Source organism: Rhinolophus ferrumequinum, chromosome 2 (assembly GCF_004115265.2).
Source record: "Rhinolophus ferrumequinum isolate MPI-CBG mRhiFer1 chromosome 2, mRhiFer1_v1.p, whole genome shotgun sequence".
NCBI lineage: Eukaryota > Metazoa > Chordata > Mammalia > Chiroptera > Rhinolophidae > Rhinolophus > Rhinolophus ferrumequinum.
The window spans coordinates 102,258,620-102,399,622 of NC_046285.1; the positions used below are offsets into that span (position 1 = coordinate 102,258,620).

At 40.7% G+C, this 141,003-nt stretch overlaps 2 protein-coding genes across 10 annotated transcripts; one reads left to right on the forward strand and one right to left on the reverse strand.

Moving 5' to 3' along the window:
* Nucleotides 1–337: 337 nt before the first annotated feature.
* On the reverse strand, nt 338–14,618 carry PIGP (phosphatidylinositol glycan anchor biosynthesis class P). The gene is given in 8 exon segments (XM_033125091.1): nt 338–1,265; nt 2,307–2,425; nt 4,264–4,336; nt 9,256–9,359; nt 9,886–10,496; nt 10,721–10,988; nt 11,125–11,246; nt 14,598–14,618. Coding segments are annotated over 8 exon segments (1,449 nt in total). The 3' UTR covers nt 338–1,134.
* TTC3 (tetratricopeptide repeat domain 3) lies at nt 10,130–116,640 on the forward strand. Of its 9 annotated transcripts, none has more exons than XM_033131439.1 (47): nt 10,130–10,228; nt 22,644–22,798; nt 23,641–23,683; nt 23,986–24,136; nt 24,583–24,670; nt 25,735–25,788; nt 26,755–26,875; nt 28,590–28,675; nt 29,670–29,764; nt 30,764–30,826; nt 41,697–41,751; nt 49,812–49,974; nt 50,907–50,952; nt 51,660–51,780; nt 52,918–52,981; nt 56,225–56,285; nt 59,060–59,144; nt 59,395–59,529; nt 60,534–60,614; nt 62,291–62,403; nt 64,324–64,444; nt 66,540–66,662; nt 67,635–67,736; nt 69,157–69,249; nt 69,876–69,940; nt 70,986–71,122; nt 72,414–72,740; nt 75,158–75,409; nt 77,663–77,709; nt 78,654–78,710; nt 79,661–79,734; nt 81,045–81,077; nt 81,321–81,485; nt 82,991–84,053; nt 85,221–85,286; nt 89,681–89,830; nt 97,455–97,594; nt 100,370–100,438; nt 101,946–102,042; nt 103,396–103,496; nt 105,268–105,358; nt 105,790–105,891; nt 109,046–109,407; nt 110,934–111,060; nt 111,246–111,380; nt 114,323–114,415; nt 115,109–116,640. In XM_033131439.1, exons 2-47 carry the CDS (start codon nt 22,655–22,657, stop codon nt 115,181–115,183), a joined length of 6,036 nt encoding a protein of 2,011 aa, XP_032987330.1. In that variant the 5' UTR covers nt 10,130–10,228; nt 22,644–22,654; the 3' UTR covers nt 115,184–116,640. The 9 variants fall into 9 exon arrangements, with proteins under 9 accessions (XP_032987330.1, XP_032987381.1, XP_032987329.1 ...); XM_033131438.1 differs by having other exon boundaries at nt 10,207–10,337; XM_033131446.1 differs by lacking the exon at nt 10,130–10,228 and adding an exon at nt 18,143–19,814.
* The last annotated feature ends 24,363 nt before the right edge of the window (nt 116,641–141,003 follow it).

The window sequence follows — 141,003 nt, forward strand, 5'->3', positions numbered from 1 at the left end:
CTCAAATGCCTCTCACTGAGCAGCCTACCCTGGCCACTCAATCTGAAGCAGTCAACCCTTTACTTTGTAGAACATTTACTATCTTCTGTGCATAGCACTCATTACAAAGAACATTTTCTTGTTTATTTGCTTGGTCTACCTCCATCTACCTCTAAAATGTATGGTCAGTGTTACATCCCCAGGGCCTAGAAGAATAGCTGGTACACAGTAAGTATTCAGTCTACTTGTTTGTGTCTCAGACATGAATCTGATGGCAAAGACACACACATTAGATGGAACCTCCCCCAAATCTGATTTAATTTAGATTTAATTTAAACTTAACATTTAATTTAAATTTTTATTAAAGTAACACATGTACATACAAGATAGTCACATTGTTCTACAAGGCCTGCAATAAAAAGCTGCAGCCCTGTATCCCCCATGACGGGACCCTGGAGCCTTACTCCCCAAAAAGGACCACTTTTAGCACCTGAGCTGTTTCTTTTGATATTTATCTCCACACTGCTACACAATGTACTCATATTATTATTTCTGGATTTTTTTCAATTTCACTTTCTTTGGACTTCCTATATGGAGATGAGGAATTTAGCTGTTTTATACTCTGACCTCTCACCTTTGTCCTGAGCTGTGGGCCCCTAAGAATAAACAGCAGGAAGGGTATAACTGGACTTTGAAAATGACGACATGAGCCACTCTGTGAAGGGACTTCTCGCTTCTACTGATACTTATTTTTTTAAATAGTCTGCTATATGGTAATGTAGTATTTTATTTATTCTGTCCATTAACAATGAATATTTGAGAACATTTATAATATTAATGGAATTTAAGAGAAGTTGAACTTACATTTTTTAAAGTATTTCAATACCAGGTATTCATAAGAGAGACAATTAAGGTCAAAATTATTATGTCCAGGGGCGGCCGGATGGCTCAGTTGGTTAGAGCACAAGCTCTGAACAGCAGGGTTGCCAGTTCAATTCCCACATGGGCCAGTGACCTGTGCCCTCCACAACTAGATTGAAGGACAACGACTTGGAGCTGATGGGCCCTGGGGAAACACACTGTTCCCCAATATTCCCCAATAAAATTAAAGAAAAAAAAATTTTGTCAAAAACTTATAGTTAGTCTATATATAATTTAGTTGTTGGTAGAAAGTTCTTTGGCTTCAAGAAAGAACATTTGGTTTACTTCACTAATACAGACATCTCTCAATGCTGGGACGGCCTCTTCTTGGTATTTCTTCCGCTGTTGACTTTTAGCATAGTTATCTGTAAAAGAACAAAAGACTTTATCTCAGCAGTTTCTTCGACAGTCACTGTGGTTTATGGAGACTCACGACCTAATATCAAAATGTTTGGATAATGATAAATACATTTAAATATAATTAAAAGATGACTTGAATTCTCTCTTTATAGAAGAAATGTCCTAATTAGAATAGAAATCAGCAAAGTACTTTTTTGCACCTCCAGCTTGGATAAGAAATATTTCAACTGTACAATGATGTAAAGTCCCATTTACACATTTCTCATAGGAACAGAATTCTATGAAGGCTTAGAAAATATATTTAAATCAACACCCGAAAACTAGTAAGCCATTTGGAACGATCGTTTGTACAAATTTAATAGTTTCCCTTCTCTGCACAAATTGTCTATTTGCTTCAATTCCAGTCAAGAATGCAGGGAATACAGTAGATTATCAGAAAAGAAACATAAGAATACTAGGATTTTCAAAATATATCGTATAGGCTTAAGAAAAAAGATTTTGAAAGGTTAAAACAAAAATCATACCAGGGAACTTGAAAAATATGTCACTTTCTAAAATCTAAGCAAGTTTAGGAATCTAACTTATTTTAATCTTTAGACTTGAAAAAAAGAACTTATAAAACAGAACTGCAAAAGCTGTGAGCGTCTACCCACATAACTGGGCTCAGCTGTGCACAGTGATCCTGAGAAGGACACACCCCAAGTCCCTCCTCCTGGACAGGGGTGCACGGACCTACGCGCCATCCCCTTCAGCACGGCCTGTGTGAACAAAGTTTCTCTCAGGCAAAGATGCCGAGGACCCTATTTCCTACTTGCTGTTTTCTAGGCAATACGCCTGTTACTAGTGCCACACACAGCACATTCATCAGAACTCATGTCCCCCACGTAAACATCTCTGGTGTAACTTTCTATTAAGTTCTCCTAGGTTCTTTTTCCTGTGCCAACAATGTGTCACTTATTGCAGCCTATTCTCGGTTGCTTTTCTTCATAAAAGCGCTAACAGCCCACTCCTCCCTCCCCCGGCACTTTCCTTTGATATAAACGGACCTGTGATTGTGTTGACGGAGTTCAGGGGACAGGTACTCAGCATGTTCATTCCAAATAAGAGCACATAACCGATCACTATAGTGATGAGGAGGTAGACGGGCACCGCCAATGCCCAGTACCTGCAAGAAGGTTCAAGTAGGTAGTGAAGTTCCCAAAACGTCCTTAAGGGTCCATCACTAGGTTAACATAATAACTTAACGTTTAATTTAAATTTTTATTAAAGTAACACATGTACATACGAGATAGGCACATAGTTCTACAAGGCCTGTAATAAAAAGCTGCAACCCTGTATCCCCTACCCGACGGGACCCTGGAGTCTTACTCCCCAAAAAGGACCACTTTTAGCACCTGAGCTGTTTCTTTTTTGATATTTACCTCCACATTGCTACACAATGTACTCATATTATTATTTCTGGATTTTTTCAATTTCAGACACTTTCTTTGGATTTCCTATATAGAGATGAGGAATTTAGCTGTTTTATACTCTGACCTCTCACCTTTGTCCTATCTTCTTACTATACTTACATCAGAATTTCTGGCCATATCTGCAGTTTTTAAAAATTATTGGGACTATATAAATAATGTTCGCAATTGAGCAGCCTGGTATTATTATTACTATGTTTTCTTGCACAATTTTTTGTTTTTCCAGGAATTAGTGATTATATCTATTTGCCTGTTTGCTTCGTTGCCCACGTACCTGTCAATACTCACCCCTCAAGTTCTCTGATGGGACTAATATGCCTCTCAGCAGAGTAGAGCACATCAAGTCGCTTGTTCCACTTTCTGGAGATTACCTTTGCTTTACCTTCTAACTCTTCAATTAGAATTTTAATTTGGCTATCATATTTATAATTTACAAAAACAGTAATTCCTTGACCATTCCCTTTTTATAACATTCTGTTGTTTCATAGTTATTTCCTTCTGTTCCTTCCATTAGCTCCATTTCCTTCAAGTTCCCTGTTTTCTTTTGCATTTCATCTTAGAGGCTTTTAAAAATGTCTGATAAGTTATGGCTGCCCTCTCATATTTAAAAATGCAGTACTAACAAAGCAGTTGGAAGGACTGTATATGTGTGAGCCTCATTATAGGAGACCTGGCCATGTCACTGGGGGACCTCCAAATGTCAGAGATTGTACAGACTTTCTTTTGAGCTGGTGACCTTCCTCAGGGAGGAACCTCCTGTGTTTTGCTGGGAGGGGTAGGGTGGAATAAGCCTGGCAACCACAAGCATGAGAGCCTAGTGAGGAAAGGTGCTTGGGGGGAATCTTATATTCAGCAATACAATGGTTTTCACTTACTTCCCTGGTTTCAGTAAGGTGCTTTATTTCCAGGCTCAGTTAGACCTAGTGTCTAGAAACTTACTCAGCTTTCCAGAGGGCAAAACTCCTGTCTTCCACAGGGGAGGGTCAGGTCAGTCTCCCCACTTTGAGGGCTGAGGAGGGGGATTTGAGGGTCTAACCCTCTTTAAACACTGTTTTCAGCCCAATCCAGAGTTACATGTTAATGTAACTACCTGGTACCCTGCAATTTGTGAGCCTTTCTGGCATGTAGGGCACAGATATTCTTTTTGGCTTCCCTACTTCGGCAATATGGCTAAAGTGGAAATTAAGTCAGCTACCTCTCAGCTATTTGCAATCCACTTCCCAAAATTTTGTTGATCCTTCTTACCTGCTACCCCACTATTTGCTCCTGTGGGTTTATAGATTAAAACAATTTTTTTCTGTAGAGTTACTGTAGTAAGATGGGAGGAAACGCAGATAAACGTGTGTGTTCACCCCATCATCTTTAATTAGAGGTATATCAATAAGACTGTTAAAAAGCTTTAAATTTCTATATGGCTATTTATGTATCTTAAGAGAATAAATATTTAATAGTTGAGTAGTCTTAAGGAAAAATCTGATCCTTCAAAACAGCATTAATACACCCTTATTTTATTTAAGCAATATATTAAACTTACTTTTGAGGCCAATAGGTTAAGCCTATGTAGTTTAGCCAAGATTCGGGAATAAAAGCCCACACGAGATACAGTACTGTAGAAGGGGGGTTAAAAAAAAAAAGTCAGTAAGGCATGCATGTGATTTATCAAGGTTCAGATAAAACAAAAAAGCTCATGTGCAGCTTCCCCCATTCACTCAGAAATGATTTCCCCCTCCTTTCAGTTTTTCTAGCTCCTTACCTGTATCATTCTTATAAGTCATCACAATTACTTTATATTAGTCCCCTTTTAACTGAGGTAAATAACAAAATTTACTGTAAAACTTAATCATGTTTAAGTGTACAGTTCAGTAGTGTTAAGTATACTTGCATTGCTGTGAAACAGATCTCCAGAACTTTTTCATCTTGCAAATCTAAAAACTAATACCCATTAAACAACAACTCCCCTTGTCCTCCATTAGTCAATTTTTTTTAACATGTCTTAATTCTCACACTATATTTTAAGGAATTTAAGAGCAGAAATCATGCCTTACCAAGTCTTGTAATTCTTATAGCACCTAGTGATTTGCTTTATGCATAGTAGGTGTCCAACACTTCAGCCCAAGGGGCTGAAATAATTGTAGACATTGAGTTGCTTACAGATGAACTTAGCTACCCTCGGTGTAATCCACTCCATGATGGGCTTCTGCCTTAGCCCGCAGAATGCAATCTTCTTTCCCTCAATCCAAGTCTTTGTGGCACCCTTTACTGCTGTCCCTATGTAGTAACAGCGAACTTCCGAGTACTCACTGTGGGGTAAGCAGACTTCTTAGCACTTAACATGCTTTATTTCGTTTAATCCTCAAAACAATCCTATGAGGTATTATGCCATTTTTACAGAGGAGATGGAATCTTAGAAATGCTACATCATCTGCCCAGGAAAGTGGCAGAGGCAAATTCCAAACTACCTACAGTAATGATGATAGTTAGTATTTTTCTCAACAAATATGTATTACAGAGTTCTGTATGGCAGGAGCGTGAGATACAAAAGTGAACCCGTAAGAGAAGGCCTCTGCTCTCCACAAGCTTAAAATCTAGTGGGCAACAGTCGAGTGAATTGATATTTTCACTCCACTGTGGTAAGTGCTAATGAGCGAGTAATAAATGATACAGGGGCACATAAGAAGGTAAAAAATGGCACACACTGTGGTGACGAAGTCAGTATTAATGGTCAGGCAAGATTTCCTGGAGGAAGGGACTAAATTGGGGAATAAAGGACGAATAAGGGCTTAGCTAGATAAAAAATGTTTACGGTTGGGCCTGCAGATGGAAGGAAGGAAGGAAGGAAGAAAGGAAGGAAGGAAGAAAGGGAAGAGGGTATTCCATGCCATGACCCATAAAGACAGCAAGAGAGATCTGGTGTGGCTAGATAGTAGGGGGAAAGGGTACAAGGGACTGGCTTTGAAGCTTAAGATAGTTTTTAAGGTTAATAAAATACAAATAGTGGGGAAACAAAATAAATTCACAAATGGAAGTAATTTATTTAATTAATTAAATGAATAAGCATTTATTGAACCTCTACTGTATGCCAGGCACTATGTAAAGGTCAAGGCTACACAGAAAAATATGACGCGGTCCCTATTCTCACGAATTAGTGCGAGAAACAGGAATGAGTCAAACGTAAGTGGCAGGAACGTCGCGTGCGTTATCTTACTTCACCCTCTCCAAACCCTTTTGAGGTGTGTGCTATTATTATCCCTAATCTGCTGAAGAAAAAATTGTGAGACTCAGGGAATTTAGGTAACTTTCCCGAGATCTCCCAGCTAAAAGTGACTCCGTTGGGATGTGAACCCAAGCAGTGTGTCCACACCCTGCTTTCAGGCAGCAGCAAGAGCATTAAATAATAACATGGAGGTGAGGAGAAGTGGGATGTATTTGTGCAAAGCTGGCAGCAGTTTAGAGTGGCTAGGACATAAAGCATAAGGTGGTGAGAGTTGAGAAATAAAGCTGGAAAACACAGGTCCCAACTAATGAAAAATCCTGTACAAGGAACACGGACTTTATGCTTTGGGCAATGGGGACAACTGGATATTCTGTGAGTTTTTAACTTTGCAGATATAGCAAAATACGAAGAGAAATAACTATTCACACTCCAATCCGAGGTTTTAAGCAGGGGAATTCAGGTCTGCATCTCAAGTGAGTCACTGTGATGGTTGCGTGTCTGTGTTAGAGCGGAGGTGGTAAGAGGTCCCATCAGGTTCAGTGACAGGTGCGGGTGAACGAGTGAGGCGGAGAAGGGAAATTACAAGTAAGAACAACTCCCAGGTTGCCTGAGTGAGTGACTTGTAACTTCAACCCAAAAGAAAGAGAATACCTGAGCAGTCACTCCACACAGTGGAGTGATCTTGCAGAAGTATAAATCCAACCCTACCACTTGCCTGCTCAAACCCTTCAATGTGCTTAGAATAAAACCCACACTCCTTAGCAGGGCTTGCAAGGACTTAAATGATTTGGCTCCTGCCCAGCTCTCCACTGTCTAGGCCTGGGGCACAAGAGCTCCAGCTCCAGTGTCTTGGGGCCATTGGGCTTATCGTGAGTACGGTCTGCCTGGAACGTCCTTCCCTTGGCTCTTTAAATGATGACATTGATGATAATAACAGAAGCAGCAGCTAACACATGTATTACTGTCCCTTCTCTTCCTTTATGTCTTCTGAGACGCTTTCCCCAGTAACTTGCAATTCCAGCTGTGTCCCACCCACCCCACTCAACGCTCCCTATCATTTCCCCTATTTCCCTTAAAGCTATTATTTTCTATAATTACTGTATGGACAGAATGTTTGCGTCCCTCTCAATTTCATATGAAGCCCTAATCCCCAATGTGGTGGTATCTGAAGGTGGGGCCTTTGGGAATGAGGGGGCTTTAGACGAGGTCATGAGGGTGGAGCCCCAGTGACAGCATTAGTGTCCTTTTAAGAAAGGAAGAGACCAGGGCTTGCACATCTGCTCTCTCTCCACCCTGTGTGGATACAGCAAGAAAGTGGCTGTCTGCAAGCCAGGAAGAGGGACGTATCCAGAACCCAACCATGCTGGCATCCTGTTCCTGCCCTTCTTGGATTCCAGAACTGTGAGAAAAAAACGTCTATAGTTTAAGCCACTCATTCTACGGTCTTTTGTTATAGCGGCCTGAGCAGACTGACAATTACCGTGCTTTTAAATCAGTGACTATTTCAGTGTCGAGAGAATTATGCAACCCTCCTGCACCCACCACCTAATTTTATCATTACTGCTGGGTACTGACCTCTGACCTCCTGTATCCCATTATTTTCTGCCTCACTTTCTCAGGCTTCGACCTTACTGATCTCCATCTGTTCCTCGAATCCACAGGCATGCTTCTTCCTAAGGGTTTCTACATTTGGCTATTCTGTGCTTGGGACGCTCTTTCCCCACGATGCCACTTGGCTAATTCGCCTTTTTCTGTGCTTAAACCTCATCTCAGCAAGGCACTTGCAGACTTCTGTTTTTAAAACAGCAACCCCCTCCCATTTCTCCTCTGGTTTTCTTTGTTAATTTCTCCCCATGGAGAAATTAAGTACATGCCATCATCTGACATTATATGTGTTGTACTTAATTTGTCCATTGGCTTTCTAGATCTGCTAGAATGAAAAGTCTACGAAAGCAGGAAATTTTGGGTCGTTTCATCCTCCTTGGTCTAGAGCAGGGCCCGGCACACAGCAAGCTCTCCAAAACTTGTTGAATTAATTTTTTTTGTGGGTATTACTGGATTTAAGTCTTAAAGTCATTGCTTTTATTTATTTGTATAGTTTCTAATCCTTCAAATACACTATAGAACAGGGATTCACAAAAAGGACGATGTTGATAGTAACAGCAGCTAACATTTATTAAGTACTTATTGTTCCTATGCATTGTTTTAAGTGCTTTGCATAAATTACGGCAATTAATCCTCACACTAGCCGTAAGAGGCAGCAAGGTGAAGTCAACCCAGTGTCTGGGTTCAAATTCTAGCTCTGTCATTTACTGGCTGTGTGACCTTCAGCACATTACTTAAATCCCACGTGCCTCAGTATTCTCGTCTGTAAAGTGAGGACAGTAACAACAATATGTACCTCATAGGGCTGTGAATAATAAGCATTCAATAAACATTATCACCAACCCTTTTACAGATGAAGAATCTGAAGGCTCCGAGAGGTTAAGTAAATGGTCCCAGATCACACAGCTATTACATGGAGGAGTCAAGATTGGAACTCAAGTTATAACTTCACTCCATAGAGTCCCCTATCCGACAGCTTGGCTAGCGATTCTGATGCAGTTAGGACTCAGAAGCATGACCACACATCCACTTCCCTGGTTGCCACAAAATTCGAAAAAGTTGGATCATAGGCACCCAATTTTCTCCCTCATTTCCCTCATAATTGTTAAATCCTTTTGGGGAGAGACGTGTCTGCTGCGTCTCTGGGTATTACTGTTGCAGTGAGCATGCAGTGAGTTTACTTATCTGTAAAATGGGATCTTATTTTACAGGTTCAGGATGTAAAGTGCGCCTGACTTCTAGCGTAATTCCCTTCACTCCCTAACCCCCACATGCCACACTGGAGCCATGCCAAAGTTCTCACTTTCAAAGCTTTCATTCAAGGTCATCCCACTTCTCCTTATCGTTGGGAAGAAAGCTAACTGATTTCTCAGTTTGATTTCATGTCTCTGCACAGGGCTCCCGTGGCACTCATCACACTGTTTATTGTTGATTTGTCTGTCTTGTCCAGAAGACTATGACCACAGAGAGTAGGTTTTATTCACTTTGCAATGCTGTCTGGTGCTGTATAAATATTTGTTTTTTAGGTTAGTATCTGGCATGTAAGACACTCTGAACAAACGTGAGTTCCCTTCGGGTTTTCTTAAAAAGAGACGTAGGTAGAAAGAAACACAGTCCATGTGTGCACATTCTAAGAACAAATGCTGTAATTTACTTGTCCTTGAACCCCAGAAAAAGGGCATGGCCATTTATCAGGGAAGTACTTACTGAAGCCAAATTGGGAGCTTAAGAAGAGAACAAAGCCATAAATCGCTCTTTCTGGCAGTGGCGACGGTGAATTTTCTACCATTTTCCCCGTGGCTTTAGACAATCTGTGGGAAAGAAACACAACCACCGGTCAGTGACGTACTCCCCTTCACCACTGGTCTGTTATAACCTCAGCGCTTTGCTACGGGCACAGCACAGCCTCTGCAGTGTTTTTCCAGCCTGAACCACCGCCAACTGCCATCGTGCGCACACACCCCCAACACACGCCCGCTTTCACACGCACGCACGCACACATCAGCTCCCCAAGCCTTGCGTGCACGCGCACACCAGCCTCCAACCCTCGCGTGCACGCGCGCACACCCTGGAGAGGGGACGGGAGCGGACAGCTGGGGGGGGGGAGGGCCAGACGCCCCTCCATCTATGCAGGCTTGGCCTCCCAGCAGGGAAGGCAAGGCAGGGCGGCCGACTAGGCCCGTGCGGCCTCCCCAGGCCTGGGCTGCGGCGCCCAGTGCCCGGTTCTGCCCTTCTGAGGGGGGCCTTCTGGGTCTCATTCGAGGCTGAAGGGTGGGGTGGCCCTCGACCTTGAGTCCTTCAAGGGCCCACTTGGGCCCCTCCCAACAGCTCGACTACCTCAGCGCTGAGTCTCCTGCGCAAGCGCCGAACCGGGAGCCGCCGCGAGGTGAGAGAGGGAAAACTGAGCGAAGGCCAGGAGGAGACGGCGCCCCCCGCCCGGGCGCAGGCGCACCGCGACCCTCGACTGTCTGGAGCTCGCCAGCGCGGGGGCCGGCGGGATCGCTCGCTTGCCGCCGCCGAGGGGGAGGGGCGGGGCGGCACGACCGCGCATGTGCGCTGCGGTCCACGTGACGCTCTGCTGCCTGCGCCACTGCCCGCTCGCGCCCGCCGGCTGGCAGACGTGGAGGGCCCCTGGCGGTGGCGGCGGCCCGCGTCCGAGGCTCGCGGGCTGCGGGCCCGGGTGAGTGCACACCTGGCGCGCGGCAGGGCTCCTGGATGTGTCACATTGTCGCGCTACAGCCAAGATGCCCGGGGAGAGGGGCCCTCCACACCCCCTCCGTGGGTGTGTGGTGAGTGTGGGTGTGTGCGTCGTTCTCTGTGGTGCCCACTGTGTGCGTGGGTCGGGGTGCCGGTGCGCTGGGGGTGTGTGGGACCGCCTTTGTCGGCCCCAGTGGGTGTGTCCCTTTTGTCCGATGTTCCCCTTCTGCAAACGTGGGCCCCTCCGGTGTCTGCGGGAATGGGAGTAGCTCCTTTGTGTGCGCATCCCCTTGCCGCCCGCGCACCCTGGTCTTGAGGGTGACACCCCTGCTAGGCGAGGGGTCTCCCGGCCCGAGGGCGCGAACACACGCCCGTGTGTCGCCTCCTGGCCCCTTTGTGTGCGTGTGGGTTCTTCCCAGACTCGGCCTGGGCGCCCCCGGCCCGTGTGGGTAGCCCCCCACTTTGTGTCACAAACCCTCTCCGGGGGGTGCGCGTCCCTGGCGCGCGTGGCCGCGCCTCCTGCAGTCGTGACCCACGCATCGAGCATCGCCCACCCGTGTGCGCGTTCTCGCGTTTCTGTGCGCGTGCCGCGCCTGGGTCCTGTCGAGTGCATGATCTGTGTGCGGGTTTTCGTTCGCGAGTGTTCGTGAACATCAGTGCACGCTTTGTCCTCTGTGTGTTTGTCTGCGCCACCTGTTTTCCTGAGAATGGCAGCCGAGTCCGGGGCTGGCCCCTCCTGTCCCCTAGAAGGGAAACGAGAGGGGAAATGAACGCAGCGCTCTCTCCTCCCCCGCACCCCCTCGGAGCATCCTCCCTCCCCCGCGGCTAACCGAGAGGGAGGACCGCTGCGGGTCTAGCCAGCTGCTGCGTAGTGTTTACGTTGTCAGGTGCGGCCTGTGGAGCCAGGCTGTTCGTAAGGTGGGGGCAAGGACCAAAACTCGAACCGAGGAATAGGTGAATTTGGGCTGGTACCAGGGCGGCGTGCCTTTTCCAGAGGCGCCCTAGATGCCCAAAGCCCCTTGATTGAAGACTGCTCCAAAAATATGTGCACACACCAACTGCGCAATGCTACGTTCTAGCCGACGCTGGCGTTCTTGATAATACTTAACGGTTCTACAGTGTTATGTGGCGTTCCCATAAATTCCCTCCCTTGATTCTGCCCGACATCCTGGCGAGGGACACACGGTGGACATTTTACAGATTTTACTCCTCCCCGGGAGCAGTTTTCTCATAGTTACAGCTCTAGTTGGGACTTTTTTTTTTTTAAGAAGAAATTTGCATTTTATCCTGAGGGAAATGGGATTCTTTGTAAGGATACGCAGGGGGAAAAAACTCATTAGGGACCCAATTACTCCTTTTGCTCAAAGGTTCGTGCTTTGCGCTCAAGGGCTGCCTTTTGGTGTCTGTTTCTGTCTGTTCATTTGCTCAATTTTCTTACTCTGGCCTAATTTTCCTTTTTTTAAATTTCTGGAATATTTCGTATATACAATACAGAGGGGGGAATCCGCTTTTTTTTTTTTTTTTAAGAAATAAAATTGCAGATATTGGAGGTGCTGTCAGTTCCTCCCCCTCCTTCTCTAGAGGTAGCCACCGTGTTCAGGTTTGTGTATATCATTCCATTGCATATTGCATACTTGGATCACGGTGAATCCATAACAATAATATAATGTGTGTTTTTTAAACTAATGGTGTGAAACAATGTGATTTTTGCAACTTGTTTTTTTCCATCAGCATTACATTTTGAGATTTATATACAAATAAATTGAATAATTGTTATCTTTGGTTCATTAATTTTAATTGCTGGTATAGAATTCCATTGTATGAATATACCATAATTTATCCATTTCCCTATTGATGGACTTTTAAGTTGTTTCTGGTTTTTGACTCTAAAAACAATCCTGCAATAAACATCTTTGTACTTGTCTGCTGTGCATACATTTGGAAGTTTCTCTAGGAAATACACCGAGTAGTAGATTTGCTAGATAGTAGGATATGTGTATCTTCAACTTAACCAAATATCACAGAAGCTCTCAAAATGGTTGTACTAATTTTCACTGTCATTGGTACTGAGTGAGGATACCCACTTCCTCACATCCTTGCTAACAGTTTATGTTATCAGACTTTTACATTTTTGCCTTCTCTTTACTCACCAGCTTCCTTATAACTGGAGCTTGCAGCTTAATTTGGCTTCTCCTCTAGCCGGGTGTCAGCCTATGGGTTCATCTCTCACAGCTAACTGGCTTAGTCTTTATCTCATTTGGTCCTCATAAGATTAATTCCAGCAGACACTTATTTTGTACCTACTGTATGTTAGTTCCTATGATTGATGTAAAGATAGTAATTTTCATGGTATACGTACCTCTCTAGTGGCAGGTGAGGTGATTTAATACTTTCATATGATGAATGGTTTTTTAAAATCTTTTTTCTCTTTAATGTAATATTTGATACATTCAAAATACATGTAACATATGCAAGTTGTGAAGCAAAACAGTAAAATGAACATCTGTCAATCCACTACTCAATCCAAGAATCAAAATGACCAATATTGAATGTGCTCACTTCCAGAGTGATTACTATCCTGAATTCTGTATGTCATTCCTTTTTAAAAGCAATTTTATCAGATATGTATACATCCTTCAAGAATGTATTATATGGTTTCTGTTGTTTTTGCGGGTTTTTTTTGTTTTCTTTTTAAATACTGGATACGATTTTCTGGAACTTGCTTGTTTCATTCAATGTTATGTTTCTGAGTCACTGATACTGAGTATAGATGTAAGTCATTAATTTTCTCTGCTGTGTAATATTCCACGGGTGAATATAACACAGTGTATGAGTTCTCCTGTTGATGAACGTTTGGTTATTTCTAGGTTTTGGCATTACAAAGATTATTGTACATATCTTCTGGTACACAGTTGCAAGAATTTCTTTAATTTTCACACTGGATATATGACCCCCCCAGGGGAGTAATGAAGATTTTTCTGGGGCGTATTTGGGCATCAGTGCTACTAATGAATCAATTTATAGATCCTTAAATTCCATGTGTACTCCCTAGCATTGGTAATGCCTGAGGCTATGGTAGAAGCCTCCTTCTGGTTCTACTTTCCCACCGCCCCTTTCGCAGTAGGCTTCTACCTCAGAGGAGGAAGGCATACTCCTCACCTACGTGGATGCCTGCTAGGGCGTTGCCCCCAGTGGAAAAACTCTCCACAGGAAACAAAGGGATGATTTAAAATACAGTGTACAGTGTTAGGAAAAGCCTCTTCTAATCGAGGTACTTGCATATCTTCTCAAGAGCTGCATTTCCAAAAAAAAAAAAAAGCTCATTTTTTATGTTTATCAGCATATGTAGTTATTTTTTTTTATCAGTTCTGTGCTATAATAATTATAACATAATTTAAACCAATGGTATGTCAGTTTTACTTTAAAATGTCACTGTGATACTCCAGACATTCATCCTTTGAAATTATTTAGACTTAGGCTGAAATTTTTAAAATGTCATCGTAAAGTGAAAAGAATATGTAATATTTGAAAGGATTTTGGTGGTTTGTGAATAAAAAGGATTGGAATACGACTGTGGTAAGCTATTTGCTAGAAGTGGGATTGCTAGGTTATAGAGTATGAATGTTCAACTTTTCAAAAATACACCAAATTGTTTTCTGCAGAGGTTGTACCAGCTTATACTTTGGTCAGCAGGTTTGTCAATTTATATACTTTGATTAGTAGTGTGTAAGAGTTATAGTTGACCTATATCCTCTCCAACACTTATCAGCAGACTTCTTAATATTTGCCAATCAAATGGATATGAAATGTATCATTGTGGTTTTAATTTGCATTTCTTTGATTGTTAATCAGTTTGAACGTCTTTTCCTATGTTTATGAACCATGTTTTCCTTTTGTGAAATAACCTGGTCATAACTTTACCCATTTTTTTATTGTGTTGTCTTTTAAAACTAATAAACTGGTAATCTCTGATCCTTTATTGACTATATGCACTATAAATATCTTCCAGTTCATGGCCTGTCGTTTCACTCTTTATGGTGTATTCTGGTGAACAGAAGTTCTTAATTTTAATGTAATTAATTGGAAACTTTCCTTAGCCCTAGGATTGTAAAGACTCTCCTGTGTTTCCTTTTAGAAGCTTTAAAAGAAATATTTTCACATTTAATTTCATAATCCATTTGGTATTGAGTTTGATGTATGGTGTGAGACAGTGGTGTACATTCACTTTTTCCCCGTAAGTGGCTACAGTTGTCCTCATACCATCCACTGAATTAGCCCTCTGTTCACCAGTGATGTGCCGGACCACTTTTACAATGTTAGTTTCTATATACGTAGGTTTGTTACTGGCTCACCTTTCTGTGCCACTTGTCCATCTCCGTGTAGATACCACACTGTCGTAATTATTAATGCTATAGCTTTACCAGAAATCTGGATGTCTGGGGCGAGGGACTGCTTGCGTCTCGGCTGCTCTTGGATCTTTGTTCTTGTTTTAAGAATCAGCTTGTCACGTGACATGAAAACTTTGAGAATTAATTGAAATTGACTGAATCAATTTGGGGGAGAATTGAAATTTTTAAGATATTTGAACCTTCCTGTCTGGGAACATGGTATGTATTTTCATTTACTTAGGTTTTTAATGTCTTTTAATACAGTTTTGTAATTTTCTCCATACAGATCTGACACTTAAATGTTGATTACAATGTTTCTAGTAGTTTGTTGCTATTATCAATAGTGTTTTTTTTTTAAGATTCTGTTTTCTGACTATTTATGGTTAGTAAGTAGAAATTTAACGGATTTTTTATATTGATCTTTAGCTATCCGTTTGATAAACTTTGATTATTTCTAATATATTTTCTGTAATTCTTTTGAGTTTCTATGTGAATAATTATATCATTTGACAAGAGTGACACTTTTGGTTTTTCCTTTCAACTATTTTCTCTTTTAATATGTTTTTCTTGTGTTAATATGCTGGCATGCTTTTAGATCTGTGTTCAGTGGAAGTGATTATAGGGGGCATACATGTCTTCTTCCTGATTTTTAAAGGAACGCTTCCCCATTAAAAATAATGTTTGCTATGAGTTTTTGTAGATACCCTTTATTAAGTTAGCCGAGTCTTTGCAGTTTTGTCACATCCTTTTTTTTCCTTCATCTGTTGAGAATATCTTGTGGTTTTTCTCCTTTAGTCTGTTAAATGTAATGGATTCCAGTTAATACATTTTAAAAATTCTTAATTCTTACATTCTTCCCTGAGATAAACCCAAATTGATCTTGATGAATTATCTTGTTGTGAACTACTGGATTCAGTTTGCTGATATTTTACTTAGGATTTTTGTGTCTGTTTATGAATGAAATCCCCTGTCATTTTTCTTTATTGACCACCTTGTCTGGTTTTGGTATTAAGGTTACACATGCCTTATACCAGTTAGAGAGTAGGTCCTCTTTTCTGTTCCCTGGGCCAATTTGGATTGGAGTGATTTGTTTTTTAAGTTTGGTAGAATTTACTTGTAAGATCATTTGACTCTAATGTTTTCTTTGTGGAAGGATTGTAAGTTACTGATAATTAGTAGTAATTAGAAATTGAATAGTAATAGGACTTCAACTTCAAGTTTTCTATTTCTTTTAGTCAGTTTTGGTAAGTTTTAGAAATTTGTCCTTTCAACAAAAATTTCAGGTTTATTGGCATCAAGTTCATGGTATTGTCTCAATTTCCTGTTAAATCTCTGTTTTATCTGTAGTTATGTTCCCTTTTCTCATTTTCATTATTATTTCTGCGCCACCTCTCTCTTTTTCTTGACTAGTCTTGCCAAAAGTATATTTTATTAATGTTAGCAAAGGATTAATTTTTGGCCTAATTAGTTCTATTATATTTTTGTTTTTAAGTTCATTCGTATTTTTTTATTTATTATTTCTTTCTTTGGGTTTATTATATTATTTTTCTAACTTAAATTGCATACTTATTAATTTTCAGCCATTCCTTTTTCCTAGTATAAGTATATAAGGCTATAATTTTTTAAAGTTCATTTTTGCTTTATCTAGCATGGCTTTATAGTGGTTTCATTAACTTTCAAATCTAAGTAGTTTTTAAATTTCCATTTTGATTTCTTTGACTTATGTGTTTAAAATTTTTTTGAAATGTGTTTTTAAATTTTCAAACTTATGTGCATTAACATTTTTTTTGTTATTTATTTCTTAATTGTGTTGTCAGAGAACGTAATGTGTATTTTGTCTTTTTAAAACCATTTATTTGCCCTTGCTTTTATGGCCTTGTACATAGTGAATATAACTGCTCTGTGTGTACTTGTGAAGAGTATGTATTCTCTAATTGTTATGTATCCATAAGATCAAACATGTATTGCGTTGTTCAGACTGTATTAATTTTTCTTTGACCTATCATTGAGAGAGATGTGTTGCCATGTCCCACTATTAACCTTCTTAACACATTTCTGGTGTGTCTAACATGTTTTTCTTTTTATGCATCCTGAGACTATTTGATTAGATAAAGGGAAGCTTAACATTATTTTCCCAGTTGATGAACCTTTTCTATTATGTTACGATCCTCCCCATGTCTAATTCTGGTTCTTGCCCTTAGTGTCTGTTTTGTCTATCCCACCTCTCTTTTGGTGATAATTTATCTGGAATATCCCTTTCCTTCATTTTACTGTCATTTCTTTTAAATATCTACATCTCGTAAAGGACATATTACTGGATTTTTCTTACAACTCAGACAATTTATGTCTTTTATTTAGTATTTTTAAGAAGTTAGTTCAAGTCTCTTGGTGGTCAACTCAATTTTCATCTAAAATTATTTTTATTTTACCCTTCTTTTTGAGAGATAATTTTGAGGGGTATACAGTTTTAGGTCGATAGTTTATTTTCTGTGTGTATAGTGAAGACATTTTACATGCAAAGTCTGCTGCCAGTTTTACTTACGCGTTTTTGAAGAAAATACTGTTTTTCTTTTGGCTACATTGGATTTTCTGTCTTTGATGTTAATGGCATTTCACTTCTAAGTCTAGACAGAGATTACTTTTTATTTATCTTCTTTTTTATATACGTTTCCTGATTCTGAGTTTTGTCTTTTGTGAGATCTAGAAGATTCTGAGCCCTGTGTTCTTTAAATATTCTCTCTCTTTGACTTTTTTGCCTATTCTCTCCTGGAAATTTAACTGGATGTATATGTATTAGACTGTTTGCAGAACACTTATTTCTTTTTCATATTTTCCATTTCCTTGTCTCTTTACCAGCATTTATGGTGCTGAGTGATATGGAACTGAGATGAGTCAGGCACATCTTCTAGTTCATCAGTTTTCTCTTCAGGTGTGTCTCATCTGCTCTTTAACCCATCCACTTTTTTCTTTTACTTTTCACTATATTTTAAGTTTTTAAAAGTTTCACTTGGTTCGATTTTAGATATACCCAGTCATTTTTTATTGTCTGATGTTGCTTGCTTGTTTTTTGAATCCATGGGTATTTGGTAGATGGTATCTGGCAATCCCAATGGCTGTTGTTCTCAAGGGGTCTAAATTTATTGCTTGTCTCTCCCTCATGATGGGTTGCCACTTCCTGTTCTTGGGGACCTTGGTGACAAACAGGAGTTAAGAACGCCTGTTTGATGTATCCTTCTCTGTGGGAATCTTGAGAGTGTGACTGGGGGTGCTTTCCTTCTGATAGTATTTGTGTCAGCTCTGGCTGGGGTCAAGAGGTTTTCGTGGGACCCCCTTTCAGTTCTCTCACTTTGCTTCTGGTCCAGGGCTCAGTGTCCTGATCCCACTACTGCTCTTGGTGTTACTACTTGCAGCTCTTGACTGCAGGTTTAGTTCTCACTAGAGGTTTGTTGCTTTTGGGGGGAAACGGTGGCTTTAAATGTTCTCTATTTCTATGAGGTCAGCAAAATTAAGAAAATTTTAAATCCATGACCCACTTTGTTTTGCAGTGATAGAATCCCCCATTGGTTCCTCATAACTGATGGGATTAGAAGTCATTTACTTTAATCCTTAGTTTTGGTAGTATATTTTAGTTTGTATTAGAAAAAGATTCTGTTCTACCAAAAGTAAGATTTCTTGGTGATAGCAACTTTTCTATTAAAACAAGTTTACATCTAAGTTAAAAGTTGAGTCATCCTAAAGCAAAATGTTAAATAAGTAATAGTACAGGTGGCAAGTGGATTTGGCAGAGTTTTCTACTTTGGGGAATGTGAATAAAAATTTGGGAAACACTTTGCTAGGGAATCAAGATGAGTAGGGCACAGCGTATCTTCTAGGCCCATCGTGAACCTACAGAGGTAAACCTGTGATGACCAAACTGTGAAAACTGTCAAGAGATACAGGCAGGGTGCTCTGGGCTTAGAGGTGAGGTACAGAAATAAACTTGGTGATAGCAAAGATGAGGACATGTTTCCTGGAACCCAGCGTTAAGGACCGGTGGGCATTTGAGAATAAGGCTTGTTTAGGAATGCAAGCAGTTGAGCATGACTGGCTGGTAAATCGCATGTCACGGAGTGAGTGGAGACAAAAACAGGAACAGGACCACGGAAGGCCGTCTGTGCTACAGCAGGGAGTTTGGACTTGATTCTGAAGATGAAGAGAAGCTGTGAATGATTTGAAGCAGTCAGGTGTCATGATCAGAGGTTTAGCGGATGCCGAGATTGAAGGCAAATCAGCGGTTCAGAGACTGCTTGTTCAGTTAGTTCAGGGGAGAAAAGATGAAGCTACAGCTAGGGCAGTGGCAGTGCGCATGAGTTGGGGTGTGTGCTAATTTTAGACTTTTTCCGGGAGTAGGAAAGACAGGACTTCCCGGTGAGTTGGGTAGAAACGTTGAAGCAGATGGGGAGTCTAGAGTGACCCCAGGTTTCTGGATTAGGTCACCAGGTGACATGTAGAGCAATGAACTGATAACATACAGAAAGAAGAAAGAACTTGGTTTCCTTTGTTTTTGAGGGAAAAGATAAGTTTGTTTGTGAACTAAACTGAATCTGAGAGGTTTGTGAGCTATGTTGGTTAAGATCAGTAGCAGTTGACAGGGAGCGTCTAGAAGTCTTGTGATGCCACCCAGTCTGGAGAGATTTGCGAGACTTCAGCTCTTGACATTTCAGCCATTGCGTGCTACAACAGTATGGAAAAATCTGAAGTGGTATACAGAGAAGCACTTAACATTTTTTGAATAGTTAGAAATTTACTCTGATGTGTATGAAAAGCATGAGTTGTACATCAAACCTATGATTTCATGGATATTATCACTTAGGCCAAGTGAGGCCAATAAAAGACAAATAGCAAATAAATAAAAATACATGTGATATGTGGAAATGGCCAAAACCACGGTGAAGCTATGCAAATGATGGAAGTGCAGAAAGTGCTGTTTGAGAAGCCATGGGTGTGGTGGATAAGGTCACCCAAGGAGAGAGTAAGCGTGAAAAGAAAAGAGAGTTGACATTTGGGTGGCGGGAATGGAGAAGAAGAGCCCATGGAGACTGAGGAAGCGCAGCCAGAAGAATAGGAGGAGGACCAGGAGAAGATGGTCTTTGGAGTCCAGATGAAGCGTTCTGAGGAGGAGGAAGTGGTCAACAGCGTCAAGTAAGTTGTAAGCTGAACAGTGCTCTTTGCACTTAGTAGCAATTAAGGCAGACCAGTTAGCTGGAAGCAGCCACACAATGGAGTTTTAAAAACACTTTGCTAATGACAGCTAATATTGCTAGCATTTCCTACACGCCATGTACTAGTCTAGGCACTTTCAGTGCGTTCACGGATTAATCAGGAGGGTAGCCCTGCTGTCTTCATCTGACACGTGAGGACATGGAAGCACAGAGGTTAAGTAACTTGCCCAAGATCACACACTCAGGAAATGGGGAGCCAGGATTCAAGCCCAGGCAGTCTGGTTCTCGAGTCCCTGCTCATAGTCACTGTGACACCTCGCCTCTCTGCCTAAGACAAAATAGAAGAGAAAAATTACACCAGTGTTATAATTACAGTACAGTTGGTGTCAGCCGTGGTGTGGGTGAGACCTGCCAGGCTGTTCTGTGACAGTGGTGCAGGCAGCCGCGTGTGAGCGCATGAACTGTATTGTAATCGATGCCATGCTGGTGACGTGTGGGCTGTCACAGACAGTCCTTGGCTCTCTCTGTATTTACGTACAAAAAACGTTGGTAAGACAAACAGTTTTAAAAGTATATATGTTTCCCAGGATAGTGCATGTCCCACAGCATGTGACATACTTTGGGTACAAAAATGTCTTTTTATTTTTACCAGTCATTGCTCACTTTTGGAGTTAAATTCCTAAACTCTGGAAATATTGTTCATCCAGAACAGATCAGGTTCCAGACATTGTGTGTAATATTAATAAAACCAATCTGTTGTAGAAATTCACGGATGACCTTGTTGAAAATGGAAACCCAGTTGTAGGAAACCGAAAGTAAATGAGAATGGAGGATTTGAATGGGAGAAATGGGAAGAAGAATTCTTGATAGATTGAGGAATGTGTGGCAGGAGATAGGGGAGACGTCAGGCCATCGATGGCTCTTGGTGGTGGTCGGAGGAGCTTATCAGAGCTAACGATTTCAAAGCCGGCTCGGAGCTGGGCAGTGATCTGCGGTGTGGCCCTGGGAAGGAAGGGCCTCGGTGAGGTGGGCGTGAAGGTCCTTGTAGTTGAGGTAGTTAAACTGCAAGGCTAGGGTCTCGAAGGGGTCATCTGCGTGGGCCTTGTGTCTGGGACGATGATACCGGGAGAATGTGGAGGAGAGAGGGGAACACTGCACTACCGTGTGTCCCCGAAAATAAGACCTAGCCGGACCATCAGCTCTAATGCGTCTTCTGGAGCAAAAATTAATGTAAGACCCGGTCTTATTTTACTATAAGACCAGGTCTAATATAATATATAACATAACATAACATAAGATCCGGTCTTATGTTAATTTTTGCTCCAAAAGACACATTAAAGCTGATAGTCCAGCTAGGTCTTATTTTCGGGGAAACAGGGTAGTTAGTTGTCTGAAACACGAGAACAACCACCAGGTAACTAGGTGGCAGTGACAAGGAAAAGTAGATAAAGTACAATACAGTGTTTGAGAGAAGAGACTGGCATCAGAGGACCTAGATTTGACTGCTCCCTAGTGTGGTGACCTTGAGCAAATCACTTAATTTTACCAAGAATGTTTCCCATCCGCACAGTGGAGATGATGGTAATTGGACTTGAGAAGAGTTGCCGTGAGGATTAATAAGATGATGCATGTAGAGCGCTTGGTACAATATGTGACAAATAGTGCAAGTAGTTTGCTAGGAAGATTGTTACTGTTCTTCCCTTCTGGTATTGTGAGGTTTTCATACAGCAAATGGGACATAATGAGAAGGGTTAATTACAGAAACAGGTTTGTGTTTCAAGAACTGATGGTGGCCTTGCTCAGGACAAAAGAAAGTTGGTTTGTCCTAACCACAGAGGGGTGATAGTGGTGAAGCGGAAATGGTGTGAAACGTGGTGTTAATGGTGGCGCTGACGATAGGAAAGGAAAGCCATTGCTTGGGCAAGACTTAGAAGGAATGCACGGCTGTGCTTCTCAGTGATTTTTAGGTTGTGTAGCTTTTCTCTGGTAGCTATAAATCTTTATTATTGGACTTTCTTCAGGGAAAAAAACCTTAGTCTGAAACTCCAGTCCTAATTCCCCTTTCCCCCAGTGAAATTATTTTTAAATCATGGTTGTTGATAACGTGAAGGCTTTTGCCCACCCTTGTGATCTAGCAGTGCTGCCTGTGTGCTGTCGTTGTGTTAGGAGCAGGTTGTTAGGAAGAGGGAAGGTCTGAATGTGGCTGTGGGAAATGAAGAGATTGACAGGCTCCCCCTGTACCACTTCAGCTCCGCCCCGTTGCCTGAGACACAAATACACACTGAGGGATGGATAGGAGACTCTGAGCCGCTGATAGGAAACTTTTCTCAGAGGAATCAGGATTTAGTTCTGGCCAGGAGGCTGAGAATGTAGCAGAGTTTATGTATGGTAAAATAACATACTGCTCAGGGTACAGTAAAAGCAGATGGCAGAAAGGGGCAGCGGTGGGCAGATGTCTTTTGTTCATTCAGCAAATACTGCTTTGAAGGCTTACTGCGTGTTAGGCACATACAAGAGGAATAAGATGCCCTTCATTATCCTCCATCTAAAGAGATTGTAAACAGATAAATTCAGAGTACAGTTGGTGACTTTGAACCTGAGGAAAAAAGAAGTAGATTAAACTAATATTTGGAGAGAGGGGGAAAGAATTGGAGAGTGAGAATTTTTCAGAGCTCAGTGTTCTTATTGGAGTTATTTTCTTGGGGCATAAGTTCCAAGTATTTTTCTAAAATGCCATAGAAGCCAGGAAGACTACTACCCAAAACTCAAGTGGTTTAATTGCTGATTAGGGTTTGTGTTGTTTCCTTAGGATGGTGCACCATGGACGATTTTGCCCTGGGAGATTTCACTGCAGCAGATTATGCCTTGTTAGAAGATTGTCCTTATGTGGACGATTGTGTCTTTGCTCCTGAATTGACGTCCAATGATTATGTTCGTGTGACTCAGCTTTACTTTGATGGGGTGGTAAGTAGATTTGTTAACTTTTTGTTTTTAACATTGTCTTCTGAAAGTTTTTTTTTTTGAGATATAATTGACATTATCTACTAGTTTCAGGTATATAAAATGGTTCAATATTTGTATATATTGTGAAATCACCACAATAAGCCTAGTTAACATTCATCACTACACAGTTATAATTTTTTCTTGTGATGAAAATTTATAAGATTTACTTCTTTATTTTCTTTTTATTTTTCAATTACAGTTGACATTCAATATTAATATTAATTTCAGACGTACAGCATAATGGTTAGCCGTTTATATAACTTACAAACTGACCCCCCCTCCATCAGTCTAGTACCCACCTAGCACTTAGCATGGTTACTGCAATATATTTCCTATGCTGTACTTTACATCCCCATGACTGTTTTGTAACTGCCAATTTGTACTTCTTAACCCCTTCACCTCTTTCCCCCTAAGATTTACTTAAAGATTTTTGATTTAGAGCTATGTGAGTAAAGATGTTTTTGTGCTACGCAAGTTTATATTCATGCGTTTGAGGCGGTGATTTCAGCAGCGGAGGTAAACGTGCCTCCACAGCAGCAGGGGTGCGCAGCCAGAGGAGTGATGGCGAGAGGCTGTTTCCTGACTGCAGAGCAGAACGCTGAGGAGAGCCCTGTAGACAGACTCAGGGAAACACCAGAGAAAGGCCTGAGGACTCATTGGTTGAAGATGTTGTTGTCAAAGCATATATATAAGTGTGCACTGAAATGTTTTGAGTTTAGTACTAATAATCCTTCCATTAAGAAGCAAGAACTATACTTTGGCATCTTACCAGACACAAATCAAAATAATTTTTTTCTTTTCAGGGTAGGCAATATAAAGATTACGCCCAAAGTGAGAGAAATTTAGGTGAGTACACTGGTATTTTAATTTGTTGAAAGACTGTATCAAGGGAAGTTCATCCATTTACACAAACTTACAAACCTCTTAAAATTTGTTCTTACTGTTCTTTTTCACTAGAAACCAAAACCTTTCTTTGTTAAAATAATGTTTTAGCCAACACTTAAATATTCTTAACATCTTAACAGGTTAAAATATTTCATCTATTCATTTATTACTTTTCCATATCCATTTTTGCTTTTTCCCAATTAATGTTAATTCATTAAAAAATGAGGCACACAAAATTAATTAAAAACTTTTTTTTAATTAAGAATTTGACGTCTGCAATATGTGGTGCAGTAAACCAGTTTCTGTCCTGCGAGATTACTGCGATGCCATTAAAATATACATCTTCTGGCCACTTCTGTTTCAACATCAGCACCGTTCTATAATATCACGGTTGCATCCTTGTGTGGAGGCCACGTAAGTCACTACACGTCATTCATTTTATATTGCCCAGGACTGAGAGATGCTACGTGCAACGGAAGACTTATGTCTCCTGCTGTGCACTGTTCAACTTTGCTCTTGTTTAATAGAGTGGAAAAAGTTAATACTTGGGATTTGGATATGAAGGAATAATCATGGTAACATTATATATAATGAATAAAATGCCAGAAAGCATGAGATGGTGAATTTGAAGCTGAGTAAGGAAAAATGAATGCTTGTTAATAATTACCAGCATTGTAGTACAGAAGAGAGGAAAAAGTATAGTATTTTATCCACTAATAAACAGCTTGTCACCTAGAATGCAGAAACAGAGAATTTTTTTTTCCAAATAGTTTAAATTGAGGTATGACATGTTCAGTGTGAAGTTCAATGAACTTTTATATATGAGAACCTGATCTTTTAAAAAAAATTTTGTCTTTAAGCAATTCTCATGCTTCTGAGATAAGTCTGAAGAAGTTACAGCATCTTGAGTTGATGGAAGATATTGTGGATTTGGCAAAGAAAGTTGTGGTAAGTGGTAGAATATGGCTTTTCTCCCCTCTGTTTAAACAACGTAAATGTGTATGTGGTGTCAGGCCTGTGTTACTAATTTATAACAATTACCGGGTAGTGGTTTTAGTTGTGGTTAACCTGAGGTGAGTCTGCTCTCCGTGAGCTTGTTCTGTGTGTTAGCGAGCCGAGGTGGCAGGTGGCTGTTTTAGTGGTTCTGACACGACATGATGAGAGCCAGGATTGCTCATTGTCATTAAAGGACAGAACTTAGACTTTGTCACAAATGAAAGTGTGTTCCTGGTTCGTAGAAACTTTTGTTACAGGTTCTGAAAATGATGGGTTCTATCTTGTAAGATAAAATCATGCCTCTGTCACCACTACTACACTGAGAGTTTTTCTTTTTTTTCTTAGAAAGCCATTTGATAATTTCTCTTACTTTAGTTGATTATGGAGCCAAGTGTTTTTCTTTGTATTATTCTGTTTGCAAACTTAAATTTCGAAAGGGTTGATGTTTATTTCCTGATGATAATCCTTTGGAGTAACTTCTATCAGCCCATGTATTTTTATAAAACATCTAGGTATAATTAACATTAAAATTCATACATCTGAAATTACACTTCATCATTTTATCATTAGAATCCAATGTAAGACTATTTCTGAATTCTTGTTTTCGGGTCCTTAAGAGGTAAATTGGGCGTGACAGTGCTTGTGGGCAGTGATTACTATGTATATACCAGAGGTGTCAAAAAAATGGTGCCAAAAAAATGTATACGAGTGGACATTTTGGTCAACGTTGCTCAAGCAGTAGTTCGCCGTAATCAGAAATGTCTGGACGCTGATGGTAACCACTTTGAGCACCTCTTGTAATCGCAGAAGTCAAGTGTGACTTGTATTCATCTTTTGTTATCGGTATATATTATTACAATTTTAATACAGTTTTCCTTTCTTAAAATGTGTATACATTTTTTTGGCACTCTCTGTGTGTGTTCCTAAGATGTAGGATTTTATTGTGCCCTGGAAAATGCAAGTATAATTGACTGAATAAGGGAAAAAACATTTTGTCCTTTTGTTTTGTTTTGCAGAATGATTCATTCTTTATTGGAGGCTTACTGAGAATTGGTTATAAAATAGAAAATGTAAGTATTACAGGAACCCAATATAATGGAGTAGATGGCAGTCGTCTCACTGCTCACTGCCAGTGTACTCGCTGCACACAATGAGGGTTTTGGGTGTAGTGTGTGGTAGTGATGGTTTCTGTATTTTGCTTAAGCACTCTCCTTATTTTGGGAGTTTGCATCATTTCCATTTTTTTCTCCACATATGTCGGGTAGCTTTGAGCCTCTTTGACAAGCTGATTTCCTTTTTCTCTTTTAGATTATGTATGTACCTGGCGTTATGTTCTCCCAAATGAAATTATTAGGTCCCTGGTATGAACATGTTTTGCTATAAAATTACTAGATAACCTCCAGATACACTAATAAATCAATTTTCGTTGCTGTTGGTAACATGGACACAAGCATTGCATAACTCCACTCTCTAATTTCTGAAGTCATTTTAGACACCAGAAGTATGAATAAGGTTTCTGAACTCTTGACCCTTTATGAAGACCTTTGCACTGAGTGCCCATTTGCCCAGCCATGCCCTCCTCTTGCTGTTTATCTCCTTGTTCTTCTGTGTGACACAGACCATGTAACATGTACAGTCCCTTTGGTGAACCTTAATTTATACCATTTAGGTGAGATCTGAGACCCTGCGTTCATCTTGTATTATTGCACTCTGTTGCCCAGGGCTCCATCTGGCCAGGTTTTAGACCTCACCTTTCAGGTCTGTAATGATGGCAGAAGCATCTCGAGCTCTGAGGGTGGCCCAAGGTTACCGGAAGTTGTGGCAGACATGAGTCCGTGGTATCTTAACTTGTATGTTGGGGGCCAGCTATTCTAGGTTCTGTGCAGGAGTAATGAAAATACTCCATAATGAAAATGCAAGGTTGTACAAGTTTTGTATTAAAAATCTGAAATACTATATAGGATAAATTTATAATGCCCCATGTAAATTTAGAATTAATACCCAAGTCACATGCTACACCTCTCTTTTTGAAATAGAAAATCTTGGCAATGGAAGAAGCTTTGAATTGGGTGAAGTACACAGGCGATGTAACAATTCTGCCTAAATTAGGAGCAGTTGACAATTGTTGGCCTATGTTAAGTATTTTCTTTACTGAATGTAAGTATAAATGCTTTAAATACTTACTTGACTCAGTATTTAAATAACTTACTTGACTCAGTATTTGGGAAAATGGAATGTGTAGGTATGTGATTCTTACTTAGGATTTTAAAAAATGTTTTTCTCTTGTGAGTAAGAAAAAAGCCTGCATAAGAGAATTTTAACTTTGTAGTTAGTTTTATTCTGTATCTCCTGTCTTAATGATTTCTATGACATTAGACTTTTAAACATTTTACCAGATGGATGTTATAAGTTATTATATGTAATAACCAAAAAAAGAGACCACACTGGGGCTCATGTGTTCTCACTCATAAGAGAAATAAAAACTAGATATAAGATTATAATTTTCATTTCCCTGATGAATCCGTTACTCTTAATGTATGATGAAACTGCCTTGTACATATTTTTTTTACTTTGTGGAATACTTTCCCTAAAGCATTTAAAGGTTAGTGGTGCTCTTCTAGTATAGGTATAGGAATCTTGAAAGAGGGAATGTTTGACTCTGTAGTAGATGATGAATGATAATTTGCCATCTCCAATGAGAAGAGAACAAATTTTCTGCTATTGACCTAAATGTTAGAGAGAAATTAAGATTAAACATGAAGACAGATTCCTGTGATAGGTGGTTCTCTCTGTTCTGGAGACCTTTAATTATAGGCTAGATTTCATGGTAGAAGTAGAGGACCAATATTATGTACTGGGCACCCATGTGGGCTCGTTTTTGACTCTTTCTCTGTTCTCTTAATAATATTCCTGCAAGGTAGCTCTTATAATATTCCTGTTTTAGAAATGAGCAACTAGGGCTTTCAGAGGTTACGTGCTATTTCTGTACTCTAGTAAGTAGTAGAACCTAGATGAAAAACCAGGTCTCTTTGATCTCAAAGTCCAGGTTTTCATCCTATAATCTTGCTCTGTCCCTAAGTATTACTTTACTTTATTTGGTGACTTTCCCAAGTCCTGTCTTGAATTTTAAATTTTAGGTACTCCTTCCACCATTGAAATGAATGTGTTTGTCTAGAGTTGTAATTACATTTTTGTTGTAATAAAATTATTATTATTTACCGCTCTAGAAAAATACTGTAGAACAGCTTAAAATACAGAAAATGATGCCTGGTAAACTGTAACATAAATTTATTACCTACAGCATTTTAATTAGTTTATTAAGTTTATATAAGAATAGTATTTCAAATAAAGTCTCATTTTTAACATTTCATTCATGAGAGTCAATTGTTGAACTAAGACATTTTAAATTCTTCATTTGTTCTATTAAATACATTTTAGAAAGTAGTATTATGGGTTTTGCTTTGGTTTTTTTCCCAGACATTTTTATTGAGCAATTGGGATTTTTGCCAGATACACCATAGGTGCTCAAATATGTTTATGAAGTCCATTTGGAATGTTTTATGATAGAGCATTGTTGTAACTACAATTAGAAATAATGTAATAATAAACAAGTGTTTTTTAATACTATTAATAAAACTGATTAGATTCATAGCAAGCAATGAATCTAATGTTATCAGTTGTTTTTAAATACATTATTTGATACATGTAAAAGATTACAAGAAACATGTTATTTAGAAAGTATAATAATATAATGGTAATATAATATAATAATAATATAATGTATGGGCTCACCTAACCTAAGAATTAAAACATTAACACCAATTTTTTTAAAACAAATATTCTCTCACTCTCTCCTCAAAATAAAATTTAGACAAGTATCACATAACTAAAGTTGTAACAGAAAACTGCAATATGCTTGAAGAATTTAAAAGTCAGAGTTGTGCGGAGTGTATAGAGGTGAGAATAAATATTTACTTGTAAGTATATTTTAAGATTTGCATGTTAGAGAAAGTTCAATAAAACTGCTATCTGACGATAACACCAGGAAGTACTGTAAAATTCAGTAACATTTGAGGGAAAATTTTAATAAATTTTGATTGAAATATTTTTTTCTTGGAAGAGGAAAATAGCATCTTGATAAGAATTTTCTAATGTTATAGATTTTAAAAGAGTTAACTGAAATTTGATTTTCTTAAAAAGCTTTTAATTAGTTGAGCAAATGTGATTTTCTTTGGTAGCAACTTTATTGAGATGCAATCCACATGCCATACAGTTCACTTATCACTCATAAGAAATGGGATTTTAACTAAATTTTTAAAAAAGGATTTAGGAAAATATTTAATGTTGTACATCTCTAAAGCCATTCATCTGATTCAGTTTATTTTAGTTAATTTATTTTGAAAATTTGGGTGTTTGAAGTGAAAAGTTTGTTATGTCTGGAGCACTTTGATTTCCTTTTGATTTCATTCTTGCTAACTTTTTTGCCTAGTTCTTTTTGGCAATTAATCTAATCAACATTGCCTATATATGTTACTGATGTTTGTATTGTTTTGTAAGTACTCAGGTTTATTTCATAATATCACATTTTCGAATGTAAAATTAAAGTTCTACCTTGCATCTATTATTTTCCCCTGCCACATGGCATGCTTAATAAGGTATATATAAAAGTGGGTTTGTCAAGTACTGTAAACAAGGGGATCAGTTGTTAGCAATTGTTTGTAATGAGATGGTTTTGTTTTCTTTTTACCATTCTTTTAACAAAGTTAAGATTGTCATTAGAGACAGTTTTCTTTAAATACATGTAACAAAATATTGAGTTTTTCTATGTAAATAACCCCCCAGGTTATTTCTGATGACAAGATAGAAACCTAGGTCCATTTTTCCTAGGTATGAGGTTTCTTGATTGTCTCCGCAGTTAATTGATGGGTCTTCTTTCACCTTGGTTTCTCAGCAAGGAGAACTAATGAAAAGGAGAGGAAATGAAGAGTTTTCCAAAGAAAGATTTGATGTAGCTATTATCTATTACACCAGAGCCATTGAATATAGGTAAGAGCTAAACAGAACAACGAGATCCTTTTTGTGTGGCAGATGAAGTTAGAATGCCAGTCAGGAGAAACAAAAGCAAGACGAGGAATTGAAGAATATCTTCAATTCGCTATGCAGAATAGATTTTCTGACTCTTAAGATTAGGAGCATTGGAGATGGTCTGAGTATATGAACCTAATCAAACAGTATAACTGAAGTGAGTCAGGCAAAATTGTGAATTTAGTTCTGCCTGTGCTGTTTTCCTTTAAGCTTTCTAGTACAGACTCATCTGTTCTTTTTTGTTTTCATTTTGCCTTAGACTAATTTCTTCCAAATTATTAACTGATCGGAAAGGGTTAGTTACTAATACTTAATAACTTAAGATGCCACCCATTCTGGGATTTTTGCTTTCTAAGAGAGTAACAGTTGGAATTGTTGAGAGAATGCATGCGTTCTTTCTACTTTCTCTTCTGTTTGCTTAGCTGCTAGAATTTGGTAGCTAGCGTTCTTGGAAGTGTGTCTCACTCTTTGCTCCTGTGCTGTCTTAGCTGGGTCCCTACCGTGTTTCCCCGAAAATAAGACCTAGCTGGACAATCAGCTCTAATGCGTCTTTTGGAGGAAAGATTAATATAAGACCCGGTCTTATATAATATAAGATAGTAAAGTAAGTATCCTTTATAGTAAAGTAAGACCAGGTCTTATATTTATTTTTGCCCCCAAAGATACATTAGAGCTGATTGTCCAGCTAGGTCTTATTTTCGGGGAAACAGTAATATTGTAGCAGCCCGGGGAAGATTCTCTGTAGATAGCTACTCCTCGCCAGTCTCCATCGGGAGTGAGTTAATCAACGTCGCCTGACACGGCTGAAGGCCGCTGCTGTGTCCTTCTAAGGAGGCAGTGGAAGAAAGAGGAAACAAGTTCTGTCACACAGGGACAAAGCCAAAGGACAGAATTTGAAATGAAGTTTTGTTTGTTTCACGTGTAATGTGCTTTACTGACTAAACGTTATTTCTTTTAAAGTCCTGAAAATCACCTTCTTTATGGTAACCGCGCTCTTTGTTTTCTTCGCACTGGACAGTTCAGGTAAGTTGGGTAGAGCACCCCAGTCACTGCACTGTTATGCTAAACACCCTTTTTTGAGAAATGTTTCTGTTTTACAGGTATGCAGGAAAATCCATCAATAGTTCTTTGGCAGAAACGGTTAAATGGTTAAAAGAGGGTCCTGTACGCTATATATGTAATAACAGTGTCAGCAGCACTTACTCTGATTGAGTGGATAGCATATGTTATACATTATTTTAAATACTTTACATATGTTATTTAATTCTCACAACACCCTTAATAGATAGATAGTGGTATTCTCCACATTTACATTTGAACAAACTCATGCCGATAGTAAGTAATGCTGCCAAAATCTGAACCAGGTCTTATCTGATGATGTCAAAGTCTGTGTTTGTAACACTTGTAATATATTACCTCCTTTTGCTCTAGTAATTAATCGGTATAGTTCTGGAAGAAGAATTTTTGCTGTTATTTGTTTCCTCTATTCTGGTATGAAATAAATAAGTGTCCTTCATAAGTGAAAGAAAAGAAATTTAATAGTTTAGTTCTGAGAGTGAAATCATGGTTCTTAGTTCCTTATGTTGAACTGCGCTTTTATTTATTAGTTGAGAAGGATTGTTGACACTACACCATTATTTTGTTGTCCCTCCATTTAAAAACCTTAGGACATAAATTATGAACAGTAATATTGAGCAGGGTACGCTGTTATACTTAATTATGTCCTGCCTTCCTGTAAGAAGGTTTAGGGTGGCTTCAAGGATGCATCCACTCAGTAAGAGAATACTAAACACAACAAACTGAAAAACCAGGCTGGAGCCTGGGATCCTCAGATTGAAACAGCATACACCTAATGTCCTGCTAAGTTATTAATTATAACCTGTATTTGCGTCTGACCTTTCTGTTGCCCAAAGTGAACAGAGAAAACCTGACATGTTATATAATTCTGCCCGTGAAGAAAGAGGACACCAGTTGCTCCAGTGAGGCAGTGTTTTCCAAGCTTTAGTTCTGTAGGAAATTTCTTCCATGGCTTGCAAATTATATGAATTGAGTGATAGAGCAGAGAAGAACCTCTGCAACTTTCCTGTTCGTAGCAAAAAATTCCCTGAAAGGGCAGTTTTGGGTTTCACAAATACATTTTTTCCCCCTGAAGTTTTCTCACAAGAGCAGAGAGTCTAATGTTAGCTGTTTTTCGTTGAAAGCACTGAATGTTGGGATGTGGGAGGGTGGGAATGGGGAAGATAGTATATTCCGAGTTTGTAGTTTTTAAAAATAACATTTACTATGTTTTTCTTTTATCATAAACAGAAAACATTCTCATGGTAGAAAATTTGGAAAATACGAGAGTTTAAAAAGAAGAAAATAAAAATCACCAGTAATGCAGCCACCTCGGAGAATACCGCTGTAGTAACGTTATGCAGCCTTTAGCTGGCTTAAGCCGCGGATAAACCGAGGCTGTCTAGTAGAGGAATGCATGGGCTTGACACAGCCTTTCATCACTACCACTGTCCTCAACTGGTTCTCATGAGGAGTGAGCCGCAATGTCGTTAGTTACTGCCTCGGGCTAGGTCCAGAATGGCAAATACTCTATGCTGTTTGAAGGTGAATCTGTATGTTTTCAACATGAGTAGGCTGGCAATTTGGCTAGCCTCTTGTGAAAATCGAGGCACCTAGCTGAAACCTTGAGTGGGCAGAAGGTCACTCCTTCTGCTTAGGGGAGCTCTGAGAGCTGAGAGGCAAACCAGGGTGTTTCTGCCCTCTTTCATGGGTGTTGAACTAAACTCCGCTGCAGAGAAGGTGCATCGAAGTAGAAGCACAGAAGCCAGGTAGCCTGGTGAGGTAAAGGTCAAGAGCAGGGTTGTGTGTCCGTCCTTGGATGACCTGCCTGACAGTCTAGCTTGCGGTTCATCACCAAGGTTTTCGCTAGCAGCAGGTCAGCAGCGTTTCTTTCCTTAGGCCGGCACCAGTATGTGCTGGGGGCTTGTTCAGTGTCAGAAGCCTTACGCCACGCTGGTTTGGCTGGTGTTTCCCAGCTTTGCGCACACTCTAGCACTTGCTCAGTAACATAGGGATAATGCTTTCTGAGACCACAGTACATACGACTCCTGACCAAGAGAGTAGATGATATGACTTCAGAAAATCACACGTTGCCAGTAGTTCAGAAGTGTCACTGAAACAGGAGGACCCTGTCCTTTAGTTGAGTTACCACAAGGGTTGGTAGATCTGTCTTGGGAATCTGGGTGAGCATCTCCGGGGACAGATGTGAGGTACAGCATCCACCCCCGTGGCACTGTTCTCCATGGCGATGAGCCAGGCATGCACATTAACTCACTAAACCCTCACAAGCCTGCGAGGTGGGTGCTGCTGTCTTTTTATAGACGAGGAAACAGGCAGGGACAGGTGGAGCAAAGTGTGCTCGGACCCTGGACGGGCCATGAATTTGAACCCAGGCAGCCTGGGTGTAGAGTCTCCACTGTTAATCACCGCAGAAAGGTGATGATAGAATCAAAGGGCAATGTGAAAATTGGAAAAGAAGTGAAAATTAAATGGTTCTAATAGTCAATAAATATTATCCTTACAGGACATGTCATGTAGGTTAAAAACTGGGTCTCTCTTTCATACCCATCAGATTGGCAAAAGTTTTAAATACTCATTATACCAAGTGTTTGAGAGGATGTGGAATAAAGGAAACTTCCATACTCGGCTGGAGGAAGTGTAAATTGGTGCCATCACTTTGGAGAGCAATTTGGCAAGGTGAAGATGTGTGTACTCTGCAGCCCCCGCCAAACTCTCAAATGTGTACCCAAGAAGATGTGTACGAGGCCTCTTTATAGCGTTGTTTGTAAGAGTAAAGAAACGGAAATGACATAAATGTCCATCAGAAGGGGAATGGATAAATAAATGATGGTATATTCATACAATGGAATTCTATGCTGCAGTTAAAATGAATGCAATGTTGAGTGAAAAAGCAAGTTGCAGAATGATTTGTATAGTATGCCATTTATATAATGTTTAAAAATATGCAAAATGATATGCATGTCCATAATGTGTTAAAAAATGTTTTTAAAATGCATGGGCATGTTAAACACCAGGGGAGTGGCTGTCTCTGGGGAGGGAAGGAGGGAAAACGGTTGGAGATGGGAAAGCGGTACCCAGTGGATGTCAACTGTAACAAACTAATGCAAAAAGCTCTGAAGTAAATGCAGCAAAATGTTAAGATCTTGCTAAGCTGGTTCGTGGGTGTTCATTATGTTAATGTTATTCTCTGTACTTTCATGTATACTTGAAATATTTGATAAAAAGCAACACAGTGTAATTAAAAATGCATGTAAGGCAAAAAGAAAAAAGAAGAAAAGTGATCACTAAACATCAAGGATAAAATAAGTGAAAAATCTTGAAAGGAGAGAAATAAAAGTAAGACCAATGGCGGGGAGCCTGAGGTACGTGTGGGGAAAATGCTTCATTCGGAAATGGTCAAAGTGGTGGTGATGCTTTTAAATGCCAAGTAATCACACCGTTTGTTAATCTGACCACCTATGGGGGAGTATAGGTGAGGCCAGGAGCCAATCAGAACCTTAACCAGTTGCCAGAGGTGTGTGTGTCTCCAGGTTTGCAGAGGTTGCGCCTGGGAAGTACTGGGAAATATGGGGGCATGGGGTTGGAGTGAGGGTGGGCTGGGTGGAAACATGCTCTCTTATGCCCCAGCTGCTCCTGTCAGCCTGAGGAATGTGTGCGTCGTGTTGCAGAATCTGGGGCTTGGACGAGATGTCCTTTTATTCTGGTCTTCTAGAAGTTTACTTCTCAAATACAGTTGGGTAGTTAAGGGCATTTTAGAGTAGTGGTTGTAACTGAAGTAATTCGAAATTTTCCTTTTAGAGGAAAATCTAGAAAAAGGAATCAGACGTATCTGTAATTTCTGAATATCTATACAAGGTATATGATTAGGCTTAGCCTACTAACTGTTTAAATCATTCTTTTGGGACTCACATATAGAAAAATCGAATTCTTGTTGGTGGGATGTGATAAACTGTGTAAGGGGAAATGTAATTGGAGAAAGGGAGAGCTTAGCCTTGGATGTACTTTGGAAAATTATGGAATTTTTAAACTTGGTATTTACTTTGGACTTTGGGAATGACATTCTCTCCTAATTGATTCTGACGTGTGATTAATAGTGGGCAGATAGAGTTTAAATGATCTCTCTCTTTTTTCTGAATTTCTCTTGAGGCCTGAAGTATAAATCAACTCAATTAATTGTACGTGAGAATTTAAAAAACCCTAGTGTGTGTGTGTGTAGCATTGTGTGAGTGTGTTGGTTTGGTGAATACCTCACTCTGCTCACTTGTGTAGTCTTCTTTATTTTTACCTAGAAACCGCTGAATTTGCTTTTGAAGTATACATTTGTTTTTTCAGTCTTCCTTGGAGTACTCCTCATTGAAAAGCAATGACAAATGCACATTGGATAAAATTAAGAGTACAGAGGGATAAACTGGAAACTGTTGCCCAACTCATCCCCCCGATTCCTGCCTTCAGATCCTTGTGTGTTTCTCTAATATTTTATGCCTATGCAAGCACTTACTATGTTGAACCAAATGAAGTTGCCACTTGTATAAGTTGGCATAGGTAGTTTCCTGTGGTTCAGTGTAATGTATGTGTATGTCTTTTTGTTAACGTGGATAGGAGCCTACTATGCACACTTACATATCTTGCTTTTTTTAATATTTAAATCTTGGAGCTTGTTGCATATCAGTGTATATAAAGATCCATCCTTGTTCTTATTCCTGGCTGCATAGTCTTTTACTCAATGGATTATGTGGGGTTTTGTTTGTAATAGAATATAGATTATTTCCAGCATAAAAAATTACATATAACTCTGCAACGATAATCCTTTTTACTTAGGTTCTGTACTCAGGTGCAAGTCTCTTAGGGTAAATTCCTGGTAACTTTCTTTTACGTGGATGAAAGAGCCAATATTGGATGAAAGAGCAGCCTACATAATTAAATTCCAGGCACTGACTTTGGATTTGAAATGTATGTGTTTTTTCAGTTGATGGTACTTAGTCACTGCATGTTTGGCAGTGAGTGACCATTGCATCTGAATCCTGGCTTTTGTTGTAACATCTAGAAACTTGGGGAGCAGTTGTTGGTCTGGTCAGGCCCTGAAAGTGATGACTTAGAATTGGGGAGTGGGGTGATAACCCTTCTATAGCTTGCAGAGTTATTACACACTTACATACTGTGGTTTGAGAGAGTCACTTAATAGCATATCTTTCCTGTCCCAAGTCCAGAATCAGTTAAGAGATGGAAACTGAAGACGGGCACGTGGCGATCTGTCTCCCCTCTGTTACTGAGGCAGGTGTTGGAGAACAGGGCCTTCCGTCTAATAGCCAAGGACTTAGTTCACTCGTGGCTGCAGGCAGAACCAGGCACAGGGACCCTTGTGAACCTTAAGCTTGGTGGAAAAGGGAATCTGCTGTTAGGTTGGTGTTGAAGATAAGAGCCCAAAGCGTGAGAAAAAGAAGAGGCTGAAGCATATATGAGTAGTACCCCCCACACACACACCATTTATCCCTCAGGAGAAGGTAGGGGTGGGGAGAGGAGAGAGCTCAAGGTCAGTCCACGGGGAAGTTAGAGGAGGGGGAAATACGTGTTCTCTCCTAACATTTCAGGGCAGAATGGACCATATTGTATATGAGGAAGTAAGTGTTGGGGCAGGAGAAATAACACTTGCCCACGTGACATCTAATCAGTTGGAACAGCTAGGCTGGAACTCCAGTTCTTACCCTCTGTTCAGTCCTCTCACTGCTGGGCACACAGTCTTCAAGAGTTCATGACCACTCGCATCTTGTGAGTTTCCCCATTTTCGTAGATGTATTATGCCAGGTACTGCTGCTACAAACCACACATGCACTGCAGGTCATTTATATATTAATGAGTACTGTGATACTTATATGTGATTATAACTAGTATAATACTCCAGTTCTAGACAGTGTTGTATGTTATAATAAATACACGTTATAATCAACATTCAGCATTGATTCAACACATACTATTGGAGTTCTGTTGATAGATAGGTCAGCATGAGCAAGAGCAGACGTAGTCCCTGGATTCTGGACAGTGGGCCAGCGTGGGAACGCCTGTGTTGCTTTCATGGAATGAGTGTGCCGGGGAGCCTGAACAGAGAAGGTGGGGAGATGGTCAGAGCACACTTACAGAGCACACTTACTATGCACACTTACATATCTTACACTTACAGAGGCTAGAATGAGGAGAGTCTCGTAAGCTACTTTAAAGCTGTCGGCCTTTAAGAGCATCCAGAAGAGGAAAGGATTTTAAACGGGAGCTGGCATGATCTGTACCTTAAAAAGGTCTGTCTAGCTGCAGTTGGAGAGTGGGTTTGGAGAGGAAGCCGCATGAATGTGGGTTAGAAGACTTGCAGTACTCCAGGCCAGAGGTGATGGCCTGGAGCAGGGTAATGATAGTGGAAATAGAGAAGGCGAGAACTTGAGGTAGTTAGGAGGTAAAATCGACAGGTTGCTTATGGTGTGGTGTTGGGAGGCAGGAGAGAAGGTGGCGTCTGGAACTATTCAGAGGCTTCCGCGTTCACCTGCTTCCTGGATTCTAGGCCCCACTCCCTGATGCTGCGATCACTGGAAGAGAAATTGGTGGGGGTAGAACTTGACTTCATTGTTGGACAGGCTGAGCGAAAGTGCCCTGAAGGGTCCAAACTGGAATGTTGTGTAGCAGTGAGTTATGTGGATCTGGACTCAGAGGAGAGTTGTATGCAGGAGACGTGGTTAGGGTAGTAGCCCGATGGAGGGCTGGCTGCAGGTGCGGGCAGGAGACGTGGTTGGGGTATTAGCCCGATGGAGGGCTGGCTGCAGTTGCGGGCAGGAGACGTGGTTGGGGTATTAGCCCGATGGAGGGCTGGCTGCAGGTGAGGTTGCTGAAGGAGGTGGTTCTCAGCCTTGAGTGCACATCAGAATCACTTGAGCGTGGAAGCAGTTTCCCCCCACCCCCCACCCGAGATTCTGATTTAACCGGGCATTTAGAAGCCCCCCAGAGAGTACTGGTGTGTGCAGCCAAGGTTGAGACCCACTGGTCTAGAGAGAGCATGAGCTGAGATTAGAAGAGGAGCTAGGACTGAGACTGGAGGGACACAGTAGGTGGCCAAGCAGGACAGGACGGGTCTGCATGGGAGACTACTGAAGTGGCCAAAGAGAGGTAGGAGGAAACTGAGTGGTTTCATGGAAGTGAGGAAGCGTGGCCAGCAGTGCCTTCTTCTGCTGAGATGCCAAATGGAATTCGGATTCAGGAACGTGGACATCATTTAGCCACCATGGGTAGGTGTCAGTGGGAAGCTTGGAACAGAAGCCGGTTGGAGTGGGTTGAGAAATGAAAGTGCAGAAGTGGAGACAGCTAGCCTGGCAGCTGTTAAAGGTATTGCGGGAGAGGCAGTAAGCAGCACAAAAGCTGTGCCATTGTTTTAGGATATTTTGGCTCCAAATAACAGAAAACTGACTCTAACTGGTTTAAGTGGTGAAGAAAGCATTTCTCATTTAGGAGTTCCAGAAGAAGGTGGCTCTAGGGTTGTGTATTCAGTGGCTCAACTATGTCATCAAAGACCTAGGTTTTTTTTTTCCAGCCCCACTGTGTGACGTGGACCTCTGGCTGCCACCTCAGGATGTCAGGATGGCTACTGTAATTCACACATCAAGCCGGATATTACAGTCTCCAGCAGAGGATGATTTTCTTATCATCTTAAAAAATAAAATAAAAAAAACACAGCAATACACATATGAAAAGTGTATAATTCGTACATAAAAAGGTTGAATTTTCAGAAATGAAACAACCAGCACCCAAATCACAACCCCGGTACCCCAGAGGTCCCCTTATTTCTCCTAGTTACTACCCACCACCTCCCCCAGGATAACTGCTATCCTGACTTCCAACATCATAGGTTAGTTTTGCCTGTTTTTGTGCAATTTAAACAGAATCATACAGTATGTGCTCTTTTATGTTTGGCTTTCAGCATTGTTTTTGAGATCCATATTGTTGCATGTAGTTGTAAAGTGTTCATCTATTGCATGAATATACCACATTTTATCCATTCTATTGTTGATGGGCATTTGGGTAGTTTCTAGTATTTGGCGTTTATAGGTGGTGTCATTGTGAATGTATGTATTCATTTCTGTGAAGTGTATAATCAAAATGGAATTGCTCGGACAGAGGGTGTGCTTACATTCAGCTTCAATACGTAATTTCCAAGGTGGTATGACTTTGCATTGCTACCTGCAGCATATGAGAGTTTTAGTTCCACATCTTCACTAGCACATATTATTTTGTGTCATTTCATTTAGACATTCTAGTGGATGTGTAGTGATACAGTGCTGTGATTTTAATTTGCATTTCCTTAAGTTGAAGGATTTTTAAGTTGAGCACCTTCATATGCTTATTGACTACTTGGATTTTCTGTTTTGTGGCGTGCCTGTTTGAATCTTTTGCTATTTAAAAAAATTTTTTTGAGTTGAATGCCTTATTCATTAGCTTTTTGTTTTGTTTTTTAATTTTCGGTATGAGTCATTGTCAAATACATGAACTACAAATATCTTCTCACACACTCTGGCTTGCCTTTTCACTTGACGTTTTCTTTTCACAAACAAGTTACTGATTTTAATATTGTACAGTTTATCAATTGTTTCATTTATGGTAAGCACTTTTTGTGTTTTGTTTATAATCTCTGCCAGCTTAAATGTTACCAAATGTTCTGTGTTTCTTCTAAAAGCTTGGTTGTTTAACTTTGGTATTTAGAGTTGTAGACCATCTGGAGTTGGTTTCTGTATTTAGTGTGAGGGAGGGTCCAAGATTCATATGAATGTCCAGTTGACACGGCACCATTTCTTAAGAGTGCTTTTTCTATGCATTGCAGTGTCACTTTTGTCATACTGATCAGGTGACTATACGTAAGGATCTGTTTCACGTTCTTATATCCCATTCTGTTGGTCACGTCATCTATCTCTAGATAGCTTTTTCTTTTTTAAAAAAATATGTAGCCTCTTAGTAGATAGTGTTATTTGGTAATGTAAGTTACCAAGTTTGTTTTTCCTTGTAATTTCTTTTTAAGTGATAAGTCCCCCCAGGTCTCATTGGCCAGCATTGGGTCACATGACTACGCCTAAGCCAATTAGTGGGAAGAAGAGTGGCCGTTGTCATGATTGACTTCAACTACTTAGGAATTATCTCTAAATCTTGTAATAGAGAGGGAGACCTCTCACAACAAAAGTCTAGTAACCAGGTAGCGCAGGGGATAGCTGTTGGGTAGGCGACCAATCGTGTTTGCTTAAGACATTTTTATCGTTTTTTCAAGATGAGAGAGATCTGAGCATATTAAAAGTTGATGGGCAGTTATACAACAATGTGAATGTACTTAATGCCACTCAAGTATACATTTGAAATGGTTCAAATGGTAAATTGTATGTTATGTATATTTCACCATAAAAAATTTTGATGTTTTAAGAATGGAGGAATTATATGGCACAGGTGGAGAAATTGGCCATATAAGGAAGAGGAGGAACACTTTTATTGTAAAGGAGAAAAGGTAGGGCCAGATACAGGTTTGTCTGTGTGTTTGGTAGGAAATTGAGAGAGTTCTCTTTAATGCTCCAGTTTACTAGAGGCAAAGATCATCTGCTAAGAGAGAAGAGAGTTGAAGTTTGAGGAAAGGACACACGATTTGAAATGATCATTTTACAAAGTTAGAGAATGATTTAACCTAGAGTGATGGCTTAACATCATTCGAAGTCCCCTTGACTGAATGATAGTGCTAGCCGTATACTCTGCTGTGTAGTTTTCTGCATAAACACTTGGCTCCCTAGTTACAGGCAGGGAGAAAGCAGAAAGTGGGATTGATCCAGAGTTGGAGTTTTGCCATAGAGCCAGATGTAAAGATAGGGACAAAGGAGTATAAAGAATTAGTATGCATCTGAATATGAAATGCTGAACCAGCGAATCTCAAACTAGATAAATAAGGAAGTAAAAAAAAGAAATTAGGTAAGTCTGTGAGTTGGGCACCCTGAGGAGACAGTAGGACTAGTTGAACAAGTAAGATGGACGCAGCTAGGTTGGGAGGGTGGGATGGCCGAAGTAGTGATTTTGGAGTTTGAACAGTTTTGAGTGGTGATAAGTTCTGGGGCGAGAGGAGGGCAGTGGTGGGTGTCTGGGCTGGGATAGAGGAGATCAGAGAAGGGAGGTAAGGCAGAAGACAGACTAGCTGTTGGATCGGTTAGTACTTGACAGTTTACAAAGTACCTTTTTAACGTAGTATTTGATGTAGGCTCTACCTCAAAAGAGGAAGAACAGAATTAGTGTCCCTGTTTTATAGATGAGAAAGCAGGCCCAGAGAGGTTAAGAACTTCCTAGCAGCCCCCAGGAGAGTAAGTGACCGAGTTGGATTTACCTCCGTCCCATGGCCACGCTTTCATGCTCTGTCCTCTGAGGCCTAGCGGAGGTGTTGTGTGAACGATCTGGGAGTTGTGTTTTTGGAGATCAGAAGTCTTGCTGACCTGCAAAAATAGTGCCACAAATAAAACCTACAAATAATGACAGGAAATTAGGCATGGATTAAGATGTAGGTTAGATATATGCAGGAAATACCCCAGAACTATTAAAAGTCGTTATTCCTGAGTTGTTGTGATTGTGACTCTGGATAGCTTTTTCCCTTTGTTTTACTTTTCTGTATTTTCCAAATTTCCTATGGATTCTATGGATTTTTTAAAATTAAAAAATTATTTTTTAACCAGGTTCTATATGGGAAATTCAGAAAGTACAAATAGAAACGCAATATATACCTTTATTAAAGGAGAAATATGAATATTTTATTTTTCGTTTTTCTTTTTAGAAATGCACTTGGTGATGGAAAGAGAGCCATTATTCTGAAGAACAATTGGACAAAGGTAGGTTTCTTTTATCATTTACATTGGGCGGATTATGCCATATAACTTTGTGAAAAATCAGTTTATGGGGTGTGTGTAAAAATGCAGGATAAAATAAGCAGAGCTGAAGAACGTGTTGGGGACTCTTCAGTCCCGTAATCAGAAAGGAGACGTAACACAGCAGTGAGAGGCGGCGGGTGTCCGAGGGGCACAGGTGGTCCACAGGAATTGTGGGGTCCTTGAGAATACCTGAGCAGTGGAGTTAGCAACACCTGCACACTCTGGATGGATTAAAGACCTAACTGAAACAGGAAACTTGAAACTGAGAAGGAACTGTGGGAGATGGTCTTTATAACCTTGAAATGGGAAAGTATTTCTTGAATAACACACAATGCACAAATGAGTGGGATACATTTGAGTATATCACGCTTAAAAACTTCTGTATGTCAAAACACTATGAATGAACTTGTAGTGTGGGAGGAGATAATTTGTTGCATATATAACATGTATAACTGATAGGATTTATATCCAGAATATGCTAAGAACTGAAATCAGAAACCCAGTAGAAATGGGCCACAAAACAAGCATTTCACAGAGGAGGAATCCCGGATGGGCAATAGGAATACACTAAGCTATGTTTCCTAGTAATTAAAATTGTACAGAGAGAGAAAAACGAAACCAAGAGAGCAGAATAGAAAGCCTCCAAGCAGAGCCCCCGCCCCATGTACATGAGTAAATAAAACAATGTGATACCGTCGGGGTACTTCAGATTGGTAAAAATTAAAGAGACCAGTAGTGCGGAGTATTGGTGAGTCTGTACTGACAGGAACCCTCGGGAAATCGGTGGGGTGTGCATTGGTGAGAGACACCTGGGAGAGCGCTGTCCGGTGCACAGGCCGTGATGACCTGATTCTCAGTGTGTGCACGCCCGACAGAGTCATTGCAGCCTTGCTTTAATGGCAGAGGACTGCAGAGCCTCACTGTTGGCTAATAAAGCAGTGGATGAGCGGGACTTTCACTTGATCAGTCACTGCTGTGCTCTGTCTGATCTGTCCCCTGTCTGGAACATCCACTATTTCTCCTACCTCTGTCCTGCTGCTCTTTCCCTTCTCTCCCTTCTCCCTTCTCCACTCAGTGCTGGCCGCCTCACTGTTCCTTAAACACGCCAGGCCCACTTCCAGTTTGTACTTGTTCTTCCCCCTGCCTGGAATTAGCATAGAATGCCAGAGCATGAGCTACCATGTTTCCCCGAAAATAAGACCGGGTCTTATATTAATTTTTGCTCCAAAAGATGCATTAGGGCATATTTTCAGGGGATGTCTTGTGTTTTCATGTACAACAGTCTGCATTTATTCAGATACAGTCATGTCTTCTTCTGGAACATTGTCATAATGTACTAAATGCGTCCGTCTGGCTGACGATCTTAACAGGGGCTTATTTTCGGGGTAGGTCTTATTTTCAGGAAGCACGGTAGCTCCCTTGTTTCCTTCCGTTGTTCATTGAAGTCTTCTCAGTGAAACCTTCTCTGGCCACATTACGAAAATGCCAAACCTGCCCGTTTCTACATGTGCTGTCCTCCTTCCCTGCTTTACTTGATTTCCTCTGCGCATTTATCATCACTGCACATCCTGTGGATACTATTTAAGGCTTGTTGTTTATTGTTGCCTTCAGTACAATACGAGCGCCACTAGGGCAGGTTTCTTTGTTGGGTTCATGGAATCCGGACTGTGATCAGCCACCTGGCACACAGCAGGCACTCACTGGTAAATATTTGCTGACTTAGTGAATGAATGAATTGAATACTAGATTGCAGTAGAAATGAATTAACTGGCTTATCACCATTTATAAATTTAAAAAAGTGTTGAATGCACAAAGCAGTGAAAATCACAATATAGGCTAGAAAAATACCCGTCACCTCTTGATAGTGTTTACTTGTGGGCAGTGAGAGAAGGAAAGATTAGAGAGGTACAAAGGAGATTTCAGTCAGATTTGCAGTTTTATTTCTTTCATTAAAAAAAAATGAAGCAAACGTAACAAACTGTTAACAGTTAATTCTAGGTGTTTATTATATTTATATATTCCCAAATCATAAAAATATCTGAATATTTTTTTCAAGTAGAGCTTCATTAAGACACAAAAAGATAACACGTTCCAGACTTCATTCCTAGATTTACATAATTTGTTTTTTAAAACCAGAGTGAGTAGAATCATAGAATTTTAGAGCCTCCAAATTGTGATTCAGGTGGTCTCAGAGTGTATTAGAACCTGAGGATTGTAAAATTCCCCGGGTAGACTTCTGCATCCAAGTTTCGGGGTCATTTTTTAAATAACCTCATTTTACAAATGAAGAAATTGAGTCCCAGAAAGGCATAGTGACTTTTGCAAGGTGTCATTACAAGTAAAAGACCAAACAGTTTGTAACTATTTTCATTACGAATCATCATTGTGCTTAAAACAGTCTTTGCTGGTCTCTGAACCTGGCCTTTGGCAGGTGCTCTGTAAATATTTACAGAATGAATGGGTGATAGAATTCTAACTACTGAAACCCAGGCCGTGATACCAATTTCCAGAGATACTTTTTGCTTTTCAATCTCTTATCAACTTAGAATGTTTATTCCTGGCGGAATTTATCAAACATAAACTGTTTACTCTTTTTTTTTTTTTTAAGACTTTGTTTTTTTAGAGGAGTTTTAGGTTCACAGCAAACTTAAGAGGAAGGTACAGAGATTTCCCATAAACCCCTTGTCCCCCACACCCATACCCTCCTCCATTATCAGCAGCCCCCAACAGACTGGTGCATTTGTGAAAATTGATGAAGCTACGCGGATACATCATAATCACCCAAAGTCCACAGTTTATTTTAGGGTTCACTGCCTAAGTGTTGTACATTCTGTGGGTCTGGACAAGCGTATAATGACGTGTATCCACTGTTATGGTTAACACGGAGTGTTTTCACTGCCCTAAGAATCCTCTGATCTGTGTATCCATCCTTCCCCCCCACCCCCTGGCAACCATTCATCTTTTTACTGTCTCCATGGTTTTATCTGTTCCAGAATATCTCATAGTGGAATCAGTGTGTAACCTTCTCACATTGGCGTCTTTCACTTAGTAATAAGCATCTAAGTTTCCTCCATGTCTTTTCATGGCTTGATAACTGTATCTTGTTAGTGCTGAATAAATACTCCATTGTCTGGATGTACTACAGTTTATTTACCCATTCTCCTAATAAACGACATCTTGCTTCCAAGTTTTGGCAGTGACAAATAAAGCTGCTATAAATATCCACCACGTGCAGGTTTTTGTGTGAATATCTTTTCAACTCCTTTGGGTAAATAACAAAGAATGTGATTGCTGGGTCATATGATAAGAGTATATTTAGTTTTTTTAAGAAACTGCCAGACTGTTCCAGAGTGGCTGCACCATTTTGCCTTCCCACCCACCAACAATGAAGGAGAATTCCTGTTCCAAATTCTCACCAGCATTTGGTGTTGTCCGTGTCCTGAGTTTCGGCTATTCTAATGGATGTGTAGTGGTATCTCCTTGTTTTAATTTGCATTTCCCTGATGACATGTGATGTGGAGCATCTTTTCATATGCTTACTTGCCACTCCCTGTATATCTTCTTTGATGAGGTCTCTGCTAAGGTCTTTGGCCCATTTTTTAATCAGTTGTTTGTTATTGTTGAATTTTAAGAGTTCTTTGTATATTTTGGGTAACAGTCCTTTATCAGATGTTTCTTTTCCAAATATTTTCTCCTGAGCTGTGACTTGTCTTCTGATTTTCTCAACATTGTCTTTCACAGAGCAGAAAGTTTTAATTTTAATCAAGTTCAGCTAATCACTTAAGTCTTTCATGGATCATGCCTTTGGTGTTGCATCGAAAAAGTCATCACCAAATCCAAGGTCATCTAGGTTTTCCCCTGTTATCTTCTAGGGGTTTTATAGTTCTGCATTTTACGTTTAGGTCTATGACCCATTTTGAGTTACTTTTTGTGGAAGGTGTAAAATCTAGATTCATTCTTTTTACGTGTAGATAACCATTTGTTCCAGTATCATTTGTTGAAAAGACTGTCTTTGCTCCATTGTATTGCCTTCTCTTCTTTGTCCAAGATGAGTTGACTTTGTGGTTACTGTTTTTTTGGGTTTTTTTAATTGGGACATTTTATGATGATTGCAAAAATATTTGTATATGTGAAAAATACAACTCTTAGTAAGTATTAAGAAATATATGGTAACTGTATATCTAGGTCAGTTTTCATTTTATTTTACCAGAAAGGAATGCTCACCGAAGGATGGTTTAAATTCCAAAAGCAAAAGTAGACTGTTGCAAGGTACATTTTTCACTTTTATAAGAATCCTTTTATTTTAGAATTAATAATGAGCCTGAGTCTATTGAGGCATGCCTTTAGAATATAAGCCTGTACAGGAACGTACTCTGTAGACTTTTGTGTGAGGGTGGGCCATGTTTTCTTCTTTCAGGACGGAGAAGACTAGCACATTGTCCATTGTCCTAAACATGCTTTCAGGCTTCAGAGAGGGCGAGTCATTGTATTGTAAAGAGTGAGAATTTTTATGATAGAGTCAACACATGTATCTTGACATTTCTGAGTGCATTACCTTTTGGTGTTATTATACAGGATACAAATCAATAGCCTCACAAATGTCCTCAAGAACCTTTTAATTTTTAGGGGTATCTTTGGACTCGCTTGTTTGCAAGTGACAAAACCTAATTCAGATTTGGCTTAAGTAGAAAAGGGAATTTATTGGCTCATGTAATTGAAAATTGTAGGGATTTGCTTTAGGCTAGATGTGTGCATGCTTTTCTTCGTTGTTTCTCAGTTGTGCTTCCCTGTTTGTTAGCTTCATTTTCTGTCTTTTCTGTGTTTCATTTTACCTACGTTCTATTGCTGTGTTCTCAAGTTCACTGATCTTTTCTTCTGTAATGTCTAATCTGTGTTTATTTTCATCCAGTATATTTTTCATCTTAAATGCTGTAGCTTTCATCTCTAGAATTTCACTTTGAGTTTTTCTTAGATATTTCGTGTCTTTACTTAATATGTTCAATCTTTCTTTTAACTTCTTGAACATATGGAATATATTAATAATAACTGTTTTAATGGCCTTGTCTACTAATTCTATCATCTGTGTCATTTATGGATTGTTTTCAGTTGATTGGTTTTTCTCTTTGTTATAGATCACATTTTCCTTTTTTGCACACCTAGTAACTTTTAATTGGATGCCAGACATTGTGACTTTTACCTGATATTTTGGTATTTCTGTAAATTTTTTTTTAATCATCTGTGAATATTTTTGAGCTTTGGTTTGTGATGCAGTGAAGTTACTTAGAAACAGTTTAATTCTTTGGAGTCTTATCTTAAGCTTTGTTAGATGGCACCATAGTATTTGGTGTAGGGCTAACTTTTTCTCCACGACTGAGGCAGAAGTCCTTTGAGTTCTCTCTTAGTACTCCATGATTATGATGTTTTTCACTCTGGTTGGTGGGAACAGGAATTATTCCCGACCCTGTGCGAGTGCTATTAGCTTTTCAGGTGGTCTTTCCCTGGATTGAGTAGTTGCCACACTTGCAGGTCACGACTAGTACTTAGCTGAGGACTCAAGGGGAACCCCCTGAAGATCTCTGGAGTTCTCTGTGCAGTGACCTCTCTGCCCTCTGCCCTGTGGACTTGAGCTGCCTTGGCTTTCCTGGACTCCCTGCTCTGCCTTCTTAACTAAGCTGTGGGTCTCTGCCTGGGTTCCTCTCCCTGTGCCATGGCTTAGAAATTCTCCATTTGGTAAGCTGGAGCAGACATAGGACTTACTGTGTGTTTTCTCATCTGCCAGGGATCGTCACTGTCTTTTGTTGCCTGATATGTAGTGTCCTGCAAATCTTTATTTCATGTATTTTGTCCTTAATTGTTTTAGGCAAGAGGGTAAATCTAATCCCTATTACTCCATCTTGACCAGAGTAGTAATTAGAGTATAGGCTCTCTTGGCTTCATTTTGAAAAAGACTTACCCTGTAGTGGGAGCCCCAAACCGATATCCTTAATAACTGTTCATTCTAGTGGAGAGAGAACCTATTTTAGTATCTGTATACTAGTGTACTTGAAGAATGCCTCAGACTTAACTGTGTTTCCCTGAAAATAATTCCTAGCCGGACAGTCAGCTCTAATGCATCTTTTGGAGCAAAAATGAATATAAGACCCGGTCTTATTTTCGGGGAAACACGGTACTCAGATTGAGCCATATGCCCACCTGTGGATCAATCACTATGACCTGAGAAATGGTGCATTTCGAGTGGCCAGTCTCCTGGGCCACAGCTGTGTTTCTACCCTAGTGTCCGTTGTTGAGATAGGGCACTAGAGTTGACAGTTCTGCCATTACGATGTGGAGAAGGGACATGGTAGCCCCCCAAAAGGAGGGGATGCTGGACAGGTGAACAACAGGGAATTTTTATATATGTGACAGAGAATGAGATAGTGTCAAAGAAGAGCAAAACTTTCTGTTGTGATGGGGTTCAAGAAACTCTGAAATACCTTTAAGCTTCATTCAAACAACTTCAGCAAAGAGATCTGAATAAACTCCTTTCTCAACTGATAGAAATTATACGGGGTTTTGTAGAATTTAGGGGAAAGGACCCAGTAAAAGATGAGAAACGTGGAGGGAAAAGAGAAAGAAATAAAGTGTGTTTTTTACAAATGTAAGCAGATGTGATTTATAATCTATCATAATTTCCTATGCTGTGATTTTTTTGGTTTTTTTCTTTTTTTTAATGCAGTTATCTAAATTTTGAAGTTGTCGTACAGCTGGGGGATAGGATCTTGGTTTTGAGCTCTTTATCTTCTTATGCCTTTTGAGGAAAAGCAGAGTTGAAATGCAGTCTGAATTGGGTCGTGATCTGAGCCTAAATAGTCTGGCTAAATAAAGAGTGCTGCAGAACTCAGGCTGGGTTGGGGCACCTGAACAGGGCTGTATGGCATCAAACCTGCGTAAACAAGGGTCCTTATGGTTGTTTCTGGCTCCTCTTAGAGAACAGCCCACTTCCTTTGAAGGGTCACTTCACTTCCGATTTCCTATTCTCTCGTAGAATCAGAATGTTCTTTGTAAAGTGTGTAGTGAAGAAGAAGGAACCCTGGACTCAGAGTTATAAGGTCAGGGTTCTTGGGTTTGCCTCTGAGTAAGTGTGGCAGGCCAGCGTCTAGTCTTTCCACTTGGAGGTCACTTCTCAAGTGGAGGTACCGTGGCTCAGATGGGAGTTTGGTCGGTGAGTAACTAGAAGAGAGGTTGGTGAGTGAGCCCAGGTTTGGTAATATTAGCTTTCTAGGTGAAAATGTTCACGCTTGACATAGATTTCCCAGAATACATCAGTGGGGCCAGCCAGGACTGTGGTTCTGTAGCAAAAACAAAACAGAACAATAAAAAAACCCCGATCATCAGAATGAAGAGTAAATCAGTGGTTTTTGGACCTTTTCTTAAAGCCAAGAACTACACTTAGAGATAAAATATTTAAAAGCTGATGAAGGGAGAGATGGATGGGAGATCTAGACTAGATTTACCCCTTATCTGTCTGCGTGCTCGTCAGAGGGGTTGGAAAATTGCTATAAAAGTTGACTGTTCCTTCCAGCTCTACAATTCTTTTGATTTCCAAAGTGTAGGGAATGTAATGACTTAGAGACTATTATTACTGCCTTAATGTATTGTGGAAAAAATAAGTTATTTATAATGAATGATTTTTATACTTTATTTGGCATAAAGATTATATTTCATTCTTTACTAGTAAAATATAATAAAGGTTGAATTTTTTTAATTTGGGGTGTACAAAAATCTCTTAAGGAAAAATACTGATCTCTAGTCAGGTGTTAAAAATTATTATGAGTACTATTCATACATAACTTTGCACTTACCTTGTTTAGGTAATTTTATTTCATGAGAGGGATTAATATTTTTTTTATTTTTCATTCATAGGGTTCTAATCTTAACATTTTAAGTAGTTAATCAGATTTCAAGCAAAATATTTTTCCTTATCTATTTTCTTTAACTTAAGCATATTTTTGAGAAAAATTAAATTTATCTTTTTGGAACAGGGTCATTATCGTTATTGTGCTGCTCTTTCTATGCTGGGGGAATATGACTGGGCCCTGCAAGCAAACATTAAAGCTCAAAAACTCTGTAAAAATGACCCTGAGGGAATCAAGGATCTAATTCAGCAGCATGTAAAGTTACAAAAACAAATAGAAGACCTGCAAGGTATTTCACCTAAGATTCTTTTTGATTATAGTCAAATTCCCTTTAAAACTTTTGAAGATGGATTTCTTGGATTAACGAAGGACCATTAATCAATTCTCAGATGATTTGTACTTACTTTGTTATCTTGATCAGATCACTTTTTTCCATTTCTATCTGTATAGAATTACATTAGTGTTATATTCCATTAGGTATTCATAAATGATTTGTATTTTTATTTGAAACATTCAGCAACAAATTATTATTTATTCTTTTGTAGAAAAATATGCCTTCCTGAAATTTTGAATGAAGCAAATCCTTTTTGAAACAAAATTGTTTTAAAATTTTCTCCATCAATAGAGTTGTTTGATGTTTTTGCACCAAGTTTGTGGCATGTATATATATGCATGTATCTATACATATGCATATGTATGTATGACACACATATCAGAAATCAGCTATCCAGGCCAGGAATTCTAGATTTTCGTTCTGTCCTTGTTTTCTCTAAGTCATTTTGCTTTGTCCAATGCCTGAAATTCCCCCACTGTATGCTTTCCGTGTATAGGTCTTTCCCGTTTTTTCTTCTTTGGGTATTTAGTGTCTTATGAAGCTGAGCTGAGTGGTTCTGTTTCACTAGCAGATGTTGTCATCCAACATAACGTGATTATAAGATTGTGAGCTCCTTGAAGACAGGTACCATCTCTGAATCACATTAATATATTGCTGCATTTAGTCAATGACCACATCTAATGGGATGTCACATAAGGTCTGTGTAACATTTTGTTGACATGGTCATAAAACTAAAAACATCTAGAAATACAAAATTGTTTAGGTTTATATTTCAGTTCTCTGAATGTGATGTGCTCACTGTCAGCTTAAAGGAAATTTGAAAATCTTTTAAAACATGTGTTGCCAATGCACTGATCACTGTGTGCGTGTGTGGTTGATTTTTATAGGCCGAACACCAACGAGGCATCCAATTAGAGCCTTTTACGAAAGCAGGTGAGTAACTCTCAGTCCAGTCAGTAACTGCTACTTAGCGTGGCTTTGCCCTGTGATTTTAAGAATCTCTGTATTTGATGCTTTAGTAGCTAATAGGAACCACAATAAAGTTGGAGATAGATGGAGATAGGTGGTTTTTGAAGTGTTCCTGGGAAGGATCAGTGACCTGTGGATTGCAGGATTTGTTTAGCTGACTGTTTTCCTGAGCATTTGCATATGTAGATATTGGAGATAGTGGGAAAAGAGGGGTGAAATGTTAATGGGACGTTACTGTGTTTGAATGGGGCCAGTTTTGGCCAGCAGGGTCCTGGCAGCAGAGAGCAGCAATGAAAATCGATTAAGCTTTCCCCCCACATGCTGTGGGTACCTAAGATATTGAAGCTGTTAAATTTAAAACATTTAAATTTAAATTTAAATTGAAGCTGTTAAATTTAAATTTAAAAAACGTAAGAGAGACTTACGTATTTTAATAGAAACCAGAATACATTTCTTGAACTGTTCTTTATCTAGTTTGAGTTTTAATACCAAATTAAAAATAATATTTACATATAAAGCCCAGTCTCAGAGGTAGAGATCCATTTAAAAGCAATCTTGCTTTCAAGGAAAAAGGCTATGCTTGCTAACACCTGTTTGCTTGAAGGTTAACTTGTTAAAAATGCACACTAATCAATAAAAATAAAATAGTTGTTCTTTTTATCCCCACTCAGGGCCTCCACACCTAGTCTATCAGCACCTGCGTTTAGAACTTCACTTAACTTTGTGGAGACCGAAAAAGATTCCAGAAAAACTAATCACGAAATGGCAAACGGTGGTAATCATAATCTAAAGGTAAGTTCAGTTAAAAACAGAAATTAAAATTATTTCAAGTATAACCTCATATTTTTATAATGATATTTTGGTGATAATGGGAACTAATATCTTGGTGATAACGAACCTTTTTTTTTCCTGTCAATATCAAGAAAACGTTTCTGTCTTTTTAATAAATAATTCAGTGACCTCTTACAACTACATAAAGATAATATTTCATCACAGAATTTCTTTTGAAATCCCTTATGTGTGTTTTCAAAATATTTTCTTCTGAATTTCGTTTTACCCTAAGATAATTCTCTGTATGGCTTCCCTTTACATGTCTCTCAATCAGTCACCTGAGAATGAGTGACAGTTGGGGTCTGGTAGCCACGTTACCCCACCCCTGACAATGCTTTGGATTTGTTTCTTTCCTCCCTTTTCTTTTTTTGCAATCTACTTGGCTGCCTGGCCCTGCACCAGCCGACCCATCCAGTTTGTGCTGTGCTGGGCCTGGGGGACACCCAGCCCCGTCTCTGTCCAGGTGTTTCCCCAGCCCTTGATTCATTGCTGTGCTCAGCCAAACCTCGATCTGGTGGTTTCTTAGCGCACCTCCAGGCTGCCAGCCTCGCACCGTCATCCGTGCCCCAGATAATCTGTATTGGGGATTTTTCTCTGAACTTGAGTGTACTCAAAAGTCAGCAGGTACCACCAAGTCCACGTTTATGTTTCTCCCCAGTGTTTGAGGGGAACAAGGAAAATTGTGTTTAGATGGGTAGTAGGCTTTGGAGGGAACTTTTCCAACCCACTGTATAGTTCTTTATTGTTAGTAATGAAAATCTCAAAGAGGCTGTATTCAGTTAGGGAGAGGAGCATAAGGAAAGATGTGGTAGTATTAATTTATACAGACACTTACTGAACAACTGCCCTGTCGGGCATCATGCTAGGTGACAGAAATAGAATTGTCATTTCAGAATTTGTCATAACATAATCATTATCATTTATCATTTTGTTTGTTTATTCATTTAAGCTTAACCGCCTAGGTATTTTAGGTGCTTGGATAAATTCTGTCCTAGTCTATTTTATTATTTAGCTATTGGATTCTTCATAGCTGTTGTTTTTTGTGTCTGTGGTTTTTGTTTTTTTTGAGAGTGTCACTAATTGCATTTTCCTGGGTAGGCGGTAGATGAAGCTTTGAAGGTAGACGATTGTGACTGTCATCCTGAATTTCTACCACCCTCAGGTGAGTTTTTTTCTTACGTCAATTGTTGCTGAGTTAATGCAGTGTTGCCTAAACTTCTATGCCTGAAAATTGGCACAAACCTCATTTATATTTCCTTTTGTTCTCCTTTTACTTTACAATGCCTCAGTGTTAAGACAGCACTGAATATTTATTTGAGATCCACGCTCAGTCTTTTCGTATTGTTGATAAATTTAGTTTTTGGAACTCCAGAGTAATGCAAAGGAAAGATGAAGCTCTTCTTGGTCTGCTACCTAATTTCCATTAGGCCAGTGCTTTTTCAAATTTTGTTTCATTATCTTCCCCCAGCCAAGGAGCCTTTTTAGACTTTTTTTTCTAATCGTCCTCTTCCCATGAAATTTAATGCCACAGATACTGTTTACCAGTTTATGTACTGTATGTATATCTCTGCTTTATATATAAAAAAGAGGTTAAATTTTTTCATCTCCCACTAACCAGTTTTCACCCTGTTGGGAGTATTGGGGGTGATGTCACCCCTGTTGAGAATGGATGCTTTAGGCTGATACTAGTTTATTTTAAATTGTATGTGCTGAGTGCATATGTTTATTTACACATCTAGTAAACATGGAGACAGCAGGACCTCAGTGGCTTGACATCATTGGGAAAAGAAGCGAATTTCCATGCTTCATGGATTTCTGTCTCTCTTCATACTGCCAGATTTTGATGGAAATCATTCTAAAGTGGATTATATGCTTTCCAGCGTTTTAAAACAGAGTTTAAGAAAATACAGATATTCTTGATGACAAACGATTGTTACGCATAAGTTATTTATGTCAAGCTGTCGTGTGCTCCTTCCAGGGTTCTTACAGTGAGATTCTTGGCCTTCTGGTTAGTGATCCTGTTGCCCTCTTTTCCTATCTCTCGTGTATTGGTTCTTTTGTTTTCAGTGTTTTTGCTCCTGGCAGCCTTTTGCTTCCTGCAAGTCTATCTTCTCTTAGGCTTCAGTGCCATATATCCAACTCTTAGTACTGGGCATTTCCATTTGTGTAGCACATTAGCAGAATTACAGAGAGGGGAGACTAAGGTGATTGGCTTACCTGATGTAACTCTAATAGCATGTGAAAAATCTTTGAGGATAAAACTTTTTTTTTTTTGAAAACAGCTTTTTAATTTATTGCTATTTCTTAGGCAATTATTATCAAACAGTACGTTTAAATAAATAATTTAACTACTGTCTACACTTCAGCATCTACATTCAGTTGAAAAAAATTGAGGTTCCAGGGTTAGGGTTAAGTAGTTTTGCCTTAGGTCACACAGCAGAAATCAAGCTATTAATTGAATTGTTCTACCTTTTTAGAAGCCTCTTGTTTTCTGAGGCCACCCAAACCAGCCCAGGCTCTTATCCCCTCTTGATACATAGGCTCTGACTTGCTACTACTGCCATCTTTTCCCAAAGCTTCCATCAAATACACCCATCCGTACTGCTGTGCTCTCTTCTACCAACTTGGCGCATGTCACTCCCTGCTCAGAAGTGTGCAGTGCCTCCCCACTCCTGCCCGTTGGGTAAAGGCTGAGCTCATGAGCTGGAGAAGCAGAAGCACCAGGCCTGGACCCCTTCTCCCCGCCCCTGCTTTTCCAGCCCCTTTCCACTTGTGTCCTTAACCAAACTTGCCAGGTCACACAGGCTTAAAGTGAACTTCATTCCTGAGTTTGACTCATTCTCTCCAGATCCTGCTTGTTCTTAAAATTTAGACACAAATGCTATATCTGCACTAACTTTTTCCAGCCACTCCAGCCTAAGTGATTTCTCCTTTCTCTGAGTTATAAGAGCAGTTACTATGGAATTAATCTTCTTTTTTTAAAATAATTTTTTATTTTTCAATTACAGTTGACATAGTGTTATATTAGTTTCAGGTGTCCTCAACATAGTGATGAGACATTTATATAACTTACGCAGTGATCACTCTGATAAGTGGAGTACCCATCTGACACCACATATAGTTATTACATTAGTGACTGCATTCCCTGGGCTGTACTTTACATCCCTGTGACTGTTTTTATAACTGGCAATTTGTGCTTCTTAATCCCTCTCCCTTTTCACCCATTTTCCCCCCACACCAGGCAACCATCAAAATGTTCTCTGTATCTGTGAGTTTGTTTCTGTTTTGTTAGTTGGTTTATTTTGTTTTTGAGATTCCACATAGAAGTGAAGTCATACTTAAAATGATTTGTCTTTCTCTGATGGACTTATTTCACTTAATGTAATACCCTGTAGATCCATACGTATTGTTGCAGATGGTGAGATTTCATCCTTTTTTATGGCCGAGTAATATACCATTGTTGAATGTACCGCATCTTCTTGATCCATTCATCAATTCAATGGACACTTAGGTTGCTATTCTTGCTATTATAAATAATGCTGCAGTGAACGTAGATATATATATATATATATATATATATATATATATATATATATATATATATATATTTTAATTAGTGTTTTGGATTTCTTTGGATAAATACTAAGAAGTGGAATTGCTGGGTCCTTTTTTGTCTATTATTATAGCCTTTGTTTTGAAGTGTATTTTGTCTGGTATAAGTGTTGCTACCCCAGCTCTGTTTTTTTGTTCCCATTTGCATGAAGTATCTTTACCCATCCCTTTACTTTCAGTCTCTGTGTGTCTTTTGATCTGAAGTATGTCTCTGGTAGGCAGCATTTGTAAGGGTCTTGTATTCTTCTCCATTCAGCCCTCCTATGTCTGCACTTAATGCATTTACATTTAAAGTAATTACTGATAGATATGTAGTTACTGCCAGTTTAGTATTCGTATTTTTGACTTTTTTTTTTTCCCTTCTTAAAGAAGTCCCTTTAGCCTTTCTTGTAACACTGGTTTGGTGATGACGAACTCCTTTTGCTTTTTCTTACCTGGGATCTTCTTTTCTTCTTAATGGCGATTGCTGTTTACTGTGGTGACCCTCTTTTCTTCCCATCTGATTATAAACTACCTGAGAATAGGAACTGTGGCCTCTATCTCTCTGTATCTACTATCGGCCTAAATGATAATAATCATTATAACTTATATTTATAATAATTTTACGGCATACATAGAAAAACATATTCAGTGGCTTCTTTTTTGGCTTACCTGTTGGTAGTTACATTAACATACAATGTTCCTTCCTTTGCTTTCTTATACAATGTACATATTTCTTATTATTAAACTTTCAAGCCTCTAGATTTTTTTGTGTGTGTACAGATTTCAGGAACAAATACTTTTGTATTCACAGGTCAGCCTCCAAAACATAAAGGAAAACAAAAATCCCGAAACAATGAATTGGAGAAGTTCAGGTATGTTTTTTATCTAAGGTTTTTTTTTTGTTTTTGTTTTCCCTCTCATGTCCTCCTCCCTAGGAAAAAAGGGAGGGAAAAAAATCTCTTTCAAGTAGTGGCTACCTTTACATAGGTGTAGTATAGTGGTTCTGAAATCCCTTTCCAATATCAAAGGAATATCTTTAGGAGAGGGTCGTTTTAGGCTAGCGGATTATGAATTTGGGATGTTAATACTAATTTCTGAAAGTCATATAATATGATATATGTTAGTATTAATTTTTTAATTCCAAAATACATGCTCATAAGAGGAAAGACTATTCAGAGAAGTATGAAGTGAAAATTAGTCTCCTTCCCCGTTCACCTTATTTCGTTCACCTCGACTGCATTCTTCGCTCGTGGCTTCCTTTAGGAACTCGCTGTTACCGATTTCCTGGCCATCTGGCAACTTATTCTGCACACACAGGCATGTGTTATGTGTATAATCAGAGGCCCTTTTGAGTGATTATCATTAGAGGAAAGTTTTTATTAATGAACTGACAACTTACAAAATTAGTTCTACCAAACATCCCCCCGCACTGCCAAAATTAACAGGAGGGACTCTTGCCATCTGCCTATAGAGTTAACCCCCCATGACCTACAAAGATAGAGATTGACTGCAAAGTGAACTTGTAAATATTACAATAGATACAGAAGTTCATGAAGTTAATGCAAGTGATGCTGGAGAAACTGCAGAGTCTTTGGCAGTTATACCAATTGTCAGTTTTCTCTTCTTCATATCTTAAGGCTGATTTTTTTTTTTTTTTGGTAGGTGCTTCAGGAGAGTGATTTGAATATCAAAGCATTACAAGAAATGAGTAGAGCCCCGTTTAAAAAAAAAGATTGTTTTTTAGAAGTTAAATACAAAGCAAGGGTGTGGAATATTATGTTGTTCTGTTATTTGGTAGAAAAATCCTGAGTCTTCCTCCTTGCACCTCCCCCCAGAAGTAACCAAAACCAAATATATGATTTTCCTTTGAATGCATAGTTATTATTTTAATCTGTTTCGTTAAAGGTAAAGTTATTTTCCTGACTTTTCGTTTCTGTTTTCAAATAGAAGTCCTCTTATTTGAATATGGGGTTATGGGGTTATGTGATGACTAAATGGGACAACCCGGAAAACACTTAGCACTTTGGCATATGGTAGATGCTCAGTACCCTTGAACTATCATTATTGGTATCACTGTCATTTTCATTGGTGTTAGAACCAGTCTGGCCTACAACTTGCTTTTATCTCTTTCAAAATATCTTGTGTATCTTCCCGTGTCAGACCATGGAGAGCTTCATGCTTCATTTTCATGGCTGCAGAATATTTCATAGTATACATGTATATTTAAAGAAATTTCTAGAGTCAAATTGCTCTGTCAAAGGGGATGTGTAATTTTAACTTGGATAAATACTGTCAAATTGTCCTCCCATAAAATGAGCATTGTTTAGAGAGAATGCAGTATAATAAGATAGATAGAGCGATAGATGGATCGATTGATCGATCGATAGATAGATAGGTCTTTGACCCCAGTTCCTGGCACAGAGCTTCTAAAACTCTTGGAATTTCCTGAGGGATGAGTGGTAAGAATGGCTGTTATTCATGAGCCCCTAGCCACCCTATCTGAGTTTATACTAATGAAGTGACTCTACCTTCAGGATTGGGGCTGGTCACCAGAAGGACCAAGTACGTGAGTGCAGGGTTTGAACTTTCAGCCCCACCCCTGATCTCTGAAGAGTTCCGGAAGGGGGCTGGAAATTGAGTTCAGTCTCCACTGGCCAGTAATTGAATCCTTCGTGCCTATGTGATGAAACCTCGATAAAATCCTCTAGACATCGGGACTCAGGGAGCTTCTGGGTAGATGAGCACATTGAGAGGCTGGGAAGGTGGCCCACTCTGGGCTGGCGTGAAAGCTGTGTGTCATCCCACTGCCCCCAAACTTTCCCACGTATCTCTTCCGTTGGGCTTTTCCTGAGTTCTATCCTTTATAAGAAACTGGTAATAATAAATAAAATGCTTTCATGAGTTCTGTGAGTCATGCTAGGGAAGTGTTGAACCTGAAAGGAGTCATGGGAACTCCTGAATTTGTAGTCAGCCTGGGTACTCTGCTGTGGCTGCTCTGAAGTGAGGGAGTCTTGTGGGACTGACTCTTTTCACCTGTGGGGCCTGCATTGACTCCAGAGTTGGTGTCAAATGGCACTGAATTATTAGACACTTAGTTGGTGTTGGAGAATTGGTGTGGAAAAATGACAGCTATTTGGTGTTTAAAACGCCACACATTTGGTCTCAGAAAACACCGGCTAGAGTGCCTGAATCTTTGTTACCTTCACCAGCATTGGGAGTCAGACCTTCCAGAATGGATATATCCTCTTCTTAGGTTTTCCCATGAGATGGAGCACCTTTTAGTGTTCATTGCACATTTCTTGTTTCAGCACTAGGTTGTTTTTGATAGCTATAGATTTGTAAGAACTTTTGAATGATCAGTGCCTAAGAATATTTTTTTTTGAAAAGCTGTTTTTCCATATCTTTGTAATCAATTCATCTGGTCCCCCTCCACCTCTAATTTTGTAGCAATTTTTATTGAGATTTCATTGGATTTAGAGATTAATTTGGGGGGGAATCGGCATCATGGAAATACTTCTCTTCAGGAACTTGTGACTCTCCATTTATTCAGTGTGTAAAATGAGCTTCAGTAAATATACATTTTTTCTCTTTATAAGCAGGACAGTTTTATTTTAAAATAATTCAAAGCAGCACTTTTCTCTTTTAGTTCTAGTTCACAAGGGAGTTTACCAGCAGATTTGAAAAACATCTTGGAGAAACAGTTTTCTAAATCTTCCAGAGCTGCACACCAGGTAAAGGGAAAGGCAAACCCTGAACACAACATTTTTCACGTGAATTGAGTCTAATCATACAAAGAGCTAAGATTTCTTTTTTTATGATTTTAGTTACGGACATATAATTTAATGTCTGACTGCTAAGAAACCAAACTCTCAGGAATATAGATACTCACTTTTTCATTATGTGGACCAGAGATTTACCTAATAGGTGACAGTGCAGAGTTGCTTGCTTCCCAGAGAGTTAACTGGAGGCTTTGTTCTGCAGGATTTTGCTAATATAATGAAAATGCTGCGGAGCCTAATCCAGGACGGTTACATGGCGCTGTTGGAGCAGCGTTGCCGCAGTGCCGCCCAGGCCTTCACAGAGCTGCTCAACGGGTTGGATCCTCAAAAAATCCAGGTGAGGTGGCCAGGCTCGGTCCTCCAGGTGGCCAGAAGAGGGTGCCCCATTCGGCCTGAGGGTTGCACTCGGGCCGGGTTGAGATGTTCTTGCTTTCTAGTTGGTGTTTGTTAAACTCCTGGCTTTTTGTCTCATGAAAGTACTAAATCAAAGACTTGAACTCACTTTAGTCACATCTTTTTTTCATCTGGAAGGAAAGTATTAGCTAGGTGAAGAAATAGTTCGGGCAAAGTTGTAAGAGAGCCAATGTCTTAATCGGTTGCTAGTACCCACTTACATGCAAAAGAAAATGACTGCAGTTATTGTAGTCCACTAAGAACCATGTCTTCCAAGAACTCTGAGGTGGCAAGTCTGTGTTGTAAATACTTGATAGCAATGCATGTTTGCAAAACATATTTTTAAATTCTGTCTGGCCTTTACCCAGTCATAGCGATCAGTGAGACTTTGTCCCCTTTTCAGCTGTGGCTGAGGGGTTGGTGTGGTGCCAGTGGGGCAGAATCGTGTTCAGATTTTTTTTTTTTAAAGATTGTATTGGGGAAGGGGAACAGGACTTTATTGGGGAACAGTGTGTACTTCCAGGCCTTTTTTTTCCAAGTCAAGTTGTTGTCCTTTCAGTCTTAGTTGTGAAGGGCGCAGCTCAGCTCCAAGTCCAGTTGCCGTTGCTAGTTGCAGGGGGCACAGCTCACCATCCCTTGTGGGAGTTGAGGAATTGAACTGGCAACCTTGTGGTTGAGAGGATGCGCTCCAACCAACTGAGCCATCCGGGAGCTCAGTGGCAGCTCAGCTCAAGGTGCCGTGTTCAATCTTTAGTTGCAGGGGGCGGAGCCCACCATCCCTTGCGGGAGTCGAGGAGTTGAACCGGCAACCTTGTGGTTGAGAGCCCACTGGCCCATGTGGGAATCGAACCGGCAGCCTTCGGAGTTAGGAGCATGGAGCTCCAACCGCCTGAGCCACCGGCCAGCCCCTCGTTTTCAGATTTTTAACTGGAACATTTCTTTTGACAGCAATTGAACCTCGCCATGATTAACTATGTCTTAGTCGTCTACGGCCTGGCCATCTCGCTCCTCGGAATAGGACAGCCTGAGGTAAGACTGGTCACAGAAATAATGAACAATTTAAGTGTGTTGATTTTAGAAGATAGATTAAAAATAGTTTTCTCATTTTGGTTTATTTCCTTCTGTGTGCTTTCTTGGTGATATTTTCTGAAATGTCTAAGTTTAATTTAGTTTACATTGTCTATGGAAAGACAGAAAGTTTAGCTTGTGTTCCCATTAGAAAAAAGCTATGTCAGACAACCATTTGGGAAACATAGTACAATAGTATGTATTGTTTATGGCTATCTGCGTGTCTTGTAAAAGTGAAAAAACACAAACTAGCCTTACATCAAATTTAAGATAATGGTTGCATTTAGTGATGGAAGGAAGGAATGTGCCTAGGGAAGTTAAGAAAGGGAGTTCAACTTTGTTTTATTTAAAAAAAAAAAAAAACTAAAGTAAAAATGATACTGTAAATATCTCTTAGTTCTGAGTGGTGAGTACTTGGGTATGTTATTATTTTCTAGAGTGCTGGCTTCTCATAACCACTAGTTATACTTTGCTTTCCATGGTTTTGAGTTTTCCATAAAGGTTGGAATGGCTCCAGAATTACCTCAGGTGTAATATGTCCTTTCTGCCAACTTGCGCTCCACGCTTTCTTGGCTAGATGAAGGCTTAACCTTAATTGCTACCTAATAAGGATCAAGTCATCTTTTATGTTCACTCTCCTAGTGGTCCACAGTGCCTGCGGTTCATTTTCCTTGTGACATGCTTCTTTCCTTGTTCCTGATGTGACAGCTGAATGCCTTCCATTAAGGCCTGTCTGTTTTCTAGTAGATTGTTGTAGACAGGACTTCATGCTCTCAATTCTTTTATTCTTGGCAGAGTAATAATAAATATCTCATGTTTTGTTGTATTGAATTGAAGAGATAGTTTATTTCATTTGTGATTTACTCTGAAATTAGTGAGACTGATGAAAACAAACACACATGTATGATAGAACTTGGAACTTTAAAAGAACTTTATCATTCAGAATAGCCCCAGAAGGAAGCAGTGTGTTTACTCCAGTACAGCCCTTACCTAAAACTTTTTTGGAATGCCTCCTTTGGAACTGGCCTCAAAGCTTCTTATAAACTCCATTTTGTACTGACATCTTTTTCACCCACAGTGGGATTATCAGTGTTGTGTAGAGCCAAATGTCTTTAGTATTTTTTCCAAAACAAAATTCATTGAAAGCACAGAGGTTTCCACAGTTGAGAATATTCAAAGGATGTCCTCTGAGCTCTATAAAGCTGTTACTACACAGGTACTTTTAAGATAAAGCATTTGTCAGATGCCACGAAACATGGTGACACCACTGGCATGCCTGAGCTCCCAAGGGAGCAGTGCTCACCTGGTTAGATGTTAAGGTGTGTTTGTGTGCAAACCAGTCTTTTCCCCATGAAGTCACACCATGGAGCATTAGCCAGCACCCTGGGTCCCTGAGTGTGTTAGTAAATGTTCATTTGGTTGTTGGTTGATGTGTTCTGTGTGAACTTTTCCTTCTGGAGCTGGATCACTTTGGTTGTGAGTATCCATAGTAAAAATTTATGCAATTGCTAAAAAAATGGAATTGCAGAAGGTGTAATCCTGTCATAGAAATTTTAGACAAGAAGAATCAACCGTCAGGTAAAATCTCTTCCAGCATTTTTGTGTGTGTGCATAAGTGATAATTGTTCTTATTGAAGGAATTATCTGAAGCTGAAAACCAGTTTAAGAGGATGATTGAACATTACCCCAACGAGGGACTTGATTGCTTGGCCTACTGTGGAATTGGAAAAGTATACTTGAAAAAAAACAGGTTAGTAGAAACCACACTACTTTACGCTCGAGGCTGGTAACTCATTCAAAGTCTGGTGTGATGAGGATCCGTTTTCTGGAATTATTTTGATACCTTCTCTGTGGCACACGTTCTAATTGTGTTTTCTTTGAGGACTGGCGTTCAGTGTCAATATTAAACTAAGGGCAATCAATTCAGTTCCTAATGCTTTCTAATTTTGAATCTAATAAGAAATTCAGTAATTGACACAAAGGATTTTATATTTTACATTTTGATATATGTCATTTATAAATGGTGACTGGATTGATATAAATTAATGCTTTACAAGTCTGATCGTATAATTTTTTGGTGAAATCCCTATTTTCCAAAAAAACATGAATGAAGGTGGTTTTAATACAAGGTACATATGTGTTCAAAGAAGACATCATGAGTTAGGAATAAAAATCTCTTCTCTGAATTTATATTAGAGTTGGAATGCTTACTCAAAGTTCAGAACGTAGCTGTTCCCTAAATGTTTCATGTCTTATCTCCCCAAATTGCTGTATGAACCTTAGGGAACAGGATTATGATTTGAGGTAAAAAAAAAAAAAAATCTCCCTATTCCTGCCACTTGTACCCAGTGTGATGGTAGGTATGGTAGATTTATTTATGAAGGAATAATTGTTGAATAATTGGATATCACTTATAATTTAATCTTTAATTTTTCATCTTACTTTTTAGGGGAAATTTTATCAGACCATTGGTATTCTTGAGAACCCAATCTTAGAGTGTGCCTAGAACCTCCTTTATAGATTTTTAAAGATTTAAGAAAGGTCTTCTACTTCCTGAAGTTACTGTCTGGCCAGGCTAAACTATATTATGAATTAGATAGACACAGGAGAAGTAAGGATTTAACAATCATCTGTATAGCAATAGCAAATGCATTTAACTTCAGAGTTTAACATAAATTGTCTAGGACATACCTGTTTAATGCAGTGGTCACATGCAGATATTTACAAGGTCTAGGAAAATAACATAAATGTGTAAAGTCATTGGGATTGTGGTAAATGCAAAAGTCTTTGCCATGTTGAAAGACATTTAAATTTTAATTTCAAAATAATATCACATAAAGTTCAATGTCTAACGTGCTGTTTTTCCTATTGTAATGGGCAGTTTGTGGTTTAAAGTCTTGCTATCTAGTTTATAGCTGTCTAGTGGATGGTGCTGCAGCACCTCAAGCGAAAATAAGTTCTTAAAATAGGAAATCATTTCAAGATTGGAGAAAGCAGGAAAACCCTTTCTTCTCTAGTCTGAAGAGAAGAATAAGGACTTGGTTAACTTTATAATTCACTATCTTAGTATACTTTTATTGAATGGATTGTGGGAATGTGTTGACATTATTTTTTTTAACCATAAATCAAATTAGATTAAAACATTTCATATTTATATTAATAGTTTAAAATTTCATATACATATTTATTCTGTTAAAATAATTCACTGCTTTATGGTTGGAGAAAGATGTCCAGAATACATGATCTCCTTGAAATTTTTTCAGCAGGACAGTTTTTACTATAGATGACCTAATAGAATCAAGTTTAAAGAATCTACTTTAATTAGCTTACTAAATGAGGCAAATGAAAGTGGAACAACCAAATTGTTCAGTTTTCTGTTTCAATTGTTAGAAATCTTAAATAAATTACAGCTTTAAAAGGACTAGTGTGCACCTACTGTAATAAAGCCAGTATCCAGGCAGGTTTGTGTTTAATATATATTACTTTTAATAATCAGACAAGAATACTGCCTTGGTTTTTTAAAAAAATACATAGGTTACATTGAATGTTTCCATGCAGTGATTTATCAAATGTACTCTTACTAATCAGCTTGAAATCTCAGACTTTTGTTGTGGGGAATGAAAATTCATGTCACATCTTTAATACCTTATTTCTTCATAATTATTACTAGATTTCTGGAAGCTCTTAATCACTTCGAGAAAGCAAGAACCTTGATTTGTCGTCTTCCTGGAGTGTTAACTTGGCCCACAAGTAATGTGGTTATTGAAGAGACGCAGCCAGGGAAAATAAAGGTAACTTTATTTGTGTAGCGAGCGTCTTGCTAACTCTGAGAGCCCATCTGTACTGGTGGCGCAGGTATCAGAAGACAAGAGGTAGGAGCAGTCTGTCCTGAGCCCCGCACATGCATTTCCCCTTTAGGGAGAATCATCAGCTTCCTTAAATATTTTCTATGCGCCTGTCACCCACCGTCCATATCTCATTACCTTTAATCCTACGTCAGCCCTACAAGATGACTACTATGGTTACTCCCATTTTACAGATGACGAAGAGGAAGTTTAGAGAGGTTAAGTGTTGAGCTCAAGGGCAAACCGCAAGGAAATGGAGCTAGGATTTGAATGTAGGCCTTCTGGCTTCGAGTGTGTGTTGGTGAGCAGCATGCTTTATTGGTTGTCCCTAGAGAAAGGGGTAGCATTGTTGTTTCATCAGTTACTACAGTTATTGAGGTGGTACTTGAAGACTCAGAGAACAGACATTTTGTCTTATATCCAGAAGCGTGAGCTGCTTAGCTAGTCTTGGAAAGACTAAATTATGTATGAATTGACTGTGGTAGGCCTTTGCTTGTGGTGTACCCTGCATGTACTCAGAACTTGCTTTTTGACTGAAGCTTATAAAAGCACAGTGGTCAGTTCTTACAACTCAATAATAAAAAGACAACTGATCTAATTGAAAAGTATCCAAAAGATCTGAGTAGACATATCTGCCAAGAAATTACACAAATAGCCCATCAACATGTGAAAGGTGTTCAACGTTAGCTGTCAGAAATGCAAATGAAAGCCATAATGAGATATCACTTTACACCCTGAGGGCGGTTGTAATAAAAAAGGCAGACAGTAATAAGGGTTGACAAGGATGTGGGGAAGTCAGAACCCTCATATGCCAGTGTTGCTGGGCATGGAAAGTGGTGCTGCTGCCATGAAAGACAGTCTGGCAGTTCCTCAGTGGGTTAAAGAATGAGATCTCCTATGACGCAGCAGTTCCTTGCCTAGATATATGGATAGAAAGAAAACAAACATGTTCTCACAAAAGCTTGTATACGAATGTACATAGCAGCATTATTCCTAATAGCCAAAAAGTGGAAACAGCGTTCAGTGTCCATTGGCTGGTGAGTGGTTAAATGAAATGTGGTCTTTTCATACAACTGAATATTACTGGTCATAAAAAAAATGAAGCACTGATAGGCTGTACAATGTGGATGACCCTTGAGAACATTGTGCTCAGTAAAAGAAGACAGTCACAAAGGCACGTAGTGTGTGATTCCATTTACATGAAGTGTCCAGAACAAATCTGTATATGGAGATAGAGAGTAGATCGCTGGTCATCAGGGCCTAGGGGTTAGGGAAAATGGGGTCACTGCTGATGGGTGGATGTTAGTTTTCTTGTTGAGATGAAAAGGTTCTAAATTTAGATAGTGGTGATGGTTGTACAACTTTGTGAATATACTAAAACTACTGAACTACACACTTTCAGTGTGTGAATTGTGTGGTTTGTGAATTATATCTCACCTGAAGCTGGTATAAAAAACAAAAACAGGGATTGTTGGGTTTTCATCTCTTTATACTTGATTGAAATGGAAACATAAGAACTACTGATAACAAGAGAAACACTGGAAGCATGGCATGAGTCTTGGGAGCTTCAGTAGCGGTGGGATAATCGTGGGGAATGAGCGAGCGCTGGAGTGCGTGCTCCGGGAGGTAGATGAATGAGAGTGGTAGGGCCCCAGGGGAAGTGACATTGGGAAGGAGGAGAACAATCGAGTCCTAAGGGTTATTCCACCAGGTTGGACTCCCTCTGCTTAACGGAGATGTCTAAGAGCTACATAATGTGAAATGAGGTTTCATGACTATAACACAGGATAAGATTTTGATTCTGACTTTGAAATTCAGAAAATTTTTTCTTCCATCCTTTATTTCCCCCATCATTATCTGTTGACATGTCTCTGTATCAGCCTCCTTCTAGAAGGAAAAAGTTTAAAAGTGGTATGTAGTTTGTTCTTGGCTGAAAAACGTCATTCCTATGCTGAAAATATTTTGATGGCAAAGGTTATTGAAATCACAAGCATTTTTACTAGTGTTGTAGGAATATCATTTTTGTTTATTTTTGTTTTAGATGCTGTTAGAGAAATTTATTGAAGAATGCAGGTTCCCTCCAGTGCCAGATGCCATTTGTTGCTATCAGAAGTGCCATGGATATTCCAAAATCCAGATCTACATAACGGATCCAGATTTTAAGGTAAATAATGAATACAGAGGGTGCCAATAAAATGTATACACATTTTAAGAAAGGAAAACTGTATTAAAATTGTAATACTCAATATATACTGATAACAAAAAATGAATACAAGTCACATTTGACTTCTGCAATTAAAAGAGGTGCTCAAAGTGGTTACCATCAGCATCCAGACACTTCTGATGACAGCGAACTACTGCTTGAATACCGTTGACGAGCCCCCGTGTACACTGGGACATTAACTTGCACAGTTGTACCTTAAAATGAATTCCGAACAAATTCTGTCATTGGAGGCACCCGAGTTCTCTGGCTTGCCAGCAGCTTTATGTCCTGTTGTCCAGCCCTTTCCATGAACTTCTTTAGGTTTGCATCATCTCATATGGGATCCCAGAGCCACTGAAATAGACACTGAGGGCAGGGTGGTGAATGACGTGAGAAGGCAGGCCAGCTAATTCCATTCCCCCTTTCTAGCCACTGTGTCACATAACTGCCTTCTCACAGGAGCACAGGAAACAAAATGAGGGTGTTTGATTTGTTGCAATTCTCATCTCTTGTAAAATTTGGGCCCAAGAGTCTAAAGGCCACGTGATCACTGTGTAAGTGCTCAGGGGCCTAAGTTTGAGACCAAGTCTGGCACTTAATTGAGTGCATAAGTTACTGGGCCTTAGTTTATTCAAGAAAATAATAGCTGCCCACCGTAGATCAGATGAAATAGTGTTTATAAAATATTCAACACATTGTAAAGGATAATGCAGCTCTCAGCTTGGGAAATGAATGTGTCAGTCAAGCTCTGTATCTCTCCACTAGGCATTCTGGGGTACAGAAGTATTGTCCCCCCACACAGAAATGTGGTATCTAGTTATTCCGCCAGGTGAATGTAAACAGCTCTCTCTTGACTTTAATATGCACTGAGAGAGACAGAGAGAGAGACACGGCACCTTTAAAATGTGAACTAAAAAATTTTTTAACCCCCAGGGTTTTATACGAATCAGCTGTTGCCAGTACTGCAAAATAGAATTTCACATGAACTGTTGGAAGAAGTTAAAAACAACAACCTTTAATGATAAAATTGACAAGGTAAGGCTAATCAGATTGTATGGATTTTTTAGAATGCTTATTGTAATTTGCGTCCCGCCCCATCCCCCAGCCCCGAGAATCTTAAGAGAATGTCTTAAATGAATATAAATTCCTTCCTATACATTCTAGATATAAGCAGAAAGTTTTCAATTAAAACTTTAATGATAAAGTAGAAAATCAGTTTTTGTTTTTATTTAATACAAGGATAAAGACAATAACCATAAAGACCTTCAGTAAATTGTTCAGCTATCTTTTACGTTGGGAATATTGCGATCAAAACTGAAAATTTTAATGTCTCATTTTAAAATACAGGTCTTAAATTATGCACTGATGATTTTAGTCCGTCAGTGATCTGTTATTTAATTACTTTAAAGGTATGATATAGAATTGGAGTCTCAATTTTTTTATTTTCTACCAAAATTTGATGAGGTAATTTGTACTAAGGAATCAGCTTAAATTTTACACTGCCACGTCTCATTCGGGTTTCTCTTAATTAGCAAGATAATGATCTTAATTATCATATGCTATGTATACTTGAAGAGAAGGCACAGTTTACAAATCTTATTTGTATTCATAGAATTCGTTTATGATTTATATAAGCTGTGGACTTAAAAACAAACAAAAAAGGAAAACCTTTTCGTACCCTGTATAGCTTCATGTAAACCCCTATCTTTGTTGGAGAAACAAATAAAGTGGTTATGCTAGGTGTCTGTTAGCGGTAGAAATTGCTCAAGTTTGGTAGAAATAAATCATCATATTTTGTACGTTTTCACATAGTTAACTAGTGATATCATGATAGGACCAAATAACTGTTGCCACTGGGTCACCTCTGCTATGTCTTTGTCTTACCTAATTGAGTTTCTCTGGTCGTACACTCTCCCTTAGTGGTCGGAGCCATTCCCATGGGTTGAAACACCCTCTGAAAATTAGCTTCACATACACTGAAGTAATGTACAACCCAAATATCTCATGCCTTGCAATAAGAAAGGTTCATTTTACTTCCATGACTTGTCCTGAAGTTCTGCAGCTGTTGGCCAGGGTTGGGTTGTAGCTGCTGTAGTCTGTGTGGCTGTGTTCTTTCTATCCGAATCAAGGTTGCCTGGGACAGTGCTTGTGGCAGAGGGTCAAGCTCAGTGGCCAGTCCAGTCAGTGTTTCTGAAAGCTTTTGCTTGGACACACTGTATATCATGTCAGCTCTCCTTTCATTGACCAAAGCACGTCATGTGGTCAGCCCTATAGGCGGTTGTGTTTTCCGCCTACAGTGGGGGAGGCTCTGAAAGTCACGTGGCAATGACCAGGAGCTCTCAGTGCCTCCCTGAAGGAGATTTTGGACCGTATTTTAACAGTTCCTGGTGGTTAAAATGATACACCTGTATAGGTTTGCCCGAGATATAGCACTTTTTTTTTTTTAATCAAATAGGATTTTCTACAAGGAATTTGTCTTACCCCCGACTGTGAAGGTATCATTTCTAAGATTATCATCTTCAGCAGTGGTGGTCAAGTTAAATGTGAAGTAAGTATCTAATTAAGGGGAAGTCTTATTAAATTGATAACCGAAATGTTTACACCTTTTAAAACATTTAAATTGATGGTAGTTGTAGGATTTGGATCTTGTCTTTTCCAGGAAACAGTTAATTTAAGGAAATAGTGAGAAGTGAGAATGCTTCTTTTCAATGAAAGATCCCACATTCTTTTATTTCCTAAGAGGAGAAGGATGCTTTTTACATTTTAGCTTTACTGTTACTCTTTTTGATGCCCTTGGTCTCTTAGTCCCCAGTACATTTGGGTATTGCAGGGGTGGGGTGAGGTGGGGGGGTCCTTCCTGAGGGAAGAGTGTCTTGTGGGATTACCTTTTACTTCATTATGCGGGAGTGGCAGCAGTGGGTCGTAATGATATTTGTAGTTTATTTGATTTCTGCTTACTCTGAATTTTGTAAAAGGTTTCTTGCTAAAGGGTGCTGCCCTCTCGTTCCTCTTTCCAATAAATTGTTTTACTCAAGTTTTCTGGGCTTTTGTGCTGGACTGTTCGCTCCCAAATTGAACATTATATGTGCTTCTGAAATGCTTGTTGTTTGTGGTTTTGTGCTCTCTGTCATGGGAGTATGTGACAAATTTTGGATGTCTTTGTTTTATTTAAAGTTTGAACACAAGGTCATAAAAGAAAAGGTTCCTCCAAGACCTATTCTGAAACAGAAATGTTCTAGGTAAGATTTTTGTAACAATCAGTAGCTTAATGATGTCTCTTAGAATATAATTCTATTACATGCAGGTTTCTAAATTACACTGTTTTTTAAATTGGCTGTGCACACGTATCCACGTAAGTGGTTTTTAAATGATTTTTATGGACACTTGAAACTTAAAAGAGAACTAGCCTGGATGGTTAAATACTGAAAACTTGAATCAAAAGCATTATGTAGTGGTTATATTTATAAGTAAAATAATGGCATTTGATGCGATGAAATGACATTTGATTAATAGATTTAGCAGTTAGACAAAAATTGAATACTTAGCTCTCAGTTGTTTAAACTTTTATTCCAGAAGCATATTTTCTTTTTATCTCTCTTCAGAAAACGTTTTGAACCAATGATTTATTTCTCACTCTGAAATATTCAAATGTACTATCAAAATTATTCATTTTTTTGTATCTTGTTCAGATCAAATAGTTTCAGCCCTTTTTCCTTTATTTTTTGGTCCTGCCACTTGTTTTCCATTCTAAGAAGTTTTTTTTTCATTATTGGTGACCAAAAAAAAGCAGAAGAAAGATGGACAGAATTATTTGTTGAAGAGAGTTAATTGTAACCATATCAACCAAATTACCATGTTGTGGGCCATTATTGGGATGTGACAGTAATATTTTACTGTAGGATCTTTTTTTGAAATGAGTGTTTACATGTATTGTCTTGCAGAGTAAGTTTTATTATTCCTGTTTACCCTAAGCACTAACTTATAAACATGAAAATAGTACCTGTACATACAGATAACACAATTAACATTTGTATGTGCCATCCTTAATTAAAAGTCGCTCAGTCGTTGAGGCTCTTACTTTCATGAAACAAATACCATTAGTTTAACTAAACTGACCACACGTGTTAGCAGTTTTTGATACTGAACAGAAGATACAGGCTAAATTCTAACTGAAAAGGAAAATTTCTAACTTATTGCTTGGAGAATGGTTTCTGCAGTAGACAAAGGAAAAATAGTTTAGTTTATAGCAAAGGTGGATTGTCACTAATTATAAATGTTTATCAGCCTAGAGAAGCTAAGACTGAAAGAAGACAAAAAATTGAAGAGAAAGATCCAAAAAAAAGAAGCAAAAAGATTAGCACAAGAAAGAATGGAAGAAGACTTAAGGGAAAGTAATCCACCCAAAACTGAAGACCAGAAAGGTATGACGTCCAAGGCATGATAAAAATAATGTGCTCTTGCTTAAAACTGTAAATATAAATATCCATCTTATTGGGCCTTATGTTAATTGTTAGTGAATTGCATTTTGATTTCAGTTAATACTGTGATAATAGCACTGGTTTCTATTACTCTGGGATGGCAAGGGGCTTGTATAAAGAGCACCGATTTGGGGAGTGATACCTGGGGGTTCAGAACACTGCTCTCATATTAGCCTGGGGCAGACTCTGTAAATTTCCTCATCTCTGAACGGAAGGTGGAAATAATGTCCAACCTGTGTATTGCATGTCTGGCAGCGCTCTGTCAGCTCCTCCATGAGGATTTAAGTTCTAAAACAGTGAACTATAAGTGAGCTACTAATGATCTGAAATAACACTGAGTCTAGACGAAGAAGCCGTTTATAAAAGGTAGCACAGAAATTGCCTAGTCCAGCCTTCTGTTTTATGCTCATCTTGTCATCATTCCCTGATCAACACGGGAACATCTTGCTGGTAATTTTACTGTGTCTGGGGCCATGTTGGTCGGTATGTTTACTTTCCGTTTTGAGTTGAAATACGTTATTCTCATTTACTACTACAATGACTAGGTCTACAATGAAATATTTCCTCTTGCTTTCTTGATGTTCTTTCTAGTATTCCATGAATGTTTCACAAATCAATCAAAACGGACTTTCCTGCTGAAAAAGTTTTCAGTGAATGTGTTTTAACTGCATGCTTAAGAGGCTAACGTGGCCGTCCACTGGGGAGGTGTCTGGGTGGGAAGATGAATGTCTGAGATATTTTCCAGCTTGGAGTCAGTGAGTCCACCAGTCTGCGACTGAGGCTCCAACGATAAGATGAAAAATACAACAATTGCCAAATATTAGTTCAATTTGTAACTGAGTAAATGATCCCTTCAGCTCCAAAAAGACCCCTTTGTATTCCTAATGACTAAACATGTTTGTTGAATATGACATTTAGATAGTTGATGAGTCTGGATTAGGATTGTTTTTAGAGGAACTAAATTTTTAGATGTTACATGAGTGGTACAGAGTGAAGGAGATAAGGTACTTCCTTTTGATGTTTTAACATGAACTTTCACGTCTTTTCAAAGGCACTGTTAATACTTATTTTCCTAATTTAAAATTTCTTGAATTGTTTATTTAAAACAACATAAGAATCCATCGGAGTCATGTTTTCTATTATTATGTAATGTTACATTATTTCTGTCTGAGTTTATATCTTTGCAAGTTTGTCCTATTTCTCACTGTAACTGACCACTGTTGTTTCTCCTTAGAAACGGTAGCCAGTGTTCAGAGCTGCCAGTTCCTGAACGACAGAATTCTGCAGTGCATAAAGCAGTACGCCGACAAGATCAAGTCCGGGGTGCTGAACACGTCCAAGCTTCTCAAGGAATTGCTCTCTTGGAAGGTGTTAAGCACCGAAGACTACACAACCTGTTTTTCCAGCAGAAATTTTCTAAATGAAGCCGTGGACTACGTCATTCGTTACTTGATTCAAGAAAAGAATAGAGTGAAAACCAGGATATTTCTGCATGTTCTGAGTGAGCTTAAAGAAGTGGAACCGAAATTAGCCAGCTGGATTCAGGCGCTGAATAGCTTTGGTACGTCATGTAATCTTAGAACTAGTTCAGTGGGAAGGGTAAATGTGGGCCTCTGAACCCTTTTCATTTTCCTGTATTCATTTATGAGCTTTTGAAATGGAGGACTACAAATTTGTATGTTTAAAAATAACCATTTCCCCCTCCTAGCTGTCAATTTTTAGGTTATTTCATAGATAGGTTGCAGTATACTTTTTGTAAAAGTGTAAACACAAAGTTCAGGCAGTTGGAAGATCTAGCCGTGTATTACGGCGAGCTGTTTGTAAGTGTGTAAACTGTGAATCCTAGGCACAGCCGTGGGTGTACACCACCTGGAGTCAGCTGTCTGTGCCCTCTGGGATTGCACGCAGGGCAGTCAGATTCCTTAATGGCAAATTTGAGGGAAGACTGGGTGGAATGAGTTACTTAGGATCACCTAAGGCAAATCTGTATGGAGTGATCTATATCTAAGGGTTAAGAGAAAATTACCCTGGGGGTGACCTGGCTGTCGTGAATCACAGGATTATAAAACTCTCCCTCTGTCCTGATTGTCCTGATCTGGTTGAGGAAGACCCCCGTCCCCCGTCGCCCCCAGCAGGCTCTTTGCCCAGGGCCATGACGCAGGGGCTGCAAAAGGCAGCTCCAGATGAAGTTGTTGTCTGTCACTAGATAGTGATTCCTTTGGGTACTGACCAGGGCTCTGTTTTTCTTGGTGACTTGATGGCAACTGGCCTCAACACAGTAGATGGTTCAGCTGAGAGCTGTCAGGTAACAGGCTCACAGCAGAGCAGGGCTGGCAGCGGCCTGCACACCACACAGCGAGCCACCAGGCCTCTGAACCACTGGACCCGCCTGAGGTTCTAGACACTTGGAGTGGTTAGGGGTCTAGGGTTTTAGAGAGAAGGTACTGATACATTTCCAGCAGCAGAGACAAAGTGGTAAGCAAAGTGGTAAGCAAAGTGGTAAATTAAGGTGGCAGCAAGGTTGGCATAGGTCTCCGTGGGTTTCTGGTCCCAGAAAATTACCCCTAAGTGATGATTGCCATGACTGTCTGAACAGTCTGATGCATAAATTATAAAGTTCCTTGTCGCTGTAATCTGCTGTAGAAGATCGGCTCAGGAGAAGGAGGCTTGTGTGGCTCTGCTGACTTGGGTGGGAGGGCGTGCGCTCTCCATGCACGTGAGCCTGACAGCTCGTTGACAGGAAGGTGTGTGTGTGCTCTGGATGCCATTCACGTTCACGCTGAAGATTAAAGGTGTCATTTTAATAAATGCATGTGCGTCCTATTTAAAATCATGAAATGAGTTCAAGCCCTGGTGTAAAGCTCATATTTATTTATTAAAAGCACATAATTTCCAATTCCTGGAATTTTACTTCCCTCTCACAAAGAGTCTGTACAGGGGCGTCACAACACGGGCACCGTTAACATGAGAGGTCAGTTTATACACAGAGGGAGAGGGGTAGAGGGTGGGGACAGGGGAAGTGAACATTCCAGTACTAGATGTGATCTGCTGCCTTCCCCACACCGAGCTGTGACGCGAGCCTTAGATGGCGGTGTGAAGGTGGTCATTCTTGACAGGTGATTCCCTTAAACCTCACAGGAGCATTTTATGTGGTCCCTGATTTTGGTGTTTAAAGATACTGATTTTTCATGCAACATGACCTCTGCATGCTAACTCTTTCATCTGGAGGAAACAGCTGTCCAGGCTGATTTTGACTCAGCGATCTGCTTCATTTGCTGACTGAGACTATAGCCCGTGTTCGAGGTGCCGGTGCTGTAGGAAAGGCCTGTGGGAGACAGCAGAGCTAACCTTTGCTTTTTGTGTTAGTGTAGGTAGCAGGGCTTCCCCGTCCTTTCAGGAGTGGTGTAGGTTTGCAGCCACCCTTTTTCTGATTTGGACAAGGGGGAATAAAGGTGGGAATGGTGAGCATCTTAACTTTTGTGGGGAGGGTAAGGAGCCATGAGACTTGGGGCAGTATGGAACAGTGCCTGGAGGTGTTGGGGGAGGAGTTAGCCCATTGCCTACCTGAAAGGCATTTGGGAAGCTTTTGCACGTTATTGCTGTTTTGTTACTATGGAGCATATGTAGAAAAGCATTGTAAAATCTTGTTTTTGCTAATTGGAATGAAAGTCATTATGAGTTAGTGAAAAGGTTATTGCTATATTTTTAAAGGAATTTATGCCTTACTTTCTTCTCCTAAGTCTGATAAGAATAACTTAATAACAAGCCTTTGGCCCACCTTATTCAACTAATAGGGAAGAATTATTGTAATTAGCATATCAATGTTAAGTGGTGTTTCCAAAATGCATAATAGCTTGAACAAGTTTGTTCTCAAGTTTTTAAATGTTTTCATTGACAATGTAAGCTTTCGAAGATGTGAAACTGTCTATAGTAACTGATTTTCCGTTTTTCTGATTTCGGACTTTGTTTTTATTACAGGCTTGGACGCCACAGCATCTTTCTTTTCTCGCTATGGAGCGTCTCTTAAAGAGCTTGATTTTAGCATCATGACTTTTCTCTGGAATGAGAAATACGGTCATAAACTAAACTCTATAGAAGGAAAGCAACTCGATTTCTTCTGTGAACCAACATCATTGAAGGAAGCCCGGTGTTTGATATGGCTGCTGGAAGAACACAGAGACAAGTTCCCAGCTTTGCATAATGCTTTAGATGAATTCTTTGATATAATGGGTATGTGGGCCGAGTTTCAGTTCATATTCTATCTAGTCTTAGGGGGGAAAAAATCAGTGAAGGGCCTAGTTTATTTAAATACTTAACAGAGAAAACAGTGAGAATTATTATGGCACAGCCGGCATATTTGGGGAGGTTAGTGATTAAGAATAGTGATTTTTTTTTCCTTGTCCTAAAACCTTTTTACTCTCTATTGAGCTAAGTGTCGGGGAGATCCGATGGGGGCGTTACACTGACTAGACCATTACTGTTCTCAGATACCTTGTCGGCGTCGTGGCAAAGATTGCATGTTAAACTGACGGAATTTTTAAAGAAATAGTTTGATTTGTAGCAGTCAAGATAACAGTGGACTACAGAAGTAGGTGATTGCAGAATCCGTGACAGATAGCACTGTTATTGTGGGAAGGGCCTAGAACTGGGAGTCCGGGGAATTAGGCTGTGGCCCAGCTTCTTCCCTCATTCATGTCATTAAAAACCTTGTCTTACTACTGCTTCAAGGCCCGTGCGAGGTGATACCAAGGAATTCAGAAATGCTTATGCTAGTCCCTGCCCTCAAGAACCTAATGGTCTGCAAAAGGGAATAAGGTGAATAATGTGGAAGGAAGCTCAGTTAGAAGAGGACCAGAAAACTGGGTGCAAGATGGAGGATTGAGCACTTGTGTTCTCCCTGAGGGAGAGGAGAGCCGGCTGCAGGGGTGGGTTCCAAGTCTGGGCTCTGAACAGGGAAGTGGAGTTGGACAGGGTAACATCCGGGCTCAGAGAGGATGGAGCGGAATTGGGTAAGGGCCTGGAGTCCAGTTTGGCAGAATAACTAGTAGTTAATTCCTTAGCTTCTCTTGGCTCTCAGTTTCTTCGTTAAAATGAAAGCATTTGGAACCTGTGATCTGTGTGGTCCCATTTTGCTTCAGAATTCTAATTTAGGTTCTAAATTCAAATTTCTTATCTTTGGTACTATATGTATGTCTGCTGATAATGCCGCAGCCCCCCCCCCCGCCGCCCCCTCTTCCTCAGCATCAGAAGTCTCTTATGTATTGTTAGGAGTTAGGCTTAAATTTCCTGCTCTATGTTAAAAGATCTGGCCCTTTACAAACGTGTCACATATCACACAGTTCAAATGCAGTATAAGGAACTGAAATGCTTGCACTCAAATGTAGGTGACTTTGGTTTTCCAGGACACTACTTCATGGCTAGAGGTGACAGCCTATTTGCTAGCCTGAATTTATTGACATCAGTTTGCTTCTGCTGGTAATAAAATGCTGTCCTGGGACTGAGCTTACAAAACCGTGTTTGGCTCACAACAAGATGACTAGAAAGAACATAGTTCCCTCTCAGTGTGCATTTTTCCTGGTTCTGGTGTTCTCTGCCTGAAATGCACAAGCCATCCAGCTGTGACTGTTCCTGTCTAGTTTGTCGGCAATCCAAATAAGCTTTGTTGTTGTCTGTTCTCCCTGCCCGTTCCACTTCCCAGGCCAGGACCTGAGTCACCTTCCATGATTAGACTGTGACGATAGGCTCCACCTTGGTCTCCAGGCCTCTAGACTCGCCCCCTCCCAACGTTCCTCTTTTGCTGCCACCAGTGCTGTCTGATCCTGTAACTGTTGTGTTTGGGAAGCTCTTGCTCAGTTTGCCTACAGATTAAATTCACCTCATGTATCTGGGTCCATTGTCACCCTCTCCATCTGCCCTCGCAGTAAACACCCCACTTCTTGCTATGCCCAAACTTGCCTTGTGCTTTCCTGCTTCCTACCCGTACCGTTCGTTCCTCCAGCCACATCCCACCCCTTGGCTTGTTCATTTCAAGCCCCCTCCTCCCAGAACCCATCCTCATCCCTGCTTGGGCCTCTCCCCTGAAGACTGTTATTCCATCAGCTTCCTTTCTGCTGTACTTACTGTGGCACTTAGCTCACTGGGTCACAGCTGTTGTTCTGTTTGTCATTTTTCCGAACATGGGCATATGGATGGCAGGGACTATTGTACGCATCTCTACTCCCAGCACCCAGCACAGAGGTTGGCATCTGGAAGGGACATATGATGCTGAGAAGGACTGAAACGTTGTGGTTCTTGGTAGTTGGTCTCCCATTTGGTTAGCCATTTGGCCCTTGGTTACTAACCTAGATTTGTGTCAAAGCCGAGTCAGGCATGGAACATGTCCATGTTCATGGTGCCTGGGGTGGTTTTCCTTAAAGCTTTAGTGGGTTGGATGGCAATGTAAATGTTTTGTTTCCTCACAAAACCATCTGTATCTTCCCACAGACAGCCGCTGCACTGTACTGAGGAAACAAGACAGTGGAGATGTGCCAGTAAGTGATTTGATCGCTTGAAATGTTATGTTCTCATTTGTGTTAGCTGAAGGAAGAGAAGAAAGCTCAGGCCAGTGTTTAGTTACATCATAGCTGGTACTCCAGGACCAATCTGGAGGACTTCCGGTAATGTGCATTGTTTCATTGGAAAGTTAAGCCCAATCTTCTTCTTGTCAGTCTGCAAACGCGGGCTTACATTAGACAACAGCCATAGTGTTTCACAAAATAAATGTTAGTCTTGGAAGTCGGAAAGGAGTTCTTGAGTCATTTCCTGGCATAAAAATGAAGTTATCTGTAATGATGAAAATTTTAATGTTTTGCTCTGTAAGGAAAACAAAGGGGCTTCATTTTGAGTGGCTCCAAATTGAGTGTAAATTAAAATAATTCCAGAGTTGTCTTCCTTAGTAGGTTGGGGCACTTTTCAAACAGAAAGAAACTGTTTACTGATTTTTAGGATTAAGTCATCTGTACTTGAAATTCTGTCTTCATCCATTCTGTCAGATATTGCCTGGCTAACTATAGAGACGCAGCTAACACGACCTCGTGAGAAATTAAATGCTTCTAAACTCACTGTTGGTGTCTGGCCACGTGGAGAACGCCTAGTGTGCCTTAGTAAAAGGAAAATCATTAAAACACTGTTAGCATGTAACTGGAATTACTTTAAAAGTCTGACTAATTTCTTGAAATGACATAAACCTTGTTGAAAATGAGTTGAAAGTGTTGGAACAATGTAATTTTAGTTATAACATTAGGCCTCATTAAACTTTTTCTCAATTTCTATTAGAAATCATAACACTGGGGCTGACACACTGTAGTATTATTTTCATTAAACAGTTTATGTAATTCAAATTATGGCTGGTCTATGAAAATCAGCACGGTCTCTTCAGGGTGGCTTCATAATACTGTTATCTGAGTGTTCAATGTTTTTCCCCCCCCTTTATTAGTTTAATTCTACCAAGATAAAAAACAAAGGCAAGAAAAAGAAGCCAAAAGATTCAAAGGTATGGAGTAATTTCTATATTCTTATCTAAAATAATTGAATATGAAAATTAGAATGAACCAATTCTTGGGATATTTTGAAGCATTTTGTAGAGAAGACTTTCTGTATTTCAATCTAAAGATATTTTGGCAATCTTGTACATTTTGAGGAAATTTAAGGTTCATGTTGTATGTAAGTTACTCTTAAAAGAGACTTTTATCTTTATTGTCCTTTTTATTTTCTAAATATTTCTGAGTGAAAACATTGTCATAATGTACTAGGACTATATGAAAGGTCAGAGAGCAGGGGGACCAAGGTGACTTTGGAGTCAGACCTGAGTTTATATGTTGGCTCTACCAATTATTACTATTTTTATTGCTATTTTATTATCTTTGTGACCTTGGGCAAGTTATTTGACTTCCCTGTGCCCTCGGGTCATCATCTGTATAAGACATGATAGCTATTATCGATAACTAATAGAGTTATTACCCAAAATATTCCAAATAAAGGTGGTAAATATTAATCATTCTAACAAAATTTCAGAATTGATAAGCTCACTTCCTCTTACCCAAGGCTCTGCTCCAAGCCCATGAGATAACTAGGGCATTATTTTTAAGTCTTATGGCGGGTTGTTTGGGGGGTCAAGAAAGGGGTAGAGGTGGAGAAAGTGAACAAATATTAGGGGAGGATGAGAGCAGCTTGTAAGTTCCAATAAAACTTTTCTTTTTATCTTTGACTGTATGTCTTCAGTTTATCTAAAATGGAAGTTTAAGTGACATTTTAAGTTTTGGGGGGTGTTGGAAGCTACCCAAATGTTGATTTGGGCCTATTTTTAATTATGTGTTCTTATTCACAGGGAAATGTAGATAACTCTCCTTGGCAATTGGCATGTGCGTTTATATATGCATTCATCAGTTTTAGTTGTAATTTTGAGATAGAAAATCATTGTCATTCTTCTGTCTTTTAAACCAGCCTATGTTAGTTGGGTCTGGAACACCTTCAGTAACAACTAATAATGAAGTTATCACTTCAGGAGAAGACCATAAGTAAGTACAATTTAAAAACGTTTGCTTCCTTTGAACTCGGGCGCTTTAGCTTAGTAAGTGGTATTGCTTTAAACTTCTGTTTTATTTCCCTAACTTCTCTGTCTAAAGATAACGCGTCCATTATGACAACCTGACGTAACCCATCTTGAACTTACAGCATGGCGTGTCAACGTTAAGAATTCTTACAAACTGCATGAAAATCCCAGGGCTGATGCCATTCATTTGATAACTGTGAGAACCTACTATGGGCAAGACAGAAAATATTCTTTTAAAATGTTCAATGAAGAGAATGTCCTATTGATAATTACTATCATATTTGGTATAATAGGAGAGCGGAAGATGTTTTGGAAGCTGTATATGATGTTATGGTTTAACCTTAGATGTTAGTGATTTTTGATAACATCTGGTTGTGGAAGCTGAGTTTTCAAGAAGCAAATAGTCATAAGAAGAAATAAAACTAGTGAGTTGCAGTGACCTTTTTATATCCTATTCCTTCATGGGCTAAAAACCCATAGTAAATGTTTGGTTTCTTTTTTCCCCTGTCTTAAAAGAGTTGTAGTAACAGTTGATTTACACAGTCATTTTCATGGATTCTTTAAATGGAGGAATTGTTTTGAGTTAAAATAACAATAACCTGTGCTTAGATCTAATACTTATGTACCAAGCCCTATTATAAGAGCTTTACATATTTAAACTCATTTAATCCACTCTTTCACCCTAAGAGATAAGTATTACTACTATTACGTCCATTTCACAGATAAGGAAACTCAGGAAAGTTGTTGCTGAGTGCCATTGTAGCTGGTGCCATGCCCAAGAACACAAGTCTTGTCGCAGAGCCAGATTTAAATCCAGCAACCTGGGTTAAAGCCCACACTCAAACTACTACCTCTCTTTAGAGTACTAGAGTCTTACACCTTAATTTTTTAAGTCTTTTTATTAAGTACTTTTTACCAGTCTCAATCTCACTTTAATTTTAAAAAATTTTAAGCCGTAGAATATTTATTGACATGGGAAAATGTTAACAATATACTTCTATATGAAATATCAAGATACAAAACAGTATATACAGTTTAATACCATTTTTATAGAAAGAAAAATAACATATATACAAAATCATGCATAGGAAAAAATAGAAGGATTTGAATACCAAATGTTACTAATGATTATCTCTAGATAGTGGAATTAGAGGTGATTATACAATTTTCCTAACCACTTGAAATTAATAGCAGTTGAAATAAAAATGTTATTTTTCTTTTTAACAAGTTGGAGTTAATGCAACACTGATTTTTTTTTCTTTTTGTTTAAACTAGGAGTTTAAAAAAAAATTGCACTTGGTGGCAAGAGTAAGTAGTTAATTAAAAGCTCATACTCAGTAGTCAGGTACATGTATCTCTTGACTATGATTGTGGAAGGGTAACTTTTCTGCTTTAAATTCTCTGATAGTGTTTTTGTTTGGTTTTTTTCATTGTAATGCCGAGTAATATGTTTAATATGTTACTATCTTTACGTTTATTTCAATTTAAATATTCCCGGGCACCTAAAAGTTTAACATTCACAAAATTGTTTTTTTTTTTTTTTACCCACAGACGCAATTCCTCAAATCCCGCAGGCCCATTTGTGGTGCCCGACCATCTTCGGCAAGATGTGGAAGAATTCGAAGCGCTCTACGAACAGCACAGTCATGAATATGTTGTCCGGAGTAAGAAGCTGTGGGACATTAACCCCAAACAGAAATGCTCCAGTCTGTACGAGTAAGTAGTTCACGTTTCTACAACTACTCTTCTACACCAAAGCTGCCAGTTAAAGATCTCAAGTTGTTGAATTTGTGTCTCTTCTGTTTATAAAAGGAATCGTTTATCGGCTCCCAAACTCTGGGGAAGAAAAGTCTTTTTACAGCTTTTGTCCAGTATTGCACAAATAAAGTGAGAGTTTTTCATTATGAAATTTCGAATTCTCATGATTATTAGTGTCAGTTTGAGCTGCTAACGTAGATACTTTCTACTTCCAAAACTGTCCTGCTTTGTCCTGATTGGACTCAGAAAGTTTGCAGCCGTAATCTTTATATCATGAATTCTAAGGGACACGTTTGATGAGGAGTGGTGTGATTGTCTGATGTCCTTATGTTGATGGACACAGCTGTTTGGCAGCTCATCAGTCTAGTAGCTTGGTGATCTCATTATTACTTCTGCCGAGACAATAGTTGTTCCACTGGGAAGACAGTATAGACATAGACCCCTGTATCTCTGTTTTGTGTGGAGACTTGACTTCCTGGCGTTGATCTTATAAAGAAGAAAAAGACTTTTTAGGTAACTTTGGGTTTGAGTTAACTTTCCAATTGAAAATATGAAGGTGAAATTAATACTTAGGGCAAGTCTGAGCTGGGCGCATAAAATAATGGAGCAAAGAGTTCAGGAAAGTCTAGAAAGCAGTTACCATTTTGAGCTTGGCATTGATAAGAGGTGTGTGATGCCTTCCTTAAGAAAAAGAAATAAGGGCTAAGATCTGCAGTGGAAAATTAATTAGAATGCTAACTGTCTCCTGGAAAACCTGTCACTCATCCATAATGGTCATTTCTTCTATTTCCCTCAGTTACATCATTCCTATTCAGTCTGGTTATATGGTCTTGGGTTCTTCCTTATTTTTTCTTTAGAATTGAAGTCCCGAGAAGATCTTATTTTCAGAGAACTCCTCGATGACAACATGGAAACAACTATAAAAATATACTAATATTTTTAAAACTATGCTAGACTTTGCTTTAAGCACCCAAAAGTAAACCTCAACTGTGCAGTTGTCAGGAGCTTGCTTCTTAAAGAACGTATTACCATTATTAGTGGGAAGAAATTCAATAACTTAATAAGAAAAAATAGGCTGATTTGTTTGTATTTTAAGGTAAAATTTGTATCTTAAAATAGGAGAAAGTCAAGAAGTTATAGAAAATTATACATTAAAACATATTTTCTTTAAACTTCCTAAAGTAAACGTGATGATTAGCTTAAGAATGATTTATCCCTTTTTTTATCCCCCTTTGTTTTTTCCTGAAAAACAAAAGGATTATTTTCTGAGGGGGAAACAAAATTTTAGTTAGCCTTTCTCACATTTAATGTCAGTATAATATGTTTGTTGGGGAGGTGTTGAGATCAGCTGGAAGTGAAATAGTGTTTGCTTTGGGGGAATTTTTTAGGAAATGTGTGTTTTCAAATGAACATGCACAACTACTTTTTTATAATAATTTATGTAAATACAAATTTTTTCCAAGCTATTTCTCTCAGTTGTTGGAGGAACAAGGTCCCTTAGATATGAGTAACAAGATGTTCTCTGAAGAATATGAGTTCTTCCCAGAAGAAACTCGACAGATACTAGAAAAAGCTGGAGGTTTGAAGTCTTTCCTCCTGGGATGTCCTCGTTTTGTGGTGATCGACAACTGTATTGCATTGAAGAAGGTTGCATTACGGCTCAAGAAGAAGAGAAAGAAGAAAAACATTAAGACAAAAGTAGAAGAAATGTCAAGAACAGGAGAGTATTTACGAGCTAAACTCCCACTGAATCCAACTGCTAGAGAATTTAAACCAGATGTAAAGTCCAGACCAGTGTCCGATTTGTCTTCAGCACCAGCTTCTGAGGATAAGCCCAAACCTGTACCTACTGATTCTCCCAAACCAGCCTGTGAAGCTGAGGAACCGAAACCGGTACCCGAAAATTCTCCCAGATCCGTTTCTGAAGATGAGACGCCCAAAGAGGTCTCTCTTGATTCCCCCAAACCAATCTGTGAGGATGCGAGTCACCAGCAAGTCTCCTCTCATTCTCCCAAACCAGTTCCTGGGGATGTGACACCAACCTATTGGACTCACGCCCATGTGGTCACAGGATACTGCACCTATCTTCCCTTCAGGGGATTTGACATTTCCCAGACACCACCAACATACATAAACGTGTTGCCGAGTCTGGCCCAGTACACCAACATCTACACGCCCCTGGCCAGCATCCCCTCTGAGTATCAGCTGCAGAGGTCCATACCAGTGGTGCCATCTTTTGTAGTTAGTGACAGACCAGCTAAAAGTGCTGTTGTGTGTTTTGAGGGGCATCATTTGAATGCTGAGCATGGCTCTTGTGACCAGATTGCCCCTGAAACACAGACCCTTCAGGACCCTTTGGAGACCTCAGTCAAGTCACCGTGCAGCACGGATGGTGCCGATACAGCCCAGGGTGAGCCAGGCAGGAATGATGGTCACTGTGGAAATGCTGCCAACAATGGAGAAGTAAATCCAGAAAAGCCTGACGAAGTAACAGATGTTCCACGTACACAAGTGGTTGCCATACAGGTAATACTTCAACAGAAAACAGTTGGCTTAATACTGGAGTTGAATTTTTCTTTTCATTTGTCATTGCCATTCTGTTGACTAAAATTCTTTAAAATGGTTGACTCTATAATGGTTTCTAAAGCTTTCACCTGAAAATGTTTTAAAAATGTGCTCCCTAGGGCATGACAGATAATGTTATCAGGGAGAATTTTTGGGCCTAGTGTGTAACACAGTGGTACCTCGTTTTCGAATGTCTCCGTTGACAAACATTTCAGTTTACGAACACCGTAAATTTTACAGATCTATGGTATCATTAGATAGTAAAAGGCATGCTAAATTTGCAGTTTTAGGGGTTGATTTTAAAGCTCTGGAATGGATTAATCCATTTTGCATTACTTCCTTGGGGAAACTATGCCTCGGTTTTCAAACGTTTCAGAACTCGAACAGTCTTCCATACCCAAGTTTTGCACCAATTTAGGTTTAAGATAGAAGAATTAGTAGATGGAGCCCAAGCATCACCTTAGTCATTTCTAAAGGCACAGTAGGAAGATGTGGCTGTTTCTATAGAGAGTGCATGTCCTAATGGCGAACCCCCAGCACACGGGCTTCCCCACCCAGTTACAGTAGTGCTGGAACACGAGGCCTCCCAAGTTGGGGTGCCTGCCCGGTAAGACTTACTGCATGGAGAAGCAGGGAAAATGCACAGGCAGTTCCAAAGAGAAAGGAAAAAGAGTGTCTGGGTTACAGATGCCCAGTTTCTCCTGCCAAAACCGGGCAGTAAGGAAGTTAAGAGACAATCAGTTGGAGAGAAACAAGAAGGAGTAAATAAAAGTTCCTTCTGAGCAAGCAAGAGAATAAATTTAGGTTCCTCGGTAGTTACTTTATAGGGCATGAATTCATTAAACCCTTGTTGGATTATCCTCCTCCTCATTAAGTTTTCTGTTTTCTAGAAAGCTTCGAAAAAAATATGTTAAGAGTAATGAACCAGAATCATTTTCATTTTTTAGTAATTGTAAATGACAGTGCTTTCCTAATACATATGTTTGTAGAAAGCATGGAGCGTTATCTAAAGTGTCCAAAAAAACTTTGCAAAAATTGTCAGCATGTTCTTAAATGATACTACATAATGGATTTATATTACAGAGCAATTGAGATAGACTGAATTTGAGTGTTTATTTTACCCCAAAGGTGTCTTGGAGTATAACACATCAAGAAGTCAATACGGAGCCGTATGAGCCTTTTGAGGCAAAACAGGTGAGTCAGAATTGCACTCGACTGTTTAAAAGTTTAATTTTCATTAATTTAACAAGGTAGGAATGACTAACTAGAACTACTTTGGAGCCAGCCACTTCTGTATAAAATGTTACCATGGAATAAGCTTTAGAACATAACCAAAAAATTTCTGTTCTGTTTTTGTTGAAATTTAGGAAGGACGGGCAAAGGAGAAGGTAAATTTTTTTCTAGCTTATTTATTTCACAGTATACTGGCTTTATTGGTTAGCTGGTAGAATAAGCGTGTATTAATTTATGAATAAGACCTTATTCACATGAATGCTACAGAAAGTTTTACAAAGACCTTCACCATTTTAAGAATGATTCAATTAGGAAATCTATTAATATAATGCACTTTGTTAATAAATCTTAAGGGAAAAGTTATTTGATTAACTCCATAGTTGCTGAAAAGGTACTGGATAAAATTCAAATCACTTTCTTGACTACAACTCAGGATAAAATGGGAATGAATAGATGAATACTTCTCAACATGCCAATGTCTTTCTCTCTTAAGGCAAAGCATCATCTCACTTACAGGTGAAACATCGCCTGTAGTAGTTACTGTTATCCTTTGGATATCAGCTGACAAAATTAGATAAGAGAAAGAAATAAGATTGTAAAAGAGGGAGGTATATGTGTTATTATTTACAGAAGCTAAGATTGTATACCTGGAAAACGATCACCTGAAAACCCAATACTATCAAAATGTAAAAGAATTCAGAAAGGTGATTGGATAGAGTACCTCTCCATATACAAACACCTGTTGCAAACTATACTAGAAAAAAAAATTCCATTTTCAGTAGAAACAACGATAAAATGCTTAAAACTATGAAAGAAGACTTTAAAATGCTACTGAGAAACACACAGAAGACTTAAAGAAATGAAAAGGTGTTGAATAGGAAGACCTTTTGAATAGTAAGGAGATTGGGTCTCCCTGGAGGTTTTAATTTAACACAATCCCAGTACAAACATGAACAGCATGTCTTAGGCACATGTTGCTGCATTACAAATTGCCTTAAAACCTAATGGCTTAAAACAACAGTAAATATTGACTATCTCACAGCTTCTGAGTCAGAAGAAGAGGAGCATTTTAGCTGGGTGGTTCTGGAGATCTCTTAGGAAGAGCAGTCCAGGTATTGACCATGGCTCAGTCATGTGCAAGGATTGACTGGGGCCGGAGGCTCTCCTTCCAAGATGGCTCACCCACTGGGCTGGCGACTCTGTGCTGGCTGTGTGCAGGAGGCTTCAGTGCCTTGCCTGTGGACCTCCACATGGGGCTGCTCAGTGTCCTCATGGACTGGCTTTCTCCAGAGTGGCTGACCCAGGGCAGAAGGAGCAATGGCTTTCGTGATCTACTTCAGGAAGTCACACCCTTACCACTTCTGTGTTCTCTTGGCCACACAAACCTAACTTCCAACCCTGATACATAGTAGGAGAGGATTGTACAGGGACCTGAATACCAAGAGGTGAGGGTCTCGGGGTCCACTTTGATGGCTGGCTACTGCACAGGATTTATTTGAAACTGGACAAATTGATGCTAAACTTCATATGAAAAAATAACCATCAAGAATGCCCATGAAGGGGCATCCGGATGGCTCAGTTGGTTAGAGGGCGAGCTCTTAACAACAAGGTTGCTGGTTCAATTCCCGCATTGGATGGTGGGCTGCGCCCCCTGCAACTAAGATTGAAAACGGCGACTGGACTTGGAGCTGAGCTGCGCCCTCCACAACTAGATTGAAGGACGACGACTTGGAGCTGATGGGCCCTGGAGAAAAACACTGTTCCCCAACATTCCCCAATAAAATCTTTAAAAAAAAAAATGCCCAAAAAAAAAAACTGTAAGGGAACTGTACAACCAAATATTAAAACATAAGTATATATTAACAGGTAGGCTATTAAAATAAAAATCCAGTAGAACAGAAGAATATAGAAATTTAAAATATAATAAAAATGGTAACTATAGGTGAGCAAAAAATAGATTTTTAAATCTATTAGGAGAAATAGGTTGCCCTCTAGCAAAAACTAATTTGGATCCCTACCTCAGTTTCATATACCAAAATAAATTCAGGTGGAAAATGGACTGTTAAAAATACCTAGAAAACAGGAAGTTTTTTCATGAGATTAATAAACAGCATGACAAAAAGTCTGTACATATACAAAAGTATGTATGTATATGTATATATATATACACACACACACATAAACACGTAATATGCATAGCCTTTATATATTTATATATGTATATGAGCAAATACACATGACATCAAAACACAAATAACAAACTAGGAAAATTATTTGCAGCATAGGACAGATAGAGGACTAATTTCCTTAACATATTGCTTAACATATAATGTTTGTGTAAATCAATAAGGAAAGATTAACAGCCTGACACAAAAATGGGGATGGATGTGAATCGATAATCCACAATAAAAGAAATAAAGATGATTTTTAAACATATAAAAAGATGTCCTACCCCACTTGAAATTTAAAACAGTTATTTATATATTGAAAGACTGTAAAAATGTAAATTTCTGGGGAAGGCAGTATAAAGTTTTTTAATGAACAATAAAAATTATGAAAGAAATTGAAAATGATACATATTCCCATCACCCTTGTTAATATTTTCATATGCAGCCTTCCAGGCCCTTTTTTAACATTTACATTTAAGCAATGCTTTTTAAAAGATAGGGTCATACCATATATACATCTTATATGTAAAATTTTCAATCTTAATATATTACGGACTTTTTTCCATCTCAGCAAATAGACTTTTACCATTATTTTTAATGTATACTTGGTATTTCATTGTATGACTGTATGATCATTCATTTGACTTATCATTGAACATTTAGATTGTGTCAGCTTTTGGCACGTGCAAATAGTGCTGTAGTGAACATTTTTGCCGATAAGAGTATATATCAAGTAGGATGACTGGTGTTGCGTTCTCATACTGTACTTACCTTTAAACCAGGTTGCTCTGTTGTTTAATGAGTCAGTGTTTCTGACCCTGAAACATTTTCATCGGTGTTGGGAAAGTTCACACACACTGTTAAATTAGCTCTCGGTTTCAGAACTGTGTTAGCAGGGCTGATTGCTGGCTTCTCGCCATCTGAGACTTGCAGTGAGTTAATCCCAGTGCTGCAGCTTTCTCCTGAGACCTTGAGAAGTTGCCTGGTTTTTCTGAGCTTTCGTGTTCTGAACTATAAAAGGTGAAAATAATCTATTCTTACAGAATTGTGATGAAGTTTAAATGTAATAACAGAAATGGCATATAACTTCCTGCCTGTCTCTGTTGGTGACTTGGGGCCTATAAATTAACTCATAACATCAGTTGCTATTCATTGTTAACCTTTCGTTGAACTAAGAGTGAAACTAGAGTCTTAACCAAAAAGTTTTGCTCATAGATCATAGTAAGGTTGACCATTTATTACTTAAACACGGGATTCTTCATAACGCTAAACGTTCAGTCTGAATAGACAGACGCGGGGACCCTCCAAGGCAAACTGGCATGTATGGTCACCCTAACCATAATTCCCAGGTTTCTAATTGAGATCGAGAATTTCCAAACCTTGATTTCCTGCCTTTTTACATTTGGAAGATGCTTGAGTCTGGGAGAGTTGCAGGAGGTGGGAAGATGGACCAGCTTTGCGTCACGGATAGATTTCCAAAACTTGGCTGATTTCCAAAACTTGGCTGCCGGTCCCTTGTATGTGGGTACAGCCGTCACTTGCAGCTGGGAGGACATACCGGACCACACAGATGCATGATTGCTGACAGTCATAGCAGTATGAAAGGCTTTAAAAAATACTGGCACGAATGATGTTTCTTGTTCGCCAATATTTCACATTACAGTATGGCTTCTGTTTTGTTTTTTTAAGTCCAAGAGATAGTTATATACGTTGATAATATTTTAACTTGTTTTTTTGAAATAATCAGCAACTATCCATTTGAAACACTTAAAAGTAGGGCTAAAGTTAATCCGTTTTTTTATATCAAAAATCTGTGTAATACGTATAGCTTTTTAAACCTAAAAAATAGTTCTTGATGTTAATTGTGGAGAATGACAGTCACATCAAGCTGTTGATTTAGTACTGAATGAACCCATCTAAAACAAATAAATATTCAGAACTAATTATAGCAAAGATTGAAAAGTTTCATCATGAATTCCAGTAATATGAATAAATTTGTTTTAAAAAGAACTGGCTTTGCTAAATAGTGTTTGGGGGTTTTTAATCCTTGAATTATTGTGACATTTCCCTTGAAAATTTTCATCTGCCTTTTATTCTCCTTCATTTATTTCAAGAGACAGTTGAGAACGAGATCAGAAGTAGGCATTTTTAACTACTTTAATAGATAATTTTGGAATTTACTTTCAGGGGGATATTTCACAGATTGAAAAGGAGTACCAGGTTTTGCAAGAGCAGCTTAAGGAAGCATGGGAACATCATGAACAGAGAAAACTGAACGGCTCAGAAGAGACCAGGGACCTGGAAGAAAAGTTGAAAAGGAACTTAGAGGAAAACAAGGTAATTCTATCTGAAACCTCTCGTTAACAGCACGTGCCATAATTAGAATTGTCCTTGTGCAGTTCAGTACACTGAGCATCGTTGGCTAAACAAAGGATTCTTTCTCAGTACTGCCGAGTTCAAACGTCTCCATGGCATATTACAGTGACAGTGTTTGGCAGTGTTTTAGAACCTGTAAGTTACCATATAAGAAAAGGGCTGTGAGTCTGGGCTTCGCTTACCTATAATTCAGTCTGCTTGATTAACCAAAACTGTTCTCTGGTGACTGAGTTCCAAGTTGGATTCTTGTTTGTACTGACAGTGGAGCATTAGTGGTCAGGAGTGCGCAGCCCAGAGCCAGACCAGCTAGGTGCAGGCTCAGGCGCAGGCTTAGTTCCACACCACTTCTCATCTTGGGCAAGTTACTCCTCTGTCCTTTAGTTCCTTATCTGGAAAATTCGGGAAGTAATAGCTCTCATTTTGTGGGGTTAGATTCATTGTAAAGTACTTAAAACTGGTGGGGAGTAAGGGCTCTGCGAGTGTGGGCTGCCATTGTTATCACGCGGCCGTGATCGTCGTCTTCATCTTAGTCCTAAGGAAGGGGAGGGGCACATGGAGCTCCCGCGTAAGGTACCGGACCTTAGAGGCAGCCAGCCCATCTTGCTCGAGTCTGCCCATCTTGAATTTTGCTAGCTGCTGTTGATCATCAGTTGCTTACAATCGCTATTGGAATAGTCCTAGCTAGTGGCAAAGCCAGACTGAATTAGTGGGAAAACGGAATTACAGATGTGGGGAAATCATGATGTGATGCTTTTCAAAAACGAAGTTCTTCCATACAGAGGTAACAAAGGGATGCTAGTCCACTTAAATAGAGAAAGAATTTGTTCCAGAAGTCTGGATCAGTAGCTGGGGTAACATTTAAATTAAATAAAATTAGCTTAGAGGGAACTCATTCAAGAAACTCATTTATTGAGATTTAAGTATAGCTGGAAGACAAGGGACAGTTTGAAAAGGTAACCGTTATGACATTCCTTAGGACTTGTTTATACTTGAGATGGGACTGGGGAAGATTGGAAGGATGAGACTATTAGAAGGAACCAGAAACCTCCTGCTCAGTTGCCTGGTTGAATGAGGTCTCCCTGATTGGGAGAGGAAGAAACAAACAAAAATAAAACCCTGCCTAGCACAGGGAGTCATGGAACACAAGTTTAAATTAGGTACTTGGAGGAGGGGCGCTTAAGAAAATAAAATATTTTTACGAACTTCGTATTGCCTCAGGAAGAGTCAGTTTTAATATATGTCCATATGGGAATGCCTGCGGCCGCCTCGTTGATAAGAGCAGGTCTGGGGACACAGCCACCAAAGGTGGGCATCTGGTGAGTGAGATTTGCTTCTTTCTGGCACGTGGCTTGTCCAGTTTTATCAACGGCTGGTCTGATTGGGTCGAGGCCTCTTTCTTTGTCCACTCGGCCGGGAAACAGGACAAACCAGGTGTCGGGAGCAGGGCTGTGAGAGAGCGGCAGCTCTGACTGCTGGGCTGGGCTGTTGGTGTGCCTTTGAGCTTCTCCAAGGCTCTGGGTCTGTTTTCCTGTGGTTGCACCTGAGAGTAGTCAGTCCATTTTCTAGAAGAACCAATGTTTTGTCCCCCGAATTACAAACCTGTCAGCTATTAGACTTCCCATGTAGAACATATACCCGTTTCCTGTCAGGGTAATGTGCTCATGTGAGTTCCTAGGTTGGTGTCTGCACCAGAGCAGGTAAGATTTAGCTGTGGCCATTTCTTTATTAATCATGGTTATGCTCATAATTAGCTTGGGGAGAATTCTTCTATAAACATACAAAGAAATTTGTGGTTTTTCTTGATCTTTCCCATGGCCGTTGACTCTCCAGGTCACTGAGGTTATGAGCTAACCAACGGACTTTTCACTTCAAAGTGACTTGATAGCATATTTGCATGTGTGAGATGCAATACCTTCCTCTTGTAGAGAACAGAGAGAGGCAAGCAGTAGCATATGGTATTTAAACATTCAGGCAGCACGGAGTCCGACTGCCCAGCTTGAACCCCGGCACCGCTTAAAGGCTTTGTGACCTTAGCCAGTCTGCTCATCCTCTTTCACCCTCAGTTTCCTCATTAATAGTATCACCTCTACCTCAGAGGTTTGTGAGGACTCAGGGGTGATTGGAAAATGATGGGGACAGCCAGAGGTAATAAGTGTCGTAGAGGAAGAACTTTCCCACCTGAAATGTGAATCATGCCCTATTGAGAAAAATCGGTTTTTTACAAAGCATTGGAAGAGCACTTAGAACATATGAAGCGTCAGTAAAACTCCGAGCTAGCTATTGTGTACAGCTGACGGTCTTATTATCTTGAGCTGGGAATGGCCTTAATAGATAATTAGGCCAGTTATCTGTTCTCTGCCAGAGACAAGTAGCTATTGTGAAGCCAGTCTCCTGTTGTATTCAAGGTGCCTCTCACCTGCACCTGGCAGGTTACAGCTGGTTGCGGTGTTGCTCAAGAGCATATGTTCTTTTTTGTTTTATTAAGATAAAATTCACATAATGTAAAATTCACCATTTTAACCAATTCTGTGTTAAAAAGTGTACAGTTCAGTGGTTTCCATATTCACAATATTGTGTAACCATCACCACAGTCTAACTTCAGAATCAGTTTTATGTCCCCAAAAGGGACCCATACCCAGTAAGCAGTCACTCGTCATCGCCCTTGCTTGGCACTTAACGTTCCTAAGGTGCTTTCATGAGAATTCTCTGAAAGCTAAGATGAGTATTGAGTTGACGTTGGCTCTTAAAACATGGTTAAAAATAACTGGCCCTGAACAATTTGTGGAGGAGAATTTTTGAACTTTGTCCTTTTCTGCACTAGAGCAGAATCTTGGATCCTGCCTGCCAAAATGTCCTCAGCCCGTATCTGTGTGAGGCCGGGTCACCGTCCTTGCCAAGGTCAACCTTTCGTTAACCTAACACTTATGGAGCTTGTGTTATGTGCCATGCTCAGTTGTAAATTTTTTACATGTATTTATTTAATCTCAAAATTACAGTATAGTATAGTATTATCTCCCTTTTACTGATGAGGAAAGGAAGAGTCACGCTGGTACTAAGTGGCAGAAAAGTTAGTGTCAGGTTCCACATCCCTTAAGATAATATCAGTTCCACAACCAGCACTTGGGGAGCAGCGTAGGTGTATCAGGTAATTAATTCTGCCATAATAACCACCCACAAAAGCACAGTGACATCTACGTGACTACACATGACGTGTGTGAGCCTGTAGGTTAGCTGATCCGGTTGGACTTGGCTGTGCTGTCTCACCTTTGGGTCAAGTAGGGCTCTGCTCTTCTTGGGTGTACCGGTTCCTATACCTGGGATCAGCTGGCCATGGATTGATCTAGAACAGCCTCAGCTGGGATGACTGGGGCACCTAGCTCTGATCCAGTGGCTTTCATCTCCCGGAAAGCGCAAGGCTGAACAAGGACAGTCTCACAAGCTCTTTTCAAGCCTCTGCTGCCATCAAGCCTGCTAATAGCCCATTAGGCAAAGCAAGTCATGTAGATGAGATTCAAGGGGAGGGGAGAGACTGCCTGTTAGTGAAGGGAACTGCTGCAGGGTCCCATGAAAAGGGTGTAGATACCGGGAGGAGCGAAGGATGAGGCTCTCAGGGCTCTCTCTGCCTCAGTAGTTAGCACCGATAGCTCGCTGACACTCACTGCCAAGAGCTTACAACCCTCCCACGACTGGTGGCTGCCTCCATCTCCAGCCATCTCTGCATTGCCCTCTGCTCTTCGGGGTGACGTTTATCACGTGGTTTCTCACTATCACGTTTCCCAGCACTGACCCTTGTGCTTCAAGTGGCCTCTTCCTTCCCAAGCCTGGCTGACTCCTGCTCGTCCTTTGCGTCCAGCTCAAGCTTCACTCTTGAGGAAGCAGTCGCTGATGGCATCGTCAGCTTAGTTAAAGCCCTTGATAATAAGCGTCTCATTGTGTTATTACCATAATTATCATTTTATTAACATCTATTGGGGTCCAGTGTTTTTAGTGTATGCACAGAATTGTACAGCCATCACCACAATCTTAAGTTAGAACATTTCATCAACCCAAAAAGAAATGTACCCACTGCCAGTCACTCCCCATTCTCCTCTGTCCCCCAGCCCTAGGCAACCACTAATTTACTCTGTGGATTTCTGGGCATTTTATATAAATGGAATCATATTGTGTATGGTCTCTTGTGAGTGCCTTCTTTCAATTAGCAAAATATTTTCAGTGTTCATTCACATACATCCCTCCGTGTAACATGTATCAGTACATCATTCCTTTTAACTGCTGAATAATATTCCATTGTGTGGCTAGATCATATTTTATTTATCTGTTCATCAGTTGATGGACATTTGAGTTACTCACTTTTTGACTGCTATGAACATTAGACTACAAGTTTTCCTGTAGACATGTTTTCATTTCTCGTGGGTGTATACCTTGGAGTGGGATTGCTGGGTCATATACTAACTCCATATTTAACCTTTTGAGAAACCTCCAAACTGCACCATCTTATATTTCCACCAGCAGTGTGCAAGGGTTCAGTTTCTCCATGTTTTCATTGACATTTGTTAGCATCCATCTTTCTGGTTGTAGCCATCCTGGTAGGTCTGGAATGATATCTCATTGCGGTTTTGATTTGCATTTCCTTAAGGCTAATGATGTTGCGAGTATTTTCATGTGCTTATTGTTTATTTGTTTATCTTCTTTGGAGAAATGTGTATTCCAATCCTTTGCCCATTTATTAATTAGATTATTTGTGTTTTTGTAGAATTGTAAGAGTTTTTAAAATATATTCGGCTTATAAGTTGCTCATCAAATGTAATTTATAAACATTTTCCCATCTTCCATACTAGCAAATATATTTCTCCCATCTTTATTTTGTGAGTTGTCTCTTCACTTTCTTGATGGTATCATTGGCAGCACAGAACTTTTTAATTTAGGGGGTGGCCGATTAGCTCAGTTGGTTAGAGCATGGTGCTCTTAACAACATGGTTGCCGGTTCGATCCCCGCATGGACCACTGTGAGCTGCGCCCTTCACAACGAGATTGAAACAACTACTTGACTTGGAGCTGATGGGTCCTGGAAAAACTCACTTAAATAAATAAAAGTTAAAAAACAAACAAACTTCAGTTGTAAAAGTTAAAGGTTTAAAAAAAAAAGTTTTTAATGTAGTGTAGTTTCTCTACTTTTTCTTGTTTGGCTTATGCTTTTGATATTTAAGAAACCATTGCCTAAGCCAAGGTCACCAAGATTTAGTCCTGTATTTTCTTCTGAGAGTTTCATAGTTTTGTCTCCTCCAGGTAGGTCTATGATCCATTTGAGTTAAGTTTTGTGTATGGCATAGCATGATCTTCTGTGCAGATTTCCCCACCGAGCTGTGATCTCCCTGAGAGTAAGGACTTGGCCATCTTTGAACCTCAGTGTATAGACTAGGAGCTCTACTGGTGTTATCAGACAATGTGTGCTGCAGCCCAACTGCATGTAGTGAATTGTGTCTTCATACGACTTGTGTCCTGTGTCAGCCGACATCTCAGGGCACCGGGCCTGCACATCCTGTGAAGACTGGCTTTACTTGCTGTTAGGTTTATTGCCAGCCAGTACGAGTTGAGGCTATTACTCATTCTTTCATCTGACACATATTTATCGAATGCCCCCTGAAGTGCCACGCCCTGTGCTGTCTGGGGCTCTTATGCAGCATCCTTTTTCTGAGGCCCGAAGGAGTCGTTTGTCCCTGCTCTCACTGCCGGGCTCTTTTGGGCAGGGGGCTTGTTTTCAGTTTGTGGATACTGAATTATATAGCTCACTCTATTTCTTCCTTGACTGTGCCTGCCAGAAAGTTTTAACATTACTTCCAAAGAATGGTTACGATCTCATGCCATCTATTTTTATATTACTCTCACTTTTGGTTTTATGTTGTCATTCTTGCCTTTTTATTCTCTTTACCTACTTAGCATTCTTTTATCTTTTTAAATTGTATGCATAATGGAAGATACCTCAAATATTTATTTTGAAACGAAGTTGAGATTTCAAAAAAGAGGTATAGAAACCAAATTTTCTCTACTTGAAAAAACACCAATCAAAGTATTTATAATTAATTATGTCTATAAACTGTGCGTATGGAGGATGCAGTTGTATGTGGCCTGTTCTGTCTTACATTCTAATGTTTAAATGACAAGGATTCAAATCATTCTCGTTCATGGGATCAGAGACAAGTTCATGATGGCTGACCCGTGAGCATTTCAAGGCAGCTGTTCATTAAAAGATGGTTGTACAAATAGCCGATGAACTCACGCAGTGTTTTCCATGGTTGAGCTCTAAGGGTGTTGTATGTGTTTATAATACTTCGTGCCTTTTGGTACCTCAGTTCCTTTAGGTACTTGTTGCCAAATCAGTCCTTACGCCCCAGTATAACCTTGTGGTTGCACATCATCTCCCAGCCAAAGGATTGGATCTGAGGTGAAATCATTGGCTTAGAATAGAAGCACATGATGGGAGAGAAACAAGGTTTGCATGGCTGCCACCAACAAGGCCTGCGTGTGGACACTGGTCATGTAGTCGCAGCAATCCGGGTAGAATACAGATGTTGTAAATAGAGTAGCCGTGGTGGTCCCCTCAGTCATTGTGATGACTCAGCAAACTCAGGATCCGCAGTGAGGGTCGTTTTCTCAGGGGTGTGTGTGCATGTACGCGCTGTGAGTCATTGTTAAAATGTGTGTGTTCTTGTAGGTCAAAGGAAAATGGGAATGCCAGTGTTCTGGGCCAACACTTTCATGTACCCATTTGCCCACCCTTAATTCATCACTGTGCCCCTTAGTTATTTTCCAAAACAAGACTCTCACCAGCCACTGCCCCACTTAAGAACCTTCACTGCCTCCCTGTTGCCTGCGGGCTGAAGTCCACATGCCTTAGCGTGGCTTACAAGGCCCTTCATAAGTTGAACTAAAGCTACCTCGGTGCCATTCTCTGCCCTGCTTTCCATACGTCCAGCTTGGACTGCAGCCATGTTGCACCTCTTGCTTTTGTCCAAATGTGCCTTTTTTATCCTTCTGCCTTGCTGTTCCCACTGCTTGGAAGCCGTGCTTTGAGTGGCAGTCTCATCCTTGAAGACCGAGATCAGACGTCACTGATTTTGAGAGGCCCTTCACAAGTGCCAGATAACCTGATCATGCCTTTGTCTATTTCTCCTCTAGCCTGATTTGGGGAGGGCAGGTAAGGGCTGAGGCCACATATTGTACCGTGTTTCCCCGAAAATAAGAGCTAACCAGACAATCAGCTCTAATGCATCTTTTGGAGCAAAAATTAATATAAGACCCAGTCTTGTTTTACTATAATATAAGACCGGGCTTATGTTAGTTTTTGTTCCAAAAGACACATTAGAGCTGATGGTCCGGCTAGGTCTTATTTTCGGGGAAACAGGGTACGACCATATAGCCCTGGCTCGGCCTGGGTAGCACACCCTGCTCTAGCCAGCTCTGAGGGTGGGCTCTGAACTGGAGTCATTGATTAAGCTACTTCACCACCAAAATACTAATCTTTTGGGCTCTTTTTTTTAAGTAAATCTTCCCATTTATTTAAGTATTCTTTGTAAAATGTTTTTAGATCTCAAAGACAGAATTAGACTGGTTCCTCAAAGATTTGGAAAAGGAAGTTAAAAAATGGCAACAGGAGAAAAAAGAAATCCAAGAAAAACTAAAAGCATTAAAGAAGAAAATGAAAAGGGTTTCAAATGTCATTGAAATGTAAGTAACAATTGAAAGGCAATGCTTTTTATTGTTTTTAATTGGGGTGGGGTTTTTGGTTATTTTAACATTTTCCATATGCAGTTTCAAATTATGTCAAGTAAAGTAGAAGTTTTAGGTACTGTTTTCATCTCATTTTAAAGCACATGTGTTGGGGAATTATCTCACCTAAAATGTATTCTAAACCTATTATGTTTGCAGTTAAATAAAATGGATGGAGCTGCGAATCAATGAAGAATGACTTCCTTTTAGTTCAAACATTACCCCTCCTGTGAACATGACCTTCCTTCCTTTTTCCTTGTCTGTAAAATGAGGAGACTAGTCTAGATTAAGCTGGTTTTCAGCACTAATATTCTGTGATGATTATTTATAATTACTTTCATCCTGAATCCATACATCATTAAATTTGGTCCTGTAGGGGGTGTTCAGATGGCTCAGTTGGTTAGAGCACGAGCTCTGAACAACAGGGTTGCCGGTTCGATTCCCACATGGGCCAGTGTGCCCTCCACAACTAGATTGAAGGCAACAAGCTGCCACTGAGCTTCTGGAGGGGCGGCTGGATGGCTCAGTTGGTTAGAATGTGAGCTCTCAACAACAAAGTTGCTGGTTCAATTCCCGCATGGGATGGTGGGCTGCGCCCCCTACAACTGAGATTGAAAACGGCGACTAGACTTGGAGCTGATGAGCCCTGGAGAAACACACTGTTCCCCAATATTCCCCAATAAAAGAACATTTTTTTTTTTAATTTGGTTCTGTAATATGAAGGATTTGGAAATACGTATAGGTATGACAATTGTCAGATGGGCCAAGTTGGTTTTAAGATTCTATGTTCACTTCCTAGCCCTTCTCTTCCCTGAATAGTGGTATGTCATATGATTTGTCAGCTTCATTGATAATCTACACTGTGTGACAAAGCACCCAAAACTCTGTGGCTTAAATTGACAGCCATTTTATTTGATTATGATCTTGCAATCTGGGCTGAGTTCAGCTAGGCGGTTCTTCTGCTGGGCTTGCCAATGCTTCCCCACCTGGCAGGCTGCATTTAGCTGGGAATTGGCTGGGGCTGGGCTCAGCTGGAATGCTGGGATGTCTTGGTCTCTCTCTCTCTCTCTCTCTCTCCCTGTGTAGTTCTTAGAGCTTGCCCCTCTCCATGTGGCCTCTTCATGTGACTTTTATCTATGTGGTTTTTCCATCTGGTCTCCAGCATGGTGGCCAGACTTCTTACGTGGTGCTAAGGGCTTCCAAGAGTGCAGAAGTGGAAGCTGCCAGGCCTTCTGAAGGTTTCAGCCCAGAACTGTCAGCATCATCACTTCCACCACCTCCCTTGTTTCAAGCAAGTTACAGGCCTACTCCAGATTGAAGGGCATGAATAATGAGGGGCACGGTTCACTGGAGCCCACATGACCGCACTCAGTCTTTCAGGACATGTATGGTTTTTCCATTTACCATGCCATGTGATCAGATGACTTGCATCGTGAGTCTCGCTAGCATTACACTTGGGCAGTTTTTAGACAGTCCTTAAAAGAATGAGGAAGTATAAAACACTGCCTATGTCAAGGCATTTTGATTATGCCCAAAGTAGTTTCATTACTAGAATACACTTATGGAAATGACAGTGTCTGTAAAGCTCTTTACCTTTTAATATTTAAGCAGGTCTAGTCTTAATCATTAAGTCATCCAAAAATTCAGGAATATTTATATTTAATTATATATTTTTATATGTTCAATTCAGACATGCTGTCAAACTAGACAAGATAAGTGAAGCTGTCAATAAGAAAAAAATTTTTCTTTGCTAGCATAAGCAAAACTATTTCTTCTGAAAAATAAACTTTTTGTTTTTTTTTCACTTTATTAATCTATTTTTTTGCCTTTTTCCGTCACAATTTATAGGTAAGCCATAGGCTTCTCTGCTTTCTGCACTTTCCAAATGAATGCTTTAAAGCTCAATTTTTATATTAAGATTTCTTAGAGAAGCACAAAGTATATAAGGAATGATTTGATTTTTCTACACTTTAGATCACACTTAGTATTCATTAAAAAAATGAATGGGACAGAAGGAGCTTGTGATTAGTGCAGTGATACAAACCAGAGATAACTATGACAGATGGCACAAATTCCATGGGAGAGCTAGCCAGTATTGAGTACTGAGAGGAAGTGTTTTACAAAAGAAGTGAAATGACATTTAAACTGGTTCTTGGTGGAGACTTGGAATTTCTAGCAAGTAGAGCAGACTAACAAAGTATATAGGAGAGCATGAAAGAAAAGGCAGAACTTAATGTGTGCAGGGCATTGCTTAAGAATCGAAGACCTGTACACTTTGTTTTGAAGGGTTACCAGAGAGAGTGGGGGGAGAGAGAGAGAGTTGGACTTTGAGTTCTGTTTTAAAGAATAGAAGGCTGCTTTCATTTTGAATGAGGACCACTGGCCATCCTGGTGACGATCCATCAACCCCTATCCTCTGCCCTGTTTGAACCACTCAGAGGTGCTCTTGGAAGTGGCCTGAGATAGGGCATCTACGCCACAGCATACGACCTAGTGATCAAATAAAATGGCTGAAATACGTGGTCTGCCCTCCAGGTGTAAAAGGAAAGCTTCCCCAAAGGAAAATGACAACAAATTCTCTGCCGATTTAGAAAATACTAGAAATAAAACAAAATGTAGAAACTTACAAAGAATTCGCGAATTTTTGCATGGATGTAGGTAGAATTTACTCTGGAATCGGGTTTTGAAAAATGTTGGAATGTTAATTAATCTTTGGTAATGATACTTTCATAGGTACATTGAGAAAAATGATGGAAAGGATAAAGCACATGAGTTATTTCTGGATCAGTCCCTTGAAATCAGGCAAGTTAAGCTTAAATTTATTTTTTCTAATATTTTTAACAGGAGAGGACACTAGACTTCTAAATACATTGTTGCTTGTCTGCTTCTTTTAAATAATTGCTTCTCTTTCCTTTATTTTCTGTTTTATTCTTTAAATTGCTATTCAAATACATTTATTCTTTAAGTGTTTAACTTATGATGTTCTTACTTTTATTTCACATTGTCAGTACAAAAAAATTCTGAATTTATTGTTGATTACTCCTCTTTTCCCTTGAATTAACTTGAAACTAAATATGTGTTTTAAAAACTTTTGTATTACTTGAAATAACAGCCTCAACTATATCATGGTTGTTTGTTGCTCCACGATTATAGGTTCGTTAAAGAATTTTTATTATGAACCTATAAAAAGCTTCCTTTTAATCTTTATTAATACAAATAATGTTTTCACATTACTGGTAACCAGTATATTCAGTAGTAAGCAGTTGTATTCTGCTTTGTTCATTTAATATTGTTTGAGATACAAGGTGTGATCCACAAATATAGTGAAATTTTTTTTTTAATGTATTACAGTAAAAGACACATTGCTATTAACTCCCATCGAAATACTCCCCCTCATTTCGAACACACTTATCCCATCGTTCTTGCCACTTTCTGAAACAGTTCTGGAAGTCCTCTTTAGTGAGGATCTTTACTTCATCCTCCATCATGACAATGCTCCGTGTCACACATCACTTCTGGTACAGCAATTTCTGTCAAATAAAAACATTATGGTGTGTTCTCATCTACCTTATTCACTGGATCTGGCAACGTGAGACTTCTGGCTCTTCCCCAAAATCAAAATGACCATGAAAGGAAAACATTTTGAATTGATTCAGAACATCGAGGCAGCCACAACAGTGCAACTAAAGACACAAAAGAGGACTATAGAACTGCTTCAGAAAGTGGCAGGAACAATGGGATAAGTGTGTTCGAAGCAAGGGGGAGTATTTTATGGGGAATTAATGGCAATGTATCTCTTACTGTAATGAATTTTTTTTATTTAAACATTCACTGTATTTTGTGATCACACCTCTTATACATATCCTTTCGCATCATGGTCTGTGGCCGTCTTTTTTTCATTGTCATAAACATATTACCACAAACAACTTTGTATAGATCACTTTTTTCCTTTGCATTATTTCCTTGTAATATGTGTCAAGATAGAATTTCTGACTCAAGATGAGGGATGTTCTATAAAGTTTATTAATATAGCCACATTATACTCCAATTAACACTCATAAAAAAAGGTGAACCAGTTTCTCAGCATTCCCACCAAAGACTCGGTTTTAACTTTATATCTTCTTTTGCTTATTTGTAAAGTGTAAAAAAGCATCTATGAGTCCGTATCACATAGTAAAATACTAGGCAAGAAGTTACTCTGGAGGGGCCATATGTCTTTTTGTGGCATGATTTCAAAGGTAACCTGGCTTTAGCCTTTGATCTCACTGGTTAAATTTTATCATGAAGTTTTGTCCTTTAATATTCACAGTAATACATTTACAAACGAGAAAATGAAACTAGAAGAATGTATAAAGAAAGGGAGAGAAGATTATGAAGAGATTCTTCAAAGAGCTGTGGCTGCAGAGGTAAGTCCAAGACACTTGGTGACTGGCAGATAGGCAGGATGTCATTGGTTTGCTTTGTGTTTGGTTACATATGGGGCACAACAACCGTTGCTAAAAAGTGTGCAGGCCGAGGGAGGTGCTGTTACCCATAATGCAACCTCCCTGAACAGCTGCTCTGTCCTTGCCTATAGCTTTTTTAATTTTTTACCCTTAAGCTTGTGTTGTATTACATGGCTGTACTAATGGTGAACACCAAATTTTATAACCTGCTTTCCCTATTTAATACTATAATTTAGTCATTTTTCATGCCCTCCACTTTAAATGGCTTCATCATGTTTAATCAAGTGATGTACAGTGAAGCGGCCAGCCATGAAACATATTTGGCGATACTGGAAAAGGAACTTGAAAATAATTCACTTATTAAGAGCATACTCTCTCCTCCCTCCAGAAGAATATATACCGATGGCAGCATACTATTAATATTTGAGACACTAGTGAGACAAAACTCAAAATAATGACCCCTGGCTATATTTTATTTAGTTCCTAAACATGATTGTCTTTGTCTAATTAAGAAGTAAACGTTATTTATTGGTATATGTCTATGATGATTCTGGGAAAACAACAGGCTTGGCTTGTGCAGTCTGCAAACGTGAGTCCATTAAATACCAACTATGCAGCTGCTTCTAAGGAAAAGAAGGAAAACAAAAGCCAGAGTCCCTGTTCTCTGTCGATCCTGTGCCCACATCTGCATTCCCAGGCTTGCTCAGGTCCCGTTTACCACTTTGGCAAGCATTTTGCCCAGTGGGCCCTGTCAAGGTACTGACCCCTGGGCTGAAACAAGGCAGGTCCACATTTCCTAGAGTGACTTACAAAAATGGCCAGTTGGCTTGTGGGGAAGCCAGAGAATCTAAAGTTTCAAAAACGTGTCCCAGAGGCTTTTGATGCCCACGCTGAGAACAACTGCCGCCTTTAAATCCTATAGGGTGCAGCCTTGGGGTTATTTTGCAGGCCCCGGACCCTCCACGCACCATGGGCAGCCCTGAGATAATGCATAGCAGGTGTATTACTCACAGCCAACCAGCTCTGCGTGTACACCGCTTAAGCAGTAAGCCACGTGGAGGTTTTATAGCAGAGAAAAGTATCATTTAACATACATACTTTTACTGTCGTTTTGTTACTCTCTTTTCCAATCAACAGTTTGAATTCACATTCACCTGAGCAAAATTATAACGTAATCAAATTCTGGTGATTCTGCCATTGTACGTCAATGTTTGAAACTTCAAGGTGGTTTAGAATGTTTACGTTGTAACAACTTTGACATAGTTTCAGTTTTTCAGTGTTAGAATACTCAGATACCCTCTAATCTAATGGTAGGTGTCTGTGCTTGCAAACTGGAAGGAGACGGAAGTGTGTAAGCTGCAGGTCATGGAAGCACAAGCAGAAGGATGTCTGAAGAACCTGAAGCAACTGAGCAGGTACGGTGTGGTCTCACCGGTGTCTTTCCCAGCATGTTATTCAGTACATCAAAGTTCCAGGTGATTTGAGAAAAATATTTTGTATTAGGCAGGATCTTTTGATTCTTAATAGTTATACAAGTAATACATGTTCAGTTGTAGAAATATCAAAACATACAGACAAAACTGATAAAAATTATCCATAATTCTCAGTTGAGATATAATTAGTTAATATTTTGGAGTTAATTCATTAAGTATTTGAAAAAAATGAAAATTTATGTATTGTTTTCACTAAGTAGTCCATAAGCCTTTCGTGTCAATAGTTAGGTGTGTCCAGCCTACTTTTGGAAGGTTGGGTAGTTTCTAGCACACAGATGTGCCCTGATGGGTCACATGCCACTGTGGTGGGGTCCTTGCGTTGTCTGCACATTTTGTTCATAAAAGCTGCAGGTACCTACTATAGCAGGTATCCTTGGAGCTAAATTTTTATGTACGTTATTAATTTTTTCCATGTATTAAATGTCTGAAATGAAGACCACATTTTCAAGGCTTTTTCAATGTTTTGCCAAATTCCCTTTTGTAAGAACAGTTACTGAACAATCCTGATGGGAGAGTATGGGAATATCACTGCAAAGGATATTTATGGATGTTCCCTTTTTTCAACTCTCCATAATCTTTACCTGTTTTTGTTTCTTTGGCTTTGTTTTTAGAATTACCAGGGACTCCTTGAGGGTCTCCTCCACTCTAGTATTTCTGTGTGTTTTTTCCCTCATGGGACCACTTTTTCTCTGGTCCTTTTGTTAGGCTCCACACACAGGTTTGGATTTTTTTAATCCCATGTTTTTCATCCTTCCTAGTGCTCTTTGATTTAATTTCAAACCCTCCGTGCTGAACCAGAGTTTCTGTGGGTCACGGAAAAAGTTTTAATGTCTAGGTCTTTATTTCTTCATTTTTCACGATTTTGTGTTTTTTACCTGAGAAAACCTTTCTGATTAAAGATAAAGTTCTATGCTGATTGCTACAGGACTGCTACCAGTGAGGTTGGGACCCCATGGTGCTCAGAGGCCAGTATTGGGCACTCACCATGGGCTGTGCCTCGTGGCCCATCTGGGAAACCAGCTGGCTCAGACCTCGTTTATCTAATGGCATTGACTTCCTTGTTAAACCTCACAGGACACGAAGCTTCCTTCGTGTTCCACCAAAGTGAAGCAAAAGATGAAGAGCACAAAAGGATGTTCTGTTTCTTCCTTAAGATGAATAGTGAGAACTGACACCATCACAGGTTGATAATGTCATTGATCTTCTCAGTTAAGGAGAGGGAAGCTTGTGTGTCACTTTCAGTCGACCAGATGCATGAGGCACTGAGATAGTGAATGGATTTGATCTGTCAGGTCCCATCCTGGATTTTATAGTAAAGTGGCAATGATTTCCTGAGATGTTTTCAGTATTCCAGGCTGCCTTTTTCTTTTAATGTAAAGACAGCCTTTTATGTTAAATGTGAATGTCAAATGAAGAATTGCCAAATACTCAAATTTGGGGGAAAATAAAAATTCAGGAGAATATTTCCTCTCTGCCCACCAGATTTGGGGTGTTGCTTAGATCTGTTAAACTTTCCTTAAGTGTCTCTAGTAGTGAGTTTGTAACATACACAATTCTTTAAAAATGCTTGTTTTTTTGTACATGACCATGTGAAATGTATCTTCCATGTCTAAATGTTTATTTTCATTTGTACTTGAATGCTTTTTCAACTTTTAAAAGTATTTTAAAGTTTCATGTTTTTGTATTCTTTCAGTGATTCTGCAGCATATCCTGATCTGGAGTCTGACATATATTCATGGGAATCATTTCTTTCTAATGTTAGAGAAGAAATTGAGAAAGCAGAGGTAAGTTGTAAAATGTTTTGTAATTCTAGCAAAATCTGCGTGATATTTATAATACCCTGGAGGCTAGAGTCATGTTGAAACTGTTTCTTTCCTGAGCTGTTACAAGCAATAAGTACTTTTTGTTGAAATTCTAAGAATTTTTCGTGAGAGTAATTGTATTTTCTTAACTATCTTAAATCCTGCCCTTGATTGATAAGATTAGAGCAGTTGTGTGTGTTTGATAAGGCTGTAGAACATTCTGATTAATGAGGTTTATTTTGAACTTTTTCCCTCACAAGAAATAATTGTTTCAATACCTTGCGTCTCGGTTATGTTTCTTAGAAAATTGTGATCACTTTTAATGCATAGTAAGAAAAACAGTATTTATTGACAATTGTGGTTTTTCCTTGAAATTTGTTAGAAAAACTTAATACTTCCTCTTCTACCTACAGTCTCAGTTTGAAGAACAAATTATGGCAATTAAAAATGGTTCTCAGCTCAGTGAACTTTCTAAAGTGCAGATTCCTGAGCTCTCGTTTCCTGCGTGTAGCACAGTAAGTCTGTCCCATCTTTTTCTTTTGAAGGAAAATGAAAACAGTGAGCCACAATTTTTCTTAACTGGCCAAAGTCATTGGTGGTTGTTCTCCGGGAGTGGGGATGGGATGGATTAATAATTACCGTAGTGTTTACACGATTGGTACTACTGGTTAACCTTTTAAGCTTTGTAATAAACATCTTTATATAAATGAGAGACACTCTTTCTACATCAATGTCTAAGGAGAAGACTGAGGCGAACACACTGCTGGGACCGCTTTTTTTCCTGGATCCTGGTGTGTGGGTGTGTGGGTGTGTGTGTGTGTGTGTGTGTGTTTTCCAGGTGTAGCAGGTGATTCAGATATAATCTTATTCCTCAGTCTTTGGGGGCATAAGACCACAATCCAGAAGTTAAGATTTGTTTTCTCGTCAAACACAGAATAAAGACTGGTATACCTGAGACCTACAAGGGCTTTGTTTGTCTGGCACGTCACATTTTACTGCTAATTTGAGGTATATGCTGAATCTTCGAAACAAGAGTGATTGCCAGACCTTGTCTTCATGTTGTAAAATATGCAGCACAGTCAAGAAAAGCGTTAATTCTATTTTGCACCCTTTCAAATATGGTTAGACCTAGTATCATTTTATTTTATTCTGGCATATATATTATTTGGACACAGCAGATGCTCAGTGAGTACTAAATTGCAATGAATTAATAAGCCCAAAGGACATCAGACCGTAAGAATTTAAAGGACTCTCTTCAAGAGTCGATTAGAGATAGATTTCAGAATGTTTTGGCAAAACACTAGAATGTTGTGGTTGTGAGACAGTGTCGTGGACCCCACCCAGCACTAGGTTTGTACCTTTCTGCTTCTACCAGACCTTTGCCTGGGCTGTTCCCCAGCCTGAGGCATCATCCTCGCTTTGCATTCTGTCTTTTCCTGAAAGCCCGGTCGGGGCTGCCCTCATGTGCCCTCGCCCTGTGATCTTCTGTCACATTCTTTCAGTCGCCTTGACTTAGAGGACAGGCTCCCTGCAACGTCTTGATCTGGAATGTCTTTTTCTCAGGAGGACATTGCACATTAAGCATTCAAACAGTGCATTCATCTGCAAAAAAGAACTTTTTTACAACAGGTTAGCCTCGAATTGAGTAAAATATTTTACTGAATCCAAAGTTTTTTTCTCCGCAGAAAAATGTTTTTTTTTTCTCTCCATTGAATGAGTAAGAAATAGATTTACTTAGAAGTAAATTAAAGATGGCTTCTCATTTACTGTTTTTCCAAGTTCTCATAGCAGATATGGAAGGGAGAAAAAGTGAAACCGCAGTAGAATATTTTACTGTTAAATTTTAATTCTAGCTGATGTAATTTTATAAATACCCAGAAGAATTTTAATATCCCAAATCCTGGGAATTTTCCGTGTGCTGGGAGCTTGAATAATAAGCATCCCTCAAAATCGTCTCTGTTGTGTCATTTCTCCCGTTCATTCATCGAGTATTTGGTAGTGAGCATAATTAGATGTGGTCTGTGCCCCCAAAGTGCGGATGAGTTTGAGAAAGAGAGACTATAAACCCATAATTACAAGCAGAGTGCACCCAGGTTTTTCACAGGAGCAGAGAATGCTGTGGCAGCAGGAATTAGGGGTGCTAATCTAAGATGGAGGTCTAGGCCTCAGGAGTCAGAGATCCAGAATAGGAATCAACCAGACGAAGGAGCAAGGGGGTGTGCGTTTTGAGTTGGGGTGGAAGGTGTGATGTCTGGAGGTCCAGAGAGTTCCAGAAGGAAGAAGCAGCATGTATGGAGGCTAGAAAAAGAGCGAGAGGACACCCTGCTTTCGTGGCTATAAGAGAAGTTGAGTGTGACAGAGGGACGATAGTGAGAGGAATCTAGAAGCACGTGGGGGCCAGAACGGACTCAGCCTTACTGTCTTCTGTGGGGCATGGTCAGCAGCTTGGACTCGTTCTCAGGGCACTAGCGGTGCGGTGTAGGGTTCAGGGATGGGGTCGCCTCAGCCTTGTCCTCTGTGAGGAGCAGCTTGCCTGCATGTGGACAGGTAGGCAGGGGCCTCGGGGATTCCCAGCTGACCAGTCACAGGCTCGTTGCCACCAGCCATGTGCTAGATGAGGGAGTGGACGGAGGAAAACAGATCTGAGAGGTGTTTAGGAGTTTCACTTGAAAGAACCGTGCTTCTCATGACGTTGGGGTCTCGAGGACAAATCTGGATTTCTGTCAGTGACGTGGGCGCTAGAGGAGGAGGTGAGTGAGGCAACTGCGCGGGGCTGGTTGTGAAGACACTGAGTTTGCGTGTCTAGGAGTCACCCAACTGGATTCACCCATTAGGAAGTTTGGATTTACAGAGTTGGATCTCAGGAAAATACTCTAGACTAGAATCTTTTAAAAAGGGGTCAATATCGGCAGCGGGCACATGGTCACTGGGAGTGGGCTGGGGGGGAGGGTGCAGCTTGAGGCAGCCATCTGGGCCTCAGGCAGCAGCAGCAGGAACTTCCACACTCCCCCAGGACCGCCCCAGGCAGGCAGGTGGGAGGGACCCAGCAGCACGGAGCCAGGAGGACCTCACTGGGAGAACAAGAAGGTGACAGGCAACGTCTGGGTGTCCCTGGGGCTCAGTGGGATGGAGACTGTTGGTGGCCGTGGCAGGGGCAGTTTTGGGGAGTGTTGCAACAGCTATTTGCTTCACCGGCCACAGAGTGTAGCTGTGAAGGGAGGTGTGATTAGATGAGAGTTACCATGTTGCCCTGAAAATAAGACTGGGTCTTATATTAAGTTGTGCTCCAAAAGACACATTAGGGCTTATGTTCAGGGATGTCATCCTGAAAAATCATACTAGGGCTTATTTTCCGGTTAGGTCTTATTTTCGGGGTAACATGGTAGTTGAAGGGCAAGTGGGTGGGTGAAATGTTCTCCTCAGGCTGCTTTTAGAATTTTACAGAGAACATAATGAATTATAAAGAGAGTTATTTAGGAGTCAAGAGTCCAACCCGTGTTCTAACAGGTAACAAGTTATGTTATGATCAGTAATTTCTTTTTAACAAAAAAATTTATCATATTCAAGTTTCCTGTGCCTTGAGCCAGCCGGTCTTACGGTAGTCATGCTGAATGACCAGTCTTTGCGATGGACATTTCTCTAAGTGCTGCTGTGCTGTGTTCCTCACAGATGCGTCCTAAGTCACTTCCAGAGTCTTCAGACCGTGATGATCAGAGTCCCTCAGCTTCTGCAAGTCACGGGACTGGAGACCAAACTACAGTCCCTAAGGATTCAAGTCTGGTCTCTGTCAGCGACCGCCCAGTGGAGGTCCCCTCTGCATCGCTGCCAGCGTCGGCCTGCAGTCAGCTGGAAGTCGCCCAGCTGCCAGAGTGTCAGGGCGCTGGCCAGGCTGCGCAGTCAAAACACAGCCTCGTGGCTGACCAGAGCCTGCGTGTGCCTCCAGGACGCACACCCCGTTCCAGCCAGTCGCCAAAAAAGCCGTTCAATAGTCTTATCGAGCACCTGTCAGTGGTATTCCCCTGTTACAACAGGTAGGACCATGAAACGTCTGTGACTCTGTTACATAGTTCTGTTGAACTGAGATTTTTTGATCAGTTCAAAAAATGGCCCATTTTATGGTCTATTAGAGGCTGAAGTGGAAAGGATTGCATAATTGTTTCATTTAGAAAGACACGTGCTACATTTGCTTTTTGCAAGCAGAGAGGTGAGCTTTCTCAAATACATTTTGTAATGTGTATATCTAGACTGAAAACTTAGAACACTCATCAGAACCCATGGCTACCTTGCTGAGATTTTGATGAGATGAGTAACATGCTCCAACACTAGTTACAGAATCACCAAATGAACTGCAAAACAATAGTTTTTTATCATTTTGGAAAAACAACGAATATAAAAGAAGGCGGCAGCAACTCACACCTTGTTGGCCAGTACCTCTGCTACTTAGAGGTGGGTAGAAAAGCCCGGCTGCGGTGCGATAGTGAGTCAGTGTCACAGGGGGATGGGCGGGGTGGGGGCTGCTTCTCACTAAGTCAGCCAGAGTTCTCTGGAGGGTTTGTGTCTCCACCTCTGGCCTCGCTGTCCAGGTTTGTGCCAGGGCAAGAGGTGGTCCTTGTCTCGGGAGAGGTAGAGGAAATGTCTCTGGAATACAGTTCGGAAGACAGGAATCCACACCTCGAATGACCCTTTGTACCTTCCATGTTATTCCTGTCTTTCATACGGTATTAGTTACAGGCTCTGAAATTACACTTTTGAAATGAAGTTGTCAGTAAGTTATCACTGGCCAGAATTAGCGTTTTCCAGCGATGAGCACAGCCCCGCCCGTTGGAAAGTGAGCGTGCTGTGTCCGCTCGTGGGCATCTTTAGCCCCGCCGCAGTTTGAGAAACGTTACAGGTTCTCACAATAGCAGTGACCGTGCCAGTTGTAAAACTATTTAAGTTGTAGTTACTAAAAGTACCTGACAAATAAAATGGTTTGCAATCCTGATTAATTTGGGCAGAGGTTAAATAACCAAAGAGAAATGCATCTTAATTTGCTGAAAGTTACGACATTTGGGGTATTAGTGGTACAAGATCAACTTCCTGTCGATTAATGGTATAATTCCCGACCACTGGTGCTCTTGAAACATTCAGGCTATGAAACCCTTGCTCTTGGTTAGATTTTTAGGGGAGGAAGTCAGCAGAACTAGATTCCTCTTAGACAGAGATTTTACTATTTCAGGTCAGAACCAGTGGTGTCTGGTCGGTCGGTTAGTGATGCTGCATAAATGGCTGTATGAAGTTGGGTCCCTAAGTTAGGGACGGCCGCCCCAAGTGAGTCTAGCAGATATGCTGCTACTTAGAGACTCTGTTCGAATAAGTATTTAGAAATAATATTGGAGTTTTCATAACTCTTTGGAAAAGAGTGATTCTGCTACTTTTATGTACATTTACTATTGTTCACAAATTTTGTTTGTGTGTATTTGTTTCTTTTAGCTGTTGGGTTACTGTTGGCACATAATACTTCTCAGTAATAGAAAACTGACTTTCTGCTGTCGCTTATCCCCACTTTCCCTTTCAGCACCGAGCTTGCTGGTTTTATCAAAAAAGTGCGAAACAAAAACAAGAACTCGCTGTCTGGACTGAGCATTGATGAAATTGTCCAGAGAGTGACGGAACACATTCTAGATGAACAGAAAAAACAGAAGGTCAGTATTTCGTCCAGAAACCATGAAACATTTCACTTTACCCATCTCTATTTATAAAACACGAGAATTGTAAAAACACACAAAAAGCTTCCAGCTGAAGCGTGGAGAGCAGTTTACTGACGGCAGAGGATGGCTGAGCTTTGGCCTACCTGAACTTGCCTCCCCACCCTGCATTATGTCCACAGCCAAGTCCAGGACAGGACAGGAGGCTGTCTGAGGCCAGCTCTGCTGCTTCTGTGACCAGGGCCCCCCAGAGCCCGCGCTCCGTGACTGTGGGACCGTCGCCCAAAACCCAGGGGCAGGAGACAGAAGACGTCCCTGTGAGTGTCGTGTGTATGACTTACACTCAGGGTTTTTCCTTTCTGCAGAACGGAAAGGAAGGAAAATTGTTAATCCATGATTTAGTCTCATTCTTCTCGTTTCTAGACCTAATTTATATGATCTTAACATTAGAAACGAAACATAGATGTTCTCAGCCTTCCGTTAGAACAGTCAGTGAACGGCGAGGTTGTCTCTGCTTTGCGGGTGCCTTAGGGAGCCACAGAGAGAAGTCCGTGTGTGACAACGGCTGGGCCTGCAGCCGGTCAGTACATTATTTATGTCGAGGATGATGTTTTGAATCGTTGGCAGAAGCGATTTGGGGACCGTTTTCCTCTGTGTGACCATGGCCTTTGGAGTCACACAGCCGCGGTTCCCTCACTTGATAGCACTGAGCTCAGGTCATGTTTGCTTTTCGGGTTTTTTGGACAAAGCTGCAGCAGGATTCCCAAGGCCAAGCGCTCAGCAGAGGCTGCTTACTTCCTTTCCTCTCCCTATAAGTGCCTGCAGGGGACTGGACTGGGCTAGCTGCCCCTGATTTGATACAGTGGTGTACGTGGTTTTTTTCCCCACATGGACAATAAGAATGTCACATTTACATAGAACTTCTTATAAAATACTGTCTTACCTAGGATCTCAACTGATAGGTCATTGGAGTTGTCTTTATTTTCCAAATGAGGAAACCGAGGCACAGATGATTCATGTAGTTTTTCAGCATTCGTTCATGTGCTCTGAACGTGCCCCATGGAATTCCCCAGCCCTTACTGCTGGGGATCGTGCCTCAGGGACCGGGCGTGTGGCTGTCAACCTGTGTGGCCCAGGGCCCGGGGCTCCAGATTGAATTCTGACGTAGAGGATGTGCTCCCCTCCGTACATCTGTGCTGTCCGAGTGAAACTGGCCTTGGAGAGTTCCGGCCCTGTGGCAGCCTCAGCAGTGACGTCCGCGATGCCACATCCAAGTGGTTGTTTCGGCATGAGGCCCTGACAGGATGAGCTTTGCTTGCTGACACGAGCTCAGTGCTGAGTCTTTCTGTGGACTTAGATGTTTATTTCTTCAGTACTTTTCACTTTCCAGTCCCCCTGGGAGAATTTCTACACCACATACACCCCGGTCCAAAGGGCTCCTCCCCACGCTCACCCCAGGGAGGCCTGACCCTCCTTCTCCCGGGTGTCCCTGACTGGTCACGCGCTCTGTGGTCCTGCAGGCAGGCAGACTTCTCAGCATTCTCACGGCCGTGCGTGTGTGCGTGAGTATGCACGCGCTTGGGCTTACTGGCCACCCCGCCCAGAACAGGCTGTGATCACCTGGGGAGGAGAGAGCCCTTTCTACCACAGTTGACGGTGAGAGTAACACAGGTGTACGAGCTGACTTACAAGGGGCATTGGTGTTCAAGCTGGAACTTAGTTTCGTAATCACAGATAGTTTTTTTTTTAAATTAAAAGTAGGTTGCTTTATATCTTTCAACTATAAAAGTAATACATTATTCACAATAGCAAATCAAAAAAAAAAGAGCATTTGGTGAACCTCAAAACCCATCCTGTAAAGTAACCAGTACTATTACATGGTACAGATTTTCCTAAACTCCTTTCTGTGTATGTGTGAATTTAGCTAAACTATAGATACCTTTTTGTGTCCTTTTTTTTTCTTTTTCCTTGGAAATCTATTGTGTGCGTTTCCACCCTAGGCAATAGTCAAGTTGACCTGTGGGTTGTTAAAGCCAAGCCTGCCTAAGCTTTGCAGAGGCCCTGACATGCCCTTCCCCTGGCCGATGCCTCCCTGACCCTCCCCTTGGGCCACAGAGGGAGGGAGACCACCTCATTCGCCGTGTGTCCATCCCATCGCTGGGAAGGATGGGGAGCCCCATTCAGCAGCTCGGGGTCTTCAGACCTTCAGGCGCTACCGCAGCCCCACCCTCTGACCCTAAGCCCGCTGCCAGGGCTGTTCATTCTCTCCCTGGACGGCGAGGGGCTCAGGTCTGGCCACGTTCCTTGCCGGTTGCTAAGGACACAGGGAAACAAGGCTCACTTCCTGCCTCGGGGTGCTCAGAGTTAAGAAGGTCCAAGAGTCTAAACGCATGATGCCATGTGTGGTCTGCAGGGAGCACTTGTGCCGGGCACCCTAGGGTGGCATTCTGCTCTGCTGGCACGTAGAAAACACTGTGCTCACCAGCCTGGGAGCTGCTAGAGCCAGCACCCTTCCATTCCTCTGTGTCCCAGCGCCCCGGCTGCACAACCCCCAACTAGGGAGTTTGCTACATGAGCAGCAGCTTGTTGGGTTTTGATTTGCACAAATAATTCACATTCAGGGAATGTTTACACAGTAGCCGAGCAAAAATTGAATCTCTCTTAACTAAAAGTAAGCACTGTTAACATTGTCTGCCTTTCCAGACTCTCATCCAGGCACCTCTGCATACACATTGTCTTTAATTGTTTAGAACTTGAATTCTGTGATCACATGGTACACACTGTTCTGTAACCTGCGTTTGTTCACAGGGCTGTTACGTATGACCACTTTCTGTGTTGGGGGTGATGGGTTTCCGTGCAGATCGTAATTGGCCACACAGTTGTCCATCAGGCGGGTGTATCGTAACTGATGTGACTGTCCCCAGCTGTTAGATAATTAGATGAGATTCATTTGTAATACTCGCTAGTGCGATGTTTTAAGTATGGGCTGGGCTAAGTAGACACTTGCAGTATTTTACCAGGGAATCTGTTAACTATATGCAACACTTCTTTCTCTGTGAAAACTGGAATTTTAAAAGTGTACTTTTCTTTTAGTATATTTATGTTTTTCCCTAGGAAATACTATTAAAAAATAAGTTACTCCATCGGTTTGCTTGGCTATAATGGGGAATAGTGGCAAAGTGTTTGAAGGCCATATGGAGAGATGATGTAGTAAAAAGGAATTTAGTGATTTATTATCCGGATCCATTTGTTTCCATAGGCCCTGGGTACAAATTCCTGTGAAATATGCCATGAGGTATTCAAATCCAAAAATGTACGTGTGCTGCATTGTGGGCACAAGTTTCACAAAGGGGTAAGACTTCTCTTTGGCCATCCTCACAGCATGCATTTTGACTATGAAGTATTTTGAAAACTAAACCTAACTAGGTCCAGTGTACTTAAGCCTGGGAGATTCCAGCGGGTACACTTCCGGCACTTCCGGGATTTGTGGGTGACTTGCGGTGCTTTGGGTGCTGTGAGCATTTGTCCCACACCCCTGATGCTGGGTCAGGATAGCTCAGGTCTCTGCCACGTCAGTTTATGCATTTCCTGAGAAGAGGGATAAGGACAGTCTGCTCACTGCAAGGAGTCCAGACAGCTTGCGGTCTCTTGCATGGCCTGCCTCCGTCAGTTATAGGGCACCGTGCCTGGGCTCTCAGACTTGACACACACACCCCAGCTCTGTGACGGCAGCAGGCTGGTGAGTGTGTGAGGACAAAGACCAGGCAGAGGGGGCGCTGAAGAACTAGGTGAGTGAGTCCAAGGGTCAAGGAAATACCAGCCTCTAGAAGTAAGGTCAGTGGAAGTGCCAAGACTGGAACTGGAGTGTGGGGGGAAGGGGGAGGCAAGAGGCCATCCCCCCAAGGTCAGGTTGGAGGCTCGTTGTTCATGGGTTAGATTCTGAGGCGGGATTTTTTGTTACCTGGGGAATCCTCCTGGCCTGAGCAGGAGAGCTAAGACCCCAGGGCTCCTGAAGGCGCCGACTAATCTGTTTTCTCTTTTTCAGTGCTTTAAGCAGTGTCTGAAAGGGCAGAGCACTTGCCCGGCCTGCCTCGACCGTGATCTCCTGTCAGAAGAGTAGCCCGCACCTTCCTTGAGGCCAGCCTGCTCTTCTGGGCAGTCAGTCCGCTGAAGGGTAACGCACTGGTTTGTTGAGTTGGAAGGATAACAATATACAACCTTTAGGTACAAAAGGCAGACATTTAAAGATTCTTCACACTGTGTCACAACGCTAATAAATGGAAATCTGTATTAGTAAGTCATTTCCCCACTCTGATGAAACACTCCAGTAATGGCCAAAAGGTGGCGAACAGAATTAGGTGTAACCATGTTCTGTATTGTCGGGGCTGCGACAGAGGCGCTCTCTGGGGGGCAGGCTTCTTTTGGAAAGTACTCTGAGCGTCTCCAAGCAGTACTTGAATTCTTAACCTACTCAAGTGCCCAGGTTAAATTTTTTGTAAGAGTGAGTCAGTGTTCCTAAAAATATACCGACATTTTTCCTCAAAAGATTCTGCATTTTAAAAATGGGCTTAAGCAAACCACATTTTAATAATTTGTATTTAATGTTAAAATATTGGCTGATTTAGACCAAAAGAGTCACATCTCTTCATGAAACACCATGTGATTTTGATTTTTCATTTCATTATTTTATTTCCCCAAAGTAGATTTGTAAAGTGCTCATTTTTCATCTTCTAAAGCTACATGATTTTTGAAATTCGATTACAGACCACTTTGTTTTATCAGCCAACACTTTTTTACCCCTAAAATCGAGACCCATCTTCATCATCCCAACCCCACATTCGGAACTTACTCTTTCACTCCCTTCCTGTTTTCCTTCCTGGCATTTGTCTTGCTTCACGAGTTGGACAATAAGTGTGTGGGTGTCTCTATTAGCTCACAGCAGGCACTGTGGGGAGTGGTCACCATTATTCCCCTTTTCCCACCACCAAGGAGAGACAGGTGTCATCAGACAGGCCGAGGCGTCCCTGTTACAATCGTTCCGTGTTTGACATTTCTGTGAATAATGCATGCTCTCTTGTCCTGTGGCCTTAAGAACAAAACTAGCTACATTAGAAACTGTTAAAAATTTAGGTATCTTTAGTGACTATAGACAGTGGTAAATATAGAAACACAAATTCTGAACACATTCCATTTCTCTCAAACACTAAGGATCAAAAAATGTTTTTTAGTGCGTTCCTTGTTCCCTTAGAAGCTCGAGTTCATGAGCTGATTTTTTTTGCCTTCCTCTGCCTTGGTTCCTCGTGAGTTTCGATGTCTCAGTGACTTAGTCCCTAGAAGCTTGAAGCTTACTCCACGTTGTGAAGCAGATTCTCCATGCAGGTCCCTGAAACACCATCTGCATGTTCATTAATAACTGAGAATTGTAGAAATTAAGATACGTAGGGACCAGTTTGTAGCAGCAGGTACAAAGGAAAAGCAGACCAGCTGGAAAAAGAGAACATGTTTTGCATATAACTTCAAATACTTGTGAATATGTCTTGTGAGTTTCAAAATAAAGCGCATTCTAAACTAACATCAGTTTACTGTCGTACTTGTCCATTCTTTATTAAATAATGTCTAAAAAGACTTCTGCTGGAGAGTTCAAGACACCTGTGTTATGCTGACTTTTTTTTAAGTGAATTAGTTTGAGAAGAGCACATCTGAGGAGTGTAACCAAGGACTTAGGACATTTTAGAGCCTGCATCAAAACACTCCTTTTGTGCCTAAATAAAGGCCACTGAACTCGAGTTTACAAGGTTGGCTATTAAAATTTGGGAATGGAAAGTTTACAGAGATAATCGTTTACTGTTTTAGGTTATAGTAAGAGATTTTTCATGTGATTACATAGAAGAATGTTGAAATTGGATTGCATTTCTCCGTACCGGCTTTTTTGAGGCACTTGTGGATTCATGGACTAAGGCTGAGCAGTGGGATTTCCCTTTCAGACCTGTCTCTGAGCACTGAAAAATGATGAAAGAAAACCAGTATTACTGTATTTTTAAATCTGATACCATTTAATCCAGAATAATGTAAAACTTTAAAGCAATGACGGTTCCGAAGAGTTTCGATTCTTATCCTTGCTGAATGGTGGCTAATGCAGTGGAACATTTAAAGGATGCACCAGCTGTGCAAAATGTTGCTACATTTTTAGGGTAATTTCAAAGACTATATAGTGGAGGCAGGTGGGCAGAGTGATTCGCACCACAAAACAGAAACTGTTTTAGGTAGTTCTTCAATCAGACCACCCTCTCTGGAGAAATGGATTACAAGAAACAGGTGGAAGAGACAGTAACAAAGATGGGAATTTCTTTGATCAACATGAGGCACTTGCTGAAGGGGCTGATAAAAGAACAACAGGAAAGAGTATGAGATGGTTTGTTGGAAGCAGGACCCCAAGCACGACCCTGGTATGACCCTTCATGAAAGAAATGGGAAATACATGTAGGTGTTTTAAGCCTTAATAAAATTTAATCAAACTGTATTAAAAGAATAATTATGAAAAGAGTTGTTTCATCAGTCATGTCTGATTTCTTTTTTATTTTCTCCTCTTCACTCCGACTCGATCTAAAGGGAGATGTCCTCTGTCCAGTAGCCATGTACCTTAAGTGCTTTGCTGAGAATTCTGGGCCAGGCCTGGCAACAATGAAAATCAATATGTATAGAGTACCTAGTATGTGCACTGGGCTAGGATACAGCAGTGAAGGAGAGACAATCCCATGAAACTTGTTTTCCAATTGAACAGACAATAAATATACAATGTAATTTCAGGTGGCAAGGAGGGCTTTAAAGAAGCAAGGGAGGCACATCGATTAATAACAGAATTCCAGTGAAGTGTTCAGCCTAGTATCTAGCACATAAACCCCCAGTAAAGGGGCACTAGTAATTGTTACCAAGATTAGGGCCCAGAAATTACACCTGGAGAGGGTTTGGTGGCACTGTGTAAGAAAGGCTTTACTACATTAGGAAGTAGATTTTTTCAGTGTAGCCTAGACTAAAATGTGACAAAGTGGAGAAGAGCAAGAAGAAATCAAGTCACCTCAGTCATTTTGTAAAATAACAGTTTGTTCTGAAGTCTCCGAGTTGACTGTAGGGACATTGTGTTTCTACAGCAAAGGACAGTTTCATCTGTGGCTTTCAAAGATGACCTGGAGAAACAATTTTGAGGCAGCCTTTTCATTTTGGGTTTAGGACCACAGCTCTGTGCTTGACTCGCTTGGACGATTTGTACTGGAGGGGCCCAGGCAAGGCTAATTCTAGTGGGAAGGGTGCATAATCCCAACTCCCCAGTGTGGGGTGAGAACTTTCCTCATTCACTCCATCATTGCTTCCAGATTATAGTCTCTCTTCCTATTTCCACTTTAAGAGTGACAAAAGGGGGGAGGAGGGAGAGCTAAGAAAAGACTGACAGAAAAGGAAACATAAAAAATACTCTAGTACTCAGCAAAAATGCAGAAATTAAATTGCAGTAGTAAACTACAAAATCCTAATGTTACAGCCATCAGGAAAATTTTTAACTACATTAAGAATTACAGTTTTGGATATCTGAATGGAAAAAATGAACCTTGACATCATACATAAACATGAACTCCAAATGGATCATGGTTCTGTGCAAAATAATAAGCTTCTACAGAAAATGTAGACAATCTTCCTGGCCTTGGAATAGGCAAAGATTTATTAGGATACAAAAAGCACTAACCATAAGGACAAAAATACGATAAATTGAATAGCATAATTACACCTCTGTCAGATAAGTTTCTATTGAGAGAGTGCAGTGTCAAGCCATGAAGTGGAAGAAATCTAGCAAAGGACTTCAGAATATGTAAACTTTTATATCTATAAGAAAAAGACAATGTATTTAGAAATGAGCAAAAGATTTGAATATGAGCTCACAAATATCTAGGTGTTAATAGGCATTTTGATAGCCAGATTTGTTCAGTATGCATCATCAGGGAAATGGAAATTAAAACCACAGTGAGGGGGCGGCCAGTTAGCTCAGGTGGTTAGAGCGCGGTGCTCTTAACAAGGTTGCCGGTTCGATCCCCTCGTGGGCCAGTGAGCTGCGCCCTCCACAGCTAGATTGAAACAACTATTTGGAGCTGATGGGTCCTGGAAAAACACACTTAAAATAAGTAAAAGTTAAAAAAAAATAATAAACCACAGTGAGATTCTGCTAGATATCCACAAGGATGGTAAAAAAACAAGACTGACAGTACCAAGTGTTAGAATGTGGAGCGGCTGCACCATTCATCACTGCTGGTGGGGGTGTGAATGGGTACAACCACAAGAACGGGATCTGCTCAAGCTAATACAGTGGTTCCCCGTGACAACCCCACTCCCTCAAATATACTTAACAGAAATGCACGCAGTACTGTCAGTATTTTCATATTGTCTTCATTGATAATAGCCTCAAGCTAGAAACAATCCAAATGGCCATCAATAGTGGAATGGACAAATGGTGGCCTGTCCGTACAGTGGAATGCTTGTCAGTAGTGAAATGGCGGAACTACTACACCCAACACTGCCGACTCACAAATGTGACAGCAAAAGCAGCCAGACAATGGAAATCCATTTATGTGAATTTCCAGAAAAGGAAACTGGTGGGAGAGGTCAGAGCCAAGGTTACCTCTGAGGTGATGATGCAGACAGTGCAGGGAAGGGGTTGGAGGTTGCCCACCGGGGGCTCTGGAAACTCCAGCTGAGTGATGCTTACCTCACTGTAGCATGGATTTCATGGAGCTATCCATTTAAAATGGGGGCACTTTTTTGTAGTTACGGTTTTTGATAAAAGTGAACAACAAAAGCGAAACAAAAGGGAAGCGTGGGTCCAGGAGGCATACGAGTATTCAATGACTGGTTTCCAGCACAGCTGGAGAGCCTCCCCCGCCTGTACATAGTTCTCAACCTGTACACATTCCCCCGACACCCCACCGCACAGCAGGTGCTTCCCGGCTTGCCAGCTCCCAAGCAGTGACCTCTCAGGCAGTGGTTCTCCAGGAAGCTGCTCTGTAGGGGACTGAAGAACCGGAGCTTGGTGCCAACTTGTTATTGCTGCCGGATCCACAGAAAAAAGCCAAGACCACACCTTGCTAGCAAGGTGGTGCAGGTCGTTGGAGTTGCCCGGCACTTGCAAATGGGCCGGTCTCCTTTGCCAGGACTGGTTTTGCCATTGTTCTTGGCGCCAAGTGAGGTTTGGGCTGCTGGAGTCGGCTCCCACTGGCCACCGTAACAATAGCCAATTACTAAACTTTCAGAAATTTTGCTAGCTGGCTGTTCACACAAAAAGTTGAATTATGTAAACATATAAAAAGCAATGGCAATTACTTCCTGCTTACAGTTTATTGTCCATGGTTGGGGTGGGAGGGTTGATGTATGTAGTAACCGGACAGTGGAAATACTATATGATGGGATTCTGTGCATCTCTTGCCGAGTATTTACACCACAGAAATTAGCAAATGCTAATACCGAGGCTTTCCCCTCCCCAATACTGCTCTCCACCCCTGGAGATCTGAAGGCAGGAGTTACATCTGTAGGAACAACAGCTGGTCTGAGGCACTGAGGGTGCCCTTTATGCCTTTTTCATTTTACATGTGACACGGTGATTAGGGGACTTGACCACATAAACCCTCTGACGTGATTTCTGCTCAGTGAGCTCCTTCCACTGCTCCTATTTGGCGAGGGTCCTCACTCTCGCTGTGATGGGCGCCTTGTGCCCCACTGGGCTGGGGTCCCATCCTGGGTCGGCTCCCCTTTCGCTGCCATCCTGGCAAGAAGACACTGCTCCCCGCAGTGCCCGGGATGGGCTGGCCCAGAGACAGGCCCCCGTTTGCCCTTGCGTCTGCTGCAGTTGTTCTTCTCGGCCCCTCCCGGCAGCAAACCTGTTCCCCCATCACGCCTGGCCCTGGTGCAGATCCTCTGCTGAAAACCAAGGAAGGATCCCTTGCGGCCTCAGGAGTGTGCAGGTGAATCCAAAGCAGGTGTGCGTCAGGGATGCCAAACGAGAAGCACAAGGACGTCGCCAAGAAAAGGGCGACTCACCTTACCTCCCTGGAGGGGGACGGGGCTTGATATTGGGCCCGCCCACCACCTTGCCACGAGTGCCTTCACATGGGACCGTTGGTATTTATGACCCCAGCTTCTGTGGCAAGACGCTTCGGAGAGAAAGGCTTGCTCTTTCTAGCATGTGCTTTTGTGTCAAACAGAGGTATCATTGTTTTCAGCAAATACCTTGGGGCTTGAATGAATAAATACCATTCTGTTTTCTCACTTTTTTCCCCTCCATTTTTCAAAAGTTATGTATAAAGGCATTTTGCCTACTTCCTTCAGCCCTCTATTTCAGCTTCTATTTATTTGGTGTGATAGAAAGGTCTTAATTTAGATCTCCCTGCTACCAGTTCCAAGAAATCTGCCACCAGCTCCAAGCTTCGTGTCCTGAAGTGCCACCCCATTCCAGCGAGGTGAGCCAACAGCCTCTGAAAAAAGAAAGCCACTGAACAGATCAAATTGTGCTTCCAGACGTGGCTGCTGCCCCAACGCCCGCCAGCAGGGCTGCAGCTTTTCCTGGGGCCTCGGTGGAGCCCATGTTGCTGTTGCTTCCAGTGTCAAAGGCCAGACTTTGAAAGCTGAGACACAGCAATGGCTACAACCCCTCCCGCCATCAAACCCTGGGCCTTGATGCGATTGCTAAGCCTAGTCTCCCTCCCCTCCACGTCCCCACTGGGGACCTCTCCTGGGGGACAGGGACCTCGTCCTCCCCCCTCCACCCTCACATCTCCCCGGGAGCCTCAGTGCATCCCCACTGTGCCCTGTGGGAGTGGGCCACCAGGTCCCAATCATTTGATGGGCCACTGAACAGGGCACATCCACTGTTCATTTGTCCACTTGGCCTTCCATCAAATCTTTATCGACCATCGGCACGTGCAGGCACTGTTTCAGGTGCTGGAGATATGACGTGGGGCAGAAGAGATGAAAGGCGGTCCTCAAGTCTTCAGCTCTCCAGTAGGGGAGGCCACCATCATCTACAACAGTCAGTTGTCCATGGGACGGGTTGGCGGGGGGAGAAATGGAGCCCGGAAAGGAGTGAGGGAGTGGGTGGGGGAGGGGAGGCGTGTCCATCAGACAGAGAGGCCAGGGACCTCTCCATATTTGGGTGCAGCCCTGAGGACACAGGAGGGACCTGTGGAGGTAAGGGCAGAGGGCTGGCTTTCCAGGCAGAGCCAAGCAAGAACAACCTGCCAAGGGAAGAGAGCAAGGAGGCCAGTGTTTCCCCTTGAGCAGGTGAATTGTGTGGCATTGCAGGTTCCCAGGGCAGAATAGGGCACTCCGGGACAGGCGGGGGGACGGAGGCGGGGTGGCTGGGGCCTTGGTTCTGAGACCAGCCAATGTGGAGGCCCTTTGGCATCTGGTGGGCATGCAGCTTGCTGGTGAGCCCTTGCTAAATGTTAGTGCTACATGTGGCCTTAGACTCACAGGGACTGCCCTGAGGGCCAGGCAGGGGGCATTTCTGATGCAATTGCAACTGTGTTCTATCAGCCTTCTAATTGGACCTCTCTCACCCTGCACAGCCTTTCCCATTCTTCTCTGGTCACCTGAAATTCTGGACCTAATTAGGCCTGACAGACCTACCTTCAGTGGGTCTGCCCTACAGAGCTGCGGGGACACCAGTGGGCACCCGTATCCTAGGCCCGAGCCCCTTTCCTCACTATCCTCCGACCCCCACCCCAGGTTGTCAGCCTCATCCTTACTTCACCTCCTCACACCCGGTCTTAGTGTGATCCAGACCAGCCCTGGCCTGCAGAAGCCGGTCCCCTTCCGGGGTTCTGGAGGGGACTTAGATACGCCAACCTCCCCTTTCATCCTGCCACGTACGTCCCTGCTCCTTGCATCCCTTCAGTGGTGTGGCCTTGATAAGTTATTCAATGTCTCAGAGCCTCAGTTTCCATATTTATACAAGGATTCAATGATTGTGCCTTGCATAGAGTAGCCACTCAATAAACACTTAGAGATAACTTGTGCCCTTGTTTTGCAGAGGTAACAAATCTGAAAGGTGAAATAACTTCCCCAAGGTCACATAGCTAGAAAGTAACTTGAGTCAGGATTTGCACCTGCTCAAGCCATCCATCTGCTGGCCACTCCCCCTTCAGCCAGAACAGCTCAGGTTCCCACAAAACCTCCACCGACACACAGGCCACAAAGTCCTTGGAAACTCCAGTTTGCCTGCTGCATGCACCCATGCCACAGCTGCAGTGAGGGTCCCTTCCGTATTACCTTATGAGGCCACACAAATGGTGTTCCATCGTTACGCGGTTTTCTGCATGGTTACTGCACTGCAACCTTTGTGCCATTCAAATGTTGTTGGGAAGAGAAACCCAAACCCTGCCAAACTTCTTCACTGAATCTGAATATCTTCCTACTCCATTCTCTTCTTACCTGTGGGTGGGAACCCACTCTGTTGTTCTTGGAGCCCACTCACCAGGGTTTGAGTTTCCCTTTCTTTAAGAAATAATGTTGTGGAGCGTCTTTTCCTGTGCTTATTTGCCATTCATACACCTTCACTGCTGAAATGTCTGTTTAAATCTTTGACTCGTTTTAAAAATTGGGTTATTTCTTATGATTGAGTTGTAATAGTACTTTATATAGTCTGGATACAAGTCATTTTTTAGATATGTTTTGCAAATATTTTTTCAAGTCTGTGGCTTTTTAATTTTAACTATTAAACAACCTTTTGAAAAGGAAAAGTTTTAAAATTTTAGTGAAGTCCAATTGATCTTTTTTTTAAATAATTTGTGCTTTTTTTTTTCTATCAAGAAATCTGCCAAACTACTGAAGGCAGTAAGCTTTTCTCCTAGAAGTTTTATAGTTTTAGCTCTTACAAGTAGGTCTTTGATCCATCTCCAGTTAAATTTTGTATATGGTGTTTCATGAGGATTGAAGTTCATTTTTCTTTTGCATGCAGCTAAATGATTATCTCAACATGGTGTTTTGAGAAGAATATTCTTTCCTCATTGAACTGCCTTGGTACATTTGTTGAAAACTCAATTGATCGTGTAAGTGTGGATCTCTTTCTGGACTCTATTCTTTTCCATTGACACAATTGTCTATCTTTATGTCACTGTCTTTTTTTTAGATTTTTATTTAAAAATGTAGCTAACGTACAACATTATATCAGTTTCAGGTATACACCATAGTTATTCAACATTTGTATACCTAAAGAAGTAATCACCATGGTAATTCCAGCAACCATACCATCCTATCACACCAGTCTTGACTGGATGGCCTTATGCAGTAGTTGCCCTGTGGGGCCCTGGCACAGTCTCCCTGGTCACCTGTTCTGGGTGCTCCAGGAGTGTCCCTTGTGTGGGTTGTGTGTGACCTCCTGTTATGGTTGAGCCTTGATTGCTATTGGCATGTTAGTGAGTGGGATTGACCCTCAGGCTGATTGGCTGTGGGGTTTGGCCACATCCACAACTTACAGGCTATGTGCATGGGGCTTACCCTACCAGGTGGGCTTCGCCCCAGTGGGCTCTGGTGCCTGTTGAGACCACCCATTGTGTGTGCCACTTGTGGGGCTAATTGGGTGGTGCTCTGCTGTGATCTGAAGCCAACCTCCAAGTATGTTGGTTCTGGGGCTGTCATGCAGGGGACCCTGCTCGCTGCGCCATTTGTCATGCAGGGCGGCCTGCGGGGTCTCAGCTCCCGCTCCCCACATAAGAACGCAGGATATGGTGAGGCCAAAAAGGAACACCCACGGAGCCATAGGTAGAGGAGTCATACCACTATATTCTCGCTGGCGGCTGGCTTAGAGACACAGGAAGCAGGAGCCACACTATCCACAATCGACACTCCGCCGCTTACTAGCTCAGCCACCGTCTTCTTGCTAGCCCCCATTTTCTTCTAGCATAGCCATGGCAGTTATATTAGTGGCCAATGGCTCACTGGTTACAGCTGACAGCCAACTAGCCACAGCTGATGGCCATCCAATCACAGTTGATGGCCATTTATTACCTGAGCCAGCACCTTTCCACATGAGGCTGAGAGCCTGGAAACTGCACTCCTGGCTCTGTCCCCACAGGGGCCTCTTGGGAGTGACTGTGGGGCAGGCCCAGGTCACCCACCACCTGTGACTGGCTGGGGACTACCTGGTAGGAGCTACTAAGTGATCCACAGTTGTTCATTGACTGTGCTAAATCTAGAGAGGCATGGGAGAAGCCATGCTGTGAACTGAGGATGTCTGCCACCAGTACCAGGCCTGGGTAGCTCCGCAAAAAGCCAGGACACCCTTAGGCCTGCTGGCTCCTTTAAGGTTCAGCAATTGATAAAATCTCACAGAGTATGCAAGTTGGGTGAGGCAAGGGTCTCAGGGAGTCACTAGAGTGGGAAGAGTTGTGGTCACCAGGTTAATTTAGATTCTGGTTTGGTGCAGGTGATGAGCCTGGAGCTACTCAGCAAAAGTCTCAGAGCACATTGAGGCCAGTCACCACCTACCTGGGGCCTATGAACTCTGATAGTTTTCCAAGAAAGAATGCAATCCAGGTGGAGCTGGCTGCTCTGGGAGAAAGTGCTTCTGGGTTGGGGGAGTTGGGTAGGGCGGGATCCTAGTGAGTCAGCAGGATGGAACTGTGTAGCTTACCAGACCAATCAGATTCAGATTTGCCTGTTTGGGGCGGGCTCAACACAGGAAAGATGGCGCCCGTCTGCCAGCTGCAGGGAAGGAGGACCTCCTCACAGCGAAAATGGTGACTGTTCTCCAGTCCTTGCCTTGCAGCCACACACCTCAGTCTGCATCCCTGCCCATGTGCCTGTCACCGCCCGAGTCACCGTCGCTCTGCTGGAGCCCAAGGTGAGTGCCTACGAGCGAGTGAGTCTGTGTGCCATTTAAGAGGATGTCTGGGTTTCTCGCAGCCTTCCATCCTACCTGGATGGCTGGAATCCCCACTGTTTTTCACAGCTAGATGTTATGGGGGCTGCTCTTCCTGGCATCAGTACTCTAGGCTAGGGAGCCTGGTGTGGGACTGGGGTCCCTCACTTCTCTGGGGGGAACCTCCACAGCCGAGATATCCCTCTTGATTTTCAACTGCCACAGAGAGGTTTGGGGCTGGCCTGTTTTGCGTCTCCATCCCTCTAACCAGTCTTGACATGGCTTCTTTTTTATATCCTTTGTTATAAAACTTTTTCAGCTAGACTTCAGATGGTTCTCCAGGTTGATTGCTCTAATATTTGGTTGTAATTTTGATGTGTTCATGAGATGAAGCAAACACAGCATTTACTCTGCCATCTTGGATTTCTTTTCCTTTATATCACTGTATTGATTACTGGTTCTCTATAATAAGTCTTGAGATCATGTGGTGTAAGGCTTCCAATTTTGCTGTTTTTTTCAAAGTTGCTTTTAGGTATTGTAATTTTTATTTTCATATGAATTTTAGGATCAGCTTGCCAGTTTCTATAAAAATAGTCTGCTTAGATTTAGAAATGGATTGCATTAAGTCTATAGATCAATATGGGGAAACGACATCTTAACAATATTGAATCTTGCACTCCATGAACATGGTATATCTCTCCATTTATTCATATCTTCTTTAGTTTTTCTCAGGAATGTTTTGCAGTTTCCAGTGCAAAGATCTTGCACATATTTTGTCAAGTTTGTCTGCAAGTATTTTCCATTTTTGATGCTGTTGGTAGTTATTTGTATTTTAATTTCAATTTCTGATTGTTTATAACTAAGATATTGAAATGTAAGTGGTATTTGTATATTTATTTTATATACTGCAACCTCGTTCAACCAACTCATTAGTTCTAGCAACCTTTTTAATAGATTCTGAAGAATTTCTGACATAGATAATCATATTATTGGAGAATAAAGACAGTTCAATTCTTTCTTTCCAATCTGGGTGCCTTTTATGTCTCATTTTATTGAACTACATACAATATAATGAAGTAAAATGTTGAATAGAAGTGGTGAGAGCAGTGAGCCTTACCTCTGTCCTCATTTTAGGTTGACAGTACTCAGTATTTTACCACTGATACAATGTTAGGTGTAGGTTTTTCATAGATGTCCTGTATCAGATGGCTTTTTTTATATTCTTAGTTTGCTGAATTTTGTTTTGTTTTTAACCAGAAACCAATGTTGGATTTGTTAAGTGCTTTTTCTGCATCAAACTGGATAATCATATAGTTTTCCTTTTTTAGTCTGTTAATATGGTAAATTATATTATGTAGATTGACTTTTCTAATTTAAGTCAATGTTACTTTCCTGGGATAAACCCCATTTGGCCATCGTTTTTGTATTGTTGTTGAATTCAATATTCTAATTTGTTTTAGAATTTTTGTGTCTATGTCCATGAGGAATATTAGTCTTTATTATCTTTTCTTGTAATTTCTTTCTCTGGTTTTGATAATAGGGTGATTTGGGCCTCATATGAGTTCAAAAGTGTTTCCTTTTTGAGCTTACATAAATGTCGGTAGCACAAATACTAAAACTGGAATGATGAAGAGAAGATTAACATGGCCCTAACACAAACTCACACACACACAAAAAGGTGTTCCCTCTTTGATTTTCTGAAAGAGTTTGTATAGAATTGACACTATTTCTTTCATAAATGTTTCTTGGAATTCATCATTAAACCCATCTGGGACTATATGTTGTGTTTTCATTTTGATTCAGTTCAAAATATTTTTAAAGTTTGATTTTGATTTTCTCTGTGGCCCATGGGTTATTCACAAGTACGAGTATGTTATTTAGTTTCCAAACACTTAGGGGAGGTTAAATATATTTCTGTTATTTCAAATTTAATTCCAGGAGTCAGAGAACATACTTTGTATAATTTGAATCCTTTAAAAATTATTTAGAGTTGTTTTATGACCCACAATATGGTCTATATTGGCAAATGTTCCATGTGCACTTGAAAAGAATATGCACAGTTGTCCCCCTTATCTGTGGGGGATGGATTCCAAGACCCCCAGTGGATGCCTAAAACCACAGGTAGTACCGAACCCTATATATATTGGTTTTTTTATCTGTACACACCTATGATAAAGTTTAATTTATAAATTAGGCTAAGTAAGAGATTAGAAACAATAATTTGACATCCAGTAATCTCTATGAACTCATACTTTGGTTAATATATAGTATCTAACTCCTGAAGCCACACAGCACACCAAGATTGAAATTTAATTCTCCTGCACTAAAATCCCCGCGTTTATAGTTAACCCATGAACAGTACAGGGGTTAGGGGTGCAGTTGAAAATTCACATAAAATCTAGAAATGGGGTTGCTAGGTAGCATTTGCTCAGTTTTAATGACAGATTGGAGACGATGCATTCTCTTCAAAATTCTCCTATCTAGAACTTTATTTACACATCACTCTTTTGACTCCCAGCTCCGTTTTCTCAATTCAGGGAAGCCCCTGGTCTCCACTGGGGTTTCCCCTCCTCCCTGTGCTGTAGTCTGGAAACTGTCCGGACAGTAAGTTGGTGACATTGCAGGGCTCACCTCATTCATCTCCCCTTTCTGAAGGATTACTTCCTGTGCTGCCTCAGCTCTCTGATACCAACTGTCTGCATATCATTGTTTCATATACAGACAATCCCCGACATACCGTGGTTCAGCTTGTGATTTTTCTACTTCATGATGGCACGAAAGTGGTATGCGTTTGGTAGAAACCATACTTCAAATTTTGAATTTGGATCTTTTCCAGGCTAGCGATGTGCAGTACGATACCCTCTTGTGGTGCTGGGCAGCTGCAATGGTATGATGTTGCCCAATTGAAAGCTAATGTGAGTGTTCTGAGCACATTTACGATAGGCTAGGCTAAGCCATGATGTTCTGTAGGTTAAGTGTATCACATGCATTTTTGACAACATTTTCAACTTACAGTGGGTTGATCAGGATGTAACCCCATTGTAAATTGAGGAGTATCTGAATTTTTTTCCTGATGCTTTAGTGTTTCAAGCAGGAGGGTACATCTTGTCCTTGTTATTCCTGGAAACAGTAGTGTTATTAGGGCATTTTTTTAAATTGTGGTTAAAAAAATAATAATAACATAAAATTTACCATTTAATTATTTTTAAATGGACAGTTCAGTGGCATTCAGTACATTCATATTGTTGTACAACCATCACCACCATCCATCTGCAGAATTTTTTCATCTTCCCAAACTGTAACTCTGTCCCCATTCAACATGAACTCCCTTGGATTATATGCTAGATATTACGGACATTTTATTGTTTAGGCCCTGTATTTGGTTGTCTTCCCTGGAGTAACGTGTTAATTTCATTCTGAAAGGCAGTTGCTTAGTCAATCTTACCTTCTAAGTCCTGTTGATGGTTTTGTGAGGGAAGGTTTGGAGTGGCGCTTGCCTGAGGCCAGAGTAATCCTGCTGCGGCTGGTTCTCTCTAGGGCCTCATCTAAATGAGCAGCATGGTAAGCAAGGCGATCCTATCCTGCACACACACAGCGTGGTGTTTGGCTAAGGCTCAAGGAAACCTCCATGCCAATTTCTGACACTCCTCTCTTGTACCCGACCTTGCAAATTCCAGCCACCTCAGCAGCCCTGAGCTCCAATCTCTGTTACTTCTCCCCAGTGAGAACCTAGCTGCTCTGTCAGGCTCTTTTCTGTGCTGAGATATGGAAACTGTCCTCAAGCAGAAAGCCATGGTGAATGTGACACTCACCACATGTTCTACTTTCCTTAAGGATCATACTCCTATGTCTGAAAGCAGTTGTCATATTTGCCCAGTTCTATGTTATTGTGAGAAAATAAGTCCGATATCTGTCCTCCAGTGCTGGCCAGACCTGGAAGTCCTGGAGATATTTAAAAAACAGGATGTCTGATATACCATTTGAAGTTGTTCGCATTTCTATTATATAAATTCCTCCTTCTCAACCCTCAGGAAATCTATTACAGTTACCAAATCTGTGGTCATCAAGGTTTAGCGGAGGGGACAGATGGAGGAAGAGTTTCATGACTCCATGAGCTATGGAACAGAGCAGCAGAAACCCAGAGAAATCACCGATCTAAAGAACAGACATTGCCTGGAAATTGCTATTATATTTAGGGGAAATTTGGACTTTTCACAGGGCATGGCAGAGAAGAGAGGGATTCAAGTAAACCTTGAGTGACTTGGAGACCCCAAAAATCCTGCTGACACCTGTGTTACAATTATATTCCCCGTAGCACCTAACGGGGCCGCCTGCTTAGAACATGATAAAAAGTTATCATAGAAATATAATGAATGAATGAATGAAATAAGTTTATGTTCTCACTTCAAAAGCAAAAGAATAATTTCCTATGTGTTTCTGTAATTTTTTTTCTCTCAAGTGGTTAAAAGAATTTCGATTTCTTTTAACTTCTGATATCAAACTCTCTGATATCCTAACACTTTTTCCTCATGACACACTTCAAAAGAGGTAGGCTTTTTCCATCTCAAGACGCTTCTGGTTGCCAGGTGAGCCTGACCGCCCAGAGGCAGGACATGGAAAAATCTAGAGCGGCTGCTCCTGACAAGACTGAGGTATTGGAACCTGTGCTGCTGTCAGGGCAGCTGGCGTTTGCAGAAAAGGGCCTCAGGGAGCAGGGAGGAGAGGAAAGGAAAATGACAGTGCAGAATGGAATCTACAGCTTGTCTCCAAGTTTCTGCTGCTTCGAACCAAAGCATTTTAGTCTCTGCCAGCCTGGGGACCAAGCCCTGTGAAAGTGGAACCCAACGAGCGCCTAATATGGCATTCGTATCTCTGGAGTGGGGAGCCAGAGACCTGAGCTGGGGCAGGAGGAGGAGGGAAGGCTGGAGTCCTGGCCTGGGGAGCTGGACCCGGTGCTCTGTGGACTGCCCCGGTTTCCGGGTTTCCGTTCTCCTCACTGACTTCTCATTCCGTCTCAGCTCTTCCCTCCCTTCCTCCCTTTCTCCATCAGGATGGGAGCAGTCCTGTGGGCAGTGCTGGGGCCTGTGCAGCAGTTTGAGGAGCCAGAGCCCGGCTCTGGTGCCACGTCAGGCTGGACAGGATTGGGGGCCAGGGGGCAGGAGGGAGGAGCCTGCAAAGCACTGCCCAGATGATATAAAAGATAAGGGGGACAGCACAAAGGGTGAGGTGAGCCTGGAGCTGAGCTAAGGTAGGGAAGCAGGCACTCCTCCATGACTCTTGCCAGTTGTCACCTCACTGATCCTAAAACAGTCTCTAACCCTGAGGGTGTAACTGGAGGAGAGAGAGTGTTTGTCGTAAGTCTGAAGTGTATGTTCGATTGGCTGGAGGATGCCCTGCAGTTCTCCTCTGACCTCGTGATGTCTCTGTGAGGTTGAGGACGCAGAGGTGGCTAACTGGCTGCAGGCTGGCACATACCAAAGGCGGACAGCATAGGAACATAGCAACTTTAAAATGAATCAAACCCACTAACAGCCAAACACTGCAGCTCCTGGCTAAATCATATGCGAATATTATTGCCCTCTCCTCTTTTTTACTGCTGGGTTTCCCCACAGCCTGTCAGCAGGGTATAGTGGGAGGAGCCTGCATCTTGAGGGGAGTAGATGTGAGTTTAATGCCTGGCTAATGGCTTCTGTTTATCGACCATCACTCTGGGCCTGACACGAGGCTGAGTTGATTACATGGTTGATCCCAGGACCACACGAGGTGGGGGTGTCTCTAAAACAGAACCGTTTCCTCTCGGATACTTTCCGGTTGGTGTCATCAATCAGCCCGAGTTTGCAGGGCCCAGAGAGCTCGCTTGACTTCCGCTCATGTACAGGTTGCGACTTTAAAGAGTCCTCCCTCAGTGGTTCTCAACCATGGCTACTCATTAGAATTTCTGGAAGTATTGAAGCAACCTATGACCAGGATCCCCAGACCAACTAAATCAGACTCTCCAGGGGGGAGACCTGTGTTATAGACTGAATTGTGTTCACCCCCAAATTCATATGTTGAAGCCTTAACCCCCATGTCACTGTGTTAGGAAGTAGAGCCTTTGAGGAGCTAATGAGGTTAAACCAGGTCGTAAGGGTGAGACCCTGATCCAATAGAACCGGTGTCCTTAGGAGAAAAGGAAGAGACCCCAGGGCTGTCACACAGAGAAAAGACCCTGTGAGAGACCAGTGACAAGGTGGCTGTTGGCCATGGAGAGAGGCCTCAGGGGACACCCACCCTGTCCACACCTTGATCTGGGATCTGGGCTGTCCAGCTTCCAGAACCGTGAGAAAAGGAATTTCAGTTGTTTAAGCCAGCCAGTCTCTGGTATTTTATTAGGGCAGCCTGAGCAAACTAATACAGTCCAACATCAGCATTTTTGCTTCTTAAAAGTAACTGGCTATTCTAGGTTTTTTGCATTTCCAAATACAATTCAGAAGCGGAGAGTTATTTTCTACATAAAGTCTGCGGAGGGTTTTGGGTTTGCACTGACTGTGGATCAAATTTGGAAGAATAGACACCTTAACAATGTTAATTATTCTAATTCCTATCTCTCCGTGTATTTAGATGTTTTTAACGTCTCTCATCCATGTTTTGTAGTTTTCACTTGGTCTTTTATATCTTTCATTAAATGTATTCCTAAGTAGTCTATTTTGATACTACTGAAATGCTATTTTTCAACTTCATTTTCCAAGTGTTTTTTTTCCTTACAGAAATACAAATTTTTATGTTGACCTTATATCCTGCAACCTTGATACATATTCTTATTAATTCTAGTAGTATTTTTAATTCCTTAGAATCTTCTATGTAGATGATTGTGTCTGCAAATAGAGACAATTTTACTTTTTCCCTTTCAAATTTATACCTTTATTTTTTTTCTTGAATTAATACATTGGCTAAGACCTCCAGTAGAAGACATTCTCACCTTGTCTCCAATTTTAGGAGGAAAGAATTTAGCTTTTCACCATTAAATGTGATGTTAGCAATAAGTCTTCCATAGGTGCCGTTTATCCAGTTAAGGAAGTTTCCTTCCTATTCCTAGTTTATTGAGTTTTTTAAATCATTAATAGATGTTGAGTTTTGTTGATTCTTTTTTTTTTTTAGTGATCATATGATTTTTCTCTTTTATTCTGTTAATGGGGTAAATCACATTGATTTTCAAATGTTGAACCTCCAATAAAACCTATTTGTTCATGATGTATATTTATATATTGTGGCATTATATTTGATAATAGACCATTGAAGATTTTTCCATCTATGTTCATGAGGGATATCAGTCTGCCAGTTTCTTAATTGGAATGCCTTTGCCAGGATGTGATATCAGAGTTTTGTTGACCTCATAAAATGAACTACAAAACGTTCCCTTTTCTGAATTAGTTTGTGTAGTGTTTGGTACTATTTCTTCACTATGTTTGATAATTTGGATTTTTCTCCATGGAAGTTTTTTTCATAATGAATATATTTAATATATATAGGGCCCTGCCAATTTTCCATTTCTTTTTGAGTCAGTTATGATAATTTGTGTCTTTCAAGGAATTTTTCCAGTTCATCTAAATTGTTGAATTTGTTGGAATAAGTTGTTTCAATATTTCCTTATTATCTTATCTAAAGGACTTATAGGTTTTTATTTCCACTATTGGTTATTTGTATTTTTTTTCTTCATTAGTGTTATCAGTTTATCAGTTTTACTAATCTTTTCAAGGAACCGACTTTTGGCTTTGTTAATTTTTCTGTTTATTACTCTTCTTTTTCTGGCTTCTTAGAACACTGGTTTTAAACATATTGTCTTTTCTACTATATGCCTTTAAATTATGAATTTCCCTCTGAAGTGTGCTTAAGCTGCGTTTTACTATTTTTAGTAGTATGTTTAATTTCCAATATTTGAAGTTTTTCTAAATATTTTATTGTGGTATAATATTACTCAATTATGTTGAATTGTTGTGATCTAATATAATCCAATTGTCATCTGAGAACATACTCTGTATGGTTTGAATCCTTTTAAGTATATTGAGATTTATTTTATGGCCCAGTTTATGAATTTCCTTGGTGAACATACTAAGGGAACTTGAACATACTAAGTGGCTTGAGTCTGTGTGACCAGTGGGGGGTTAGAAACATCAAAGAGGAACCTGGGGGCAAACTTGGGGTGTGAGGTGTGTCCAGGGAGTTCAGGGCCACTGAAGCACGGAGGTCAGAGCTACGCAAGGAACTTGGGAGGTGGGCGGGCCCTGAGGAAGTAGGTGGGAGACTCGTCCAGTCCCTTAGGGAGGGTGCTGCCCCTCAGTGGGTGTTTTAGAGATGTGTGAGGATGCTTTTGGGTGTTACAATGACTGGGAATCGGGTGGCGAGGGCAGGGACACGAGACACTGTGCTGTGAGCCAGACAATCCCACAGAGTGAGGACTGGCCCCTCGCCCAGTAAGACTTTCTTTTCCAAAGTCCCACCAAACTCAGTCTCTATTTCAGCGCTGCCGTCCAATAATGCAAGTCACATTTTACATTTTCTAGTAGCTACATTTAAAAAAGTAAAAAGCTGGGGCAGCCAGTTAGCTCAGCTAGTTAGAGCATGATGCTCGAACACCAGGTTACTGGTTCGGTCCCCGCATGGGCCAGTGTGAGCTGTGCCCTCCACAACTAGGTTGACTTGGAGCTGATGTGTCCTGGAAATGCACACTTAAAATAAATAAAAGTTTAAAAAAAAGTAAAAAGAAACAAGTAAAATTAATTTAGGCAGTATGTTTTATTTAACCCAGCATATCCAAAATATTATTTCAACATATAATCAATATAAACATTATTAACCAGATATATTACATTCTTTAAAAAAAAATAATTCAAAGTCTAGTCTCCAGCATCCAAAGTAGCCACATTTCAAAGGGCTAGTAGCTTGTGGCTGCTGAACTGGACAGTACAGGTTGAGACCCTAACTCTATTTTGTATATAAATGCCAACTACCTTTTGAATTTTATCTACTTGAATTTTCCGGGAATGTTGTTATCGTGCAAATAGAGGTTTGAGGTTTAACTGTACTTTGTTTTCTTTTCCGGAACTTTATCAAGAGTTGTTCACCGTTTTCGGAAGTGATATCATCCAACAAGCTCCCCGCTTCCTGCTGCCTGAGTCCCCAACACAGCACCCCCCCAAATCAGCTATATTTGTCGCTGTCACTTCATGGTGATTCTGCCTGTGGGTACAGGCCCCTCATTATTCCATCCTGATGTCTTCCAGTTTGTGCACAATATGTTACTTCATAACACATTACTCTTATTTCTTCTTTGTAGTATAGTTGAGCAGTATATTGATTTTTTTTCTTTTTTAAAAATTTTTATTTGTTTAAGTGTGTTTTTCCAGGACCCATCATCTCCAAGTCAAGTAGTTGTTTCAATCTAGTTGTGGAGGGCGCAGCTCACAGTGGCCCATGCGGGGATCGAACCGGCAACCCTGGTGTTACGAGCATAGCGCTCTAACCAACTGAGCTAACTGGCAGCCCATTGATTTTTAAAAATTTTGTGTGGGTAGCTTGTGTATGTATACATTTCTTAGGTTACTATAGGAGATATTTAAACATATTCAACTAATATTAAACTATTGCTAATCATGAAAATATTGGTTATAAATAAACATATTAAAAATACTAGTTATAAAAAAGAATATTGGGTCCCCATAGTAGAGAATGGGCCCTCATTTAAGTTTTCAATCTCTCCCCATCTGGAAGCAGAAAACCAGAACTGGCCTCGATTGTAGGAGTGGGGAAAAGGCACCGATAATTTATTTACTTTTTTATATGAAAGTCACACCAAAAGTTCTGATTGTAGAAACTCGATATGCCATCAGATTATTTTACAAGGTAAAACTCTTCCCAGAAAATATCTCCTGCTACATAAAATGACTTTTTAAATGCCATTTTTTCTTACTAAACCAAATATTTACTTTAAAATATCTGGACCTCCTTTCTTCCTCTCATCTTGCCATCCATGGTCTTAATCTAATTATACCCACTGAATACTACGAGTCCCTTTGTTGAGAATTTCCCTGTATATGTCTTAAAGTTGGGTGGAGCAGTTTATGGTTCATCTCGAGATCCAGAGTACTACACGATGAAATCATGGAATCTCGCCGTACGCATCAACGCGCTGCCTAGGAAAATACATTTTATGCTTTTATATTTTTCTCAGTCAGTAAAAAGGACACCACTCACTAGCATAGATGTAGTAACGTGTAGGACCAAATTAAAATTCATTGGTAAGATATTACAAACATAAACTCAGAAATTCTCAGGCCCTTTAAACTCTGGCTTCTAGTCTGTCTTACCCTAAAGATTTCATGGGCCATGACGAAGGGGCCATCAACCTGACCAGGGGCTCTGGTCACATAGTGTGACCCCACAGTGAGTCAGCAGTCGGTGTTGATCAAGTTGTTCCATTTGTACCTGCCTCTACGTTTCACATTTTGAGGGAACAATAATGGTCATCATTTACCCAGCACTTTTTATGGGCCAGGCCCGGTACCAGGTGTTTTTGAGTTCTTCAAGGTGTCGTTTTTTACAGGTGAGAAAGAGTTTGACATATCTTTCTATTTGCTGCAGAGGCAGGTCTGGGGATTTACATGCAATCGCTCACTAAATGTGGGCTGAGCTAAATTTAGGTCTTTACGTCCTCTGTTTTTCAAAACAACGGCTGATTCAACTGTATTGGCCACAGGTCGATCATCTCATCCATTCTTCTCCAGGCCCTGCTTCTCATTCTCTTTATTCAACAAACATTTGTCAGGCACCTGCTCCCTGCAAGACCCCGGGACACTTTTAGAAGCTTCTCATGTTCTCAGTGTGACGTGGGCCCAGGGGTAGGGTAGGGACACCTTGTCCCCACAAATTATCACTCCTTACCTGAGGATGAAGTTAGAACTGTCAGAAAGCCCTGTCCTCAGTGAGTGAAGCTCCAACTCAGGCCGAGGTCCTCCAGTTGCCCGGCCTGGGCTTTCTCCTCACCGATTGGAGTAATTAGTTAAACAGTGGTCTCCGGGCTTTTAAAAGCTCCGCCCTGGATACATCCAACCCTCAGCCAAGGCTGAGGACCAGGGTACCTGGGGGTAAGGTGCTGCAGAGCTTGGTCCCTGGGACAACTGAATGAATCACATGCAAATCAGGCCTGGCTGAGACCGTCATGGCTCTGGGTTGCTATGCCACTTCTGGACTATCTATCTGAGGACAATTTAGGTGAGTCTTGTTTAAGCCACTGTAACTTTGGCTGTCCCTTACAGCTAATCCTAATCCCAACTGTGATGTCAGATTTCGAGATTAGGGCTACTGGGGTTTATAAAATGAATTGGAAGGCTTTTTGTCCTTCTCTACGGCCTGCAACAGTCTAAATAGCAGAGCAACTATTTGATTCTTGAAGCTTAGGTAGAAACCGGCTATAAAACTATCTGGGCCTCGCACCTTTTTAGTGCTATTTCTCTGGTAATTTTTTCAGTTTCTTCCATAGGCTATGATTTTATTTGGGTAAGCTACCTTTTCTGAAGTTACTTTGCATTATATTGAAGTTTGCAAATTTATTAGCAAGGAAGGTACATACTATAATATTATCATTCTTATGGGGCTACTTTTAATCTGAGGTTGTTCCTAGCGTTACATATTTCTTTTTGTGTTTTGTTTTGTTTTGTTAAAGATCTGCTAATTGAATTAGTTTTTCAAAGTACCAACTCTTGGGCTTATAAATTTGTAAGTTTTCCTATAGTGTTTCTGCTTTCATATAAGTTAATTCCTGCTATTGTCATTATTCTTTCTCTTAATTTTGTTCTTGTTTTTCTAGATACTTAATTTGAATGCCTAACTCATTAGTTTTCATTCTCTCTGGTGAAGAACATTTAAGGCTATGAATTTTGCTCTGACTGCAGCACTGGCCATAATGCAAAGCTCTGGCTATACAGTATGCTCATTTTCATTAAGTTAAAAGGGTCTGTAAATGAAAGTTTGGTTTCCTCATTTCCTCTTTGAAGAATGTTATATGTTTTACAAGTGCTTATATTGAATTTGACCCTTCTTTTGATATTAATTTGTAATTTTATTAATTTGTAATTTTATTGCACTATGGGAGAGTAACATGGCTTGGACAATTTCTACTTGTTAAAATTTTGAGGTTTTATTTGTGGCAAAAATATATGATTGTTGAAAATTCTCCAAGGACTAAAAAAATATGTACTTTCTGTAAGATATAAAGGAGCATGGTGGTGAAAATTTTAGGAAGTACTCATTTCTTAAATTTGATCATTTTATAAATTGGACTTTGAATTGGGTTTTCTTAATGCATACTGATGTTGAAACTATTTTTTTTTTTAAAGATTTTATTGGGAAGGGGAACAGGACTTTTTCCAAGTCAAGTTATTGTCCTTTCAATCTTAGTTGTGGAGGGGGCAGCTTAGCTCCGTGTCGTTGCTATTGTTAGTTGCAGGGGGCGCAACCCACCATCCCTTGTGGGAGTCGAGGAGTTGAACCGGCAACCTTGGGGTTGAGAGGATGCGCTCCAACCAACTGAGCCATCCGGGAGCTCAGTGGCAGCTCATTGACTTCATTCTAGTTGCGGAGGGCGCAGCTCGCTGGCCCATGTGGGAATTGAACCGGCAGCCCCATTGCCCAGAGCTCGTGCTCTAACCAACTGAGCCACCTGTCCGCCCGAAACTATTTTTTAATGAATACTTAATGTTTGATTTTTCTGCTCTTTTCCACTACTAATTTTGAGTGCACCCTTTCCTTAGTGTATCTGGAGGCCGTATGTATGTCTGGGCTGCTGGCCCAGCCTCCCCAGGTGGCCCGATCAGTGGCTGCTCATGGGAGACAGAAAAGCTTGTGCCATTCCTATCACTTAAAACTCAGAGGTTGTGGTCTTGAATCTCTATTCCTTGACCTAGGTAGGAGACAGTGTCCCCTGAGAAAGGGAGTGACACCCCACCTCGTGGGGCCCTTGCTGAGCAAACCCTATCTCTCAGTAATCCTTTCCTCTGGAGCTGCTCCCCCACAGGCTCTGACGCTCTGCCTCCTGCCGCAGCACGACGTTGTCAGGGGACCCAAACACAGGCCTCTTTGGGGGAAATGACAGTTAACACAGACCACAGGCAAACCCGATGTTTTGGTGTTATCTGTACCCTTGGTCTTGGTCAAGCAGGTGCTCCCCAAAACCTGAGGAGAGTCTTGAAGCAGCAGGAGTAAATTATGTCTTTATACTCTTCAAAGCACTTAAAACCTGCAGTCTGTCTTCTGTTACATGGAAAGCTTTAGGGGGACTGGCTGGGTTTGGATATGAAACACCTCACCAAGTCAGAATCCTGCCTGCTGGGCGGGGGCCCGGGGCATTCCCGTTTTACTGGGGACATTCACAGAAAAGCACAGTAGGATATCTGGGATCCCACTGTTTTCAATCGTGTTTGCCTTTCCCTTCTTTCTTGTGAATGATACACTCTAATACTTTGACTGCAGTTTGTATAAACAGTTAGGTCAGTTTTCGGTCTACAAATTAGGTACCCTCAAGTTTCTTAGTAAAGTCACATTCTCTGAACACTCTAACCACTTGTAGTCTCAAATATAAATAGCTTTGGGTGGTCAGAGTGGAGAAGGTACGACCTGGGAAACTTACTCTCACCCCCACCTCTGAGACCCACACGCATGGTAGTTTTTCTCCTCAAGCGGCCAGTTTTGAGTCTTGTGGCTACAGAATTACTTTCAGAAGGTGGCCTTCCCCTCAGAGAGCATTTTTCCAGGCCGTTGTTCTGCTTTGTAATTTCTCACCTTTACTCTTATTGGGGGTCCCAACGTAAGTCAGCTTGGATAAGCCTTACCATGGAAACATTTCTCCTCACAGAACTTTCTTCTACCTTCTTGAAAATCGGCTGGGCGTTATGAAGTGTGGCTTTAATAGGAAGGGTCCATGGGGAACTGGTGGCTCTGCGTGAATAAGATCACACGCATGCTTTGGCCATGGCTAATTCTCCCTTGGGGATAGAAGTCCGGACAGTTTTGGGGGACTATTGGGCCGGAAATCAGCAGAGGGACGTGAACTGTACAGGTCACAGCTTCTTCGTGCTCAGCTGTGAAGTGGCAATAACAAAATCCCCCTCAGACGGCTATTGTGAGGCGATTTAGTACAGGACATTCTAGTGCCTTGAAAGGGTCTAGAACATTCCCTGGTATTTTTACTCAATGTAAAGGAACTTGGGACGAGATTGTGATTTACCTTGGACTTTTGGGTCATTAATCCCCTACCTCCTTCCTAAACTGGATCCAGCTGCAAATGATTTCCTTCGTCTCAGGACTTTATCTTTGATTCAGCTGATCAAAACTGAGGTGATTAGACTATGAACAAAGGTGGCAGAGCCCTTGGCTCCTCTCAGCAGATGTGTGACACAGACGACATGTGATGGGGAAAGAGGAGGAAACAAGCAGAAGAGCACTGACATGGCGACGTATAGCCCGAATGAAGCAAAGTGAGGGGAAATGGGCTTCGGGGCAGGTAAAGCTGGACCATGTTAGATGCACTGCTCCCCGGCGATGGTGGGAACATGACGCCCTGTCTCGACGACCTTCCCCTCATCTGTAAGTGGGGATACTACTTCCCTTCTCTAGGGTCACTACCCAATTAAGTAATATGTGCACAGCACCTAGAACAGGGCCGGACCCAGAGTAACAGCTAATTCTCACAAATCACTTCCTCTCATTAGACCCAAATCCACAGCTAGTATCTACTTAAACACTCTGGCAACTTGAAACCGCCAGAACGGAGCTCCCCGAGCTGGAGCAGCGTGTGGCCCACCCCTGAGTGGAGGGCCAGCCTCCTCTGAGGTCGCACCTCCTGGCACGCTTCAAGGACATCTGGGAGCTGGCACCAGCTGGCAGCACACTTCCCCCAGCACACCCCTGTGGGCCCGACACAGCTCTCCTCCCAGAACAGAGGACGAAAGGAATGAATTACAGCTGTCATCTTAGAATTTATCACTTGTATTGACACTTCTTCCTGGGAAAACCGT

Bases quoted from the DNA above. Each gene is read 5' to 3' on its own strand.
- TTC3 (XM_033131439.1), top strand. From the start codon at position 22,655: ATGGACGATTTTGCCCTGGGAGATTTCACTGCAGCAGATTATGCCTTG. The intron at 89,831-97,454 runs GTAATTCTATCT...AAATGTTTTTAG, and splicing joins GGAACTTAGAGGAAAACAAG to ATCTCAAAGACAGAATTAGA. The intron at 100,439-101,945 runs GCAAGTTAAGCT...TAATATTCACAG, and splicing joins GATCAGTCCCTTGAAATCAG to TAATACATTTACAAACGAGA.